This window comes from Sycon ciliatum, chromosome 6 (genome assembly GCF_964019385.1).
Source record: "Sycon ciliatum chromosome 6, ocSycCili1.1, whole genome shotgun sequence".
Lineage (NCBI taxonomy): Eukaryota > Metazoa > Porifera > Calcarea > Leucosolenida > Sycettidae > Sycon > Sycon ciliatum.
This window is the reverse complement of record NC_088648.1, coordinates 20,072,156-20,215,315: the sequence shown is the minus strand read 5'-3', so window position 1 is coordinate 20,215,315 and position 143,160 is coordinate 20,072,156. Positions and strand designations below refer to the sequence as shown.

The following is a 143,160-nucleotide window of genomic DNA, read 5'->3' as shown; positions in this document are numbered from 1 at the left end:
CTCCAGCTTGCTGATCTGCTCAACCTGAGCCAGGGTTTGCGCCGAAGTGTTGTCCTCCCAAGTGTCTTTGGTGGCTACCTTGTGTCCATGGCTGGTCTATGCCATATTCGCCCCACTTACTACAAAGCCGACGTGAAGATGGAACGCCTGTCGGCATACTTTGATCTAAAGTCTCCTGGTAACGTGGTGAAGCCTAATGGAGTTGATCTGTTTATTAACGAGGCCCAGGCACAGAAAAGATGCGTTGGCCGATGGACAGTTCTCAACTTGGTCTCAAATTACATAGCTCAAGAGGCTGTCTGCAAGACCAATCGCAGCTTGATGGAGAAGGAGACGGCAATGATTGGACGGCTTCGCCTGGCGACAAGGATTGAGGACGCAATCGATACAAATTGTGAGTGGCTGGAAGGATGCCTCAAGGATTCGTTGAAGCGGTTGGGTCCATTCCGGCGCATTATTTGCGCTGCAGTTCCAAAGCACTTGGAGGGTGTGTGGACAATAAGTGATCTGGTATCTTATCTGGCAGGTCTGGAAACCAGCGACGAGTGTCTCCTGATGCCAACGTGGGTAGGCGGGGAGCGCTATGGAATCCGTCCCATTGCACCATCAAGCGTCCCCTACTTAGCAGCAACATCATTCACACCTGCGAGAAAACTGGTGCAAATATCGCAGGGCCTGATTCGTGCGTCCGGCTTGGCGAACACCTACACGGTCATACACGTTCGTACTGAGCATTTGTTCCGACATTTTCTACCCCATCATCCGGGTCATCTGCACCACGGCGGCCCGGCATTCATCGAGTTCTGCTTGCCCTGCTTCGAACGCCTGTCCGTCATGTTGCAACAAGTCAAGCCTTCCTCTTCCACTGTTCTCGTGGCGTTCGACAACAAATCGGGGTCGGTGAAGAAGGGACTGGGGTCCAGTATCGAGGATTTGCGCGCTATTCTACTGAAAAAACTGAAAAAGTTTTTCAAAGTGATCCGTTTGCTCGATGACGTAGTGGATGGTTACTCGTCTAAGCACGACAAACAGGTAATGGCCAATCCTGGCTTGCGAGCGGTTGTCGACACAGAGCTGATAGTCTCCGGTGAATGGCTATTCGTCATGGGTGGAGGGTCGTTTCAAGGCAAGCTGTTCGCCATGCACGAAGAACGCAATGAGAACATTGCTAACGAGGCACGAACCTTCGCCGTCTGTCATCCTAGCATTGCATGGAATGTCGTCCTGCTGGCCAAACGACTGCCCTTCCTGCCTAAAGGAGTCTTAGAGTCCTCATACGATGAGCGAATAATGAAAGAGTTTCCATTCCGTGGCATCAAAGAAAAGGACACGTATCAGGTCGTGCATGAGAAAAGAAAGTTGAACTCAACGTCTGGGCACTGACAATGGAACAAACCATTCCAGAGAAGAGATGAGGCCTTTTCCGAGCCAATGATCTTGAAGGAGTTCTAATCATTCTCTGAAGTAGTGGATGCGAAGTTATTAATTGACGAGCGCTGCTTATTGCCATCTTTCTGGGAAAGAAATTTGAACATAATGAGCTGGCGAGTATCCACACTTCCACTACAGGATAGAACAGTTCCTTGGTATTACAATGTGAAGAAGAGGTTGGTATGATTTCGGCGATAATTGATTACGCTGATGTTGCTGTTGCTCCTGTACTTTAAAAATTGATATCTTCCCTGTGTTCCCAATTAATTTACTTGAATTAGTCTCTACGCACTTTGAGTGATTTACTGGTCCCGCATTTTTATGGGCAGTATGAGTTTGTACGGTCATTTAGCAAATGTTTGGCCAGTAAAAGATGTTACAGTTCTGATCGGTAAAATGCGACCTGAAGTGCAAAATCATACCTTTCATTGCTGACCCGAAAAATTGTGATACGGTTTGTAAAGAACCACTCGAAATGCAAATCTGACGCCGGGGACCAGTTCCGATTACAATACTGTGTACTTGAGCATGTGTCGGTTCAGCAACCATCGCACCTCTTCAAAGGTCAAATGCAACTACATGTACATGTATGTGTTACCGCTGTGCACTTGTGGCTGGATTTCACTCAGTGCAATAAAGAGAGCTGCTTGTTACAGCTGCCTATTGTCCATGTAAATCGTCATAGTCGAAGAACTGAGGCGTTCCGTTTTTCATGGCTCATGTTCGCTTAGCTTCCCATCCAATTGATCCTTGAATCTTTAGAGCCACGCAAAGTTTGTGGTATATTGTTATACGTTCTTGAATCGTGGTTTGATCGTGTTGCCGAATGGTCTTGCCAGTATCGTCATCCACATATTCATCCGCCAACATCCTTCATAGCTGAGACTTTCAGCTCGTGTTTGTCTTGGTTGCGCTCACCTTCCCCTCCTATGTTATCACTATAGCTTGTTGTTGTTGTTGATTTCTATTTTACTTCGCAAGGCCAAACGGGCAATGGTGCCCAATTCTATGGAAGCGAATTTCAAAAGGGAGAGAGCTACGGGGGGGGAGAGAGAGAGAGAGAGAGAGAGAGAGAGAGAGAGAGAGAGAGAGAGAGAGAGAGAGAGAGAGAGAGAGAGAGAGAGAGAGAGAGAGAGAGAGAGGGAAGGAGGGAGGGAGGGAGATGATAAGCATTTTTTGCAGCGTCAACAGAGCGATTTTGCAGTGTCACTAGAGCGATTTTGAAGCGTCAGCAGAGGGAACACAAAGAGTTCATAGGCGCACAAGCACGCAGAGAAGAGTAAATGACGTGGTGTGTGGACGAGAAAAGTCAGACAGAGCATTCATTGCAAGGTGTAGGGGATGGAGGCAAGCTTAAATTTCTGGGCAGCCTTGATCTCCCTTATACTCCTTTGGAGAGCGTTCCAGGCCAAGGCTGCCTGAAAGGCCAGGCGAGATCTGCCGGCTTCTGACTGTGCCGAGGGGACAGTGAGGCTCCTGGAAACCTGGTGCCGGGTGGTGCTGCCAGCTGATGGTGAGAATAGGTCCTGGAGGACACTGCTGGCTTTCCCATTGACACAGCGCCACACCAGGACGAGCCGCTTCTGGGCGTAGCACTCGCGAACTCTGTACAGGGACATCCGTTCGAGCAGAGGCTGGGCCGAGGTGTGAGGTGGCAAACTGTATACCGCTCTCGCCGCTCGGTTCTGCAGGAAGGCGATCAAGCTGCGAAACCTTGAGGGAGGAAGAGAAGGCGTTAGACCCATATAGGAGGTCAGGCATGATGACTGACCTCACATACTGGATGCGACTACTGAGGCTCTAGAACCTTTCAAGTTGGAAGGCTGTTGGAGTGCGCATCCACGACGTGCTAGAGCTGATAGCCAGTTACGGTAGCTGTAGAACGTCAGTGCTGTCGGTCAGCGTCGTGCAATGTTATCGCATGAGCTGATTGTCAAGTAACTGGTGGTGTTAGTGGACATTATAGCGTAACTTGTAGTTCCTGGGTCCCTTTCTTTACCATAATTAATCAATGGCTCTCCATCCGAGTCGATCAGTAATTACTGCTCAGGGTATCCTAGAGAGATCCCTACCATCACGTACATGTACAGTGAAACCTGTCTAAGGCGACCGCTCAAGGGACCTTCAAAACCTGGTCTCTGTTACCAGGCGGTCTCCTTATCCAGGGTCATTTGACTGGAAATAGCATTCCTTGGTGCTGATTTCAGTGGTCTTCTAGGACAGGTGGTCGCCTTATCCGAGTGGTCGCCTTGACAGGTTTTAGTGTAGTACACTATGCCTTGTACCTACACTTGTACCTTGTCACTGCCAAAACTGGTCACCTGCGTGTACATGTATGTCTCCCCGAACGAGGGGAGAAAGAAAAAGCAATCTTGGAAAGATGGCTCAATTGCCTGTCGAACCAGCCTACGCCCAACACCCCTGCCATCTCCATACTCTGGATGCACTTGGAAAATGATCCCCATAATTATCATGGGCTCACCACACCTCAGTGATTGCGCTAAGGCAAGGTGCGGAAAAGGGGTCGCCCGCATTAGCGTGTCTTGTCCTGGGATCCAAATACATTTTCCCCTGTCTCTAGGTGATACTTGATTGTGGGTGGCTTAATCAGAGGTCTTGTGTGGTAGCTAAGCTTAACTAGCGCCACCAGACAAGAGTTAAGGGGGCACATCACCCAAAAATTTCATATGGCATTCAATTGACCGTAACTTTGGTGTTTCTCAGTGGATTTGAGTGAAATTTTGACCACACACTCCTGCCACTATGCTGGCCCTCAGGACATGATTTACAAGTTCTTGCGTCTCACTGACAGGCTTTCCAGGCCGGAAAAACTCAAATTTCCGGCATAGTGCTACGGTGTGCGAGCCACCCAGGAGCCAAACAAATGCATTTACATTTTTTTCACATTTTCGTGCCCATTCTGTCCGTGCGCGGGACCCAAACCTAAAACAAGTCCAGAAGCAGCCATGGGTGGTGGGGTAGGGCCCCTCAACGTGGCCCTGGAATCTGTCACAACGGAACGAGTGGGCGTTCTTTCACGGACTCCCACAGACCCAAGGCAATTTTTGAATTTTTTTAGGTTTGGCACGTGCTACGAGGTCGTACCTTTGATACAACATCCAGTGCTGGGACCTCCACAGCAAGCCATTTCCACAGCGCTGCAAACCAAATCCAGGATGCCCTCAGAAACCGGCAAAGACTGCCACTCACGTTTCACTACTGCCTAGTACTGAATCCTACCTGACTTCTTGACACGACTCAAACTTGCCAAAGTCACTAAATCAACGTCAACTACAATAATCAAGCCACATATCTGCAACGTCACGAGGGTGCTGGCAAAAGTCCTGCTGCACGGCGGCGGGCTTCGCCCGCCGCCGTGCAGCCCAATACGTGGTTTTTTAACGTGATTTTTTGGACTTTTTTGGACTTGGGGCAAAATTCTGCACACTTTCGCGTGTTTCCATAATACGACAAGTTGCGCACGGTCTGCTCACATTCTAATACAGTGCTGCCAACAAATGACAGCATGCAACATAAAAATCTTTCCTTGCAAGGGCACATTTTCGGCCATAACTCTTGAACGGCTGGTCAGATAGGGACACAGTTTTCAGAGAATTTGCAGCTATTCATGCTCTTTCAACTGACGTAGCACTCAATATGAATTTACAAATTCGATTTTTCAGCGAATTTTTGGGTGATGTGCCCCCTTAAGGGGTATCAATTCAGCACAGAAAATTAATTTAAAATATTGTTATGATGATCGTGTGGATGGTCACTTGTTTAGGGGAGCTATAGCAACCCCTTTCCTTTCTGTTTTTTTTTTCTCTCTTTTTTCTTCTCCTGGCCGATAATCTGGCTTGAGCTGTCCCTTTGTGTTTGTTTTGTACTACCTACTGTATGCCCAGCATAAGCGTGTGTGTGGGCTGAGCAAGTGGCTACGACACATGCTTGGCTGGCGCGGCCAGGGGAATGCCAATAAAAATAATAATTCGCACAAAGTGTACATGGAGTAGGCATTGGCGGACTATGCTCGGCCAATCGTCAAAATAATGATGCTTTTGATTATGCCACAATTATGCCAACAAATAATTATGCTGAATTATGCTCCGTTCCACTATGTATTCACGCTGCACATAGAGGATTGAGAAACCACGCATACACACACGGCCATGCCCTAAGCATAGGGTCCAGCGGATTCTGCCGGCAGAAAAATTGGCAGAATTCGGTACTTTTTCTGGTAAGTTTCATGCATGTTTGGTATGTGGATAAAGAAATGGAGCAGAATTCGAGGAATTGCCCGCCATAAGGTTTGTATGGTTCTGCCAATTTCACTGCTTGTCGAGCAGAATCTGCCACCTTTTCGAGCAGAATCCGCCGGTCCCTACCGAAGCATAATTTTTGTCTAAACCGAAAGATTACGCCGACCTTACACGTTGGAATCTGTATAATATTATTATGCCGGAGCATAATATTTTGACGAAATCCCAAGAATATGCCAAAATAATATTATGCCGGCACAATCCGCCAGGGATTATGACAAGGAGTCGTAACTGGGGTATTTAGAAGAAAAAAACATCTGCAGGCTTTCTGACAAAGCTGTATTATGCCCCTAAGCATAATTTTTGTCTAAACCGAAAGATTAAGCCGACCTTACACGTTGGAATCCGTATAATGCCGGAGCATAATTTTTTGACGAAATCCCAAGATTATGCCAAATATTATGCCGGCATAATCCGCTAAGGGCTAACATGGAGATTGTGAGAGAATGTAGAAGTCGAAGGGGTGAATTTGTGAACAGTAGCCAGGACGTGATGATAATCTGTCCCGCAGACCTCAATAATAAAACACATACGTATCTAATATTGACTGAGTACGAGGTCAATATAGGAAATAAAAGCCGAGTAAAAGACCGAGGCGAAGCCGAGGTCTTTTACGAGGTTTTTATTTCCTATACTGACCAAGTACGAAGTCAATATTAGATTTATCACGACAAACAGTCCGTATTTCAAATTCCAGAACGATAACCTCATGAATCCCGGTTTTATGATTGCACAACCGTTGCACCACCACCTACTCATGCAGTGACAATGCTGCACTAGGCACCGTTCAACTGCGCAACCCCAGTCAAATATAAGCAGTCAATATAGCCCTAAGGAGTGAAATATGCAGGAATATTTGACTGCTTAGGTATGGCAAAAATCTATGCGAGTCAATACTAAGGGAGTGATAACGGTAATTATTATTTACACAACCTACACATTCCCGCCCGGCTGAGCATGCAGCCTGCAACCCTACCTCTAGCTCTGTCACGTGTAGTCGGTGTGCTTGCATCCACTTGCCAAAATCCGCGTCAAGTGCATCGGCTAAGAATAAATTCTGTCAAAAGGTTTCAAAGGGTTAGCAAGAACTGCAGCACCCGTCAAGGATAATCGTATCACGCCGCAGCGATGAATCTAGTGGAATGCGAGTACTTTCGGCCGTTTCGTGCAATGATCTTGACATATGCCCGTCATTTTGATTTCTTGCACGCCACCAGCATTCTGCTGCATTCTCCAAGCACATACTGGCTCACTCGGGTGAAATCAGAAGTCATGCTGCAGAACGGAGACTCGATCACTCGTTGGAGACGCGATTTGAACCTTTCAGTGAAGGGCCATTGATTTGCAAGAGATGTTGTCCAGTAGGAGCACGTCTTTCCATTCCTTGCTTGATCAGGTCGTCCTTGCTGAGCTTTGGCGAAAGCAGGTTCCACATCTAGTGCGGACTCCTGCTCTCTGAGAGTAGCCACCGGCCTTTGTCGTACGAGCAACATTCATAGGTAAGCATAGGAGAAGGATGAGCTTTGAAAATCCAAAGGAGCGAAAACGGGGTTCTGCAGAATTTGCATTGGAAACATGCTTTCATAGCTGCAGGTTGTCCACGTAGCGAGCTCAGCTGCAATGACAGTGTTGATGAGTGGTTGAAAATACTGCGTTTTCTTTGCTATCAGTGTCTGAGTATCAGCTGGGGGTGAAACAATTATACCGAATATTGGAGTACGGTACTCGCTCATTTTTTTTAAAGAATAATCGTACTCGGAATAAATCAGAGTACTCGTTCATACATAATTCATGCATTTACCACAGAAATCTACAGTTTCTGAGCAGCAGTCAGTAGATATTGATGTGCAGACTGTGTGGTGAGCCTTTGTTCATGAATACAGAGAGCCCAAATGACCCACCAACCAGTATCTGTATGCCTTAGAAAAGTGATCATCAATCGGTTCAACCAAGGTTGTATAATGTGATCTTGAGGCCCTTGGTGTGCAATGTTTAGGAGATGAAGAATACTCGAATACTCGATATTGGCTCAACATCCGAGTTTCAAACTCGAATATTCCATCGGAGAAAATCAGAGTACTCGAACTCGGGATTTCAGTGTCAACTTGCACCCCTACTTTCAGCACAGATCTCCATTCCTAGCACAGTCTCTAATGCTAGCACACTGTGTGCGCTTTTCGAAACATTATAAGCACATTCTCCATTATTAGCACGGTCTCCGTGGAATTCAGTATTGCGTGCACGGTATCTAGCATGTATTTCTACTTGCTCTGTATGGCGTTGTTGGTTGACAAAACATAAGTGCGGGTTCGAGTTGTGTATCCGTGATTTACTAGTACAGACAATCATAACGATTCCCTTGGGTGGCTGATAAGGAGTGTACCGAATATGTTGGAGCCCTTCTGAGCACATGCAGCGTATAGAAACTGTAGTGTTCGGCCAGAAAGCCACTTCGAAATTCATTACTGAACAAAGACAAGGACTGATTAACTTACCTGATTGGGCGCTTTCGATTACGCAGTCACACATTCTGGACCCAGGTTTGGAATGAACAGAATGAACGCTCTGCGGCCATGTAAAGCCTGGTTCACATTCTACGCAACACTGGTGGTACAGGGTGTAACGGCCAGTCAGGACGAATGGGGCGAGATGTAAAATCTTGTGCGATTCATAGCATGGCATGATGCAGTTGCGATGTTCAACGACGTTAGGGCCGGGCTCCAATGGAGCTCCGCGGCTCTTGGCTGCATGAAGCAGTGCAGCGCGGTTCCACTGACACTCACTATTCGCGGTTCCACTGACACCCACTTTTTTGATGACGTTTTACCTGCCTATGCACGCGCGCGCGGCGGCGAAATCAAAAACATCCTCGTGTTCTGGCCTGCGCAAACTTGCATGAAAAACAGTCATTTGAAAAATGGCATACCGTACGGGACTCTCACAGGGATTTGGTTCACAACACATTGGCCGCTACGGCGAAAGCGAAAATGCAGTGTGAGCGTCGAGCTTGAAACTTGCTGTAGTGTGACCAATAAAGTACGGTACGGTGAGCTATTTTTCCCAATACACTGTTATTCATGCAAGGGCATGCAGTGGCAACGCAGCCAATTTTCTCGGCGTTAGACGCTCAAATTTCCCACATTTCCGTCAGTTGACGTGGAAAACTAATGATTCTGACGCTGACACAGCATTTTTGCGGTAGTGTAACCAAGGGCTAAGGGCCGTGTTCCACTGCGGCTCCTCGGCTCCGCCTCACTTGGCTGCATGCAACTGAGCAGCGCTGCTCCACTGACACTGGCCATTCTCGGTACCGTGGTCGTGCTCCACATTTTTTAAGACATTTTACCTACCTGTGCGCGAGAAATCAAAAAATCTTCGTGTCCTGGCCTGTGCAACGATTTAAAATTACTGTAAAATCCATATATATAACGAAGTGCTAACTCTAACGAGTTAACGAGGAGAAATCTGTCGTTAAAATAGAAATCGTTATACAGAAATCGATACATATACTGTCCTATTGAGCGTTGAGAATGAGTGAGAATCGTTACCTTTGGTACACGTAAACTGGTCAATTTTGGGAAATCGTTATATATGCGCCTCGTTAGAATAATGGCTTTTACAGTAGAGTTTTAAAATTCTCGCATACAAAACAATGCGAAGTACGGGAAACAGGTCGAGCTGCAACCGCGACTCGCAGTTATTGGTCAAGAATCGTAGCCAAAGCTCGCGGTGAGCCGCGCCATAGCGGTACCAGCTCGAGCCACGGTCACTATGGCAATGTTGACGTTTCATGCTTAGGGTGATGTGCAGTGGAGCAGCGGAACCGCAGTACAATCCGGCCCTAAGACTCAACTTGTTTCCCATACTTTGCGTTAATTTATATGGGAGAATTTTATAAGTCAAATTTTAAATTATTGCGCAGGCTAGAGCACAAGGATTTTTTTGATTTCGAGCTCACGCGTGTAGAGGCAGGTAAAACGTCGTCAAAAAAAGTGGAGCACGACCGCAGTACCGCGGATGACGAGTGTCAGTGGAACCGCGCTGCGCCGGTGCATGCAGCCAAATGCCGCGGACCGCAGCGGATGCCGGCCCTAAGCCCGTCTACGGTTTGAAAAGTTGAACTGATGTATATCTTCCCGTCGTTTTACCGATCGGTATGGTTGTACGGTTGTGTTCCCATTCCTGGTATTCACATTGGACACCGTCTGACAGTCCCGTCGCTTCCCGTCGATCCTTACGACTTACCCCAGCGAATGTGAACTAGGCTTAAACGAATGACTACACGTAAAAATCGTAAAAAGGGGATCAAGTGGTATCCCGTACACCCTCGCCCTCACGTTGACCTAGCATGGCGTGTACATCGAAGGCGTCAATTCTTGCGGAATAATTAGCGCCCTCTCTTCAGAATTGAAGGAATTGATGGAACTGGATACCGTCGATTCTGCCGGCTGAATTTGTGTAATCGAACGGTGCATCCACCATAACCAATTCTAGAATTGACCGAAATGTGTGTAATCGAACGCGCCCATTGTGCATAGGGCATGAGCACAATTTGTTATGGTACAGAGGAGAGAGAGAGAGAGAGAGAGAGATAGAGATAGAGAGAGAGAGAGAGAGAGAGAGAGAGAGAGAGACGGTTTGTAGAGAGACAACACTACGACAAACACTTTACACTGAAGTGAAAATAAAGGAAACTTGTATCAACTCAGCGCTTGGGCTATTATCGTCGCCCCTCATTGGCCCAGGCTTGCTTAGGTATGGAGTACAGTTGGAACTTGGGAGAGTCCATAACGTATACATTTTAGTACGTTTTTGGAAAGCATGAAATGTCGGATTTTTTTCGTTTTACATTATACTTGGTGTAACTGGTGTGTTTACAGATTTGGCGGCTTATGGCAATGAGTATGAGCGAAGGAAGAAGGACTTTCCGAACACGTTGCCCAGAATTGCTTCTGTTGGTAATGCTACTGGTTGTAGTTAGTGATGCACTGAACTCGGACCAGTTTGTCGTCATCCATGACGTAAACTGCAGGTACAGGTACCGCTACGACACCAAGAATACGTGTGCTGGCCCTCGCTGCTGGATGGATCCAAGGCTTTTCCAAACACCCGGTAAAGTTTTGGATAAGACATGGCTTTCGCCAAAGTTTAATTGGTTATTGTTATTACACTGTTTGCTTTTCTACACAAGTGATTCACATTTGGCTAGCCCAGCACGGTGTAGTGGTCTGCATTTCTGTTCTTGTTTTGTTCGTCAGTACATGAACAGATCCTTTCCCCATTGCCTAAAAACGGTGCAAAATGCTCAAATAAAAGAATATTTGACGCTGATGGTGTTCACTGTTGTTTTGCATTACATCTTGCTGCAGACATTTCAGGAACGCCTCAACGTCAGAGGCTTTGCGTTGTCCGCGTGCCCGTCGGAGCGTATGACGTGGAGTTCTTTTTCCCACTGGCTGATGTAAAGTATCCGAGCTCAAACTGCACTTGGAGCGTGGTCAACAATCGTATCGGCATGTACAAGGCAAGTATGTCCCTACACATGTGCAGTTGCGTACAGGAAATTCCGAGCCAAAGTTTTTTTTTTTGTTCCCCGGACTTGCATGCCACTAGGACTCTCTGATTTGGACTCATCTTGCTGCACCTACAGGTGCAGAAGTGCAGTGACGTAATCAGACCTGTTTTGGGGGGTGGTGTAGGGGTGGAGAGGGGGGGGGGGGGGAGCGCAAGATTGGCACCTTTGAACCGGATTTCACCTGTTCAGCGAAGCTATTCTTTCTTGTTTCTTCTTTCCTTCAGACGTTGGGAAATGGTACGCGTCTAAACATCTCGGAGCAGCAAGACAAATTCCAATACCGCGAACCACCGCTGGGCAACGGTTCGGATCCCTGGTGTCTATCCCCCAGTCTGCCAGCAATCGCCGACCCCTACTCTGACAATTGTACGGTTAACATGTTCTTCTCCAGCATGAAGGACATCTACGAAGGTAACTGGCAGTTCATCGTGCAGCCAGCTGACGGAGCTGCCCCGGGCGCTGAGCCGGCCGTGCACCAGTTTCAGATAGAGAGTGTCCAGTGGACGTGCGGTGTGTGCTTTGGTGAAAATAGCCAGTGCAGAACGCTCACATACACTGACGTCTACCCACCGCAGCGGTTGGACGACTTCAAGCCCTTGTTCACGATACCAAGGGTGCCCATCAAGATTGGCCAGAGCAAGTGCATCAGGTTTGAAAGCACCGCAGGTAAGGACAAATCTGAGTGCACCATATTTCTCCTGCTGGGAAATGAAGAACCTATAGCTTTTCACTGAATGGGCACAGGCAGGCATAGTGGGATGGTCTAAGACCATGATTGAGAAACAGAGGGTACCAGGTTCAAGTCCTGCTTGGAAACGGAAGGATTTTTTTCCAGCCGTGGTGCGACCCACAGTTAATTGGGAACTCGTGGCCTGGCACGAGGAAAACATGGATGCAGTGAATGGGATTTTCGGTCTTTGACCACATGCTGGTGAGCTGATCTACTCGCCTCCCACCGCTTTAGGAGCTGCATCTGCGCCTTGATCCTTGAAGGGTGGTGGCGTTCCTACGGATGCGGAAAACTCGGCCTCCATATAGAGCAACCGAGCAACCTGATCGAAAATTAATTTGGTGATGATTAATTATTTGGAAAATTAACTTGTTCTTCACTAGTTTGAGGGAAAGACACGAAAGGGAAAAGTCTGGAAAAAATTGACTGTCACCACCAGGACTCGAACCAGGGACCCTCGCTTGTAGCTAGCGATGCTCTAACCACTGAGCTATGGTGTAGTCGTCATCCCAGCAGAGACTATTCAACATTTTCTTCAAACTTCGTAACTCAAACTTCCTGTGAATCCACACAGACGAGTGGGACGCAGCCCTCACTGTACCCACACACTTCAAGTACACTCTAGCACGCGGGAGCCCCAAGCCATAATATCTTCACTTGTTTGAGGGAAAGACACAAAATTAATTTGGAAAATTAATTTGGTGATGATTAATTATTTGGAAAATTAATTTGGTGACGATTAATTATTTGGAAAATTAATTTGGTGACGATTAAGAGAGCATGTCTGAGAATACCAAAGTATGTGTGCAAGTGGATCTCTCCGATTTCGCTCAAAATTTGCAGGTAGGTTCCCTTTGGGGTTTGGATCGATTGTGCAAAGCCCTTGAAAAAGTTTCTGAAGGGAACCTTGAAATTTGCATACCCCTCAAAAATGGCCGAAATATCACATTATTTATGGGTCTAGAAACGAGTCACGCCACAGCGTATACGAACAAGCTATGAACAAAACTCCATCAAGCCAACATTGCCTCACCTTAGAAGAGTTCCTGGAGCAGTACCGCTTAGCCACGCCAGCATCTCAGAAGACGAGGTCCATCACCCCCTGACGCCACAAATGATCGTCTTGAAAATAGCCAATTTACAAGCGCTGGCAAAACAGCCAGCTACGTCCTCAATTGGCCAGAACTCCACACTGGCAGATAGTAGAACACCTCTTCTAGCGCTGAGGACATGTCCCCCATCTTCCTTTTGGGGTTTTCTTGAAATAAACTTTTTTGAATTTTTCCACTCGACCATGCTGAAATACGGCCAAAGTCATACCTGCGCAGGAAAGCTCGCCCCTCCGCAACGTCTCCTCAGCAATTTCTACTCCAACACTACTCCCAAGGCCGCAGAACAAAGTGTAGTGTTGACTCTGACAAGGAAAAGCAGCGGTGAGCACTTGTCACTCCAAACGACAAGCTTCTCCTTGCGCCACCAATATTTTTTTGTGCGACTGTTGATGCAAAAGTGACTGAAGGCCTGAGCGCAGTTTTTGAATTATTTTGGAAAATAAATTTTGTGACGATTAATTATTCGGAAAATTAATTTGGTGATGATAAATTATTAATTTGGAAAATTAATTTGGTGACGATTAATTATTCGGAAAATTAATTTGGCGACGATTAATTATTTGGAAAAGTAATTTGGTGACGATGGCCACTGATCGAAAATTTGATTGAGACATGAGTACTTTGCAGCGAAGAGACCACTTGATTTGGGAATGGCAGGATATCCATGTGCATCAATATCTTTTTTTTTCAGGCCTCTTTTACGGGCAAATTAACACAATGGTTTAAAATGCAATAAATCATACATGTACACTGTAACGCTGGAGAATAAATCAGAAAAATGGATGTGTAAAATAAAGAGTTTCAAACCCAAACCATCAATATCGCATCAATATCTTTTTTTACCATCGATTTTCTGCGGGACGTTTTTGATTTCGGTACAAATTTTTTCAAGACAATAAGCATATCACATGAATACGATATGTTGGAAGGCAATGACAGCAAACCCATATTTCCCGTACTGCAGAACATTTCACTGCTTGAAAATGACGTAGAAAACATCTGTAGCGCCTCTACGGATTTTTATACAGAAAATGTTCTCCGAAACCTCTCTGATGGCCGCACCAGCCTCCAATACACTGCTAATGTTAACAAATTTGTTTGATTGCTTATTCAAATGTCCAGATCTACATGGCGGCTGGTTGCTGGCCAACAACGCAACGTCTGAGCATGCGCAACCAGTCCAGTATGTGGAGCAAGCAGACGGCGGGACTTCGGGTCCGACGACCCTAACCGTTTACCCCATACCGGGGGTGTCGACCTATGGTTTGTACCAACAGTGTCTGCATATTGATCACATGACCACGTCCCTGGCAGGATGGTACTTCTACCAGTTCAGTGACGCACACACAGCCGCCAGTTCGAGAAACGGCACCATCGCCATATTCGTCGAAGTCGAACAGGACGGACTGAGCACCGGCGAGTTACGGGCACCATACCGCATTGAATTTGGGATTCTGGATGCTGTACTGGTTCTTTGGTTCTGCGCTCTATCCCTTTATCTCTGCCGCAGGGACTTTAAGCCTTGCAAGAACGGCACCTGTCGGCGGAACTTCAGAGTAAGGACCATTGGTGAAGTAGGTTACCGTGTTTCCACAATTATATGTCGCACCCCATTTTCAGGTTTGGTCGACAGTGGTTAGATAATCACTTCAGTAGTAAGTCACGCTCGATTGTAAGTTTTTACCCTTGATTTTTAGTGTAAAGGGTGCGGCTTATATATGGGGAAAATGCGGTAGTTTTAGAAATAAGTGATACTGATATCGAACTCGGACAATGAGCCAGTATTCAATGTAACATAGAAGATGAAACACATGGGAACGAGTTATGAAGCAGCTGTCCACGACTGTAACAAGATAATAGGGAGGTTTCGCCCGACGGAATTACGTATGAAAATGACGTAGGAACTGCACGTAATTTTCATACGTAAAAATCTGCACTGTTGGGTTTCGCTCTACGTGATTTCTCCACGACTGCTAAACATGCCTTGTTGCTTTGGAGACACGTTGGCTGCATGCGCCCACGCGCCCACCGCATGCACCACGCGAACCGAAACCGTGTTTTCCATTTTATTTTACACGTGGTGTACGATGTGCGTACCTTGTGTTTGGCGCGGCTTGAACGTTGCCATGGATAAATCCGGAAAATATCGCAAAAGGTCCTATGGAGGACCCAACGTAGGAAAGAGCTTTCCTACGGAAATCCGTAGAGATTTACGTATGAAAGTTGCCCTCGCTCCCCGGCGCGTACGACATACGGATTTTGATACTTAATTACGTAGAGCGAAACCTCCCTAATAAGCAGTCGGAATGTGCGATAACAGCGCACAAAACTGACAGGCTATGGAGACATTCAGCGACCTAAGACCTAGCTCTAACACATCTCCAGTGTGCAAGCCAACAGCCTTCCAACTTAAAAGGTTCAAGGTTGGGTAGGACCAAAGACGGGAAGGTGAGCGCAGCGGAAATGTGCACAAGCCAAGTCCCACGGCAACAAAGAATGCCGACTGTTACAGTTTGGTCTTACCCAACCTTGAACCTTCCAAGTTGGAAGGTTGGTGGTTTGCAGTTTGCACACTGGAGATGCGTTAGAGCTAGGTCTTAGGTCGCTGAATGTCTGAGCAGCCTGTCAGTTTTTTGCGCTGTTATCGCACATTCTGACTGCTTATTATCTTGTTACAGTCATGGAAAATAGCGTGAGCTCCAGTGTGGGAGCAAACCCATTCCTAAAAAGTCGTGGATAGTTGCTTCATAACTCGTTTCCATATGTTTTCTTCCTCTATTTTACATTGGATACTGATATTGTGTAACAATTACCAACAAAGGTGATCAAGTGGCAGTACAGTGTACTAGTAATCTGACAATGCTAGTAACTAGTGAGAACATAGTTGATGCGATAATGTGCCAGTGAAAAGCAGTGTGCTGCATGACCATGCATGTTGTGAAAGCAATAGACCCACATCTTCCACCCCCATAGTGCGGCATTCATGTCGAAAGCTTGTCTTGTGACACGGTGTTGGCCTAGGGATCTCCTTCAGACTGTCAGGTACAATGGCCACTGCTGCGTGTGTGGTGGTGTGTGTGCGTGCGTGCGTGTGTGCGTGCATGAGTGGTGTGTGTGTGTGTGTGTGTGTGTGTGTGTGTGTGTGGTGGATGGCCAGTTATTCAACCCAGCACGACGAACCCGTGCCTATCAGCAGACCGCTGTTGTTGATGTTGAGTATGCGGACGATGCAAACTTTGTAGTTGGTTCGCGGGAGCATGCTGTGTTGGCCTTGACGGCGTTCCAGGATGTTTCTGCTGAATTTGGCCTCACTGTGAGTATACCCAAGACCAAGTTTATGGTGGCTGGTGTTGGTGTTACTTCAGTTGACACTGCTGGCATTCCGCTTCATGGACAGGTGGTGGAAAATGTTTCCTCCTTCGTTTATCTGGGTTCTGTCATCACTCCGGATGCGCGTTCTGCAGGAGACGTTTCGAGGCGTTTGTCACTCGCCTCGCGTGCCTTTGGATCGCTCCAGGATGTGTTTGCTAATCGTGATCTTTCACTCCATGTGAAGCGCCGATTGTATAACGCCTGTGTGATGACAGTGCTACTGTATGCTTCGGAGTGCTGGTGCCCTTTGCAGGGTGACCTCCGGCGCCTCGATAGTTTCCACCACCAATGCATCCGTAGCATCTTGTGTGTTTCGCGAACACAACAGTGGGAGGAACGCATCACCAATGAGCAGCTCCGAGAGATGTGGGGTGATCCATCGCTATTGTCCTCCCGGCTTCGGAAGCGGAGGCTTGAATGGCTTGGCCATGTGGCCCGCATGTCGGATGTTCGTGTGCCCAAGCAGCTGTTGTTTGGCTTCCTACCGTCGCCTCGGCCTGCGTGTGGTCCCCGTCGTCGCTGGAGGGATGTGATTTCGGCTGATCTTCGGCACATCGGCATTGAACATCTAGCTTGGTATGGGATTGCTCAGGATCGATCTGCCTGGCGGGTGTCTGCCGTTGGGCCGAGCCTCGGCGGTCCTTCCCATGACCAATCTCAACGGGTGGACTGTCTTATCTGCCACCGTTCGTTTCGTCGGCCAGGTGACAAAGCAAGACACAAGTGTACCGCAGAACGAAGTCTCCCCATCCAGGAACAGCGTGGTGCTGTGCAGTGTGGTACATGCAGGAGGTGGTTTCACTCTCGTGGTGGCTTGCGTGTACATCATTGTTTGCCCCTGGAACCATCGGAAGCGTCCGCGCCGGCATCACCTTTTCCGCTCAACGTCCCAGCTTCTCTCTTGTGTGTGACATGCAATCGGCAGTTCAAGTCAGTGCCTGGTTTCAGGCGTCACAAGTGCGACCGTGGCCATCGAGCAACCAAGTCTGATAGAGCGTCGTATGGTGTTCGCTGTTCTCGCTGCAGCCGTCAGTTCCGTCGACAGAGTGACCTGAGTCGTCATCTCCGTTTCTGCTCCTGACAATGACTCTGGCTCCTTTCGGAGTGGTGTGGCCCTTGTGGCAACCAAGCTACAGTAGTAGTAGTAGTAGTGGTGTGTGTGTGTGTGTGAGTGTGCGTGTGTGTGTGCGTGCGTGTGTGGTGTGTATGTGTGTGTGTGTGTGTGCGTGTGTGCGTGCGTGTGTGGTGTGTGTGTGTGTGTGGTGTGTGTGTGTCCCATTGGTGCAGTGGTATGCGCAGCGATGTCCAATCGAGTTGTTGCAGTTTGATTCCCGACGATTATGGTCACACACGTCTTTTCTTCTCTTGATCAAACTCTTCACTGTTATTTCATTCTCCTGGGTGGTTACGAACAGACAGTGCATGCCGGAGTATGTGGTGTGATATGTGTGCGGGGGAAAAATGAAAAAGAAAAGTAGTAGACCAGGCTGAAAAGTGGCTGTCAAATCTTCAACCTTGCAACCTGTTGAATGGTGCAATCCCAGCGCAACTAGCCATGGCTTATGTGATAGCATAGCTATCAACGCCTCCGCCAATGGGCGTCAAAAGGTCAAAAAGGTGTGTGTGTGTGTGTGTGTGTGTGCGTGCGCATGCATGCGTGCATGTGAGTGCAACTGCATGTATGTTTGGTGTCAATGTTGAGCTGCCCTGTGCTAAATTAATACTGTCTTCCCATATCGATCTTCACAGGAAGGAACACCCGAGGAACACCAACGTATCCTAGCTGAGTCCGAAGCCAGCGGCGATCAAGGAACATCAAAACCGCCTGTTGTTACCCCGACAAATAGGCCAGTACGCGGTGGGTCCGATGAAGACACAAACCCAACTAATGCGCACGATAGAAGTGCTGTGGAGCAGCCCAGCGAACCCAACAACATATCAAACAACCAGAGCGGGTCTGATCCAGAAATCTTAGAAGCATTTTCTGAACAGCGAAGCCCATCGACCACCGTTGAAAATTCGAACACCCTCGGAAACGGCGAACCGCCTGGTATTTTCGGCCCAAGACCTGTCAACACTCCACAGTCTGTTCAGGTATCCTCACCAAGTACTGGTGTCCACGCGCGGCAACGTATCACTCTTAGTGCAGCGTTCGAGCCTCCTAATCTTGGCCCTCCTCCCACGTCAAGGTCCTTGGCCAGTTCACTGCACTGACCTGAAATTGCCTTGGAAACATTAATATGATGCTCGTGTCACACTAAATCGCAATTTTTCGAAGAATACTTTTAGTTAGAGATTGCTCTATTTCTGATAATCCAAGTGATATTTTATACCAATTATTCGTATTTCAATGCTGTACCGGATGAAAATCTACCTTTTCTTGGTGGTGATAAAAATTTCATTATTCCGTGACTGGAATTCCGAGCTTATCTGCTTGAGAATTTTGTTGCTTGAAATGAGTCTTCGTTGTTTGTTTCATCTAGATGGAACTGTAATGCTAGTAGCTAGGGAGTTCATTTATTTTCTTCTCTAGTTCATTTATTTTCTTCTCTAGTTCATTTATTTTCTTCTCTAGTTCATTTATTTTCTTCTCTAGTTCATTTATTTTCTTCTCTAGTTCATTTATTTTCTTCTCTAGTTCATTTATTTTCTTCTCTAGTTCATTTATTTTCTTCTCTAGTTCATTTATTTTCTTCTCTAGTTCATTTATTTTCTTCTCTAGTTCATTTATTTTCTTCTCTAGTTCATTTATTTTCTTCTCTAGTTCATTTATTTTCTCCTCTAGTTCATTTATTTTCTTCTCTAGTTCATTTATTTTCTTCTCTAGTTCATTTATTTTCTTCTCTAGTTCATTTATTTTCTTCTCTAGTTCATTTCTTTCTGCTGTTACTACTAAGTGAGGCCGAAGTCGCACTAACCTCTTCTCTACATTGTTGCTAGTACGCATTGACATTTAGCTACTCCTGTCCTTTTCCAACTCTGCTTCATCTCTTCCCCTCTAAACTGCCGCTTGGTTTCTCGCCATAATAGGAGTCTCTCATGATGAGCATCAATTTGCTTTTGAGAATGCATGACACTATATATATACTGGGGTAAAACTCGGATGTTGAGCCAATAGTAAAAAGAAAAAAAGAAAAGGACCTGTAAGTTATGAGCTATAAATCGTAACTTATAGGTCCTTTTCTCTTGACATATACAGGGTACCTCGAAAATGCGCAAGTTACACGGTCTCTTTGCTGCGTCACAAACGAAATAATTCAATAATTATTCGGTCATGGCACACCGCCAGGATGAAAATCAGTCAACTTAAGTCGATAAACAATGATTTGATAAGAACGTATTAAAGAAGAAGAAGAAGAGATTCAGAATTCAAATACATCATTACCATACAATACAATACAAGAAATAGGACTGCAGTAAGAGACGAACATACAAGCATCATCATGCACATACGGACAAGAACGAACGAAGCCAAACCTGATGCATGCAAAGCATTTTGGCCCTCCCTATGATGTTAACGTGAGAGATAAGCTGAGCGTTAATTCCTAGCGTCATCCAGCAAAATGGGCCGATATAGTAAAATAGGACAGAAGGCTAGGACAAACAGACAAAAGGGTGGGACATGCAAAAGCAAGGTGCATTTGAGTCGAGTCCAGCTAGTCCGACCTGAGGTCTCGGAGTCAGCACTGGACGCGCGCACCAGGAAGGAAGGGGTTGGGGCGGATTGAGGGGGAGGGGAGGGGGGGGGGGGGAATGTACAATAATCTAGTACATGTACCAGAACAGCAGCATAAAGTAGAAAATAAAAAAGTTGCTGTGAAATGTTCACCGCCGGGTAAAGCGTGTGTGGTTCGGAGATCTGTCTGGTCACTGATGGAGGAGTTAGCGGCTCCTACGTTCGATTGGTCCTCTCTACTTGGTAGGTGGACTACACTTGCATCTGCTGCAGCTGTAGGACGTGCTGCATGACCGGTCCCATTGCTCCAGTGGCTAGGTGACAGGTCACGGTCACGTGACGCTACTTATAAGGTTGATCCAGGGATGGTGTTGGTTCACCGCTGTGTACACTGCAGACCAATAGAGGAGGCCCAAAGTGGCAGTGGGATTCGCTCAGGTCTGCGTAGAACAAGCAGAAGAGACACAGACACTAACTAACGCTACCACCTAGCGTTCAGGATGTTTCTTATCGCGGGAAACATAGCGCCTTTTTTGATAATTTGGCTGCCTGGTGTTGTTTTGGCAAGGAGAGTGCTATAAGATGTTTCCCTCAAAAACAATTTTTCTCAGTCTACACATAATCAAGGCCCATTGATGAGGGTAGAATTCTCCTAAACAATGTGTACTGAGCAGAGAGTGCCATCTTGCAGCGAAGCCGAGCCAAAGGTTTGATGGCTTCTCATGTGTTCTGGATGGCAGTCGTGAGTCAGTCCAGTAAACTCAATTTGCCAGCAAAAGCGCTCCCAAGTTTTCGGAGCAACCAACTTCATCAATTAGTATTGCCGACGTTACTACCGCTATTTCGAAGCATTTCGAAGTATACAATACGTTTGATTGTATAGACAGCCCAAGAATAGGGCTTGAAAGTCCTATGTTAACACCAAGCAGAGTTATAACAACACCGGGCTTTGACTCCAATTTTACCGGTGCTGGTACTTTTTCATCTGATCAGTATTGTGCTGATCAAGATCCAAATTGATTACTTTAGAACCAGAGACGTGCGCCGGTGCCCTTCCGGGGGGGGGGGGGTTGCGGGGGCATTCCCGTGAAAAGTTTCAAAAAATGAAGCAAAATCCTGCATTTTGAGCGAAAAAGAGGGGGGGGGGGGTTCCAGGCATCCAGGAGCCCATACGGGGCACGCGCCTGAGAACTAACCAACTTCGTCAACAGTCCTTACTTGCTTTGGCGTGCACTTCTTCCACCAAGTACAATCCTTGTGGCAAAGATACACAGTAAGCACACAGCCCCAAATAACCAGTCCAGCATCCAGAATCCCCAGTTCAATGCGGTATGGTGCCCGTAACTCAGCGGTGCTCAGTCCGTCCTGTTCCACTTCGACGAATATGGCGATGGTGCCGTTTCTCGAACTGGCGGCCGTGTGTGCGTCGCTGAACTGGTAGAAGTACCATCCTGCCAGGGACGTGGTCATGTGATCGATGTGCAAACACTGTTGGTACGAACCATAGGTCGACACCCCCGGTATGGGGTAAACGGTTAGGGTCGTCGGACCCGAAACGCCGGCATCTGCTTGCTCCACATACTGGACTGGTTGCGCATGCTCAGACGTTGCGTTGTTGGCCAGCAACCAGCCGCCATGCAGATCTGGACATTGTTAATGAGCAATAAAAGAAATTTGTTAATTAACATTTACAGTTTATTGTGAACTGGTCCGGACATTAGAGATATCCCGGGACACACTTTTCCTTACCATAATCCGTAGAAGCTCTATGGATGTTTAAATACAATGTACATCCTTTTGGAGTATTGAAATTTTCCGGAGTACGGAAAATACATATACATGTATGTGGATTATGATTGGAAACGCATCACATTTAGTGCATTATGACTTTCTATTTTGAACATTTGTACCGAAAAACAACTTTTATAGGCCATTGACACGACGTGCAAACTCACTTTCATCGTACCGTTTCCAAGGATATTTACTCGGATACGATAAACTTGGACACACGCGTACAACTTATTGTTTTATCTTGGCGTAGGCCCTTTCGCGCGTGCGCGCGCGTGTGTGTCAGTTGTTGAAAGTGCGTACTGCAAATGCAGTGCTTGAACAAAGGAAAATTCAAAATTTAAAAGTTCCCGGCATTTTGAGGAAGCCACTATGGATACATTGACGTGTGCAAAGTTTTCCCAGCGACGTGTGAACTGGATCACGGTTTTCCAGTGTTATCTTGGTCATACGCGTGCAAATGTTTCCACGTCGTGTGAATGGCCTATTAGCGGAAAATTGCTGTTTGTCTTACCAAAATATGTACCCGAAAAACCTTTCTGCACCCGGTGCCAAAATACCTTCATACGAAACATGCTTCGTATGAAATCCATACCACACGGTTTTTCCGTGCCCACAAATCCCCAGAACACCTCTGATACCGTTCAAAAAAAATACCGGTACTGATGCACATGGATACACTGTGATCTCCCCCCCCCCCCCCCCCCCCCCACACACACACACTCCCTAATCCACAAAGAGGTTATGCCCTGACATCATCATCAGTTGAGATGTCCTGCCAAAACCACGCAACGGTGATACACTAGCGAATCCCTAGCGACTTGAGCTGCATACATCTCACTCATAAGCTGTTCCGCTTACCTACCACCGAGCCATCAGTCGCATAACCTCTGTATACTTTCAGTATACAGTATTGATCTAACACTATACCATAGGAACGGGAGATGTCAAGGCCGTATGAACCTCTGAATTGCTTATTGTATTAGCTTCTGAACACTGTTCCAGGGTCCCAAAGTACATGTGTGTTGATTCATGTACTTCCAAGCATTGTCGTCTTGGCAGCCTTGTAAACACAGCTCGTCTCACATTTCATCAGTTGGCGTGAAATGATAATTTTTTTGTGAAAATGATGAAATCCCATCCGGGTGTGCGGGTCTTAGTGATGGGTCGTCGCAGCTGCTACAGCATACAGCATCGCTCAATAGAATCTGATGGCTTGAGACAAGTTTCCGGCTTGCAGCAGCAATAGCTCGAAAGCCAGTGTTCGCAGGTCTACAACTACACAGCGCCAGGTGTGATACAGTCACTCGATCGGATTTTATAGAGCGCCACTGTAGCAGGCTTACCAACATTATTCTACACTGGATTGTATCTGACACCCTCTCTTCATTTGATTATTTGGTTTCAGTGACAGAATTACAAATTCTTTGCTATTGCAGTAGGAGAAATTATGGTGTACACCGATTTGTCCTTACCGGTGGTGCTTTCAAACCTGATGCACTTGCTCTGGCCAATCTTGATGGGCACCCTTGGTATCGTGAACATGGGCTTGAAGTCGTCCAACTGCTGCGGTGGGTAGACGTCAGCGTACGTGAGCGTTCTGCACTGGCTATTTTCACCAAAGCACACACCACACGTCCACTGGACACTCTCTATCTGAAACTGGTGCACGGCCGGCTCAGCGCCCGGGGCAGCTCCGTCAGCTGGCTGCACGACGAACTGCCAGTTACCTTTGAAGATGTCCTTCATCCTGGAGAAGAACATGTTAACCATACACTTGTCAAGGTAGGGGTCCGCGATTGCTGGCAGCCTCGGCGACTTGCACCAAGGCTCCGAAGCGTTGCCCAGTTGTGGTTTGCGGTATTGAAACTCGTCTTGATGCTGCGAGATGTTCAGACGCGTACCGTTTCCCAACATCTGAACGAAAGAAGAAACAGGTAAAAAAAACAGATGCAGAGCGCTTCGTTGGACAGACGAAATCCCATTCCGAAAATGCAAAGCTGCCCCCCCCCCCCCCCCCCACACACCCAGAGCAGTTCCGATTACGTCACTGCCCTTCTGCACGTATAGGTCCAGCAAGATTCGCCCGAATCAAAGAATTCTGGTGGCGTCACTGGCGTGCAAGTCCAGGGAACAAAAATAATACGTTGGCTCGGATTTTCTTGAATATAACTGTACACGTGTAGGGACACACTGTACTTGCCTTGTACATGCCGATACGATTGCTGAGTACGTCCGTAGAGCAGTTTGAGCTAGGAAACTTGACATCAGCCAGTGAGAAAAAGAACTCCAAGTCATACGCTCCAACCGGTACGCGAACAACGCAGAGCTTTTGACTTTGAGGCTTGACTAAAATGTCTGCAGCAAGATGTAATGTAGATTATACATCATTAGCGCCAAATTCTACTATCTCATTTGACATTGAACCTTTTGCATCGTTTTCTAGGCAATGGCGAAAGAATGTATTCATGCACTAAGAAACCAAGAAGAACAGAAGTGCAGACAACTACGCCATGCTGGGCTAGGTCAGTGTGAATCACTTGTAGACAAGTAAACAGCGTAATAAATATAAACAGTTACTTGGGCGAAAGCCATGCCACGTCCAAAACTTTACCGGGTGTTTGGAAAAGCCTTGGATCCATCCAGCAGCGAGGGCCAGCACACGTATTCTTGGTGTCGTAGCGGTATCTGTACCTGCAGTTTACGTCATGGATGACGACAAACTGGTCCGAGCTCAGTGCATCACAAACTACAGCCACTAGCAATGCCAACAGAAGCAATTCTGGGCAACGTGTTCGTAAAGTCGTTCTTCCTTCGCTCATACTCATTGTCACAAGCCGTCAAATCTGTCAACACACAAGTTACACCAACTGCATGACTGTATAAAGTAAAAAATCCAACATTTTCATGCTTTCAAAAAAGCAATATTTTTTCGTTTCCTGCCCTTCCAACTGTACTGCACACCTAATCAGGCGTGGGTCAATGAAGGGCAACTATTACTATTATTCCAAGCGCTTATTCAGCCCAAGTTTCCATTGTGCTTACTCAACATTATAGTGTACAGTGTTTGTCGTAGTGTTGCCTCCCAACAAGCCGTTTCTCTCTCTCTCTCTCTCTCTCTCTCTCTCTCTCTCTCTCTCTCTCTCTCTCTCTCTCTCTCTCTCTCTTGTCGATACCATTATAATTATGCGCTTGCTCGATATAGGTAAATCAGTCCTGGTCTTTTCCCGCAATGGATTCCTGCGCGGCTTTCTGGCCGAACACAACAGTTTTTGTGCTGCATGTGCTCAGAAGGGTCCCAAAATATTCACTACACTCCTTATCGGCTACCCAATGGAATCGGTAGGTCTGTAGATCACGGATACACACCTCGAACCAGCGCTTGTACTGGAGGCTGCGCTTATATTAAATTTTGTCAACCAGCAACTCCATACAGAGCAAGTAGAAGGAGCCATACTGAATTCCGCGTAGACCGTGCTAATAATGGAGAATGTGCTTACAATGTTTCGAAAGGCGCTCACAGTGTGCTAGTATTAGAGACTGCGCTAGTAATAGAGATCTGTGCTGATAGTCGAGGAAATGCAGTATTTTCAACCACTCGTCACCACTGCCATGGCAGCTGAGCTCACCCCGGGGACAACCTGCAGGTCTGAAAGCATGTTTCCAACGCAAATTCTGCAAAACCCGTTTTCGCTCCTTTGGATTTTCAAAGCTCCCCGGAAGATGTACCCAGTGTGCCATGGTGTGCTGACAGTGCTCAACATCCCGCAGGCAGAGCGTAATACAAAACAACAAGGACAATCATAAGAGTTGCCTGATGATTGCGAGAGCATGAAACTTGAAGTACAGTAGCAGCAAACAAGCCTTGATTTCTTTGTTGTTTTTGTGATTTTCAAAGCTCATCATTCTCCTTGAGCTTACCTCTGAATGTTGCTCGTACGACAATGGCACGTGGGTACTCTCAGAGAGTGCGGTCACACACGGATTGCAGGAGATGTGAAACCTGCTTTCGCCAAAGCCCAACAAGGACGACCAGATCAACCAAGGAGTAGAAAGACGTGCTCCTGCTGGACAACATCTTTTGCAAATCAATGGCCCTTCACTAAAAGGTTCAAGTCGCGCCTCCAACGAGTGATCGAGTCTACGGTCCGCGTCATGATTTCTGATTTTCATACGCGTGAGCCAGTATGTGCTTGCAGAATGCATCAGAATGCTAGTTGAGTGCAATAAATCAATATGACCGGCGTATGTCAAGATCATTGCACGAAACGGCCGAAAGTACTCGCATTCCGCTTGATTCATGGCTGCGGCGTGATACGATTATCCTTGACGGGTGCGCAGTTCTTGCAGCCATTTGAAACATTTTGATATCTTAGCCAATGCACTTGACGCGGATTTTGACAAGTGGATGCGTAGCACGCGCACTACACGTGACAGAGGTAGGGTTGCAGGCTATATTGGCCGCCGGCTCGAGCCGGGCGGGGGATGGGTAGAGTAAAGTAAACTATGGTGTCCGGACCAGAAGGGAACTCACGACAGCCGCTAACACCAGGTAAACCCTAGCGGCACATGCAGCGCCTAGCTTTGGGGGTTGAGGGTATAAATCTCACAACAACTGGCACAAGTGCCGAGAAATCCTATTATCCACATGCATGTACCCCTTGTGCGCGGTGAGGATGGGTATACCGGTAGGTTGTGAAAATTACGTGTTTTTTCGTTGAGGTCTGCTGGAGGGATTATCTTCCCGCCCTCGCTACTACTTGTACAGTCACACATTCACCCCTTCCACTTCTGTAAAAGCTCAAAATCCGCACCTTCCCTGCGAAGGGCTACCCTCACATGGGTCAAGTCCCACTGTTTACATGTACATGTACATGTATGGCACATGTGGCCGGATGGTTGGATTGTGCATGGAACTCGGAGTTGCGACACAGTCTGTAGTACTCCGTCGTGCATTTCGTGTGTGTCATTGTTGTATTGTGCAAAACAAATCTACACTTTCGCTGTCTTGACATGCCACGAGGTGCAGAAATAAATAAATAAATAAATAAAATAATATCTCCACTCACCCAAGTCACCCACTCACCCAAGTCACCATGAGCACGACCATCATGGTCCGTTTATTTCTGCTTTGAATCGATAGCCACTAACCAACACTAAACTCTGCTATAGTATATGCAGTCATGTTCATGCACTGGTCAAATCCCACGGTGTAATTGTACATGTATCTCACATGTGGCCGGATGGTTGGATTTTGCATGGAACTCGGAGTTGCGGCACACTCTGTAGTACGCCGTCGTGCCTTTCGCGTAGTAGTAGTAGTAGTAGTAGATTTTAGTATTTTACTAGGGAATTCCCAACAGGTGTTGTCTTTTTACTGTGAACCCTACGTGTGTCACTGTTGTTTTGTGCATACATGCTTAAACCAAACTATTAAAAAAATTAATGTATTCACTGGTTTGAGGAAAGACGCAAAATTAATGGTAAAAGCTTTCTTCGAAAAATTATTATTATTTTGTAAAAAGGACTTTGCTTACACCCCCCCCCCCCCCCCCTCTCTCTTCTGATTATGACTTGCTCCAGCTATAGTAGCAGGAAGAAGTGCTCTTTTGCCGGTCTGCCGAATTGAAGGTTTTATGGGCTTATCCACCGTAAGTTCTCTTGATTTGTGGATGGCAGTCATGACTCGTGAGTGAGTCGAGTGTCAAGTTCATTAAATCAGCGCTAAATCGCGAGCTCCAATGTGGAAAGCAATGTGGAAAGCAAACAAGCTTTCCTTTAATCATACAAAAGTCATGCAGATGTATTGACCAAAAGTAAAATAATGGAACTCAGACGGTGAGCCAAGGAAATAACCGTAGCATGGCACAATGCGGGCACAAGTTACCCCCCCCCCCCCCGCCCCGCCGATCGAGTCCACCAACTGAACCAGATTTTGAGCAGTCAGACGTGCACATTCTAGCACAAAACGGAAGAGGAGTCCTGGGTAGGGACCGGCGGATTCTGCTCGAAAAGGTGGCAGATTCTGCTCGAAAAGCAGTGAAATTCGTAGAACCATACAAACCTCATGGCGGGCAATTCCCCGAATTCTGCCCCATTTCTTTATCCACATGCCAAACATGCATGAACCTTACCAGAAAAAGTACCGATTTCTGCCAATTTTTCTGCCGGCAGAATCCGCCGGACCCTAGTCCTGAGCCATTCCACGACATCAAAGTCAGCTTGAGTACTGCTAGATAGCGCTAACCAACGGCCTTCTAACGGCCTTCCAACTTGAAAGGTTCATGGGCATTAGTGCTGATTCCAAAGAGGGGAAGCTCAATTTACGCCGTCGAGCCGAGCACAAGCTATTGTACATGCCAAGGCTTCATGGCCTGCTGGTCTGCTACGAAAACCGGACAGCAAGACCAGACAGAACAGTCAAATCACAATTCGACAACGCAAAGCAACAAGCACCCGACTTTGGAAGCTCAATATTATCAGGCCTGAAAATCGCGAAAGGGAACTTGGCGAGGACGAATTCTCCCAAACCGAACGCCGATGTCCCGCAGCACTGTGCTTCGTTGTCTCAGTAGTCCTTATGAGGTTTGGGCTAGATTGTGCACGTCTGACTGTAGCTGGCGTGACGTCAGTTAGAACCGTTTTGTAACGCAGCCATGACAGGTATGTCGGTAGGACACGATACTGTGCAGTGACAAACAGATTGGATGATGGATTGAAAATCCAGTTCCAAGGCGCTGGACCCGAAGTATTTGGCATTAACGTGGAAAGCTTACCTTGAATACGGGATGACTCCGGATGAGAAAAAATGAAGTAACGTTTTACTTCAGGTTCAGTCCACGTTCTCACTTATTTCATATCATGCTGTCAACTGCGTCACGAGTTACGCGCCACGCATAGAACTGCATGATGATAGTTTCAGGTATCTTCCACATACTTGTGCAGTTATTTACATGCAATCTAAATACTGTCATGTAATATACTCAAGGCATGCAGAGTGTGGTAACACATTGACAGCCCCGTTTGTGGCAAACAATGCCTGGAGCTTGTGTTCGTTGTCATTGACAGGTCTAACTTACCAGCTTCCGTCACGGTACAATGAATGAACATGCTCACCACCCCTGCTCAAGTTACTCCCCAGTATAGCCTATCGACACACCCGCACTTGGCACCTCCCACCCACCAGAACCGGCCGTAAAGATTACCCACTGTACAAGTCCCTAGAATACTACAATGCTCTCCCTGCCATCCTTCGGGATGTTCCCTCCCGACTTTTTTTCGGCATCTTTTACGGGCAAATTAACACAATGGTTTTAAAATTTAAATGCAATAAATCATACACTGGAGAAAAAATTATAATAATGGATGTGTAAAATAAAGAATTTCAAATCCAAACCAAGAAAAACTTCAAATCAATACTTTTTCTCCTCCCGACCTGCTTTAAAACAAGAAACCTACTCACTGCTCAATCTGCTCCTGCAGCGCTCACCGCCCCCCCCCATACTTGTAAAATTCAAAGTGGTTTTCCAACTGCATAACCCGCAGCCGCACTCACATCATCTCACCTTCTCATACACTTCTCTCTTAGTAGCGATGGTGCCATCGTGAGAATAAAGCATTCAAACAAATTTAAGGATTCCAGAACGTTTTCGTGTCACAATTATCAATGGAATTCGTAACTAAGAGGAATGATGAAACTACAACAGGATTCATACACTTGGAAAGACAAATAACACAGATGGCACCAACGGATAATAAAAACTAGAAATGATAAGACAGTCAGCAAGTGCGGTGTGACAATGTACATGCATGAGCACGTGTGTGTGAATGCGAATTTACTGGAATAGTGTATGGACGGTGAAATTTTCTTTTTGTTTGCAAAGATTAGGATCACGAATACGAATGTAGACTGCTTCAAGAACTTTCAACTGCTTGAAACTACTTGCAGAACGAACAGTATTGAACCAGGAATCATCATAACCTTTACGAAACTCTTCCAGTACTCGGGGTAATTTTGGGCAATGCAATGAAGTTTACAGATCATGCAATTCATGCTCTCGCCAAAGTGAATCTTGAAATTGTAGCCCCCGTCCGTCATTCCGCCAATTATGGAGCACGAACGCCTTATGCACTAGCTGTGGTGCCGCATGGTCTTGAGTTTTGTTTGGCAGCATTTTTCACTGAACTGTCATCACAGGATTTGCAGCGGCTCCATGCAGCAAAGAGGACACTTATGAGGACTGACTGTTGAAGAATGCGTTGCAATCAAAATATGTACAACTGGCAAATACTGTTGAATGTTTCGGAGGTCATCGGTAGAGCATTTGAGCTCCCTTTGCAATTTGAGGTAGTGTCACAAATTGTTATCTTGAGAAAGTTACTAGCCCTTAGTGCCACCTGATAGTTGTCGCACCAGACTCTCCCTATATTCTTCATTCGGTCTATGACATACTCATCTTATGTCCGATCACGCGATCCTTTTGTCATCATAATTTTTGTTGGCTCAGGTGTCCAGTTGTTGCTTGTGCCTTTTGACAAGTGAATCTTGCGGTATTTTCTAATGAATAGAATCGGAGGCAGTGCCGCACAGCCACAATTTTTGCCCTTCGAAAATTGATGGATAACGTACATGTATCCCTTCATTTTTTTATAGATATTCAAACCCTGATAGGTTGTTTAAAAGAAAGGAGAATTCTGCAGGCAATATTCAGACAGGTGGCCTTCTGTTCATTCGTTTTTTGTTTAGGTTCTACTACGTGTGGTCTTGTCGAGATGAAGTGAAGATTTGTCACCGCTACGGTTGCCAACTACTTCCCAGCCTGAAGAGGATCACCACCCGGAATCAAACGAAGCACCTTAGCTAGGGTCCAGCGGATATTGCCGGCATTATATTCGGCATTATAAGCCTATCCGAGCATTAGAGCATTATGGAGCATTAGGAAGGAACAAGACGAGCATTGTGTGAGGTTTGAGCGGCATAACGAGTTTTATAGTGGATAATGTCGGGAAAGCTCATGGTTTTTGGCAACAATCGGCTAAAGCCATGACTGCATGAGGTGCAACGCCATATTATTGTACCGGCACATGACTTTGTAAGTGTAACACCTTTAGCGCTACATTTACCTGACTACATGCAGTAATGTCATTGCCACATAAAGTCTTTATGTGGCAATGTCAGGTAAGTGTACATGTGATGTAGCATGCCTAACGTTGCAACTGAGGCTGTTTATGCTTCGAAGTGCACAAAATCCGTAACTATGATTTACGAGGATTTTTTTAGAAATCATGGAGAGCCATGGATGATGGAGGAGACTACGCAGATCTACGCGAAGTGAATATCAAACAGAGGAAGAGGAGTTTCCTGTTAATAAAAATATATTATGCCATAGGCACTGGCCATAGCATGTCTAGCTATACTGAAGTAAACACTAATCCATTGATAAACATTTGGACCTACATGAAAGAGCGGCTATAAACGGAGCTTACTCCAAAATTAATAACTGCTTTTGCCGAGTCCAGCTCAGCAGGCTCGAAAAGAACTAGAATTTCTCATGGACGCAGCACAAAAGTCGATTTTAGTGCTCAGCAGCTCATGTTTTACTTTCCTGGTGAAGCACGCACAGTTCGTCGTGGACGATTGTAGTGCAAGGCCTATGGTCAAGTGCTATCAGAAAAGAAGAGTGTTGTGGCCAACCATTTGTCTCAACGCAACCTCAGGAGAAAAAGACAGCGCCGCAAGCTGAGTGTGTAGAGTGGCTAAATAACTTCTGACCACGTGTGTTCAGGATTTCCGCAAATGTGAGGGATCTCGATCTGAGATCGTCTCTCAGGAACTTGCCTCACGTTAGCTGTTTCGGATGAAGACATTTTTCACAGAGTGGAAGCAGTGACAGCTTGTCTGCAGGCAGGAATATCACTTCCCATGATAAGCTTCCAGCGTCCAATTGATCACCAGCAATAATGGTCTCACATCCCACTTCATGGATAAGCAAGGGAAAAGATTTGATACGCCCACTGTTCAGCCACAGCCCTGCATCAAAGTTGCAATGGAGAGCAGCCAATGGAGACGCGATCATGTCTTATAGTGCTAAGAAGTGGTGGAGCTCGTGAGAGGTATTGCAGCAGCTTCAGAGGCAGATTGACTATATGCATCCTTTCCTGGAAGTTTGACAATGTGCAGCCTTTCTTCCATTTTTTCCAAACCAAGAGCATTATAGCCCTTGTTGGAGCATTATAATCAGCATTATCAGGTAGTTTTTGGAGCATAATGATTAGCATTATACGAACATTTTCGGAGCATTATCCGCTGGACCCTAAGCCCTTAGCTATAGGCCAATGCTGTTTTTAGCACTGAAGAATGATGCCAATTGTATCATCTTGAAATGAAGTGTTCCGTTATCTCCTTTCATAGACAATGGTAGGCGCTTGCAGATGTACATGACAGGATGTCACGACTCCAGGTCCATACCTGAACTTGGAGTATGGTTTGACAGTTACCATGGGACATGGGCAGGCCGTTGTGGGTGAGCTGCTGCTAAAATTTGGTTTGCCTTTGACGGGAAGGAAAAGCTGCACCGCGCTCACGGGTCCTTTTTTACAATCTCCTCAACAACTCAACGATGTGCGCGTCAGTTGTTGACGGGTTCTCCTGAGCTGTCTAATAGTCCATGATGACCACGGTTCTGTCAGAATCCACACACACTAGATTCCGGTGATCGATTTCGGTCCGAAGCAGCACAGCACCTGTAGATAATGCACATAATATGCCACACTTTGTATGCAGACAGTCAGCGCTATTTCACAAACCATCCCGGCTGCGTGTCACACGAAATTGAAGATCGGAGTGCGATATTCTATAGATCTAGGCTAGGTCGAGCAGAGGAGATCTGACGCCTTTTCGGCTTCGACGCCTGATGGCACGACGTATCCATTCTCAGAGAATTCTGCGCGTTCGTGAGCCGAGTGCAGAGCATTGTCCGTTGCCCGGAGCGTTTTACTTGCTGTGTGTGACCGACTCATTCGAATCAAGTCCTCTGTCCTGTCGTGTTCTTCTCGGAATCAATCAGCCTCGCTTACGCCACAGTATAGGGTGACCCGTGAAGAATAGATCGATGCTAGCAGCCTGTTGTCCGAAGCTGGCCATCCTGATGGTGACGCGGGCGTGAGAGGCTACGGCGAGTGCGTCGAAAGAAAGTGCAGTTCTCTGAAACAAATATTTTCCATGCTAGGATTGACGGCAAACTGGAGGGCAGTGGATAGGCATCTGGTGTCTGGCCTTGACTCGCTCGCTTCATTTTGCAGGGCTCGGAAGTGATTAGGTTTCAGCTGGAGCAAGGTGCAACAACCAGTCGTTCTAAGCGAGCGGCACAGCAAGTCAGCATCGAACCGATTGAATCATGGACGAGCTCCGTGGAGCGTTATCCAGGCTGGATGAGTTCGGCACCGCCAGTAAAATGCCTTGCGTGCTACGCATAGTGCGAGTGGAGGACAGCCGGACCGCGCCAGCCGCATCGCATCAGCTGCGGGCAGGTACACGCCTGGTGCTACTACGTGGCGAGCCTGATGACTGCGTGCACATTCGTGACGAGACACGTGGGATTCAGTCGCTGGAGAGTGGCTTTGCACGTCTGCAGACGAAGTTCACCTTGCTGCCACTTGATCGTAAGCATGAGAACACTGTGTTTCAGAGTGTTGCCGATATTCTGGCGTTGGAGGCCGGTCAGCTGCCAAAGTACGTCAGAGCACCGCAGGGCTGGTGTGCCGCAGACCATGAAACGGCTGTGGACGAGGGCGAGATATTCCGTGTCCTGACCGGACTGCAGCCTGGACCCAAGGGCGAGCCGAGGGCACGGTGGAATCGCCTGGTTATACCGCAATCCGGTCCCTACTCAGTTGACCTGGACACGTGTGAGTCGTACCCGGCCCTGCTCGAGTACCACACGCCCATCTCCTTCACGCCCTGCCTCGACCCGATCGAGTACACACTTGAAGAGATCGTGCAGAAGTACTGGAAGGGAGAGATGAGAATACCGTGCCGCATCCGTGTGGTCCAGCCCAAAGACGACCCCAACGGCACTGACCGACCTCCGCAGGGGACGTACTGCATTGAGAGGATCGTACGTAGCAGTGCCCTGCTAGGAATGAAGACTGCTGTGCCAGGCGGCGCGACGAAGGGCCAGCCGTTCGTGCGCATTCCCACCGCCATGGCTCGGCACATCGTGGTGTCACAGGAGGAGGACTGGCAGAGGGACATATCCCACGTTCTGGACATCCTGCTGCGCAACTTCGACCAGACGAGGGCCGTGTACGTGCACAAGCGGGATACAATACCACTGCTGCAACCTCTTGTCACGGCAGCTGACTTGCGGTCGCAAGCATCCGTGGACGGTGAGGATCACGGTGACGATGACGACGGCAGCCAGAAAGAAGAGTACGCCGAGCCGTACGAGTTCCTGCCGTCTTCTCCCGGACGGTCCAACCGCGGTCCGCTGCCACCGACACCTGGGCGTGGTGCAACCCTGCCCTCGCGCAGCGCCGCCCACGCAGGTATACGGTCGCCGCAGGACGAAACGCGCACGTTGGATGGGCACGGGCAGCGCGGTCATTCGGATCGCGCAATGACTATGAGTGCTATGTGTGTTCCCCTAACGAGCCAGCAGAGGCCTCAAGTGCGGGCTGGGCGGACTGTTAGCATTCCACACGAATACAGCACACCAAACTCGGAATCACCGCCGACTGCGAGACGGTATCCGGACGGCACTGCCTTGGGTCATCGCTCTTCCTCACTAGATAATCACCCTTCGCATCCACAGGTCCTGCCGGCCAGAGGTCATTATCAACGACCGACGATGTCATCATCCCCGCCGACCCAGGGAACCCTGAGGCTGGGCATCCCGAAGCGCATACGAAGCACCTCGCCGCATCGCAGCAAAGACGCGGAGAAGGACCACTACGTCACCATCGTCGACGAGCGTAAAAAGAATTCCATCAAGGAGCTGCAGCAACATCTCGCCACTCCTCCGCAGGCGTCCAATGTTCGCCGACTCTCGCAACCGACTACCAACCGTGAGTATAATGAGTATACGGATGAGCTGCCTCCCGCTCCCATCAGCGCGCTTAGCCCAGTGGAGTTGGCCGATCGACTGCGGCAACAGGACCTTGCCGATTACGAGTGCATCGTTATCGACAAGCACATCGACGGCAGAGCTTTCTGCGAGATGGACGAGCGGGAGCTGGTGGAAAAGATCGGAGCGCGCACGGAGGCGGAGATCAAGAGGCTGCGAAGCCTACAGATGTAAGGATGTGCTTGTGCCGGAATTATGCCGGGATCAACATGTTCCCTGTGTCGTGCGATATCACGCCATCCCACAGGTATGGCAGTGGAAAGCGAAAAACCGTACACCGAACGTACCCTAATCATGGACATGTACTATAAGCACTTCATGCATCCCCTGTGTATAAACATGTGCGTTCACATGTACACTAATTCCATGGAGATATCATTGTGTATTCTAATGCTTAGATAATACATACAAATGCTCGAAATTTAACGCTAAGGATGAATTGTATTATGTGACGGTTTGGTTGTTTTAGCTTTTGTCGATCCTTGACCATTATAGTGTAGACTCCGTGCCGTGCATTCATCTTAGTTTTTCCCATGTCTATCGACACAATATTCTAGATAGAACTGGAGTCTCTACTGGCCCATCTCTTTAATCCGTCTGCTCAAGCTTCCCATTATTTTTCAGCCATTGGCACCAAGTGTCCTCCATCTGTACATACATGTAGATTGGGCCTTGATAACTACAATTGCCTGCCTCTTTTCTTTTTTATAATAATTTTAAAATGTGTAACTTGTATTGGCTGGTCTTGGCATACATGCAGTACAACGAGAATCCAGTACATGTATTTCGCCATCAGGTAAACACAGTTTGACCATGGTTTCTATCATCATGAGCAATTAGAGTGTGAATATCCATGCTTCCAGGCCCGGCTGTAATCGTCAATTGTTTCTTATGGCGTTTTTCCTTCATCTTTCACCTCCTTGAAAGTAATGCTAATATCAGTCTCTAGGAGTGCTACGCTTCTTGTGATAGCCTCGCACGACGCTGCTGATGGTGTTAATGTTAGAATGCATGTTAGCTTTGTAATCCACCCCACGCCCAAATGCTTCTGTAATTCCTTGCCAGGAAACCTGTGTTTGCTGTAGGATCCGAGCCCAGTATTACTTAGTATTTAATACTGTCTGGCGTGTATTTACCGCCATAATGCCAGTTGCGTGTTTACCACCATAATAGAGAGGTTCAGATGCACGTTATTTCTGACGTGACCCGAAGGTTCAGTTCGCATTATTTGCTCGCACGTCGAAAAATCAACGCGAGTGACCTGCTGCTCACGTCGAAATTTGGAGTTTTACGCCAAATTTGACGTGAAATTGCGCGTCACGTCGGAAATAACGTGCATCTTAACCTCTCTAATTATGAATAAATACTCAGGACCGTTATCTAGGACTCTCAGGCTGGGTGTACGCGCGCAGGGGTTGTTGAGAACTTCTCTTATAGCAATCACTGAATGAAACAGATCAAAATTAGCGTGACATCTCCATTCAGATTTGCGTGCTTCTCTTGCGATGGGCGTACTGACATAGTACAGTACGCAGTACGTGGTATTATTAGTAATAAAAAAGTGAAAATACGTTCCCTTACGTACTGTTCGTGAGAATTCACAGAGCTGCTGGATCATGGATCACTCACGCTGATGAAAATGCCACATTAATTTTTTAGCCAGTGTTCGCCATGTAAATCCTTTGGATTTCCGCTTGCGAAGTCAACAGCTGTAACTCATCTGTGCAGTAGTTCCATTGTAGTCTACAGAAAGTTCTCTCTGTGAACTTTGGAGCGGTATGCTGTTTTTAGCGTGCTGGAAAGCAGAGGAACCTTACTATAATTATATTCAAGGTTCGCAGTTATTGTCGAAGTCTAGAAGTCATTTTGGACATGGTGTGAAAATGGCTTGACTGAGCTAGAGGGCCTTCCGTTCGCGTACTACAGGCATGACGTCCGTATGTACAGTGTGGCAGACTGTCCCTGGAAGTTGCAGTATGGTGATTGATGGAAAAACCTGACTTCCGTGGATAGACCTTTTGCAACACGCCTGGACTACAGGCTATTTTTGACTTGCACATAAAAAATCACTTATTCACTCGAGACATGCGCAATTATTACTTTCTTGGCGAAAGAGAACATCCACTGAGCTGCGCCGTAGACCGATCATACATTATTCCCAAGTATTGACTCTGTCTGCAGAAGTCCAAGAGAGTCTGGATATCGATGGGCGGTCTCGTGCTAACTCAACGCAGCCAGTGTGGTGAGGTCTTACAAGAGTACAGCGTGATAACTATACGGAGTTCGACAGCAGATCTGAGTACATGATTTTCCCGGGTCTAAACTCAGTTTGCGAGAAAATGCGATTCAGTGCCTCCATACTTTAGTAAGCTAGTACCCGTGATTTGATGTCTGGAAGAGTGTACGTTTTAAAAGTGGTATAATAATGCTTCTAATAATTTCCTCGGAGAATGCGAAAATGAATCTATAATACGTAGTAGGCGCACACACTTCAGGTTCCTAAACAGCCTCCCGAATTTGGGTGCGAGGGACTAAAGTCACTACTTGCATCTCCTTATGGTTCAGCGTCGGGTTAAAGTCAGCCGGGGAGTCCATTTACCACAATTTCTGTAAATTCGTTTCATCTACTTCGTGGGGCTTTCGTTCACGGTGATTCGTCGGTGAAGAAGGACGTTCTACCTTCAGATCAACTGTCAAAAAATACAGTGGCAAGCAGCAGCATTCCGCCTCGTACAGATTATTTTCCATTCACCACCGCAGCACAACTGTGCTCACCCCCGGCCGACTTGGACACGTCGCCGCAGCACCCCATCCGAAAAGGGACACATCCGTTGTGTCGCTTGTGTCGCTTTGCTGATGGTGTGGTGTGTCTAAGTCATTTTCGAGTGTCCGCAGAGTGAGAGCCACTATGACATCAGGATCATTCAACATCTGGACGCACCCATTCGACAACACGCACCGCTGCATCTTATTCCACAAAATATTCCTGACGACCACAGATGGTACGCCCCCCAAAGAGGCATCCAGGTACACGATGGTCCAACAGAATGGCATCAGCACCGAACACCAGTCACTTCTCCGTATCACAATCTATTATTCATGAGCACACGACCAGTGGGTCCTCATCGGAAATGACCACCAATTCGAATCTAGAAGTAAACGTGGTAAAACGCCTGCGGGCTTGGCATTGACAGGAACGGATTCTACTCAACGCAGACGGATAAGGAGACCTGTAACTACAGCTGCAGCCAAGCATATACAAGCACTATAATTATATGACACAGGCGGAGTCACCAGCTATGGCTGAGTTGACTAAACAGTGTAGCCATGTGATATCCGCCGTGTCCACCGCACATACCGACTGTCTGGATGGTTAAATAGTGGAGATGCAAAGGATGGTGTTTTCTGCTAGCAAATGTCTCTGGGTTATGGCTTTGACGAAAGAAAGGAATATTCTATATTCTTCTGGTGTGCCTCGATCACTTCACACATTTAGGCCCAACATTCATGTCCCATACAGATCATGTTCATAATCAACGCCCACTGGTAAAAGTGCAGATTTTACCTAAGAACAAGCTTCACCATTCTGAGAACATAATCTACAATATCATCCGCAACACTGTTCACGAGGTCAACGTTGGAGCTAAATCACAAGCAAAAAGTACAATATTTTCGAATTTCGAATATCGACTGTTGCTGCCTGCATTTGAGTATTCTTTCGGGTATCGGTATTCTAATGTGCAGTGTAGTAGTCGAATAATTTGAATATTTGTCGCATCACTGTTACATGGGTCTGATAAGTATGAGTCTTCCACTTCTAGTCATTTTGTCGGAGCATCCTGAGCGTCGTGCTGTGTATTCAGATGCTTGTCTCTATCTTGCTACTTGTACGTAGGGCGAACTTGTTGAAAGGTTTTGATGGACTCGCACATAGCCTAACCTATACTGCGTACTGTCGTGGACATGGAAATCCGGTCGCACGTCTAGCGGCCCCAGGGCGCTGGCTATGCAGCCGTGGATAGGGGGGGGGGGGGGGGTACACGCATAACATGGATTTAATGCGCTGCGTGCAGCGTGCTGGTCGCATCGAATCAACATGTGCACTGCACACATGCACAGCGTTCTGTACGCGCTGAGGGCGCCGGCCCCGGTCAATCGACTGGATTTCCATGTCCATGTCCGCATGTATGCAAACGGAGCCGAAATGGAGACATTAAAAATAGAGACACGAACATTTGATTACACAGCACGACATTCAGGATGGTTCAAAAAACTGGCTACCAGTGGAGCGTTGTTCGCGGGAATTTTACATTAAATGTGTGGTAGAGGGTGACACGTTTCTTTGGGTTCTCGAAGCGTTTGTTTAATAGCGAGAATGTTTGAATGCATGGTCGCCAAAAACGGCTGTACAGCTATGCGCAAACCATTATTCCGATCGACTAGCTTCATGACCAATCACCCAGATGAAACAGTCAAATTTGGAGCCAGTACTGGGCTGCTGGCCTGGCCTAAGTTAGTTACGGACATGAGACACCTGTTGATTTCCGGTTCTCCAGTCAACAGCTGAACCTCATCTGTTCAGTTCCATGTACCAACGAAGTAGCCATTGTAGGTACATGGGCAGAAGACCTGAGTACAAGATCTCGCACCGGCAAAAACTCGAAACAGCAGTCTTCGAGAAAGGGCGATTTGGAGATTTCATTCATTTTCGACTGTCGTTTAGCTAGTGGGCGCGCTGACAAGATTGACACCGCGAGATCTACCGATACTTGTCTTGCTCGATTTGTGTAGGTAACACTTTGGACAACAGTAGGTAGTGGTTGAGAACGCCCCAGAGAGAGACAGACACAGAGAGAGAGAGAGAGAGAGAGAGAGAGAGAGCGAGAGCGCTTCAACAACAATGGACAGGCACGGTGACGACTCCAGCGGGGAGTACGAGCCTATGTCCTCCAGCACCGTAAGCGTGACGGATGTCATTCAGCGGCGCAACTTTCCCTGCTGTCTTCGCCTCGTATCCAAGGACTCAGCGACCAATGGGACGATTCCTCAGCGGCTAGTGGCGATAGGCCCAAGGTGCGAACGAGTAGCCCTGGTGAAGAAGTTCGGTTCAAACATCATTTCGCGAGTGAACGAGTCCACTGAGGGCACATTTCAGGAGCGGCACACCGTTTTGGCCGGTGGCGAACATTTGCTCGCAACCGTGATGGAAGGCGTTGCGGAGGTGATCCGCCAGCAGCCGAAACAGCTCCCCAAGTACGTCCGCGCCGAGGAGTTCTGGGTGGGTGACGACGAAGACTCGCCGGGCGTGGTGGTGAAAGACGATGTGTTTCGAGTCAGCACTAACTGCAAGCGGGATCCATCGTTGAAGAAGAGCTACGTGGAGTGGGAGAGGCTACGCTTACCGGTTCACGGACCAATGGGCCTTGATCTAGACAAGGTGGAGTCTGAAATCACGCCACTGTCATTGTCAGCAAGATGTAAGTTTAGCACCCTGCTGGATCCGATGGCGCACACATTAGGCGAAATTGCTGACTTGAACGCCGGTGGTCAAATCAAGTTTCCAATTAGCATTGTGAAAGGCAAACCAGCTAGTCTCACGAGCACAAGTAGAAATCAAGCCGACCAACTCGCAGGGTACGAAACCAGCACAGCAATGATCCTATACAGCAGTGGCTCTGTGGCCAGCAAGCCACAGCTCTACCAAGCGGACACGAAGTCGGAGATCACGTTCCAGGAGATGCCCAACGACAGCCGCGATATCAGCGAGGCCATGTCGTTCCTGCTGGGCTCGTCTCGCCTGGAAGATGCAATGGACATCGCCGACCTCGTGCCCACAACTCCAGCGTCACCCAGCAACATTGCACCGCTGATGGACATAGGCGACTCGCCACCTCCACGACTGCCCCTGCGGCTTCCAGCGGACGAAGCAGAATCGGAGAGCTCTGGTGACGAAAGCTACTCACACCCATATGAGCACAATGCTGCACGGGTGGGTTCCAAGCACAATGCTGCACGGATGGGTTCCAAGCAAACCAAATCCATCTCCTTGGATAACGACAGGGCGCAGAAACCAAAAACCAGCAGAGCAGGCAGGGAGTTCCAGGCCAAAAAGTCAATGACCCTCTCCAACCCTAAGAGCCAGGGAAATCGTGGTGACTCGCGCTACGGTACGCTGCCTCCTGGGTTTGGTCGGCCGGCTCATCCGCAACCCGCAGCCGGTCTTCGGCTTCCCGTGGCACAACAACGCACACGCTCAGTGAGTCCTGGTCCAGAGGGTACTGGCCGGTCATACGTCAGCTTTGAGCAGCCCATGCGTCTGCAACCGCCGAGCCGTAATCACGATCTAGACTATGACTCGTGCGAGGAAACAGTGGACGCCGACGGCGTGGAGGAAACTGCCAGTCTTCTTCTTCGGAATGGCCTGCAGTGTTACGTGAATATGTTCCGCAAGCATCGCGTGGATGGAAGAAGATTTGGCGCTCTGACAAACACTGTCCTCATGGATGACCTTGGAGTTAGTGATGCGAGCGACCGCATTCGTATCTTGCAGCTCATCAGGTCCTGAACTGAGGTCACTGTGCAACGCTGTTAATCGCAGTGCCGCCCGTAAAATGTACATTTTCTCTATCCACCTCCCCCTCTTTCTCCCATTTCCTACCGATCTCTCTGATCATTTACTTCTTTCTCTCTCTCTCTTTCTCTCTCTTCCACTCTCTAACACTCAATTTTATTCAACTACACCTCAATCCATCGCTCCTTTTACTTAAATATCTTGCATCACTCTCCTCCCTTTCCGACACACTCTCTCTATCTATCCACCATATTTCTCTTGCCTCCCTATCTTGCATCTTGCATCACTCTCCTCCCTTTCCGACACACTCTCTCTATCTATCCACCATCTATCTCTTGCCTCCCTATCTATCTCTCTCTTAGAACTGTAATAGTATGTTATTGCTGATAGTTTTTGTTGTTTTGGCTCCAGGACTAGTGAACATTGAATAGCAGTCTACTTCCTGTTCTCCTTTGTCTTCCTTTTACTATTAATTTTGGTTGGTGAGTGTGTCGCGCAGTGTCTGCCCTACAATGCACTGCATCATTGCCCTTATTCCACGCTTTGCACACTGCTCTTGTACAGCCGCTGTAAGTATTGATGGCGACATACCCCGTTTCACGCAGTAAATACAAGTACTACAAATCCTGTTGTCGCATATGACCCCTAAGCTTATTGAAACATGGAAAGACGTTATTTTAGTTCTATTTGCCTCTGGCGCGTGAGCGGTTTGCATTTTATTTGCTCTCGTGATCATTAATCAAAGTTAGTTGAAAGTCAGTAAGTAAAGATAGACCTTGTCGTCTGCGCTTTGTTCATGAGCAAACTGGGCTTCGTCATTATCAGTATGTGGCCTGATGATTGTGTTGCTGTTCACAGTTAACTTATGATGGTTTTCTTGTTTTCTCTCTGCCCGCGTTGCATCCATCTGATATGTTTCTTGGCTGGGTAGGAGGCCCGTTCTGGTTCTCGTCGACCTCTCTACACCAACCATCGGAATCACGAAACATCAGCCATGATACATGAAACGTGCGTGCACTATGGCGTTTGGTGACTGTGAATTATGATGCAGCAAGCAAGTCATATGTGTACCCTGTAAAACGACTTACGGTCTGTGGGGATTTCCCTAGTAAAATAATAGATAGTACCAAGAGTCCATAAGGCCATGGTAAAAATTATCTTTGATTCTCAAGTACGCGCACACCGATTTTTGGCGGCGCACCGACGATTTATTTTATTTCTATGCATGCATATGCGCTCATGAAAACGGTCGATGCGAAAGGCATGAATCAGGGAGTAGTAAAATACCGGTATTTTTCTACTCCCTGGCCTGAATAAAAAATAATTATATGAACCTGTGACGTACATATGTGTGACCCTATCTTTGGAAATAATAAAATTGAGGGAATTAAAAAAAATCGCTCGCTCGCACCGATTTTCACAGGCTCATGACCTGAGAATCAGCTTTATTTTTTACCATGGCCTAAACCAGAGTATGCAACTGTGATCTCTTTTCTATGGGTCAGATGCGCGGCGCGCTGCCTTCATTACATCATTGAGCTGCAGTCGGCGCACTGCGGAAAATCAAACACCTCACTTTCCCTGTGGTTTGAAATGCACTTTCGTACGGAACTGGAGTTCATGCGCAACATATTAGAGATCGCGTAGGTACTGGAACGAATCAAGCAAAAACGGCTGGGCATGCACGAGAAAATGTAGGTTTGAGTGCATGCTTTCAGAGCGTGATGGAGGCAAATTACGTAATGAAGGCAGCGCGCCGCGCACCGACCCATAACCACAGTTGCACACTCTTGTTTATGCACTCTTGATAGAACTACAGTACTACCACTACATGAATTTTCTTTCTTACCTTTTTTAGCTCTAAAATTGACTGGTATTGTGACTTGTGAAAGGATTGGGAGAATTTCAAGTTCAAAGGATCAGTCCGGGAAATATTTAATTTGAACAGACGGCGAGGTGACAAAAGTATTAACTTAAGGGTGGCAATAAAACAGAATCAGCTGAAGCGTCATGTCACGAAGGTTTTATGTAGATGTCACGAACAAATTCTAGAGAAAGTGGTGATGGACAAAAAAATGACTATGATGGCAATTTAATGTGAATAACAATAGTAGGGAACGATGAAAAATACAAAAATGCATCGAACTAGCTTTCGCACATCGCTCATCAGGAAGCATCGTTGTACTAACTAACAAAATTAATAATGCAACACAGGCTATTCTAAAGGATCAATAGCGACAAATAAAATAACACCTAAGCAATGCCAAATGTAGTATCACAAGATGTTCTTGCAAGATGCAAGATACCATGTGCATGAAAGATAACAATCTTAAAACACTCCAAGATAGTTATTTCTTTGTCCATCACCACTTTCTTTAGAATTTGTTCGTGACATCCCAATAAAACCTTCGTGACATGACGCTTCAGCTGATTCTGTTTATCACCGTCCTTAAGGGGGCAGATTACCAATAAATTTCATATGGCATTCAATTGACCGTAACTTTGAGTGAAATTTTGACTACACACTCCAGCTACTATGCTAGCCCTCAGGACATGATTTACAAGTTCTTGCGCCTCACTGACAGGCTTTCCAGGCCGGAAAAACTCAAATTTCCGGCATATTGCCACGGTGTGCGAGCCACCCAGGAGCCAAACAAATGCATTTACAATTTTTCACATTTTCGTGCTCATTCTGTTCGTGCGCGGGACTCAAACCTAGAACAAGTCCAGAAGCAGCCATGGGTGATGGGGTAGGGCCCCTCAACGAGGCCCTGGAATCTGTCACAACGGAACGAGTGGGCGTTCTCTCACGCACTCCCACAGACCTAATTCAATTTTTGAATTTTTTTGGTTTAGCACGTGCTACGAGGTCGTACCTTTGATACAACATCCAGTGCTGGGACCTCCACAGCAAGCCATTTCCACAGCGCTGCACACTCAATCCAGGATACCCTCAGAAACCGGCAAAGACTACCACTCACGTTTCACTACTGCCTAGTACTGAATCCTACCTGACTTCTTGACACGACTCAAACTTGCCAAAGTCACTAAATCAACGTCAACTACAATAATCAAGCCACATATCTGCAACGTCACGAGGGTGCTGGCAAAAGTCCTGCTCCACCTTGCAGCCCAATACGTGGCTCAAAAACCTGATTTTTGGACTTGGAGCAAAATTCTGCACACTTTCACGTGTTTCCATGATACGACAAGTTGCGCACGGTCTGCTCACATTCAAATACAGTGCTGCCAACAAATGACAGCGTGCAACAAAAAAATCTTTCCTTGCAAGGGCACATTTTCGGCCATAACTCTTGAACGGCTGGTCAGATCGGGACACAATTTTAGAGAATTTGCAGCTATTAATGCTCTTTCAACTGACGTAGCACTCAATATGAATTTACAAATTCGATTTTTCAGCGAATGTTTGGGTAGTCTGCCACCTTAATTAAATATTTAATTTCGTCAGCTATTCAGATTCAATTAACCTCACTTGAAATGTAAATTTTGTAGGCAGTTTAGAAAAAAAAGTTTTTTTCTAACTCTACGCACTATCGAAAGATGTTTTTCCTTCTTTTACTACTTTTACTACAAGACAAAAATAACAAAAGCCTGCGAATCAAACAGCTTCCATGACAGGCTGGCCAGCCTCCTTGACAGGCTGGCTGTCAAAAAGCAAGGCATGTCGGACCAGTAAAGGAAATAATCCGAAAGCCCTTTGTTTGCATTGAGGGGTCTCCCGTGCTTCGACCTGGGCTCCTAAAAACTACATTATTATAAGTCAAAGACTTGAACAAGAGAGTGCAAATCCGATAGCACCTCAGAAGTCAGGATTCTTTACCATGACGAGAATCTTGTTCAATCTTCCAGCGCGGGGTAAGTCCCTGTTTAACAGGCGCTGTCGATAACGCGCACTTTGTGTTCTGTCTGCGGTCCGATAGCATGTAACGCTCACAGGAACCAAATATTGACTACTAGTAACAGAAAGCGTCTAGCATGCCAACGGCTGCTCGATATCGCAGGACACGCATCGAGCAGCACTTTCCACTACAGATCCGTTCATGTGATCCTATGGGGAGCATAATATTATTATTGTTGACTTGCTCAAAGTTAGGAAGCATTAATAATCGGTTGGTTTGGTGTGCTAGTTCTGTCGTCCACTGTACGTTGTCAGTAGAGAGCTGGTTACCTGCTGTACGCTATTTGAGGACAATACCTGAGCTCCCATAGCAGAAGGGGTAGTATTGGTATGGATAATGTCTGGCCTCATATCGCAGGATAGTCAGTGAAAGCACGTTAACAACCTGAATGTCTACGCTAAAGCGCATCGCTACAGAGCTGCAGCAGCTGCGGCAGGACCCACCGGAACAGTTTCTTGCGGCACCAGTCGGCAATGGCTCGCTTCAATGGCAGGCAATTCTGCTGGGACCGCCGGATAGTCCGTATCACGGTGGAGCGTTTATACTGGAAATACATTTCCCCGCCCTTTACCCATTGCTTTCGCCAGAAATAGTGTTCCTAACGCCGATCTACCACCCCAACATACTAGCTATCTACGAGTGCTTAAAACCAGTGGTTTGGAAGCCAAACATGAATATTCGATATCTCCTCAGCTCAATTTACGGCCTTCTGTGTAACCCGAATCTAGACAAACCGCTCATATCAGCCATCGCATGCATATACAAGACAGATCGCGAGATGTTCGACAGGACAGCCAGGAAATGGACAGAAAGATACGCAATGGGTAAGATATTGTGCTGCGCCCACATCCACTGCACACACTCCTGGTGTTTTTGTGTGTCATGTAAAATACACACAAACACACACACACACACACACACACACACACAAACACACACACACACACACCCGCACACAAACAAGCACACACACACACACACACACACACACACCATGTAACCACAAATTAACACATAGAGCGCCCCCCCCCCCCCCCCCACACACACACACACACTCCTCGCCATTCGCCTTGTGAATTGACACACGTTTGTAGGAGACCAAATGAAGCTCTTTCCACCACTTGCACTGGTTATTATGATACAACGACACACGACAACGGACATGTCTAATGTGACGTGTGATGTGTACCTGCTACACTGGGCATTACATCATAGATGATGTCAACTTTAGTTAGTAGTAGTAGTAGTAGATTTTATTATTTTACTAGGGGAGTCCCAACAGGCGTTGCCTTTTTACTGGGAACCCTAGGTGAATTTTTACCATGTTTACATACAGAGTAAGAGACGGGGCCTGACGGCAGTCAGTGGGAAGAGCATTCCATCTGTCTGCCGCCAGGAAAGAAATAGAACGCATGCCATATTGCGTAGAAACAGGCGGAAGAACTAATGCGCGCTGTGCCTGGCCGCGCGTGCGAGCCTGGTGTCCAGGCACAGCAGCCCTAAGCTGGAACAAGGATTGGAGAAGGGGACTAGCAAGATGTGGGGTCAAGCAGCGGTACACGAAAACATAGAGTTTAAGATTTGTGCGCTGTTCAAAAGAATAGAGATGATATTTGCGGAGAACAATTTCAGTAGACATCATACGGTCAAACCCAAAAACTTTCTTCATTGCTATGTGACTGACCGTCACGATTTTATTGAACAGGGTGGCGCTGAGACAGTGCAGATAAGCGTTACTGGCATAGTCGAGAGTCGATTGCACAATGGATAAATAGAACGTCCTCTTCGCTTCAGGTGTTAGGTTTTTTCGGCCATGTCTGAAGGCGGCAATCTTGCCGAACACCGCACCGCAGACCTTCTCGACTTGCGGCTGGAAGGTGAGATGCTCGTCGATGAGTACTCCGAGATACTTCACGGTGGCTGCAGGGGTGAGGGGCTTGCCTTTACAAACTAGGGGGATTGGTAGATGCGGCACAGGTTGGCGTGGGCGCCGAAGGACCAGGAACTGCGTCTTGTCAGGGTTCATGAGAAGTCCTTTGTCATCAAGGTAGAGCTCCAGAGCGCTAAGGTCATCCTGAAGCTTTCGCAGCATGACAGAGAGGTCCGTTCCAATGACGAAAAAGGCGATGTCATCGGCATAGAGCTGAGAAATACTGTTCCGAACAATCTGTGGAACCTTGCGGATGTAGACGCAAAAGAGGAGGGGGCCAAGGACGGACCCTTGCGGAACTCCCCTGGTGCAGGGCACAGTCCCACCACGCTCCCCATTGACCACGACTTGTTGACTTCTGGAGGACAGATAGTCCGCGAACCACTTCAGCACCGAGCCGCCTAGCCCTACGTCAGCCAGCTCGTTGACCAGTTGTTGATGCTGTACACGGTCGAAAGCCTTGCTCATATCTGCGAACAGTATCGCGCATCGCTGGCCATTGTCCAGTGCTCTTGTCCACCTGTCTATGGAAACAGCGAGGGCATCTTCGCAACTGTGCTTTGGACGGTACGCAAACTGCTCCAGCGGCAAGGCGGACAGCTCTGGGTGGTCACGGAAGAATTCAGTAATCTGCCGGTGGACAACCTTCTCCAATATCTTGGAGGCAACGGGCAGCAGAGATATTGGCCGGTAGTTGGTGGCTGCAAGTTTGTCCCCGGACTTGAAGAGTGGGCACACGTGTGCATGCTTGTAAGAGGCTGGAAAAACGCCAGAAAGTAGGGACTGATTGATTATGGATGTTAGTGAGGCCGTGATATTTGCTTTGCATGACTAGTTCAAAGTATTCATGCAAAACCGGTTTGGCAATCTATGTATGACTTCGCATTCAACGATCCAACTCCACACAAGCACGGAAGCACTTCCTTATCTACTAGTATCAAAAGTGTTCTGGCCCTTCTCTTCAGAATTGCACAGGGAATGGTGGTAATACTGGTAGTTTCCTTTTTTTTTACAGGAATCTGAAACTAAATCCGACCGGCGAACATTTTCCTGTTTGGCAATTTCTTTTCTTGTTTCGTTTAACGCTGCTGTGTTGCGTGCTCCATTCGTTTCCCCTTCGCACAGCATCTCCAAAACTTGACAAGAGGTTCGCGGATGGTGTGTGGAAACAGAGTACTAGTAGTCGTAAGGGATCGACTGGTTTTCCTCCGGACCTCCTCACGTGGCAGAATATTATGAATTGAACGGCAGACTTAATCAGCAGATGTCACACGCAGCATTTAGCACATACATGTACATTGTACATACATGTATGTACACGTTCAATACATGCACATACATGTACATGTACACATGCCCGGACAAACGCAAGCATGCGCACACACACACACACACACACACACACACAAAATATTACCTTGTAAGTTGTATACGAAAGTGTGCTAATGTCATTGCAGTTGCACTGACGGTGAACTGCAGAGTCAGTGAGCTCCTGGTGAAGATATTTTGGAGTGACGCAAACATGAGCTGCTACTTACTTTTAAATTAGTTTTGTTTAGTTTGGATTATTGCTGACCTGCATGCTGTGCAAAGTGTAACACCACTTTACGGCACCTTACTGAGTAAACATTTCTCCCCTCTACTTCTGCACCCTCCCTCTTCCCCCTCCCCCCCCCGTCAACCCTTCAGGGTGCTTCCCTATGTGTCACATCCACGTCATAATTGCATTACCCACTATCAATTGGTTTTTATTTTGTTCCCAACTTCTACATCATAGTACATGGAACCTATCTATGGGAATTAACTTTATTTTATGATCGATCCCTTCAATGTCCTTATCTTTTCTTTTCTATCTGGACTCCTCTTTGAGTAGTAGTAGTAGTAGTAGTAGATTTTATTATTTTACTAGGGGAGTCCCAACAGGCGTTGCCTTTTTACTGGGAACCCTAGGTGAATTTTTACCATGTTGACATACAGAGTAAGAGACGGGGCCTGACGGCAGTCAGTGAGAAGAGCATTCCATCTGTCTGCCGCCAGGTAAGAAATAGAACGCATGCCATATTGCGTAGAAACAGGCGGAAGAACTAATGCGCGCTGTGCCTGGCCGCGCGTGCGAGCCTGGTGTCCAGGCACAGCAGCCCTAAGCTGAAACAAGGATTGGAGAAGGGGACTAGCAAGATGTGGGGTCAAGCAGCGGTACACGAAAACATAGAGTTTAAGATTTGTGCGCTGTTCAAAAGAATAGAGATGATATTTGCGGAGAACAATTTCAGTAGACATCATACGGTCAAACCCAAAAACTTTCTTCATTGCTATGTGACTGACCGTCACGATTTTATTGAACAGGGTGGCGCTGAGACAGTGCAGATAAGCGTTACTGGCATAGTCGAGAGTCGATTGCACAATGGATAAATAGAACGTCCTCTTCGCTTCAGGTGTTAGGTTTTTTCGGCCATGTCTGAAGGCGGCAATCTTGCCGAACACCGCACCGCAGACCTTCTCGACTTGCGGCTGGAAGGTGAGATGCTCGTCGATGAGTAGTCCGAGATACTTCACGGTGGCTGCAGGGGTGAGGGGCTTGCCTTTACAAACTAGGGGGATTGGTAGATGCGGCACAGGTTGGCGTGGGCGCCGAAGGACCAGGAACTGCGTCTTGTCAGGGTTCATGAGAAGTCCTTTGTCATCAAGGTAGAGCTCCAGAGCGCTAAGGTCATCCTGAAGCTTTCGCAGCATGACAGAGAGGTCCGTTCCAATGACGAAAAAGGCGATCTTCTCTGTTATCTCTACCTATTGACCCATTGTACCTTCTTGCCATTAATCACTGATATGGGGCTTTGATTAAATCATGGAGTACAATAATATGGAACCCATGTGGATTCAGCGAGCAGCCGACGGTGATTGTTTAACGTGTGTGTGCATCTATAAAATTGTGAACGGTAGTACCATTCGGCTGTTCGATAATGCAACAATCTCTCCTCCATGGGCTGTCAGCCCACACGCTATTACCCTGGGTAGCCATTACACACACATACGCCAGAGAAGTCCAGATGACAATGGGGTTACGCGCTGATAATATTCCTTCTTATACCGGTTTCGCTTGCCAAAGGCTCGTCTGAGAAGATAATATTAAAGGGGAAGTTAAGGGAAAAATTAAAATTTCACCAGTTGTAGTCTTCGGGGTGCTGAGTCGAATGGTCTTGGTCCGAGAAAGCTGAGACGCTCCCTTCCTACTTGAATCCCAATCGAACTCGCGCACTTCCACCCAAACTGGGTGACTGCGCCCTACTAGATGGGGATTTGTATGCAAAATGTCACTAAAAGCGCCATTTCGTTCTTATAAAAGGACGGATGACCGCGATTGGCCCATATGTTGTAGTCTTTTGGACGCTGAGTCGAATGGTTTTGGTCCGAAAAGGCTGCGATGCAGCGTTCCTCCTTTATTCCCAATCGAACATGGTTGAACAAGCGGACACGTGCTCCTGCGTACACCAGTCACCTGGTCACCGTGCCTGCAGGGTACAACTTACTAGCCTGTTTGACCTTTTTTGGGTGCACCCCTGTCACTCGAGTTGAACTCGAGTTGAACCATGGTGTGAAAGTTGTCGCCTGCTGGCGTGGTGACCAGGTGATTTGGGCACCCAGGAGCACGTGACCGCTTCTTCAACCATGTTCGACTGGGAATAAAGGAGGAACGCTCCATCGCAGCCTTTTCGGACCAAAACCAGTCGACTCAGCGTCCAAAAGACTTCAACATGTGGGCCAATCACGGTCATCCGTGCTTTTATAAGAACGAAATGGCGCTTTTAGTGACATTTTGCATACAAATCCCCATCTAGTATGGCGCAGTCACCCAGTTTCGGTGGAAGTGCGCGAGTTCGATTGGGATTCAAGTAGGAAGGGAGCGTCTCAGCTTTCTCGGACCAAGACCATTCGACTCAGCACCCCGAAGACTACAACTGGTGAGATTTTAATTTTTGCCTTAACTTCCCCTTTAAGATAGCGCCGTGGACATGGCAAATATTTACGTGGTATATTTTATCTGGACGAGCACAACTACTTGAACTAGGCAAGATGTGAAGCTGAGAGACTGAAAAGTGGCAAGGAAGTTCTCCAGCAGGACGCAGCTCACTGGGGTCCGAGAAAATACACTACCATACACGAAACCATGTTGGTTAGCCTCATTTTGAACTCTGATGGCTGGCTCCAGGGCCGAGTCCAGGCCTGCCGTGCATGGTTTGGAACAAAGGGGTGTCCGACTTGAAAAATGCAGCGGGACTCTACATGTACATGTAGCTAAAATACCTGCTTGCAGCCGTGCACACTCTGTGCGAGCGAGAACGCAGTCTTTGGAAATTTGGCAACTTACCACATGTAAGTTTGTATACCTCTCACTCAACTGTCGAGGTGTTCCCGTGCCTCAGGAAGATGCTTTAAGGGGAAGTTAAGGCAAAAATTAAAATTTCACCAGTTGTAGTCTTCGGGGTGCTGAGTCGAATGGTCTTGGTCCGAGAAAGCTGAGACGCTCCCTTCCTACTTGAATCCCAATCGAACTCGCGCACTTCCACCGAAACTGGGTGACTGCGCCCTACTAGATGGGGATTTGTATGCAAAATGTCACTAAAAGCGCCATTTCGTTCTTATAAAAGCACGGATGACCGCGATTGGCCCATATGTTGTAATCTTTTGGACGCTGAGTCGACTGGTTTTGGTCCGAAAAGGAAAGGCTGCGATGCAGCGTTCCTCCTTTATTCCCAATCGAACATGGTTGAAGAAGCGGTCACGTGCTCCTGGGTGCCCAAATCACCTGGTCACCACGCCAGCAGGCGACAACTTTCACACCAAGGTTCAAATCGAGTGACAGGACTGCACCCAAAAAAGGTCAAAGAGGCTAGTAAGTTGTACCCTGCAGGCACGGTGACTAGCTGACTGGTGTACGCAGGAGCACGTGACCGCTTGCGCTAAGCTTTGCGCCGATTTTGGAGCGTTCCTTTGAGAATCGGCGAGAATCTACCAAAAATGCGTTTACGAACGAATGGTGTTGTTGCAAGCATGAGCTGCATGACCACTCGAGCTCTCTTCTTCAGTACTAGTAGTACTAGTACTAGCGCGTTTAGGTCGTGTGACTCGTATCCTTTGACCTCCTCTCAAACAAACAATATCCATTACAAGTTACTAAAATAAAAGATGGTTACTGTTTTCTGATGATCGCTTAGTGCGTGAAACTCGGAGTAAAAACGCTTTCTCGGTCCTCCTATTGTTTGAAGATTGTTACTAGTAAAATCCCCAAATCGGCCGGCCGAAAATTCGCCGAAAACGAGACTTACATTGTATCTAAAAACGCTTTGTTTTTCGCCGATTATGGAGGGTTCCTTTGAGAATCTCCGAGAATCTACCAAATCTTCCAATATCTCCCCAATTTTGAAGCCAATATGCCAACAATTCTCTCAGCCGATTTTTCAATATTATTCCAATTTTGCAGCCGATTCTCGAACAATCAGCTGATTTTTCAGCCGAATCTGATATATTTTTGAGCCGGGCGAAAAGCCGAATAGGCGAAAAAACGGGCCGATTGGGTGAAACCCTAATCTCGACCACTACACTCCTTCCGGAGCGCGCACCACCATAACCCTGCCTTCCGTAAGCCAGCCAACATGTGTCTTGAATTTCCCGCCCTCTCTCTCTCTCTCTCTCTCTCTCTCTCTTTCTCTCTCTCTCTTTCTTTCTCTCTCTTTCTCTCTCTCTATCTCTCTCTTCTCTCTCTCTCTCTTTCTCTCTCTCTCTCTCGATACATGTATATGTATATATTTCTGGTCTCTGATCCCTCCTTGACTCTCTCCTGTATAAAACCACTCACTGTACCCCCAGCTGCTTATCTCTTACCCAGCTTCTGCTCCTTGTTCTCTATTCTCCTCTCTTCATAAATTCAAGTAATAGTTTCCTTTACTCCCCTCTTCTCAGCCATACTCGCACTGCTTCCTATCTCCTTCACTGTCGTCGGATGATTGGTGGTGTTGCACTTTGAAAGTCTGGAAAATTGGCTTGTGAGCAAACTGGCTCACACCAAATCACAGCTTTTCACAAATTCATTCCGGGAAAAAACTTATGAAACTTATGAAGCTGCGTGATGCGTCCTGCAAGACTTTAAATTGACACTCTGAGGTACAACAAAATAAGACATTACTTTCCTTTGTGCAAATCCTGTGTACTTAAAACACTACACACATGCACTACATCAGTACTACATAATGCTTCTGAAGTACCAGGCAGGCACAGTGGGTTGGTCAAAGACCATGATTGAGATACAAGAGGTACCTGTTTCAAGTCCTGCCTGGGAGCGGTTTTTCCATCCGCGCTGCAACCCACAGTCAACTGGGAACTTGTGGCCAGGCACAAGGGGTACATGGATGCAACTAATGGGGTTTCTCGGCACTTGGGCGCGTGGTTATGAGACTTATCCACTCACCCCCACCGTTAGGCGCTGCATCTGCCGCTAGGGTTTACCGGGTGTTAGCGGCCGTCGTGAGTTCCCTTCGGGAACGGAAGCGATAATTTACTTTTTTTAATGTGCTTGTCCAGTGGGTGGCACTAGGTATGGGCGGGTAATGCTAGCATTATGGCTGGCATTATAGTCCCTTTTTCCAGGTGGCATAATGCTGGCATTATAACACCATTTCGCATGCACAATTGGCATTACAAGCATGCATGTAATTGCCGGTCGACAACGGTGTCATGCATGAAGCTGGCTAGGTCCAGTTCCGAAAATCGTTCATCTGAACCCGTCCGGCTTCGTCCGGAGACTTGACGTTGCAAATCAACTTTCTCAGTGGATTGTTTCGGACAACATGCTCACTGCTGTTTAAGTTTTTTTCTTCTACGCTTTGGCCTTGATCCAAGACGGCCTTCTTAAATCGACTTTTCCAACTTTCAAACTGGCATTATCAAGTAGTGTGAGCATTATAAGTGGCATTATATCCTCAAAATTATTATGAGCATTGTCTTTAGCATTATCGCAGCAAATAACTAGCATTACCCGCCCATGCCTAGGTGGCACTGATCGAGTGGAATCAGGTATTACGTACATGGTGTACATGTACATAGTACATAGAACACACTAGTCAGAGATACCTGATGAGTGCCTGAGATGGCATGAAACTTTAAGTTGTGACTGATCAAGCCATCTGTTGTTCTGCCTAGTGTGTCACGGCTCTACCTTCCCGGTATCGAGCTCTCTTGGATTTCTGCTGGAATTCACAACAGCGTAGTACATAGAACATGTATAATAATAATTATTATCTATGACATGAACATGTGTGTCGGTTCAAGGGGTTTGAAGCATCACTACAATTGTAACACTTGGCTAGTATGTTTTCTGGCCAACATTGAATTGGCTGCAGGTGCCACCCCTTCTCCGAAACCTCCAACTACATGTATTTTGGCATGATCTTCAAACCTGGCTAATGACTACAAGTGACAGTGTCAATCCACACCTGCCACACGGCAGACCTATGGTTGATTTTCAAAACTTTAGAAGTCACGCTGCACAGCAGCACAAACTGGAGTGCTTGCAAGTGCTGCAATTAGTTTAGGAGAGGCAAAGATGGCACCTGAACACAATGTCGGCCGCAAGGCACGCATTCAAGTGTAAAAGATACAGTGATTGTTTTGCCAACCCCTTCGCCTTGAACCAAAATAGTTGATGTCCACTTGTACATAGGACCTCCAATGCTACTGACCAGCGCAGTGCCACCCGGTGGACAAATGTGAAGTGCGTGATTTATGTAACCATTCTTTGAAGCAGTAAAATAAATAATTCCTCTCTTGACCTACTCAAGTACACACAGACAACAGGCACGGACAAAGGACAGCGCATGCACTCAATCGTCTCCCGAGAGGATTCTGGCGATGCTGGCCTGTTTAGTTGTAGCGCTTTTACAACACTTGGGAAACCTCATGTTTGTTTTTTGGCAACTAATTACTTACCCTGGTCAGGCTGGTGGGTAAATAGTATTGAGTCTGCGGCAAAATTGTAAGTCACCACCTGTGTTTTCATTTTTGACAGGAATCTGTGTGTGATACTGCTAGTTGACGTACTCAGCAAACAACATTACTATACTGACAGTGGAACCTTTCAATGCGACCAGCTACATGTATCCCAGCTGACTACTACATGTACATGTATTTGTGTGTGCACAAGTAAAAGTCTCGGGTAGTAAAACACATCTCATAACATTTGATTATACGCAAATTGGAAGGAAACAAAGCGTTTCTGATGTCACTCTGAGTTTAACAGTTCAACTGATCATCATACAACAGCATGAATGTACATGACATGTACCTGGTGCTATTGGTCATATGAGCGAGGTGGATCATACACATTACATTTTACATTTGCACAAAGAGACGTGATATCTTGTCAAATATTTATGGAGTGGATGGTGAGAAAATGATACTACTATTACTAGTTTTGTCCGTAATCCACCCGTTCTGGTCATTCGAGAATTTGCAAACCTGTGTTCAGAATTATTTTATATTTCGTCCACAGCCTTTTCGAGCACCATACCGGTGATTCCTGGTGACACGTTTAGTGGTCTGACAGAGGGTCGAGGACTCGCTAAAGCTCAACTCGGCAACAGAAGACCTGGCAGGATCCACTTGCACGATGCGTGCAAACTGGACCCTCAATTGCCTTATAACTTCGCATGACTGAAAATAAAGTCTCCGGGAGCTATGCAGTCTTGCCTCTGAACGTCAACCTGTGTGACTTGTACAATCATGTACATGTACAGTCGTCCCTCTCTAATCCGGCACTTTATAATCCAGCACCCTCGATAAACCAGCACAATTTTCAGTAGCCAAAATGTCCTCTTCATGTACATTGCAGCAGTAAATCAGATTTGTTAATCCAGCACCCTCCCTAATCCAGCAGATTTTCGTGGCACAAATGGTGCCGGATTATAGAGGGACCACTGTACATGTATGTACACATCTGTTTTGGGACCTCTAGCTTCTGCACTGCAACGTCCACAGGCCGCAGGCATCTCCACACGGGGCACTTGATCCAGCATTTGAAGCGGGTGCTGACAATGGCCTCGCGCTGGCTGCATCACGAGGAGTGGTACAACACTTCACGGCACTGTATGCAGTCACGACAAATGGTGTTCTGACAACAGCTCGGCCTGCCTTGGCTTGGATCTTGATCACGTGGTCAGTTTCTACTTGTACTTAAGCCTGGTTCACACTAGGCCGATTTTCCGGCCGACATGGACTCGTACGAAAAATCCTCAAGATCGGGGCGAAAATTGCGTAGTGTGAACGGTGTTGTCGTACAGGGTTCCGACAAATCTGCGACGATTTTCTTGTCGCACTAGTTTTCGGCCAAGTATCGACTGGTCGATATTTAGCCGAAAAGCCGGCCGAATTTTAGCGCTTGCGCGTGATGGAGCATGCACCGGACCAATCACTGTAGGCTTTTCACCATGACAGCGGAGAGCGTTGGTGCAGACCGTGAACCATGTGAACTGGCTGCACTGGATCGCTACTACAGTACTAGTAGTAGTAGCACTGTACTAGACGCTAGCCCTTTCACACCTTTGCCGCTTTGGCTTTGTGGCTCGTGTAAAAACTATCTCATTTCCGCTGTCTAGCTAGCTAGCTAGCGTCTACTAGTACTACGGTCTAGTGGCAGTGCGGCTGTGTACCGCGTGTCCGTGTGTAACAGACAAGCCTACATGTACAACTAAAGTACAAACGAAATTGCCCACCTGTGTGTGTGAACAGCTAGTCCGACTCATCCGACACAGTCGGCAGACTCCGTGTAGGAGTCGGTGTCGGAGTATCGGCCGGAAAATCGGCCTAGTGTGAACCAGGCTTTAGCATTGAAACAGCCCGGCCTCGGTCAGATAGATTATAAGCGACGTAAAACACTGGATGATCTCACTAGCACTGTTGCGTAGAGGCGCTCCTGCGTTTTCGTTTCCCATCTCTCTGGTTTGAAGCATAGTCTATTGGTTTCAGTTTTGTGCCCTGATAGAACTGTTGGAAAATGGCTGGCGCATTGGATTCGCCGGACAAGATGTCCCAAGGCATATCCACCGGGTTGAATACGAGAAAAACGTGCAATATCTGTGTTCTCGGTGCCGGATGTATCGGCTTATCATCGGCTATAGCGCTGGCGGAGAGTGTCGGATCCTGTAGGAACGCGAGCAGCCGCGTGACCATCACCGTCCTGGCTGAGAACTTTCACCCGCACACGACTAGCAATGTGGCAGCCGGCATCTGGGAGCCTTACGACATCAAGACGACGCCAGCCGAGCGTGGTGAGCGATGGTGCAGGGAAACTCTACACTGGATGCAGCGAGTCTATCACTCGGACATGAACGAGGCGGAGAAGATTGGCATCCTCTCATGCCCTCTCACCAGTGTGCAGTGCTCCGCAGACAGTGTGAAAGGACTCGTGCAGCCTGTGGATGCTCTGGAGAAATTTGGCTGTGACGTGAGGAGATTGAGCGACAATCAGGTTGCGTCATACGGAATGGAAGATCTGCAGTCCGGCTTTCACCTGCAGACAACCATCGCAGACACTAGTTATCTCCTGCCATGGATGATGAGAAGATGCAAACAGCTCGGCGTTGCTTTTGAAAAGCGCAGTGTACAGCGACTGACAGACTTGAGCGGGGAATTCGACGCAGTGATCAACTGCTGCGGGCTGCCTCGCTCTTTGTTGACTGACGATCAGGACGCGTATCCTATTGGAGGACAGGTGGTGCGTGTACATGCACCTTGGGTCACAGAAGCCACGCTCATGATCAACAGTGATGGCAAACTGACCTATGTAATACCACAAGTAGACTGCGTCGTCCTGGGAGGAACTTACAAGCGACACGACTGGAATCTGGAAGAGGACAAAGGTGAGACAGCTGGCATTCTGCAGCGCTGCTCCAAAGTCATACCAAGTCTGCGGGACGCAGTCATACTTCGAGTGGACGTTGGTCTGCGTCCGGCACGCAGCTCTGGTATTCGCCTGGAATCTCAACGACTTTTTCAGCCCACCAGTGGACGAGATCTTTTCGTTGTGCATAATTACGGACATGCTGGCTGCGGCATCACTGTGCACTATGGATGCGCCAAAGAAGCCGCCAGTATTATGATGCAGTGGCTGGGTACCCAGATTGTTACCATGGAAAACAACCATGTGTCATGAAGCGGCCAAACGACCCCCCCCCACCCCACCCCCTTAAACCAGTACTTTCCCCGTCCATTGCTACTTGAAAACGTTTCAGCCACGATCCAAGACATACATGCACACGTACATGATTGTAGATATCAATAATGGTCGAGCGCATGAAATGGGTTGAGGTCTGAGGTTATGATTATGTAAAAACGTAATTTTTATCAGTAATTCACCAAAAAGTACGTTTTGTTTTGTCATCAGAGCAAATTCTCCCTATGTACAGGTATATCGACCGAGAAAGATGCCTCCATCAAAGTGTGTGGCTACCAACCAGAGCTAGACAAGAACATCAAGCGCATTAGTCTAAACAGGTTGGTAGATGTCTCGACTTGTGACGCAGCACCACCTGGTGTTCAGCGTTTTTATAAAAAAATGTAATAGCTTAATTATTGGTACGAAGTCTGAAGAAAATGTTGAACGGCCTCTGCTGGGATGACGACTACACCATAGCTCAGTGGTTAGAGCATCGCTGGCTACAAGCGAGGGTCCCTGGTTCGAGTCCTGGTGGTGACAGTCAATTTTTTCTTCAGACTTTTCCCGTTTGTCTCTTTCCCTCAAACCAGTCAATATTTAATTATTGGACTTTGGCATAAAGCCTACAGCATGGATCTTCCTACTCCTTCCAAAAAACCCTAATTTAACTCCATTCTCACATTCGCTTCCATTAATTCAATTTGGGCTTGTAGCCCCCCCCCCCCGTGTGTACTTGTGAATTCAAGCACAAAATACATTGCACATAAAATAAACATACCTGTAGTACACGCTATAGTACTGCCACGTGACCCGCAGTCATTGAGCAACAGTTACTACTTCCTTGTAACTGTGATGTCCGGCAAGTCGAGGCGCGAGTCATCAATCCTTGGTGTGACTTTATACATTCTTCACGCGTCGAAGTAGTACAGTAAAAACCTGGTGTGAGCAACCCCTCGTTTTAGCGACCGCCTGATCTTAACGACCGTTTTTCCATGCACCGACTGTTCTATACAGACACTGTGGGACCTGGTTCTAAAGGCCACTTGGCTTTAACGACCGCTTTTCCTTGAACAGTGGGGCGGTTGCTTAAAATAATTAATTAAAGGTTTTACTGTGCACTGTACACAGGATGTTGCCATTCAGCTCATGAACAGTAACTATTACTATTACTCAGAACCGGTTATTTCTTTTATTATTATTTTCTTGGCCTTCGCCTTCTTGTTATTGGGCAACTTGCCCGTTAGAATCTGCGAAGTAAAATAAACAACAACAACTCGTATCCATGCGTACGTTTACGTTTTGCAAGTGCAGTACTCTTTAATTTAATTCTAAATGAACCTTACTGGTGTCAATGCAATCACCATCTACAATCACTCCGTGGAATGTCAATTGAAGAGTTTGAGACGACAACAAAGTGTCCATGCTTTGAGATGATATCGCACAGCGTTAGGCATGGGCGGTTAATGCTAGTTGTTTGCTGCGATAATGCTAAAGGCTATGCTCATAGTATGAGGGTATAAGGCCACTTATATCTGGCCACCCATTGACCATGATGCTACATGAGGAGACAATAGTGATGACATTTTTCCAATGAGACCAATTTTATGACGCTCCATGTTACTGAAGGACTAACTTCGATCATTGGTTTTGTAGAGCCCCATTCTCTAGGAGCTGTCTACATCTGCTTTGTTTCAATGTCCAGCATAAGCGAACGTGTGGATCAAGCATAACTGCTTGGTTGACGCTGCCGCGGGAATGCGTATAATAATAATAATAATATAATGCTCACACTACTCCACAATGCCAATTTGAAAGTTAGAAAAGTCGATTTAAGAAGGCCGTCTTGGATCAAGGCCAAAGCGTAGAAGAAAAAACTTAAACAGCAGTGAGCATGTTGTCTGAAACAATCCACTGAGAAGGTTGATTTGCAACGTCAAATCCTCGGACGAAGCCGGACGGGTTCAGATGCACAATTTTCGGAACTGGACCTAGCCAGCTTCATGCATGACACCGTTGTCGACCGGCAATTATGCTTGTAATGCCAATTTTGCATGCGAAATGGTGTTATAATGCCAGCATTATGCCACCTGGAAAAAAGGGACTATAATGCCAGCCATAGTGCTAGCATTACCCGCCCATGCCTACACAGCGTCCATAACTGGCAACCGAACTTATCTGTCTGGAGATTGTGTGTACAATGCCATGTAGTTACATGTGAATTTATTTATTTATTTATTTATTTCTGCACCTCGTGGCAAGTCAAGACAGCCAATTGAATTGAGGTGAGGGTGAGACCAACCACGGAAGAAGAGAAAAAGAAAATGAAGAGCACGTACTCAAAGTGGGAAGGGATTAGCAACTTACAAAGCAAATGTACATGTACATGTACTTGTACATTAGTGGCATTCCTCCATCCTTGCGGTGTTGAGCACTCTAGTCTAGGCAATATGTGTCAAAACGGGTGTATTCAAACAACACGACATGGAAAGAAGGACGAACACCAAAGATACAAGGGATGAAACTCGACGATGAAATCAAAATTAAAATTTGAAAAAGTCCAAAAGCAAAGAAACTCAAGGCAGATGTAACTAGCTTGTGTATAAGATTCAACTCAATCCCTAGACGAATGCTTTGAAAGATGTAAAGTGTGCATGAAGGATTCACAATTTCTGAATTCCCGCTATTGTGTAGTTTATATTGACAGGTTAGGACACTTCAGCCTCCCTGTAGTGAAAATGAGACAAAAGGAAAATAATTTTTAAATGAGATGTGAAAGACAGGACTAGATCAAACACGTCCATGGATATTGTTCAAGGATTGTGTACATTCAAATTGGTGGCTCACTCTGGATGGAATACCGGAGCAAGAGTTGGATCTGCGCCACGGACAGAGCCACCTTGTGCTGCGTCTACCATTCGTCATCTCTGCTCTTCATAACCCGTCGTCAGGTTTATGATGGAGGGTAAAATAAGATAAAAGGAGTTGGAAAGACAAGAATCTCTTCTAATCTGTCCTTACTGACAAAATAGTTTCGATTCCTCAATGTTTACAATTGGTGTCGAAGGTAGCAGGTGAGCTGAAGAAATGTACATTGCTCACTGTATTTGTTAATCACAAAGTAATTGTTAGGTTTCAACTGGCATTTCGGCTGCGCGGCCGCTGTTCGTATCAGGACCTGCAAATGCAAAAGTTGTTCGATTCGCCGCCGCCTCCGCCGTTACCGTCTCCATCGTCGCTCCCGCCACCATAGCCACCAGCATAAATGCCGAACGATGTGAGTCCCAGGCTGTTATATCCGCTACGGAAGTACTTGTAGGTGGTGAAGCGTATGCTGCTCAGGAGCCCAGTCGGCGAGCAAGAGCAGGCCGCCACACCATCGGTGTTGCATATGCTGCAGTGACTCTTCGAGTTGATAAGCGTCTGGGCCAGTGTTCGGATTGGTGCAATTTTTGAGTCAAGAGCATCTCGCACTGCTGTAATGTCCGTCTGTACGTGCAACACAAAGCAATCAAGACGTGATCGAACGAAACAACAGCAGTTATTAGCGGAGAGTTAGAATTATGTACATGTAACTCCAATCTAAAGAGTCGGCGTGGAGAAAGATAATTCTCACTTTTCTGTTTTCTGCCGTGCAAGTTATGTTTTAGCATAACTTGCACCTTCTACTGCTTAAAATCAGTAGAAGGTTCTGGAAGCTGTACATGTATGTATTCGTGTGCATAATCCTGTTCTTTGTAAACAAAAGAAGCATTTAGTCGCGTTAAAGTTGTTCTCGTAGCTGGTTACCAGATGTAAACTTCGTGTTATGTTGCACTGTATTACCTCATGCTTTGTGTTTGCACTCAGTTAGTATTTTTTGTATATTTTAGCACTACATGTATGTTTAACACCTAATGCTGTAGCACTTCCTTTTTCTTCACACTTTTAATAATGCAGTTTTTTAATGTTCTTTTTTCTATACATTACCCTCAGTTCCGATAATATTCTCTAGCTCCAATCATTATAGACTTTGCTCCGAACAGATTCAAAGGGCACTGAAAATGATACTGCTTTGCACATGTACTAAGTCTACATTTTTCTACCGTGTAACGCAACATGATGCATCGATGGGCATTCGAGGCGCCAAGCACTTACATGAACGTGATTTTTTAAATTTTAACTTGTACAATATAGGTGATTCCCACTTTGTAACAGTTTGCTGAGTTGAAAATACCAAACTATTTGCCTTGATTCTGGTTGACATGAAAGACAGTACATGTACATACGCACACGGTATTGGACAGCACCACTCCTGGTAGGGTCCGTCTGAATAGCAAAGTAAATCCCTACTCCCAATGGAATCAAAAGTCTTACCTCGATGGACCTACGATGCCGTGAAATTCCACGTCCTCGCACTTGTCGCCTTCGCCGGCCTGAACAAAGAAATAGAAGAGCATATTATCATAACACTGCACAAGTAAGTGGTATACGTATACATAAACGCAACGTTTTTAGTTTGACAGCATAACATGACGTGTAGGGTAAATGGATAGGCGTGTGAGGAGGTGTACATGTACAAGTATGTTCCGTGAGAAATCAATCACCTCCCAATGTAATGGGGGAGTCTATGTCCACAATATTCCTACAAGCAATGTGGGCAGATAGCAGGGTAGGCAGAGGGTTTCGGTCTGGGCTGATCATTGATTAACATGTAGCTGAACCTCCAAATTCCAATGCATCTCGCGCCCTGGCCGATCTCCTTCTTTCACTTATGAGATCTTTATGATCGGAAGATTCAGAAAAGCTGTACGAGGGAGAGAACAATACTATACTACATTATAGTTATCTACACCAACTTCCATTCGAGTTGCTAGTGTAAGTGAGATGACCCAGAGGGCTCATTTTAGTGAATTTTAGAAGCCCACAACACACTGTATAGAAATGCTCTCCTAGCATGACGAATAGACTATACTGACGTAGGGACAAGGTATGACAACCTGATTATTGGTGTTGTTGCGTGCTCGCTGCTCGCGTAAAACGCATTGTCCATGCCCATAGCTCAAAGCACTGCCCACCACCTCGGAACTCGAATAAAGGGGACTTGTGGGCGCGTTCATGGTGAACGAGGAGGAGGGTGGAGGGTTAAAGTACGTGCATGATTGGCAATGTATGGGTATGTATGCATTTTTGTATTTTATTATAATTTAAAAGTATTTCCTAAAGGCTTTGGGCCTGTCGAGGGATCTCCTGCAAGAAAACTGAAATGACAACTTTATGTAGAGGGAGCAGTTAATCGAGGATAGGCTAAGGAAATAGATCGAGGCATACAAAATCTGGTAATTTAGGAGTTGGGATACCGTCAGTGTAATGAACATGTGTAGGGCTTAGGGGGCTATTTCTGTGCACTGTAAGCCTAAGTTCGTAACACAATACTGAAAAGAAAACTCACGTCCGAACCAAGGCACATAGGGGAAGAAGTACGCCTTGAAGCCTTCACAACGGAACTCCGAATTCGTCGTGAAGGTGACTTTAGCGTAGTTGGTTTGAAAGATGTCGGCAATGTAGGTGAATGCGCTCTGCCTGGCCGATCCAGTACCGCATATCCGTCGTACATCATTCCCGTGCAGATGCAGCTCCACGTAGTCCGACGCACAATTGCTATCCAGTGCTAAGGTGGGAAACTCCACGTAGATGTGGTGGCCGGCTGGTGCGTGAAACTCGTACGTGCACTGGATACTGTGTTCGTAGGATTCGATGTGCTGCGAGCATTCAGTGACGCTGTCGGCCGGTGATACGAATGGAGCGTATTGCTGAGTCGTGAACGATCCCTGGCTTACGATCACATTCAGAATCGTGTTGGTGCAGACCCAACCGCCATAACTGCAGTAATCAAAGGCATAATTATAAAGTTTTTTTCATCCACGTATATGCATGTATAGTACAGCATGCCCAAAAAAAGGCATTGCTGCTGGTTGTTGAATATGAATTACAATGTAAAGACAGTACTCTAGAAACGGTCGCGAATGTGTTCACCATCATTTCTCCACTTTTATTTTTTAACCTACATTATTGAAGTACGTGTACTCCTGCAAAGCGCACTGTAGATACTTGCATGAAAACCTCGCGCAGCGTAGCTTCTCATCTATGTCGAGAAGCACTGAGTGAGTCAATCTCGGCATCACACGGAGTACTCTTCTCGCGATGTGATAATACACTACTGCGATGTAGGAACGCTTCCGAAGTTCGATGCTCTCATTACAAGACTTTGCACAAGCACACGTACATGACGTATTTGTACTATCGTTTTTACGGTACATCACTACATGTGTTTGGAACTCGCTCCTCAATGATGTCCGCGAGGTCCACTGTCGAGACCCCCTGGCTCCCAGCTTGCCCTTGCAGGATCCATGGCATCGTATACATGTACATGCATTTCGACTGTAAAACAGGTTTGGCAAACAGCCGGACAACTGCTCAATACTCAGAGCGCAGAGCTTTTTCATATACGTGTACGAAAGAGAGAAAGGGGTCTCGGGGTGAAACTCTGTGACATTATCCAATCGGATTCCTCTCTCTCTCTCTCTTTCTTTCTCTCTACCTCTCTCAGCCTATCTCCCCCCCCCCCCCTCTAACTCCCCTCTCTCTCTCTCTCTCTCTCTCTCTCTCTCTCTCTCCCTCTAACTCCCCCCCTCTCTCTCCCCCTCTGTCTCTGTCTCTCTCTCTCTCTCTCTCTCTCTCTCTCTCTCTCTCTCTCTCTCTCTCTCTCTCTCTCTTTCTCTCTCTCTCTCTCTCTCTCTCTCTCTCTCTCTCTCTCTCTCTCTTTGTCTCTTTGTCTCTCTCTCTCTCTCTCTCTCTCTCTCTCTTTCTCATGGTTATGTGGGTTAGATACACTGTAATAGCAGCCATACTAGAGCGAATAACGACCAGCCTCCATATAATTTGATTGATTCCTTGTTCGTAAACGTTTTGTCCCACCCATCTGTACGTGCAGTAGTATTTCGGATGCTGTCGGATTCACGAATTCCACTTTGTTTCAAATGGTTACAAGCGTGTGGCCCGACCCATCCGTGTATGACGCGACTTTACTCAAAGTCAATTTTAAGTGCAACAAACAACAACTTTATGAACAGGAAAGTTTCAAGCACCAGTGACATTCACGCTAAGTATGAGCGCACCATGAGCCACACAGCACTGACTGTACGCAGATTGAACATTTCAGATAGACCTCCCTGCCACCGTGGATAGTGTTGGCAGGGTTTGCAAGTGAGTGTCAATTTCCACGATCTACTGTACATCATCGCAAGTAGATCACCCCTAAGGACTAGCATAAGTACACTCCTATGCAATTTTTTATGACAAACCGAGTTTCACACCATCCAGTTATAATTATGCCCAATGAAAGGCCATCGCACTTCAACTCGACACCATTTCGAACTCGACCCCACTTTCCTTAGTTTTGCCGAGCCCACTGGAATCGTAACGCCCATAACACCGCCAAAAATACGGTGTTCCAGATGTCAACTCATTTCCGCAATTGCAATGTCCTGCTACACCCAGCGCCCAAAGCCTCACCCACACGTCACCATTGTTTCCTTCAGACACCTTACTGTTCCTCACCTTGCTCCTGCTGCATAGCGAACGCACGCAAACCAGGACACAACATGGCATAGGACCTGCGCTTGCCTCGACCATATCTGGGTTATACTCCTGTTCTGCCTCATAGTGAATGTATGAGCAGAGAATCGCAGCCAAGGAGGAGATTTCCAGATTCTTACACAGCCTGTGTGACTGAAGGCTAGAAACTCAGCCGCAAAGTCGTATTGTGAAGTAAACTGGCTTCCACAGGTCCTGCTCTCATCTATGTTAGATTTTATGTTCTGGCTCTGGCTATTCCCCAAAGCAAACACGGTGCTCCGAGTGAGAATGATGCAATGATCAGATCATACCGTTCGCTAAAATGTACTGTGGCGTAATGTGTTTGAGCGCTCACCCAGAGCGGCTCGGACGATCCAGAACAAGCCACCTCGCACTGGCACGCCGCCTCTAGGAAGACGGGTCAAATATCGTTGTCCATTTGACAGTTGTGCTATTGTACCAGAAGTGGTCGCGGCAGGGGATCTCTTCCTAGCACCGATGCTCAACAGCCCGTCCAGTTGTGACTTGGACTGTTAATTTTGTCGCTGCATCTCTCACGTTGCTGTACCTGTATGCCGGACATGTACCTACTGACTGGCTAACGAGTATGCAGGCGGATTTTTTGAGCATGACATGAATCGGTGAATATGCCCAGTCCGTAGCCTATGGCAGTCGACACATCGTAGGATGCACTCATCATGCAGGTTGGCACAAAGAAGAAGATTCCAAGGCTCGCTCAGTGGTCGGCGCAGCCAAACAAAAATGACAACTGCAGTTCGACTCTCATCTTCCTAACCTTCAACCTGCACTGGCACGGCTGTGCGAGGTGCCTGGATCATTCTTGCTGTCATTGTAGACCACTTGAGTAAAGAGAAAGAGAGTGCGGCGGCCGGTATGCTCGGCTATCACATAATCCGCCAATGCAGCACAGCTGCACAGTTCCAAGCACTCAATCCAGCCAGTGCGACAGGAGATAGACAGGTATCAAGCATTAGATCAATGCACCCCGGTGCGCGGACTTCGCGGAAGCTTGTCCACGTACTTGCCAACTTTCCGAAAAAGGAGTTCCGTGGTCCAGTCTCCTGCCCAACATGATTGTCAATGATTTCATGTGGCTCTCAGACTGGAACAAAATTGTTTACATTCTGGATGGAAACACTGGCCAACACTATGTCCTTCCCTGTTCTTAGGCACCGGCGGATTATGCCCGAAAAGGTGGCAGATTCTTCTCGAAAAGCAGTGAAATCGGCAGAATCATACAAACCTTATGGCGGGCAATTCCTCGAATTCTGCTCCATTTTTTTATCCACATACCAAACATGCATGAAACGTACCAGAAAAAGTACCGAATTCTGCCAATTTTTCTGCCGGCATTATCCACCGGAGCCTACCGGGACTGTTCTTCTTTACTCCCTTCACCAGTGGGACCATTGTTATTAGGCAACAACAACTCAGTCACACTGCATGTCCACAGTTTATATCTGTGAATTTAACCAGCAGTTTTGTGGGAAATTTTGCGTGCAGTTCACAGTTTGCGCGTGAAATGGCAGAGTCGCGGAGTGCTGCCCAGTGTTACTTTAGATCTACTGTACCGGCATGAAGCTTGGTTCCGAGTTTAATAGCAGACACCAGTCAGAACTATTTCAACTAATAAACAACAGGATTTTACTGTATTGGTTCGGCATAATTATGACTTGCCACACGACACTATCACGTGATGAACTGTGCAGGAAACAGTCCTACTCTGAGTCAGACGGCAAGTCACTGGAGAGTATCAGTACCACTGCAGTGCAGACTACTGACCTGTAGTGTTGTGGCCGTGGGCACACAGTGACACAGCGGCACGAATGCGACACTGAGTGGATTGAGATTCAGAAAACTACACTAACTTCGTTCAGGAGATGTAGCCCGGGCAGACGTACAGTGGTTCAACAATGCACTACTTGTGTTCTCTAGTGCAAATACTTGAATTCATGTACATGTAGAGAGCAAGAACACGACAAATACCGGTATGTGAAATCACATCACGTGATGATAAGGATTATCGCATGCCCTTCAACCTCCACATATTGGCAAGCTGGACAAATAATTCGCCTGTGCGACAAAACCGAGAAAGTAATTGAGTGTTTACAACACATCCTGCCAGCCCAGCCAGCCTGTGGAATGACAGCAAGGTCCGGTCTGATGTAAAGATAATACGAGTGCTGACTCTGGGATACATGTGCAGTTGTGGCCAACGAGTCAAAAGTAGCGCCGCGTTTCCATTTTTCAATGGCATCCTGCACTTTCGGAACACGTCTCGGCAGGTGGATCAGATTTATTTGGCCAAGACTGTACATTGTTACTTTGCGTAGGACGATAAAGCGACAGATCGAAACCGTTTCAAAAATAGTCCAACGATACAGACAGATCAAGCTAGGATGTCCTGAGCAACGCAAGGCTCAAGAACTCCAGTGACGAATTGGAGTCAGTTCCAACATCTCTCCATTATGTGATTAACGACAATTGTTCCATTTGCCAGAGAACTATTAATTAAAGTAGATCTGTTTTAATAGTAGAGCACAGTAAAACCTGTCTTAACCGGACACCCTTGGTGCAGCGGAAGCTGACCTGATATGACAGGATTCCGCTTGATCCAGGGATCCGCAGCATTTTGGCGCATCTCTTATTTGGCTCTGGCATAGTGACCTGAATGCCTGGCAGTCGCACTGTGCATCTACTGGTTACACAGCTGCATAATGCCGTTTATTATTATTTTTTAAATTTTACTTTTATTATTGTTTCGGCAACGCAGATGATGATGATGATGATGATGATGATGATGATTTTGGGTTAAAAGGTTAACTTCATCCTCGTTTTCTTATTGCCTTGTATTGGAATTTGCCCATAAAAGTGGCTACGGTGTGATAATGCATTTTTATATTTCGTGTTTTAACATTATTTTCAGAAAATTGCTCTTACAATACCTTGCGTTTTATATTCATAATATTGTTGCCCGTAAAAGCGGCTTGGTCACATGATGATGATGATGATGATGATGATTTTTTTTTTTGATGATATGAAGCCACTTCTTTGGGCAAACAAAACACAATTTCCCAAGATGAAGGAGTGGAACCCTACACAAATAATAGTTTAAATGAATCCAACGCAAAGATCGTTTTTCCATGAAATACAACAATTGAACACAATTACATGCTTAAAGGCATGAAAGCAACAAAACAGCAACAAAAGGGTAAGCGCCATACCAATCCCGCATGCACAGTCAGGACACAGCACGATACTTAACAAACTAGACCTGACTCGGCCACGGCAATCGAGACATCATGAAAACATCTCGCCGGATGGTGGTACCGTGACCGAGCCCCACGTATGCACAACACAGCAGCACGCAGCAAAGCAAAAGACAGCCGACAGCGGAGTAAACCAATGACCTGGGAATAGTGAGATCCCGATGACTCGGCCTGCATCTGGCACAGTCTCTTGAGGAACACATTGCACAGCCTCCCACAACCACCATGCACAGAGAACACGAGAGGTGTGAAAGCGGCTCTTTCTACATTTGTGACTCTTGGCCCATATTCGTTCCACTTACGCCGCTCGTGCTGCTGGTACAATGCAGGAAGGGTTCTGGACCCGTAGGAAGGAGCATCTGGGCAAAATACCCTTACATCCGATGATGATGATGATGATGATGATTTTTTTTTTTTTTTCTCATGATGAAGCCACTTCTTTGGGCAAACAAAACACAATTTCCCAAGATGAAGGAGTGGAACCCTACACAAATAATAGTTTAAATGAATCCAACGCAAAGATCGTTTTTCCATGAAATACAACAATTGAACACAATTACATGCTTAAAGGCATGAAAGCAACAAAACAGCAACAAAAGGGTAAGCGCCATACCAATCCCGCATGCACAGTCAGGACACAGCACGATACTTAACAAACTAGACCTGACTCGGCCACGGCATGATGATGATGATGATGATGATGATGATGATTTTTTTTTTTTTGATGATTGAAGCCACTTCCTTGGGCAAACAAAACACAATTTCCCAAGATGAAGGAGTGGAACCCTACACAAATAATAGTTTAAATGAATCCAACGCAAAGATCGTTTTTCCATGAACTACAACAATTGAACACAATTACATGCTTAAAGGCATGAAAGCAACAAAACAGCAACAAAAGGGTAAGCGCCATACCAATCCCGCATGCACAGTCAGGACACAGCACGATACTTAACAAACTAGACCTGACTCGGCCACGGCAATCGAGACATCATGAAAACATCTCGCCGGATGGTGGTACCGTGACCGAGCCCCACGTATGCACAACACAGCAGCACGCAGCAAAGCAAAAGACAGCCGACAGCGGAGTAAACCAATGACCTGGGAATAGTGAGATCCCGATGACTCGGCCTGCATCTGGCACAGTCTCTTGAGGAACACATTGCACAGCCTCCCACAACCACCATGCACAGAGAACACGAGAGGTGTGAAAGCGGCTCTTTCTACATTTGTGACTCTTGGCCCATATTCGTTCCACTTACGCCGCTCGTGCTGCTGGTACAATGCAGGAAGGGTTCTGGACCCGTAGGAAGGAGCATCTGGGCAAATGATGATGATGATGATGATGATGATGATGATGATAGAAACTACTCAATTCCTGAAATCATTGGCCTCCCTGTTTGTTGAGCGCCATACTGAACTGAAGTACCCACTAGTAATGGGCATACTACGCACCCGTTTGTCTTTCTGCTTGCTGCGATGGGCAGTCACCTGCTTCCGCGGTTGCCGCGGTTCGTACGGCAAGAGGCGACAGCCGAACTCATTTCTGGCCCAGTGCCGCCAGGCGGAGTAGGGTGCTGCCTTTGGCCTCAACTTAATATAATGCTATTTTGGTTTTTTCCCCTTTTATTACTCTGTGTTCATTGCTTGTTTTTGTATTGATTTACTTCCTTGACTGCTTTTGTGTTTCATCATTTTCCGGTTGGTTTTGTGTTGATTTCCCCTGTTCACTTTACATATTGTAATGATATACATTTGCTTTGCCCGTAAAAGAGGCTTTTCTCATGATGATGATGATGATGATGATGATGATGATGAAAATCCCGATTCATGTGTTTGTGGTGTGCCTCTCAGCCCCGCTCATGCACTTACCTGTGCCACTGGCGGCTATACCATTGCCCGTCACAATGAGGTGCGGGACTTGGTTGCTGGACTACTGAGGGAGGCTGGAGTGGTGGACGTAGAGACGGAGCCCCGGCTATTGCCCTGCAGCAGTGAGCATTTGCCTGGTGGTCGTTCCCTCAACCGATGCGCAGAAGCTCGTCTGGATGTGCGGGCTCGCGGCTTTTGGTCGTGGCAACAGGACGCTTACTTTGATGTGCGGATCACTCATCCCGCAGCGTCTGTGTTGTCTCGATCACAAGCCCTGAGTCAGCTGAAGTCTCACGAGCGAAACAAGAAAAATCAATACGCCAGCCGTGTGGTTAACGTGGAGCGCGGCTCCTTCACGCCACTTGTGTTCTCGACGTACGGCTTTAGTGGCCCAGAAACTACTCAATTCCTGAAATCATTGGCCTCCCTGTTTGTTGAGCGCCATACTGAACTGAAGTACCCACTAGTAATGGGCATACTACGCACCCGTTTGTCTTTCTGCTTGCTGCGATGGGCAGTCACCTGCTTCCGCGGTTGCCGCGGTTCGTACGGCAAGAGGCGACAGCCGAACTCATTTCTGGCCCAGTGCCGCCAGGCGGAGTAGGGTGCTGCCTTTGGCCTCAACTTAATATAATGCTATTTGGTTTTTCCCCTTTTATTACTCTGTGTTCATTGCTTGTTTTTGTATTGATTTACTTCCTTGACTGCTTTTGTGTTTCATCATTTTCCGGTTGGTTTTGTGTTGATTTCCCCTGTTCACTTTACATATTGTAATGATATACATTTGCTTTGCCCGTAAAAGAGGCTTTTCTCATGATGAAAATCATTGGCCTCCCTGTTTGTTGAGCGCCATACTGAACTGAAGTACCCACTAGTAATGGGCATACTACGCACCCGTTTGTCTTTCTGCTTGCTGCGATGGGCAGTCACCTGCTTCCGCGGTTGCCGCGGTTCGTACGGCAAGAGGCGACAGCCGAACTCATTTCTGGCCCAGTGCCGCCAGGCGGAGTAGGGTGCTGCCTTTGGCCTCAACTTAATATAATGCTATTTGGTTTTTCCCCTTTTATTACTCTGTGTTCATTGCTTGTTTTTGTATTGATTTACTTCCTTGACTGCTTTTGTGTTTCATCATTTTCCGGTTGGTTTTGTGTTGATTTCCCCTGTTCACTTTACATATTGTAATGATATACATTTGCTTTGCCCGTAAAAGAGGCTTTTCTCATGATGATGATGATGATGATAGTGACCTGAGCAACACAGGTTTTACTGTCAGAAAGCTGGGCAGCTCTACTGTGGCATTGAATAATTATGGTACATGTACTGTAAAACCGGAACGTTTTTAAAACGACCAAAAAGTTTAACGTTTTTTGTAATTTTGGCATGATTACGTGCAGAAAGTTTAACGATGGCTACCTGGCCACCCATCTGTATGCGCATCTTTACACAGACCTCGACCAAAAACGAAATTTAGTATTGTAACGAACCTGCCATGCTGGTGGAGTGACCTAACGAAAGATTTCGTGAACGAAAATTTGTACTTCAATATACAGACTACTCTAATTTCAGAAATTTTCGGTGCTCAATATTTTCGGTATGAGGGCAACAGGCTAGGTTAGGTGAACAGAAATTTTCGGTACAGAGAAGCAGTTCCCTATTGGATTATGTGTGTTAGTGTTTGTTCGTTGTATTGAAATTTTAGGTGTCAAACAGACGCACCGAAAGTACCGAAAATAAAAGTACACCGAAAATTTGTGAGATTACAGTATTCTCTCAGCGTGTGGCAGTGACCATACTCACCATAGCGCTTGACGGATGATCTTTCGAGTTTCGATTCGAAATTTGACGGAGCGGGTACCCGATTCTTTTCAGCTGGCGGTTCCAAAAGCGGTTCCTTACCCGAACCGTTTCACCTCTAGCGGATAATGCTCGTAAATTTGGCAGATTCTGCACGAAAAGTATTGAAATCAGCAGAACCATAACAACTTTATTGCTAGCTATTCCTCGAATTCTACTACCGTAAAGTCGCGGATAAAAGCCGGGTTTGCATACAAGCACATCGCGGATAGAAGCCTGAAAATCAAACGGGTCAAATGCATAGCTTGTCGCGCGTAGAAGCCTGGCTTCTATGCAAGCGCGTATCGGGTAGGTCAAGAGTGCATGCGCTATGTACAGTGCATCGTAAAACTGCCGCCATACGGGTAGTCAGTGGTAGATCTATGCGTGTCCCGCGTAAAAGCCTGGCTTCTATGCCAGCCCAGATCGGCAGATGTGCATACAAACCTGGCAAAAATATCAGTGGTGCATATGAGCATGGTTTGTAAGCATGGTTTGCATACAAGCCTGGTTTGCAGTTAAAGCCTAATGCAGAAAGCGGCTTATGTGCTTATAAGCCTGGCTTTTATCCGCGACTTTACGGTATGTATCTAATATTGACTGAGTACGAGGTCAATATAGGAAATAAAAGCCGAGTAAAAGACCGAGGCGAAGCCGAGGTCTTTTACGAGGTTTTTATTTCCTATACTGACCAAGTACGAAGTCAATATTAGATTTATCACGACAAACAGTCCGTATTTCAAATTCCAAAACGATAACCTCGTGAATCCCGGTTTTATGATTGCACAACCGTTGCACCACCACCTACTCATGCAGTGACAATGCTGCACTAGGCACCGCGTACCGGTCCGTTCAACTGCGCGACCCCTAAGCAGTCAAATATAAGCAGTCAATACAGCCCTAAGGAGTGAAATATGCAGGAATATTTGACTGCTTAGGTATGGCAAAAATCTATGTGAGTCAATACTAAGGGAGTGATAATCTTCTGTATCGACATTATAATACCAGAAAAAGTACGATATTCTCCCATTTTTTTGCCAGCATTATACGCCAAAGGCTTGCTGGATACAATAAGCATCTGGAATGGCATGCGCGAGCATGCCGTGACTGAAATTGTGATGTCATGGCTGATCTAATCCCTGTTCCCAAGAGTCCATAAACAGTTTGTTTTAGTTTAGTAGTATAGTAGAGAGGTTGCGCACAACGGGAATTTGTAAGATTTTGACCATCCTGGTTCGAGTAACGAAAGTTTCTGCAAAGATCCGTCCAAACACGACCGAAACTCTGTCTATGAAAAATGAAAAAAATTGCAAATCTTGCAAAAAGATCTATGAAAATCTATTGCAACTCAGTATATGAAAAGAAGTCTTCGCCAGTATAGGGTCAAGTTGGCGGCTCAATGGGTTATGTAATACAGTACATGTATGTCAAAACTCTGTGTGTTGTAGACATGTACGCATGAACACATACATATTCAAGACAAATGGCGGTTCAAAGATACACCGATAAATGGAGATTCTCTACATTGGGCGACAAGTTGAAAACGTGGAACAAGACGGAACAGGGGAGGGACAGAAGAGGGTATGTGATATAACAGTATGCTACATTTATACAGTGTAGACAAGGTCATGACCAGCGCTGAAGATGGGGATCCCCCACGCAACAAGTGCGCAACAAGCCACTTCACCAAGCTCTAATCAGAGAGGAAGTGGACTCGGCTGCAAATAGCAACAACAACACACACAAACACACACATACACACACACACAAACACACACACACACACACACACACACACATACATACACACAAGCGGTAGGTATTGAGTGAGACAAGCATGGAACACAGGCTCTCCACCAGAATATTGGCGTTTGCTTGTGGGTTCAGCGAAGAAGATGACGAGTAAAGTGAACACACTACAAATCCAAACAAGCGTCGTTTTTTATTTTATTTTTTTTATATTTTTTTATTATTATTCCAAGCAATACATGGCTGGGGTAGCCAATGACCACTTTGCGTGGCGATTGCAGGGTTTTTATAGCCAACCACGGCTATTTTTTAAATTATTGTTTTAGCACCTGGCTATCAGTATCACCAGTTACGAAAAAGATAATTACATAATATATACCCCCCCCCCCCACACACACACACCCACACCCAACCACCACCATCACATCATGTGACACATGCTACCAAAGGTTATGCTGGTGAACAATGCAAAGTGAGGAGGAGTAGTACAAATAGGTGGTGTAAACCCTGTCCTGACCGGACGCGCGGCTGGTGCAGCGGAAACAGGCCTGCGATGACAGGATTCCGCTGGATCCAGGGACGCATGTTCGATCCACAGCACTTTGGTGCGCGACAATTTGTCAGGTCAATACAGGATTGCGCTTGGTACGGGGTCTAGGGTCAAGCGGATTCTGCCGACAGAAAAATTCGCAGAATTCGGTACTTTTTCTTGTAAGTTTCATGCATGTTTGGTTTGTGGATAAAGAAATGGAGCAGAATTCGAGGAATTGCCCGCCATAAGGTTTGTATGGTTCTGCCAATTTTACTGCTTTTCGAGCAGAATCTGCCACCTTTTCGAGCAGAATCTGCCACCTTTTCGAGCAGAACCTGCCACCTTTTCGAGCAGAATCCGCCACCTTTTCGAGCAGAATCCGCCACCTTTTCGAGCAGAATCTGCCACCTTTTCGAGCAGAATCCGCCACCTTTTCGAGCAGAATCCGCCACCTTTTCGAGCAGAATCTGCCACCTTTTCGAGCAGAATCCGCCACCTTTTCGAGCAGAATCCGCCACCTTTTCGAGCAGAATCCGCCACCTTTTCGAGCAGAATCCGCCACCTTTTCAAGCAGAATCCGCCACCTTTTCGAGCAGAATCCGCCACCTTTTCGAGCAGAATCTGCCACCTTTTCGAGCAGAATCCGCCACCTTTTCGAGCAGAATCCGCCACCTTTTCGAGCAGAATCCGCCACCTTTTCGAGCAGAATCTGCCACCTTTTCGAGCAGAATCCGCCACCTTTTCGAGCAGAATCCGCCACCTTTTCGAGCAGAATCCGCCACCTTTTCGAGCAGAATCCGCCACCTTTTCGAGCAGAATCTGCCACCTTTTCGAGCAGAATCCGCCACCTTTTCGAGCAGAATCCGCCACCTTTTCGAGCAGAATCCGCCACCTTTTCGAGCAGAATCCGTCACCTTTTCGAGCAGAATCCGCCAGTCCCTAACAGCCTAACAGGGTCCGGCAAACACAGGTTTTACTGTATAGTCAAACCTCGCTTATCCGGTTGTCTTTTATCCGGATTCTTCGACATCCGGAAGAAAACCGTTGACTATCGACTTACAGCATTGTGTCATGCATACATACAGTATGTGCGTTCAATTATCGAGTTCCCTAGCCTATCCGGATATATTTGTGGAAAACGCACGTGTGCGGTTAAGTGAGGTCTGACTGTAGAAAAATGATAGGTATTTTACTACTCTCTTGTGCAAAGGCCACCCGAAGCTTGTAGCCAAAGCAGGCTTGTGTACAAATTTGTGTATTTCCTACACAGGCGTTGGATATAGTGTGTGATTTGATGTGAAGAACAGCTGTTGCAGGCCCCATACTGCCGTAGAATGGACTTGCATACTCTACGTAACCAGAGCCGCGTTATCATGATATCGCAAACAGGTGCTTTCGACAGGTGTTACCTGAAGATCTTCTTGAGTCGGTTTCGCTGCCTGTGCCCGACGTCCCACAGCATGTCCAGTAGCTCACCGCAGGTCCATTCACGATCAGCTCGCGCCAGGTACTCGAGTACGCCACGCACATTGGTGAGTGACGGCTCTCCGAAGTCATGCTCCCTGATGAGGTTGACGAGGATGACTTCAAACTGGCCAACGTACTCGATGTCATTGAGCTTGACCGCCCGATGAGCGAATAACACTGTGAAATGACATTCCAGAAAACAAAGCCAGAAACAGCATATCAGAAACTGCACCAGTAAGTGCACAAACTCAATTCAAACACTAGCAGACACTAAATAAATATAAAGTCTTTATATTTATTTACATACTGGTAACAAATGTTTCCGGGGCGTATGACACACTTTTTGTGACGCTATACCGGAAATCCCTCGACCAGCTTCGGGGTGGGGTGGGGGGTCGTTCCACTTGTGTCAGTCGGGATTGGGATTGCAGTAGTCGGATTGCACAGACACGCATGAAAACATGGAACAACATGTTGTGCCCGTAATAATGCACTTGGGGGGGGGGGGGTTCGGGGGGGGGGGGGGGGTTCGGAGGAGGCTTACATGTACAGTAAAACCTGACAAGGTGACCACTCGGACAAGGCGACCACCTGTCCTAGAAGACCACAGGAACCAGGACCACGGCTGTGCTATTTCCAGTCAAATGACCCTGGATAAGGAGACCACCTGGTAACAGAGACCACGTTTTGAAGGTCCCTTCAGCGGTCACCTTAGACAGTTTTCACTATATTACTAATGCTGGGGGTAAATCACTCATGTTGGAAACTTGCCACTCACTCACAGTAAGATGCCGGGCTCACAAAGCGGTCTGTGGCAACTATAAAACAATCATGCCTGTGTTGTGTTTTCACAGTAGCACTGTGTACATTTTAAGTGCCGTAGAGCCCTCAGAAACACTGCCACCAAAAAGTTACCAAACTCTCATCAAAGAACCCTCGGTTTTCTCCGCTTTCCTTTGGGCAACAGTGGCGCAAGTCATGCAACCTACCGCGCTGGTCGTCATCCAGCTCTTTCTTGAGACCTTGGGCCAAGTCGAAGCGATCAACTTGCCGCATGGTTTTATCTCTGTATCATACAAGCGAGAAAGACAAAATTGATATAGATGCAATATAAAGTGGAAGTGGCCAACACCCAATCAATGCAGTTCACGTTATTCATTTCAGGAAATAATTATTACCGTGCTCGGGCGATTCGTGGCACTGGGGCACTATTTTTCAATGCTGTTACATTTGCGTCATCCAGCATAAAACAGGGCAAAACAGAGCCTAAAGTTTGCTGTAAACTATCACGACTCGACAGAAACGGCAGCAAGAACTGCGATTTTCATTCTCGAACCACCAGTGCAATGACATGGACAAGAATATTAGCAAAAGAACACCAAACTGAGTTGCACATGTGCTTGGTTACAAGCAGGGAGGGGGGGGGGCACTATTCAAGAGAGGGCTTTATCTTTTCATTGGCTCTTAGAGACTGGGGTACTGTTCGAGATAGGGCACTATTCAAGAGAGCGCTCTTATCGCGCGAGTATGTTATTTCAACTTTGCGGTCAAGAAATAACCATCATAATAACCGAAACGTTTGACTATAGAACGGCTAATTTTATTGGGTAAAATATAGAGTTTTCAGAATCAGGACCAATTTGCTATGAAATATTTTAGCGATCCGAGTTTCAAAAAAAAAGATGACTAGTACTGTACATGCAAAATTTCAATTTGCGAGACAAAAAAATTCGCGAAAACACTCCTTTTGCTAAAACCGCTAAAAGATCACCGGCACTAAAATTAGCCGTTTAACAGTGTCGTATTTTCCTGAAAGGAATTTGCGAACTGCAGTGATTCAGTGGACGCTCGTGTTGATCAAGATCCATCTCTTCATTTTGGTTTAAAAAAAACATTAGATCTTGTTGAGAACAAGCATTTCAAGTGCTGGTCAACCCCAACTCACGCACCTGTATTTCCAATCGAGCAGATCATCAGGTGCTTCCACTGGTGCGGCACATTCTGCAAGTTCCGGGAATGCAGCAGCAGCAGATGCTGCGGGCGCTGGCAATCCAGCTCGAGCAGAGGCATATGGATCAGCGGCAGCAGGAGGTCCCCTGGCGGCTGCTGATGGCGCTGCTGCGACGCTGCCCAAGTCCATGATGACGTAAGTGTCAGGGTCCTGCAGACGAGAGTGCACACAGACGTACGTATACACGGGTGTGTTTATGTGCAACGAGAGAAAACAGGCACAAAGGTAAACCTTTACTCACGACTACATACACACACAACCACATACTGGGTGGGAATGTGTTATCCAAAGACTTGAAAGGAGTGACCGCAGGCTCAAACCCTTTCTTATAAGTGCCTTCACGGCCTCAGCCTATGTAAAACGGTTGAAGAGTTGGTGGACAAGCCGTTGATTATTCACTCTCATTGTAATATCAAAAAGTATTCTTTCTAGACCAAAGAGTGGTATATTTGATAACATTTAATAACGATAGAAATTTTTACGATACTTCTCCAGACGTTTCGTTGTTCTGAACAACATCGTCAGTGGATAAAGTCTTTATCCACTGACGATGTTGTTCAGAACAACGAAACGTCTGGAGAAGTATCGTAAAAATTTCTATCGTTATTAAATGTTATCAAATATACCACTCTTTGGTCTAGAAAGAATACTTTTTGATAAAACGGTTGGACGCAAGCAATTCGACTCTATGCACTGGCGAACATACACATTCGCACAATGCAGCCCATGAAAACACAAGCACACCGGTCACAAATTCACACAAACACACACACACACACACACACACACACACACACACAAAAGAACACAAGCACACACCTCAACACATGCATACACCACACACACACACACACAAACACACACACACACACACGCGTGTGCGCGCGTGCGAGTGAACACATACATACACACACATACAGACACAAAGCGCAATCATTGAGAGTCGCCGCAGCTCGAGGGAGCAGAGCCTTAAACACATGAAAAGAAGACAACAATACATTTTTACTGTAACTGTGAGTTTCAAGGGTTAGCTATCATCAGAGATGATCCTTTCTTCAAGTGCACACACAACTCAAAATGTCTCCAGAAAGCATATACACTACATGTACATGTACATGCTGACTTTCATACAGTAGGCACATGTACACACATTTTATGAAAACTAAAAATATTATAAAATCACATCATCAAAAGCACATCCTACCTGCACCCATGATTTCCAGTAGCGAAGAGCTTCTTGTGACACGCGTTGAGGCGCTGTTCGATGCTCGCTGAACGCTATTGGACACATCGGAACGTCGCCAAGGTGCAGCAAACTGACGGTGTGAAAACATCCTCCACGCGTACCACTAGTGGCAGCAGATGTTGCAATAGCCGGTGCTACTGAAGATGAAGTGCAAGCTTCGCGGCCGTGAAGTGTACATAGCGCGTGTGCGTTCATGACGCCACACTCACATCTGATATATTCCTAAAGGGTGAACACATACGTGCACGCACACACACACACACACACACACACACACACACACACACACACACACACACACACACACACACACACATGAACACACACACACACACATACACACACACACACACACGAGCACACACACACGCACGCATGCACACACACACACACACGAGCACACAAACACACACACATTTTATATACAGTAAACCTGCCCTAACGGGACGCATTTGGTGCAGCGGAAATTGTCCTGATCTGCTCATTCAATCCAGAGCACTTTGGCGTATGAAAATTAATCCGGTCAATACTATACAGGATTCCGCTTGGTATAGGGCGCACCAGATACAGATTTTACTGTGCATCCGTTTTAAAGACGAATCAAAGTCAAATGAGAAACACAGCTACATGTGTTGCTTGAACTCAACAGATATCGGACTACAACAGGAGAGAGAAAATCGGCGATTATGAAAGGGCAAAGGATATGTCAACTGTAAAGAGGATAGGGAATGAAGAGAGAGAGAGAGAGAGAGAGAGAGAGAGAGAGAGAGAGAGAGAGAGAGAGAGAGAGAGAGAGAGAGAGAGAGAGAGAGAGAGAGAGAGAGAGAGAGAGAGAGAGAGAGAGAGAGAGAATAAATGACGCGCAAGGTGAAAAAGAGCAAGGAGAGACAAAAATAATCCCAGAGATGCAATGAGAAAGAGAGCATGAACAGTAACGGGCGCCTATTCAACCAACTCTTCTTTCTAGATACCCGCAGACTGCATTGCAGCCATTTACACACCAGGGGCCCTGAATTCAAGACTGTCTCTTCGCTGCGTACGTCACTAAATGTGTAAACAAAATGCCCAGGCATGGTCCAACAACATGGAGAAAACGGTAAACTCTTCTTTCAGTTGATTACAAATAATTACAAGTTCGGAATGACGCATCACACTGTTTCAGTATAATCAACTTGTACTGTGGCAGCACTCGCCAACACTCGGAGGTACTTTGTTAGGTAGATGTGCATCTGAGTGTTGGCCATGGTTGCCACAATATGAGTTGATTACAAATCCTTACCTTCAATCTTATCTTCTTGTGAGCCAATGCGAGGACGTCTTTCACCCAGCCGTGGATCTGGGAGAGGATAGGCACGCCATCACCGTCACGGAACTTGTAGCGGTTGCTGTTGGCCTCGACGCGAATGCTGATGCCGCACTTCATGTAGCGCAGGATCAGCCACTCGTGCCCGTTGACCGGCAGGCGCATGCTGCACTTGGCGAGCGATGTATTCATCCACAGCGTGTCGTCTGTCTTGCCGTCGTCGCGGCGGTGCCGAGCGTTGTAGCGGGACAGGCACTCGTTGCCGATCCTCAGGAAGGTGGAGTGCGGCAGATGGGCGCCGTTATCGGACGACAGGATGATCTCCGGGGAGACTGCGCCGTGGGTGATGGGTAACTCGGCGCGCTCTGCCGCTGCCGGCATCCAGAACATCTCCTTGACGACGGCATCCCCGACAACACTATCGTCGTTGTTTTCTGTGCGCATTTCGCCTACATGGCACAGTATGTGGAAGCTGTTCATCAGGTCGTAGAAGAACACACGATTCTCGCGCTCCGCCATTGCTGGGTAGAGGTGTGGGCAAAACTTCTTCCACAAACACGTGGCCACATGATCGGAAACGAAGCCCTGCTTGAGTTGATGGATGTCGGCCAAAGACATGGCGCCTACCAGATCTGCTCTGGTCAAGCAAGGTTGAATGAGTGCAGCCGCTAGCTTCATGACGTTTGGCACGTTGACAATGAGTTTGTCGCGCAGCGCGCTAGACTCAGGGTAGTGCAGAGCCGTTCCGATGGAGTGCTGGAAGGACAGTGCCGCGGACGTGTCCACTTGATGCGCGTGTGCTGAGTTGATACGGCGCACCAGCTCTTCTGCCTCGTCACGCGTAATCCACGGTGTACGCAGCTCTGGGTGACTCGACACTTCCATGAAGGACAGTGTTTCCAGGAGACGAGCAGTTGGTATTGCTTGGTTTTGCTCACTCTCCATGCAAAGTTGTCGCCGCAACGCAACCAGCTGCTCGTCTTCGGCACCACCAAGACCGGATCTGGTGTTGTCAATAAAGAAGATATCTTCTTTCCTGAGCAGATAACTGAAGGGCTCGCACGCGACACTTCGAATTATCTCGTCGCGCTCCGAATCCAGCTCCGCAAGCAACAGATCTACATCGGATCGCTGTCGCTCGTCGATGTGACAGCCAGCGATGAATACACGGACATCAGAGTCGTCCGGCACATTCTGGTGGATCGTCTCCAACGCATCATGGATGTACGTCAACCCCGGCTGGCCGGGCAGTGCTGAACTACAGGGACGACATTCGCCCTGCATACGAACCTGCACACGACAGGAAGCGTACAGTATCACCACAATGATTAAAAACAAAAACCAACGGCGCACTCACTGAAGGTCAAACGAGCGAGTATTTCAGCTCCTAGGCGCGTTGTGAAGCCCAGAGTCACTCGTGCTACAGCTGTGCGATTCCCAGCACACCAAGTAACTCCTGAAGCAAGACAGTATCTTTCACAAGTCTATGGAATAGATCATCGATCATCACGGTCAGGAGGCAAGTGCAACCTTCCTCCCTCTTCCCCCATCCCTCTTCGCCCGTCTCTCCTTTTCTCTCTCTCTCTCTCTCTCTCTCTCTCTCTCTCTCTCTCCCCCCCCCCCTCTCTCTCTCTCTCTCTCTCTCTCTCTCTCCCTCTATCTTTCTTTCTTGGGCATAACAGGGACGATTACAATCCTCGAGTGCTTGAGACGACATTTGTGGGCTGTCTGATTTGCAACAGAGATTCCATTGTCTCGTTAAGAGCCAACAAAACACTCACATTGCTCGGCTCAGCCACTTCTGTCACTGGGCACTGGGCATTGTAGACGATGACGTATGAGGTACGATAAGCGCCGAACGTGATGTGATGCAGAACACGATAGCAATCTTGGCCCGCGTTATCCCAAACCCGCATCACTGTCAACTGCTCCCTGGCGATGAGTTCGCTCATTTCGGTCACGTATTTCGTTGATGTGACTTTCTCCGTGATGCTCTTCAGTACGTCCGGTGGGAGCGTACTTGGCTCACTGGGACTTTTTGCTGATGGAGAGTTCTTCGATGCAGATAGGCTCAATCTTTGCATGACCTTGTCCATGAAGGTCCGTTTAGGCCCTCGGCTTGCTAGTGCTCGCGAATGCCTGGCAGATGGAGTCTCTGAAGACGTGGACTCGCTATTCGAGAATGTGGAACGCTCATCATGTACGCTGCCCTGTTCGATCAAGGAAGCTAGTTGACGCATGAGAGCTTGCTCGCTCTCAGCATCAGCGGAGGTGACTTGTCTGGCATCGCCGTCATCTCCGTGAATCACGATCGTGCTCATATCTACTCCCAGAGTACTGGTGCTCGTCTGGCGTTGCGGCATCCGTTTCTGGGCCAGCGAGCACGCCAGCGACGTCTTTCCAACGTCCGCTTCTCCAAGCAGCAGGACACGTATAATGGGAACACCGAGCTTATGAGCTGGGTCAATGTCCGCGCCTGCACAGTGAAACAGAGCACACATATCCCACCGAAGGAACATTTCACTCACCCATCTATCATGGATATGAAAGAATCAGCACACCAAGCACATAAGCCATAATTAGCCATGTTAATCACCATTGTACTCGACCTGAAACTTAATAGTACGAAAGGCCTAGTCGAAAAAGTTCTAGCTTCTGTGCTTCGTGTGCAGATTCGCTTTCCTCCAACCAAGAATCTACATGAAAGAATACACAGACGTTCGGAGAATCTCTTAGTCCTGATTCCAAGCAGTGCCGTGTTTCTGGTTGAAACGTACTGAAAGGCTAGGGAAGTCCTTTTTAGTCTTGCATACCCATTAGTCTGAAAACTCTTCGAACGAAGTCAATGAAATCCAATTTCTGATGAATTCCCCTGCTTATATAGGAAGAAGACATTTTCTTGTCCCTATTTCCACAAGGGGGGAATTTGAGCAATCCCCCCCAGCTTGTGGACCAGCTGAGCAACTGGTTCCTATTGAAGGGGACATTGGGCGTTTTCTATTACACGTCTACACAATTCTGGATCTGGGTTATGTAATTCTCGATTGACCAGCATGCACAGATTGCGGCCATGTAAACGAACGACTGGAATTCACAACCCATTTTATTCATGTCATGTCACGAACAAAATTGTTCGTAAAAAGAGATCACGTACACCCTCGTGCGCCCGTCTACCCAGCTTCGCGAACCGGTCCGTCCCGATGAAGGCTCCACGTCGGCAACAATGTCGGGCTTCGATAAAGCTGAACAAGTGTGGGAAAGGACCACCCAAAATGATCTAGTAATATTACTTGTAATAATCAGCTCCCAGCGGAAACTAAATAACTTTTTCGGGAAGACAAAAGTAACAACTACGCGTAGTTGTAGCCGTGCTTTCGCGCCTCGTCGGCCAGGGAGGCTCTTCCTTGACTTGAGTCCTGCATGACCAGACCGGAAACACACCGAGTGTGCAATTCTGGCGCCAGAATCGAAGAAATTCCGCCCTCTCTTCAGAATTGACGGAATTGGATAAGATCAATTCTAACGACGGAATCTGTGTAATCGAACTGTGCATCACCCATATCTAATTCTAGAATTGACCGAAATGTGTGTAATCGAACGCGCCCATTGAAAACCACCCGGAAGTCAAGCAGTCATGGTGGCGCTGGCCTTGCAACCGCAAGCACTGCTGGTCAGTTGTTTACAGTGTGTACGTGAACTACTCTCGTGGACATGGGAATCTGGTCGGAAGTCAAGCACTGCATGCAGCGTTCTGCACGTACTGAGGGCGCCGACCAAGGTCATTCGACTGCATTTCCATGTCCACGACTGTTCAGTGTGTACAGTGCATGCACGCGCTAAAAGCTGTAAGGCCGCCAGCCCTGGTCATCCCAGCAGAGGTCCATGTCCATGCATGGGCGTAGGAACCGGTCCGGCATGCCCGGCGGTCGCCGGACCAATAATTTTCGAATTTATTTTATTTATTTATTTTTTATACATTTCAAACTTGTTGATGGCTTGTCGACTCTTGTACAGGTACCATGTTTTACATCGACAATGCGGTGTATCATCAGCATGCATATTCTTATTTCTCATATTATTCTGTAGCATTAAAATATGGCCTTTTAGGCCCAATTTTCAAAAAAAATCCCCAGGGAGGACCCCCGGACCCCCCCCCCCCTCACAACTTCGCTGCACCAATATTAAAGGGGAAGTTAAGGCAAAAATTAAAATTTCACCAGTTGTAGGTTTCGGGGTGCTGAGTCGAATGGTCGTGGTCCGAGGAAGCTGAGACGCTCCCTTCCTACTTGAATCCCAATCGAACTCGCGCACTTCCACCGAAACTGGGTGACTGCGCCCTACGAGATGGGGATTTGTATGCAAAATGTCACTAAAAGCGCCATTTCGTTCTTATAAAAGCACGGATGACCGCGATTGGACCATATGTTGTAGTCTTTTGGACGCTGAGTCGACTGGTTTTGGTCCGAAAAGGCTGCGATGCAGCGTTCCTCCTTTATTCCCAATCGAACATGGTTGAACAAGCGGTCACGTGCTCCTGCGTACGCCAGTCACCTGGTCACCGTGCCTGCAGGGTACAACTTACTAGCCTGTTTGACCTTTTTTGGGTGCAGTCCTGTCACTCGAGTTGAACCTTGGTGTGAAAGTTGTCGCCTGCTGGCATGGTGACCAGGTGATTTGGGCACCCAGGAGCACGTGACCGCTTGTTCAACCATGTTCGATTGGGAATAAAGGAGGAACGCTGCATCGCAGCCTTTTCGGACCAAAGCCAGTCGACTCAGCGTCCAAAAGACTACAACATATGGGCCAATCGCGGTCATCCGTGCTTTTATAAGAGCGAAATGGCGCTTTTAGTGACATTTTGCATACAAATCCCCATCTAGTAGGGCGCAGTCACCCAGTTTCGGTGGAAGTGCGCGAGTTCGATTGGGATTCAAGTAGGAAGGGAGCGTCTCAGCTTTCTCGGACCAAGACCATTCGACTCAGCACCCCGAAGACTACAGCTGGTGAAATTTTAATTTTTGCCTTAACTTCCCCTTTAAACAGCTTCCTACGCCCCTGCCACGACAGAACATCATTACATGTACTGGTTTCAGAAGTAAGTTCAGTGTCAGTTGTATCGTGCTCGTAAAGGTAAGCATCCTTACCCATGGCGTACATACGCGTCCATTCCTGGGCTGTCTTCACGAACAGAGGGCGGTCAGTCTGGTGCAGGCTAGATACAAGTGGGTGCGAATCGCAATCATATGGATTACTCATGACAGATCGAATTGATTCTAGAATTTCTTTGATCTTGCACGCTGGTCGCCACCTTTCAGTAGAAAGCTGGGTGTTCGGACAGTAATCGCATATCGTCCCTCCTTCAGTGAGAATCGGAAGGAAGATTCTAGTTATGAACCTGCCCGTGGGTGGTTTGAATGGGTATTCGTCTGGAAATGTGAGCCTGAGAAGGAACATTCCACCTTCATACGGGCTACCATCAGGTCCCATTATCCTGGCATTCCAGCAATACAAGTCCCGAGCGATTGGCCCTGCAGTGCATCCCAGCGGTGGGTCCTTCCGCAATTGATCCGCCTCATTTCGGAGGCGACGCTCTCCGCGCCGAACTATTTGCGACATTGACGACGGCTACCGGCGGCAAACCAATCCTGGCGCTTCGTAGTTCTACACTACATGTCTCGTAGTCTGAAACACTGCTCCATGCTGCCCATGTTCGGCGGCAAAGAGACCTATGTAACCACTGGCAGGGAGTAGTACTACTCCCTGCATGTACGTAACTCGTTGTAACCACTGCGGAACTCTTCACCGATCGCTGGACGTCCGGACGCAAATACGATCGAAGATATTACAACTGTGGCGGCAAAATAATGACAAACGCCTTGAAATGAAAAAGGGGTTTGCCGCCGAGCGCGAGCCGCGATGCCGTCATCGTCCAGTAGATCTACACAGTCATGCTGCGTGAGTTCAAGCAACATAATATAATCATTAGTTCAACACTGAGTTGGCGTCTTGGCGATGTAGGGCTTGAAAGTGATGACGTCAAAAACGGCCAGGGAGTAGTAAGTTGACATCAGATTTCTATTTTGGATCCACTAAGGACTTAGGTGTGACTTTGCTATTGCCTTAGTATGTGGGTGCATAGCAACCCACTCATGTCGTATGCAGGTGTGACTTTTACTTCACCACCAGTTGTCACCCCGCCCCCAGTAGCCAAGTCAGTCAGTTTCATATCACGTCCTACTCCTAGTAAGTAAGACCGTACCGCTTGAAATAATTGTGTTTAAAAAAAAAAGAGTAAATAATTATCGTGTCCGTTCACGAAGCCGCGAAGGGAACTCACGACGGCCGCTAACACCCGTTAGACTGTAGCGGCAGATGCAGCGCCTAACGGTTAGCCGCATCCATGATCATGCGCTTGAATCCATACAAAAACTGGATCCAAGTACATTTAAGTAAGTGGATCCAGTTTTATTTTGATGCTATGCTGTGACGTTGCACATTCAAGCCCTCATAGATTTGAGTGTTGCCTGGAATAAACTTCTTGAAGATATTCGTTCACTCTCTACAACAGCGAAATTTAGTATTGCTGTTCGTCGGTATCATTCGCAATCTATGTTTTCTTTGAAAGGTATTCCTGACTTTTGTGTCTAGGCTAACCACATCTATGATAGTTTCAATAGTTTGTGTATATGTCAGTTATAGTAGTCCACAATGCTGCTTTTCTAATTCTCACTATGATTAGCATGCAATGTACTACCCGAAGTACTGAATTTACTTCTTTTGTACTAATGTATCTTCTACCTCTTCTCCCTTACGAACATACTTTCTCATTTTCCATACTTACTTAGGAGACTCCCTTCGATAGGCATCTATTTGCCTCTGGAGGATCCGTGAAATAAAAATCAATCAATAGGGCCGGGTTTCCTTGCTGTGATTTGTTTCCTTGTAACTAATAATAATAAAGTGCTCGGTTAAATCTGGAAAAAAATTAAAATAAAGAGAAGAGCAGTCGGCACTGTACCGTCCATGAATGCAGTTGGTGCCCATGGCCGGACAGCACTGTTGCAGAATCTTGCTAGAAGTAGTACATGATAAACAGGCTTGCATTCTTCAAAGAGAAAGTATAATTATGAACCCTGAAACCAACAAAGGCGGCAAGGACAACAATACACCTTCAAGCAGGCGAGCCCGTTGGCAACAGACCCGACACGGCATAAATGTATCCACCAACCGAACTATCTGGCACACGCGCGCTAGTGCACACACACACACACACACACACACACACACACACACACACACACACACACACACACACACACACACACACACACACACACACATATATTGAACACCTTCGCACACAAAAAAACCTTCGCACACAAACACACATGAACACATGAACACACACGCACATATACACACGTACACGCGCGCGCGCACACACACACACACACGCACACATAACATTATTGAAACACAAGCATAAGCGATAAGTCTGTTCCGAAAGTTGCACTTCAATGTATCATAGAAAGTTAGGATCTGGGCTTGTAAAATATACTGGCAGAAACCTCTCAAGGCAGTGGCGAGCATGTCAAAAGGCAAAGATGAATTGCATATTTTCAACTAGGGTAATGTATACTTTGGCAGTTCTCTTGGCATCTCAAGAGTTTGAAAACAACTGTTTGAAGTCACTGAAAATTGGCTCTCAACCGCTTTCTAGTCTATAGGCAAGTTCAGCTTACAGCATCAAAGTTGAGAAGTCAAGAAATCCGAGTCGCATTCCTTCGAAGTACAAACCAGCATCATTATGTCGAACTGATGCAGGAATATTAATCATCACTTGTGAGGACTGCGCGTAGTCTAGTGCGAAGGCATTCCACTGCCTGTTATTCTGGTGAGGACAAATAACAAGCACACTTCTAGAAGCATGAAATCACGGGGAAATATAGTCAAGAGAATCGGTGTCTGAATCGGATGCAGAGCCACTGTCCGGAGCTGCGGCTACAAAACCCGCCGTTTTGACATATCCAGCGGTGTCCGTTGACGTGTTCATCTCACAGAGAAGGTCCGACAAGGAGCGGTTGGCCTTCGTTTGGACGTCGATGGACAACGTCGACATCTCCGAGAGGTAGCTTTTGTGCGAGATCTGCGAGGAAAGCCCGCGCATGACGTGCAGCTTGTTGAGCTGTATGTCCGAGAGCAGAAACTGCGGGTCGTGGTGGTGAGGAGCGAGCAGTTTCGTCTGTGCACGAGGCTGTGTTCTTGCATTCTTATCGCGTGCATTGCCCCCGGAATCACAGTACTGCGGGTCTTCTAGCACGGATGGCATCACCGGGTTCTGCTGTGCTGAAGTCAACGTGCGGCTGTTGCCCGGCTTGATGGGCGCTGTCGCAGTCTCGGTTGCTGCTGCCGCCGCTGACCTCACTAGCGTGCACGAGTACGGCATTTCGTTGGCAACGGCAGGGCGAGGCAGGAGCAGCGGTGTGCCGTCCGACTGAACGGTGGGGATGTCGGGCAGGTCGACGGTGGCCACGGCGTCGTAGCTCTCCGTCACCCCGGCGATCTTCATCCGTGCAAAGTATTCCCGTGTTCTCGTATTCCGGCTGATCTCTCTTGCTCCTCCGCCTGCGCCTTCCATGTAGATCGGGTTCGACAAATTTTTATCCGCCGACGTTTCATTAGGGCCATTCTGCACGGCAATAGGTGCTCGGTTGGGATGATCCGTCTCGTCCACAGCCATCCTGAACCAGCCATTGTTCTGCGACTGAGACAGACCGGGACGGGAGTAAAGCCGACCGTCGGTGCGATTTGACAGCGGCAAGGAGGAGTGACGTGAGTGCTCCTGCACTGTAACCACGTTCGATACGCCGTCATTTGGCAGGCTTCTCGTGGCAGACTCGCTGGCAGCCGCCTGGCGATTTCGTCTTGGCGGTTTTGGCGGCGGAGCTTTCCTTGCGCTTTCCTGTGGTAGTTGGTCTGACTGTGTGGCATCTGCGGATGATGTTCGCTTGGGTATTTCAGGTGCACGTAGAACCGCGTGTGGCGGGCTTGTAGGCTCGATATCTTCATAGAATACATCTGTTCCGGCAACATCTGCCTCTGGAATGCCGGCTGTGTCCTTGAGAGTTGCTTGTGGGTTTGAAGGCGGGTTGGTCACTGACAACCGAGGCTTGGCCTTGATTGGACGACCGCGCTGCGCAGGAATCGGAACAGGAGACGGCTTCTGTGTTGAGCGTGTAACTGGTAGGATGGGAGCAGATGCAGTCGTTAGACAGGTCTCTCCGTCGGCCTCTGGGCTGCTGATTTGTGGTGGAGACCCAGGTGTCATCGCCAACTGATTGTTGGGCTTGGTTTTCGGCCCATCTGCGCTGTTCAAGCGTGAACGGGGTGGTCTGCGATTGGGACTGCGATGAAATCGGCGCTGGGCCAGTGGCTCGGAAGCGCTGTCAGCAGCTTCGCGGGCTTCGGTGCACGAGAACGGGAAACAGTTCTGTGGCACCAGTGTCCAATCCTTGTCATTAGCCATGGTGATTGCAGGAATGGTCTGCACCGACCTGTAAAGGGAACACGGAGAGAGAGAGAGAGAGGGAGAGAGAGAGAGAGAGAGAGAGAGAGAGAGAGAGAGAGAGAGAGAGAGAGAGAGAGAGAGGCAGAGAGACAGAGAGACAGAGAGAGAGAGAGAGAGAGAGAGAGAGAGAGAGAGAGAGAGAGAGAGAGAGAGAGAGAGAGAGAGAGAGAGAGAGAGAGAGAGAGAGAGAGAGAGAGAGAGAGAGAGAGAGAGATAGAGAGAGAGAGAGGAGAGAGAGAGAGAGAGAAATAGAGAAATAGAGAGAGAGAAAGAGAAAGAGAGAAATAGAGAGAGAGAGAGAGAGAGAGAGAGAGAGAGAGAGAGAGAGAGAGAGAGAGAAATAGAGAAATAGAGAGAGAGAAAGAGAAAGAGAGAAGAGAGAGAGAGAGAGAGAGAGAGAGAGAGAGAGAGAGAGAGAGAAAGAGAGAGAGCGCAGTAATAGAGCCATTGTAAATCCTGCAGGCTGCTCAATTTGGTAATGCCTACTCTGCCGCAAATAAGATTTTGTGCTAGATTTCAGACAGCAAGGTAAGAGTCAGCTATGATAAACTCCATCTAGATTGAAGCCGCTCCGAACAGCATTGAAATCTAGACTGTTATTGTCGAGAATGATCTTTAAAAATGTCAATGTGCCATATCTATATCCTGTGCAGAATTATCCAGCCTATCACAAAACTGACATTGAATGCACAAGGGTGTTATCAGGGGCGTCGGACACGCTACGGTCACTACGCTATTGACCGTACCACTCTTAGTGCCGGGTACCCGGTGAATCAATTAACACCACTGATCCGGGCTCTAAATTTCGAAAATTTCCGAGGAGCCAGCCCAACTCCACGAGTAAACTGTGCTTCAGGTGGCTGGCTGTACCACCCTGATATATCTTCCGATGCTCCTGGGCCACTTATGGCTAGTACACTTTAGACATACCTAGTCGCATTCAAACTCAGAGTAAGAACTTCTTCTTGCGACGGTCCAACTCAATTGCGACACAGTGGTTTTAATTATGCTCATTCGATCCACATGCATCTAATAGCTGTGGATCTATCGGAAAAAATCGAAAAACAATGAAGATCGCCCTCTGAGATCCCCGCTTGAAGTTTCGATCATGATTATATGATCGAAAGTCATGCAATTGTCCATAAAGGGTTAATGCTACTGCAGAAGACACTGTTCTCAAGATGTCTGTAAGGTAGAAACAGAGCTAGCCCATACATGTGGGATCCCGGCACACCACATCCAAAGACCTACCAGCTGCTCAGACCGGAAAGGGCGGGGAGGGGAGGAGAGAGACTTCTTCCAGCCACAAAAATGTCTGATCACACTCATGTGGGGTTTTGAGTGAGTCGCTGTAACAGTTTTCCCCTGTTCTCTATAACTTTACACTCCCTCGCACCTCATGCGTCTTACGCCTGTCTATTAGCACCTTCATTGGCGCCATTGCCACATGTATACTATCACATTTTGCATATAACTGGTCGAGGCACGCTCAACCAGGCCTCTTACTTTTCAAGTTTGATTAAACCTGTTACACTGGTAGCAGAGGATGGTTACTACTCTGCTTTTGGCAGGTGTTCTGGTCGCTCTGCTTACGCTCCTCGTACTCGTCGTTCGGCTGATAAACGATATCAAGACCGCTCAGCGCGTTAGCCAAGGAAACCGAACGATACATCCGAACTCGGAACCGTGGGAGCCAATACCCCGCCTTACGAAAGAGCCGCCTGTGTTTGGAGGAGATTCCGCTACATTCAAAGAATGGACGTTTGCAATGGACATGGCCCTACGGTCGTTGGCACTCCCAAATGCGGCACAGAGGGTCGACTACGCGGCAGGATTTTTGACTGGAAACGCTCGTCTTTGGTTGATAGCGGCATTGGAAGCTAACCAAGTGTTTTCCGACTGGCCTGCTCTGAAAGCGGCACTTGGCGATGTGTACGGACCACGGCACAACGAGGAAACATCGCGTATGGGACTAATTTCCGCAGCGCAGCGCGGGTCGCTGGACGCATACATTGCTGCTTTCACTCGCCTCAGCCTGCAAGTGCCGGAAATCGACCACCACACCAGAGCGCTGCTGTTCGTCAGGGGTCTAGTGCCGCACATCCAGCGACAGGTCATGCGTGAGCATCCACGTACCCTGGAGCAAGCTGTCATGGCAGCAAACACCGTGGAGCAGTCGTCAGGGCCACCGGCGTCGGGGCCACCAGCCAGTAGAGAGTCGCGTTCCGTGCCCAGCTTCCGTGGTCAGGGCCTCCGCAAGCTGACGGACCAAGAGCGTGTCCAACTGCGAGCAATGGGACACTGCTTTGCTTGCAGGAAGCCAGGCCACCTCGCTAAAGACTGTACTGAGGGTGGACAGCGCTACCCAAACGCTGGTCGCCAGTAAGAAAGGGGGTGCGCTTACTGGCGACGACCCAAGCGCCCACGCCGGTACCAGTCGCTAACCGGTTCGGAGCTCTGGAGGTTGAAGACGTTGCTCTCCAGGAACCTACGGAGCCGGAGACACCCATAGCTGTAGGAAATTGTCCCGTTGCAGAAAGGTGTCATGTCAGCAACGTCAGCGTCGGCAATGAACCTGAACACGACCTACTGCGCATACAGGGAAAGATCGGCGGTCGCCGTGCAGTGATGCTGATAGATTCCGGTTCGACGCATGACTTCATTGCAGACAGTTTTGTTCGAAAGCATCATCTTGACACGGATGCAAGCTCAGCAGTGCTGAGCGTAACATTGGCGGACGGCTCGACCAGCGAGGTCCCGCAGATTTCCACACGCACGCTAAGGGTGACAGTCGGGGGCTTCAGTGAGGAACAGCACTTTACTGTGTATCCCCTGACTCGCTACGACGCTATTCTTGGCAAGCCGTGGCTTACAAGGAACAACCCCAGCATCAACTTCCGTACGAACGAAGTTCAGTTGGACGGTGAGCCCTTTGTTGCCAAATTGCCTTCAGCTAACCCGCCGACAGCCGACCGGCCATCTGTGGAAAGCATGTTTATCAGTGGCCGACAAGCTCGTCATGCCCTGAGGAGTGGAGCCGAGGGGTTTCTTGCATGGGTCACTGCTGCAAACGAGGAGAATCGTTCCGGGCCACAACTCCAGGAATCAGAGCAACAAGACATCCAGAACCTGCTCAAGAGGTACCAGGATTTATTTCCAGACGAGCTGCCGAATGAGCTTCCACCGAAGAGACCAGTCGACCATGAAATCCAGATAGAAGATGGAGCCAGACCACCGTCTCGACCCGCCTACCGCCTGCCGAAACCAGAGATGGACGAGCTCCAGTCACAGCTATCAGAATTACTTGAGAAGGGATTCATTGAGCCAAGTAAGTCGCCATACGGTGCACCTGTGTTTTTTGTGAAAAAGTCGGATGGTACTCTGAGAATGGTGTGCGATTGGCGAGAATTGAATAGAATTACGATCAAAAACAAAGCTTGTCTTCCTAATATTGATGACTTATTCGACACGATCCAGGGCAGTGCATATTTCTCCAAGTTGGACTTGCGGTCAGGCTACAATCAAATCAGAATTCAAGACTCGGATGTTTCTAAGACGGCCATTAATACGCCGTTCGGCCACTTCCAATTTAGAGTCATGGGATTCGGGCTGACTAATGCCCCGGCCACCTTTCAGTCACTCATGAACTCTATTCTGCAACCGCATCTCCGAAAATTCGTTGTAGTATTCTTGGATGACATTCTAGTTTTCAGCAAGACCTGGGAAGATCATCAGCATCATCTTCAAACAGTTCTAGAAACACTTAGAAATAGTGAGCTGTATTGCAAACAGTCTAAATGCGAATTCGGCGTGAGAGAAGTTCTCTTCTTGGGGCATAAAATCAACGGCACATCAATTTCCCCTGATCCCAAGAAGATAAGTGCTGTGGAAACATGGCCAACTCCGTCGTCAGTAACTGATGTGAGGAAGTTTCTTGGCTTTGCAAACTATTTCCGAAGGTTCATAGATCGACACTCGACCATCTCTCGTCCATTAGAAGAAATCACCGGAAAAAATTCACGCTTTGAATGGAGCGCTGCTAGACAGAAGGCATTCGAGTCTCTAAAATCAGCATTACTCGAGGCGCCAGTGTTGCAACTGGCCGATGTTGAAAAAAGCTTCATGGTAGAAACTGACGCAAGTGACTTTGCCGTGGCGGGTGTGCTCCTGCAGCAGGGAGAAGATATGGATTTGCATCCCGTAGCCTATTGTAGTCGGAAACTGTCAGCTGCAGAACGCAACTATACTGCGGCCGAGAGGGAAACGTTGGCTGTGGTATTTGCATTAAAGTGCTGGAGAATCTATCTATTCCGCCACTTTGACCTGATGACTGATAATATGGGTGTTGTCTATTTACGAACCAAACCGACTCTCACCAAGCGTGAGGCAAGATGGGTAGAGTTTTTAGCTGACTATGACTTTACGGTCTTTCACAAACCAGGAAAGAAAAACATTGCCGACCCGCTTTCACGCCGTCCAGATCTGTTCAGTGATTCTGAAATAGGCGGGTCATCCTATCCTCCTAACATTCAGTTGAATGCCATAGAGCATACCCTAGAGATTAATCCAGACTTAGCGCAGTTAATTGTCAGCGGTTACAAGTGCGACAAGGATCTTGCTCCCATTATCAGGAGACTGAAAAATTCAAGCCATGACAATCTGCACGACCGTTACCTTCTAAATGAAACACCCGGTTATCTTTATCTCAGATCTTCACCACAGAACAGGTTATGCATTCCAAAGAGTAGCAAACTCCGACTCGCCCTGCTTCAAGAATACCATGACTGTGTGACTGCGGGGCATCCCGGTCGAGATCGCACCTATTTCAGACTCTCTAGATATTTCTATTGGCCCAGAATGGGACTGGATGTGAAGGCGTTTGTCAAGTCATGTGACGTCTGCCAACGAGTTAAAGGCGGCCAGCTAAAAACTGGTCTCTTGCAGAATTTACCAGTGCCCCGTCAGCCGTGGGCGGATATCTCGATGGATTTTATCATGGGTTTGCCTAGGACCGATACAGGTCATGATGCTATATATGTATTTGTAGACCGCTTGACAAAGTGTGTACATTTAGCACCTACTTCCTCTACTATTGACGCTAAAGGAAGTGCTGATCTGTATATTCAACATGTATTTCGACTTCATGGTTTGAGTTCTAGTATTGTATGTGATCGTGATCCAAGATTTACGGCAGCATTTTTTCAGGAATTGTTTGATCGCTTAGGAACGAAACTAGCATTTAGTACTGCCAATCACCCTCAGACAGATGGCCTAACTGAACGAGTAAACAGAATAGTAGAGGATGTGCTGAGGGCTTTTGTAAATCATAAACAAGATAACTGGGATATGCTCCTACCTCTCTGTGAGTTTTCTATCAACAGCGCTACTCAATCATCTACAGGAAACACACCGTTCTTCTTAAATTACGGTCTAAATCCCAGAGCGCCACCCGACTTCCTCAACCCTATTCAGGGAGGCAGAGATTCAGCTGATTGGTTGCAAGCAAGACAAGACGCGGTCAAGATCTCACAAGATGCGCTAGTGGCAGCTCAAGCTCGTCAGGCCTTCTATGCAGATCGGACAAGGGTCGAGGGAAAGCTGAAGGTGGGAGATTTGGTAATGGTCTACCGGGATTTCCTCCTGACTCCTGAAGCTCGGGACCGACCATCCCATAAATTACGCCCCAAGTGGTTTGGCCCCTTTCCTATAACCCATGTGGTCGGCCCGAATGCCTACAAGCTCAAGTTGCCTCATACCAGCCGCTGTCACCCGGTATTTAATGTGTCGGCACTCCGTGCCTACGAGAAGAACGCTATTCCTAATAGGAGACAGCCTACGCCTCCGCCTATCACGGACCTTGATGGTCATGCCCGCTATGTGGTGGAGAACATTCTCAGTCACCGCCGCCGGCAGAATCAGCTTCAGTACCTAGTCAAGTGGCAAGGCTACTCTGATGCCACTTGGGAGCCTGAACATTATTTGTTGGATGAATCTGGTAATGACATTGTTCCACTTCAGAAGTACAAAACCTTGGCTTCTGCCCGCTGAGTTTTGCAGTTGAACTTCTAGTTTCACCTTACACATTTGTTGAGCTTATTACACTTTATTTGCATGGAGTTTCAGTCGTCTTATTGTGTTACTTCAGTGCGAAGCCTTTTTTCGTCTCGCACGTGTTTGCGCTTATTGTACTCTATTCCACTTGAGCATTTGGGTTATAAGCTCCTTCCTCTCCATAGGAGGGGGATGATGTAACAGTTTTCCCCTGTTCTCTATAACTTTACACTCCCTCGCACCTCATGCGTCTTACGCCTGTCTATTAGCACCTTCATTGGCGCCATTGCCACATGTATACTATCACATTTTGCATATAACTGGTCGAGGCACGCTCAACCAGGCCTCTTACTTTTCAAGTTTGATTAAACCTGTTACACGCACTTTCTACATATAGCCCAGTATACATAACTTACAGTAGCGGCCAAAATGATGCGGTATCACCGCCGGCAAACTTTAATCTAACGTGCGTGCGGTGGGGGAGGCACGTCTGTGTGTACGCGTGTGTGTGTGTGTGTGTGTGTGTTTGTGTGTGTGTGTGTGTGTGTGCGCGACGCGCGTGTGAGTGGACGTGGAGGCTTGCATGTGTCCGCGCGTGCCGGTGCATGTTTCTGTGTGTGATAATGTTTATGTGTGTGTGGGAGGGGGGGGGGGTATGTGTGTGTGTCTGCACACATGCCTGTGCCCTTGCATGTGGTTGCGTGTGCTTGTGTGTGTGTGGTTATGTGTGCGTGTGTGTGTGTGCGGGGGGGGGGGGTTCATGCATGCGTGCGGGCGTTCGTGAGAGTGTGCATGCGAGTGAGTGTGCGTGCGCATCCATGCCGCTGTGTACATATGTGCATGCTCATGTGGGTACATTTGATACACACGACACAATTGATACACACGACATCATGGCACTATACCCGACCACAACTCTGTGATTCACTGGCCGATACAGTAACACTATATTCAACATGGGGTAGATAACGTCTGGACGTACCCTGCTGCATTACTGCGCCATGGCCGAATCTTCTCCTCAAATGATGCCCGAACGCCTTCTACGCCACGGTAAGACACAAGGTGTTTCAGCCATGGCGTTTTGCAATACTTGTGATGAAAGCTCGCCCAGCTTGGCAGCTGGTCCCCGTCGTAATCCTCCAAGAGCGCTGCTTCCAGCTTTTTCAGGTCGCTTCCCAAACTGCCTTCCTGAACGCGCACTGCCTCATCATATGGCCGAATCCTGGTCATTTCGATTTTGCCCCAGGCGCGAAGCACGATCGTTTGCTGTAGAAAGTCCATGTTGACGTTTTCCCTGGCGCTAACCGGTATGGCTGGTATGGGCTTGCTCAGTCGCACTCGCTCGCATGTGCTCTGTATGTCCTGAGTTGCTGACTGGATGACGCTGAGCGGGAGTTCGTCGCACTTGGTGATGACGGCGATGCAGCGATCTGTGCGTCCCTTGTTCTCCACCTCCAGCAGCAGCTCGGCCAGCCGCGCCTTCTGGGCAGTACCGATCGCAGCGCGCTGGCTGAGCGAGCCGTCGTACACGAGCAAATACACGTCAACCTTGAAGGGTTGGGGGAAAATTCTCTCCAGGTGCGGTCGGCCGGCGAAGTCGAACTTCATATTCCTGGCACAGCGGTAAACCTGCTGCCGGTTGATGTAGACATGTTTCGGAGCACAACAAGGTATCAGATTTCGCTTGACTGCCCGCTGGTTGTACGGCTTGGCCAGAGGTCCGCTTGGTTGGAAGGGAACTTGACCGTGATCCCCGTCCAGTAGCTCCGTTTGCTCGACAACGTGAACTTCGACCTCCACATCCTTCACGCCATCTGTCGGCACTGCCACCGTCCGTCGACCGTAGTACAAGAAGTGATCGTTGGCGACCTCACGTGTGAAAAAGTCCTCGTGGCTCAGTGTGGACGAGTGAAGATCTTCACCAGAGTCGCCCAGCACGGCTTCGACAAATACATCCTGCGCAGTGTGCACGAGACGCGAGCACAGCCACGATTTCCCCACGCCGCCCACTACAGAGCGGTCGATGTTGCCGGATAAGCCACAAACTGCTACGCGAACTTGTTTTGACCGATTCGAGAAGGAGATCAGTTTGGCCATTTTTCTTCCTTATGCTCCTTCTTTGTCCGTTCCTTCTTTTTACTGAAAGTCGGGTGGTTGCCGCCGGAGATCTGCTATTCAATGTTTCTCGTGATGCGGGTGCGCCGCCGCACCTGCTCCCACTGTGTGCACTCTTTCCGGCATTATCAGTCTGTTCGACACACATAGTAGTACAATGTACGCTGTGCATGTGATGCGCTGCGCGTTCCCCACGAGGGACGCGACGTTTGAAAACGGATGAGTGCGCTGTCAGCTAGCTAGCTAGCGCTATAGGCTAGCCTCGTGTCCGGACCGGTTGTTTCACCACACGGTATAAATAGGACAATAGAGTGTTTTCATTTCAATGATTGTGGTGGTAGATCTACATGACATTGTACATGATTCAGGTCGCTAGGAGCAGGGGTAGACTTCGAAGGCCGCGCAAGGTGGCGTGCAAACACGGATTCGGCACACTGCATGCAGAGCGCTCGAGCACGCTTCGAAGCTGCCGTGCGTGCGTCGTCAATGAATCCGACTCAATGAAACACTTCTAAAAGTAAAAGTATTTAAAGTACTACTATTAGCATTAGTTCATAGTTGGGCGAGCGTTCGGACAAGTCCCTCATTCTCCCGTTGAAGTGGCTCTTCAAGTTTGTAATGTACATGTATCCCAGCCCGAAACTGACACACTCAACCGCACGCATGCCTTGCAAAATGGCAGTATAAGTAGCCATCTGCTGACACAGTGACAGTGACACGGTGCCCTGCAGGCTGCACATCCTCCAAAGACTTTAAAAGTCCAAGTCCAAGTCCACATCCCAGACTCACAGGTCGGGACTACATGTACTAGTACTGTACTAGTGTGCGGTCCCCCATCTTCTGTAGTCTAGAATAGAGAAAGCGATGACAAATCGATTTAAAAAATGTGTTTCAGTACGTTTCATCATCCAGTCGGATATCTGTCTTTTTTTGTTCTTTATATCAATGCGTATGGTGGGCTGTGATACCAAGACACCTGTCGCCTGAGCACTCCTTACCCCGTCACCATTCCTATACTTAAAAGCCCTTCAATGTCCTCTGTATCGCCTTCCCTATGATTTGTTGGGTTGTGGAAATAGTAGTACCTGTAAAAGAGAGAGAGAGAGAGAGAGAGAGAGAGAGAGAGAGAGAGAGAGAGAGAGAGAGAGAGAGAGAGACAGAGAGAGAGAGAGAGAGAGAGAGAGAGAGAGAGAGAGAGAGAGAGAGAGAGAGAGAGAGAGAGAGAGAGAGAGAGAGAGAGAGAGAGAGAGAGAGAGAGAGAGAGAGAGAGAGAGAGAGAGAGAGAGAGAGAGAGAGAGAGAGAGAGAGAGAGAGAGAGAGAGAGAGAGAGAGAGAGAGAGAGAGAGAGAGAGAGAGAGAGAGAGAGAGAGAGAGAGAGAGAGAGAGAGAGAGAGAGAGAGAGAGTGCACAATGTACATGTACATGTACGTGTACGTGTACACTATGCTGTATGTGCCTAGTGTACCCATGTTCTCTGTATTCTCTGTCTCACTAATGACTGTAGGATATGAGTTTGTACTTGTAGACACAGTCCAGATGCTGTTCTGGATCAGCAAATGCAAATGTTCAACTTCGCGGCGAATACATTATTGCATTACCCTCATTTGATTTTTCCATATGACCTATACATGTACATGTACGTGTCATTTATTATTATTATTATGTATTGGTATTAAACCAGAGGGCACTGTTCTCTTATCAGCACAAAATGACTGATGTTTGCAAGGAAGGCTTAGCATGGCGGCTGCATCGCCTAGGACGTTGCATGGGATTCGGCAGACTCAAAGACAATCACAGAGCGTCAGAGGATCATATTGTTTGATACATGTACGTGCGTTCAGATGCGAGAGGCAAACAAGACAATTATTGAGTTGAAGGTGAAATGGCGGATGCAGTAGATGGAAAATGCTTCCACTCACACACACACACACACACACGCGCGCGCGCGCACACACACACATCCACACACACATCCACATACACACTCACACACATACACACACACACTCTCACACACACATACACACTCACACACACACACACACACACATACACACACACACATACGCACACGCACTAGCATGGCGATACTGGCGACATACTGAGCATGGTGATCATTGAGAAAGGCGGGGAGTGCCAGTACATGTACTTGCCTGACAAGCACAGTTATAACCAGGGAGTAGTAACATATAGTACTCCCTGGTTAGAACTGTCTGTTGTTGCCATCAAGTTTCATGTTTATTATTTCCTCTTTGATTCTCTTCTTCACATTTGATTCCAGCTGTCCTCGCATCTCCTTTTCCTACCCTCTCCTTTCTTCTGTTTCTATCTCATCTATTCTGGTTATTCTCTACTCTTTTAATACACATACATGTACACTACACACATCGATTTCACCCCTTTGCGAATTTATAATTATAGCGAATTGTTATTCCTCCGGTACAGGACAGGAGGACTAGTGACGAGTCAGGTTACCATTTCAATAGAACATGTCGCCGCAGGAGTAACTGAAGTTAGTTGGCAGCAGAAGGCACCATGGGCAGGCAGTGGGTAGTGGTACGCCACCCAGTATCTGTTCCCACCCCGCACGGCATTCAGACGTTCGCTGGCGTGGGTTGCTCATCAGACTATTCTGACTCTTCCATCCGAGTCCAGTGGCAATGGTCCATACTCCACTGCTTGTGCAGGTCATGCGTTCCGCGAGAGGCAAGAGGTTCAGGAAAGAGATCACGTTTCGCCAAATGATGCTTACTACAGTATCCATTCGTGCCAACGTGGCCGAGACACTGCGGCCGCCACTAACTCACCATGAGAACATACTAGTACATGTACATGTACAAGTAGGTCAGCGGAGCCTGTATCATCCCGTGCATGGTCACCGCTGCTTTGTGCAGCCCTACTTAATAGCAGTGCTGTTGTTCTGTTTTGGGTCCTTTCCTTCCTTCCGTCCTCACCCTCCTGTTCGTTCTCGTCTTTTCTTTTCCTTTGTCTTTTACAATGCAGTTATGGATTATGACCTTGAGATGCCATAGCCTATACGCCTGGTGCATTTCGTTTTCCAAATCTCAGCACCGGATGGTTGAGAGCACGAGGGCGACACACATGTTACCATTGTTGTGGACATGTACAGTGTACATGCAAATACGATGCCTACACCGAAGTGCACAATAATATCAATTTCCAAATTTAAACAATCGACGAGGAGGCCTGTGCTACTACAGAGGATTAGCAAGACGGGAATTCGCGTTCGCGTTTGCAAACATTTTTCAGTTCGCGAACTGGATTGCGAACTTTCGCATTCTTCGTTCCGAAAAGTAGTCGGAACACGAATCGCGGATTCCTAATTTACTGGGCCACGCTGTGCTGTCTGTGCACAATGTACGTCGTGTCAACGTCATGCATGTGCGAATTCTGTTTGCTAATCCTTATCATAACGCGAATTCCGTCACTGAGTTCGACTTTCCTTGGAGAGCGAACGCGAACGCGAATTTCGTCTTGCTAATCCTCCGTATTGTTAATTAACTGCTGGTTTTACTCGGTCGATAGAGCAAGAGGATTTAACTTTTTAGGTAGTAAGTAGAATCTGGCATGAAACTAAGATGCAGGAAACTTATCGGCAGGAAACTTATCCGAAACTTATCTGAAACTTATCCGTAGGAAACTAATCTGTCTGAAACTAAGAATGCAGCAGCTTTTATAGGGTGAGAGCGTAGAGCAGAGAGAAGTATGAAGAGAGGTAGGCCTTGACGGATTATGCTAGCATAATTTTTCGCGTAATTCCTACCAAAATCGAATAATCGCATATTTCGAGGCAAATTGCATACGAATCACATGAATTGGAATAATCCGCCTGTTCGCATCAAATTCCATACAGTTGTACAATCATGTTCTACAAGTACAAGTAGATGCACCAGGAAGTCATAGATTTACGACTCCCTTGACAACATGTCCAGTCCACTACAATCAGTGACGGTCGTAGCTAGGTCGGACGGTGCGTTGACCCCGTTAGACGCCCTCTACAAGAACATTCCCCTGTTATTTTGCACAGAACCATCATATACATTAGCAGCATACATGTATGTGAGCATAATGTGGCATGATAACTTTTAGCATAAAAATAGCATAATTCTGCAATTTATTCAGCAATGCGAAAAGCATAATTTCACGAAAATATTAGCATAATCTGTCAAGGCCTACAGAGAGGGCAATTAGAAAGCAGGACAAGAAACCGCGTAGGAGGAAGAGTGGACCTAAGTGGCGAGCATCGCCGAGCAACTGGTGGGGCAACAGGAATGACCTCTAAAACTGTGTAGCGCAAGGTATCTTATACTTGTAGGGCTAGTTATTGGAGCGGGAAGTATGCCGGGAAACACCGCTATTCAGAGACGAGAAGCTTAAATTAAGAGGGCCGGGGGATGCGGAATGGCGTTAGATAGAATGTGCCTGTGAGCTAACTACTGGTAGAGATGTGGCTGTTGTAACAAGTCAAGTACATGTGCATGTCATAGTAATGTACATGTATGCATATCTATCCACTATGTAAACAGAAAGAAAACGTTGTATCACTCACACTCTTCGAGTAATACACACGCACCATTACATTCATTCACACAGTATCACATTCATCTACCTGCCACTACCTTTCTCACATACACCATATTCACACATTGCAAAGGTGCAAACTTCGCTTTTTGTACTTGCTGGCTGCTGTATTTCTACCTGAAACCATATTAGCTACATGTACATGTATATAAGTGTGTGTTTTAGTTATTACATTTTTATGTGACGCCGTTCCACTGATGAAAGTCACAAAATAACGTTATGGAACTTAACTTTCTTCATTTTTTGCTGTTGTTATGAGTGCACAATTTATCTTATTTATTGCCATTCCAAATTTAAGTTTGAGAATTTGCACTAAATGTATGCAGGTTCCTGGAACTTCAAGTACATGTACATGTACAATTCACTGTATCCAAAGTAGAAAAAGGCAGATAAAGAAATATACAGGGGAAACCACATAATCATTATAGTTTCATATACAATGTACGTTATTGTATAACATGTACATGTAAGTTCAGCTGAGAGCTAACTGACCACATACAATGTAGATCTACTTGGGGAGGGTGAGAAGGGTGAGAATGGGGGGGGGGGGAGAGTGGGAGTGCATGATTGTGGTTAAAGGTTATTGCTGAATGCACGATGTTTGGTTGTTGGTCGCGAACGAATGCATTCACTGCTTCTAGAGCATGATTGTACTGTAATCTGTTTAAAACACTGATACATAATTTTATTATGTACATGTACATGTAGATTATGAGATAGGAAAATAACACTATAATGTCTAGAGCACGAATCCTGATACAGTACTGAACTGTCAAGTGACAACTTCAGCATTGTGCTTCGTCACGGCGGAGATCTTCCTCTCACCTCCTTCCGCTTCGTCACTGTCCTCCAGAGTCCACATGACCACAGCTCTCCTGAGTCTCCTCTACTCCATCTCATCATCGGATGATCCTCCATCTCACCTTCAACACAATCATTCGCTGCTCTGTAGGCCTTTGCGGATAATGCCGGCAGAAAAATTGGCAGAATTCCGTACTTTTTCGGGTAAGTGTCATGCATGTTTGGTATGTGGATAAAGAAATGGAGCAGAATTCGAGGAATTGCCCGCCATAAGGTTTGTATGGTTCTGCCAATTTCACTGCTTTTCGAGCAGAATCTGCCACCTTTTCGAGCATTATCCACCAATGCCTACTGGTCTGTCTTTCGCAACTGAACGCATGTATCAAACAAAATACCCTGCTTTGTAGTTGCTTTCTGAGTCTGCCAAAGCCTACAATAGCGCCCTAGGTGTTGCAGACCCCAGAAGCACCCACAGCCTGCTTATGCAGCATAATGCTCTCTCGGGCTCAGTGAAAATGAAGCTCCGCCGTATGCTTTAATGGTTGAAGTTGAAGTGATTGTATTATGCAATTTATGGTTCTGCCGATTTTAATTACTTTTTAAAAGTCATAATCTGCTTACATTTCGCGCATTACGGGTAACTTTCCAACGCCTTCCGGAATGCTGTCTGAACTACCCTTGCCTTCGTAACCCGACGAGACACCGAACGCGCTAGGAAAGACCAGCCAAGATCCAAACCATGCAAACTGCCAAAGCAAAAATACCAATCCATGGTCCATACAATGGAGCCATTACTACAATGATTTTACATGATTGTTTACTCTCGAGTCTCGTCTTGCGTGACGTAACTACAAACTGCGCTCTGATACTCATCTGACATCTGTCATCTCTCTCATCATTCCATGCCCATTCGGCATTCCGCCATTCGGGAATGACCGAACAAATGCAACCAGTTACTGAGTGTCAGCAACAAAGCTCACGTTTAGTACTACGTAGATCTACGGACGAGGGTCGGACTCGGTACTCGGTAGCGCTAGGCTATCGCCCTGGATCGCATGCGCATGGATGGACTAGCTCGACTGGGTCTGGTGACTGGTGTCACCATGCATAGCATGTGCTGTGAAACATGGCCCCATGACTGGCTCATGATCCGCCCTCTCGCGCTCGGTCTTCGATTTGTATGTCTTCCTTTGCTTTACAATCATGTACGTTGATCCTCTCCTACAGTACAATGTCAAAAATTAGTACTCAGTAGTTCGAGTTCCACGGGATCCCGGGATGATATGCATGCAGCGTCGCTGATTGATAGTGTCGTGGAGCGAAAGAAAATCATTTCAAAAATGTTCTTTCTGATCCGCTATCGATATCGTCCCGATCCCCACTTGCACTCGTAGTCGCTAGTCCGCCTGGTTACCACTCCACACTCAGCAATGCAAGCTTGCAGGCGACTCCCGTTGCGAATCACTTTCCGACTGTAGTTGGTAGAGATCATGCTGTCATGGTGGACAATCTGGGGCTGATATTCGCCACACAATCGCCTGTTAGTTGGTGGTGAGACTGGTCCTTGAACAACCTCGAGGTAAAATATTTTTTTGGCATTCTGAACTGACCCGCTGTGCATGAAGAGTACAATAAATATAATATTATTCATTGTTCATGAGCAGTGGTAGTCTGGCTAGGGTCGGTCAGAAGTCGCTGCTGCTTGGCGCTCAAGTTTGTAGCGTGCGAGCACGAGTCAAGCCACTAACGTGCTGCGAATCAACCCAGGTCGGGCCTCAATGTGTTTTCCCCAAGTGAATCTGAAATGAAGAAACTGTTTTTTTTTCTGGTAAAACGTATAGACCTTATTCGATCACGTGATTTTTCGGGGCGCCTTCGAGGATGCGCACGCGGCACTCGGACGCGTGATCCGGACGAGTGGCAAAAAGGCCTCAGCTGAGCATCACGGAAATTTGTTTTGAATGTATTTTCAATATCGGAGTTCGTCTCCTTCCTTTTCTCGAAGTACTTTCATGCAGGTTTGTCAGGTGTTAGGAGCAGTAAGCAGTCTTCTTGTAGTTTTGAGTGTTCTAGCAGTGATGGCGGTTCAAGACTTGTCCGAAATCTATCGCGATTTGGATAAAGCGGGCAAGACGCGGTATGCCGAGAAGCTGGCGTTTGTCAGGTGTTAGGAGCAGTAAGCAGTCTTCTTGTAGTTTTGAGTGTTCTAGCAGTGATGGCGGTTCAAGAGTTGTCCGAAATCTATCGCGATTTGGATAGAGCGGGCAAGACGCGGTATGCCGAGAAGCTGGCGTTCATCGGCTCGGACCAGGACCCCTACGTGACGAGCAGATCTCTCACGCCTGGTGCCACACCTGATTTCCCCAGCGTGGAGTATCCTGATTTGTACCACTATCTCGTGAACGCGCCGAGTCCCTGCACGAAAGAGGAGATGAAGGCGTACAAAAGCTTGGAGGGGTACCAGTTTTTCGTTGCTGGTTGGGTTGGCAATGTCGTCACCTTTCCTGCAACTGCGGATGGCAAGAGAGCATTTGTGATGGCGAAGGTCCGTCACTCCCAGTCCGTGTCCTCTGCTGAGCTGCAGCCTTGGGTGGCAGCTGACATGGATGGGAGTGTGCTTTGTGCCCACTGTACGTGTATGGCTGGCCTGGGTGAGGCATGCTCCCACATTGCCGCCTTGCTATTTACTCTGGTGGCCAGGACGGATTTCGTGAAAGAAAATTCCGCCTGCACCTCCACGCAATGTCAGTGGATTGCCCCATCCCTGCAGCCTGTGCAGTATGCCAGGATATGCGAGATGGATTTCGCCGCGCCGAGCAGCAAGCGCACTAAGCCAGCAGCAGCCAGTGTGGAGGTCACCACACAACTGCCGACATACACTGTGCCAACCACCAGTGAAGTCAACGAGTTCTTTTCTGGTCTTGCCTCCACGCAGAGCAAGCCAGGGATACTATCAATTGTTCCTGGTTTCTGCGAGAGGTATGTCCCAACCCGCCCAGCTGGGTTCCCAGCTTATATCACCGACCTCTATGATGAGGCAATGCTAGACGCATCACTCGATGTGTTGCTGAACCGGTGTGATGATGTTTTGAAGGGCATGGGAGTGACAGCAGCAGAATCGGCTGCTGTTGAAAAGGCAACCCGCGATCAGAGCAAGAGCAAGCTGTGGTTCAGGTTCCGCGCAGGGCGTGTGACAGCTTCAAAGTTCCGTGATGCTGCTCACACACCCCCTGCGAACCCATCATCATCTCTAATTCGTGCAATTTGCTACCCCGATGCATATCAGTTTTCCTCTGCAGCGACCACTTGGGGTTTGGAGCATTAGCAGACTGCCCGAGACTGCTACGTCAAACTGTTTGAGCCTAACCACTGCGACTTCAAAGTTACTGATTCAGGATTCGTCATCTCCACCACTCATCCGTATCTCGGTGCCAGTCCTGATGGAAACATCAATTGTACTTGCTGCGGATATGGCGTCCTTGAGGTGAAATGCCCTTTCAAAGCCGTGAACAAGTCCTTCCATGATCTGGCAAAGGACACCAACTTCTGTTTGAAGGAGGTCGATGGAAAATTCCATTTGCGCCTTGGTCACAAGTATGCATACCAAGTGCAAGCACAGATGTTTGTATGCAAGGCAGCATATTCGGATTTTGTGGTGTGGAGCGTGCGGGAATGTGTAGTCATCCGCGTTCATCCAGATCCAGATTTCCACAAGACAGTCCAAGCCATCACGTCTTTCTACAAGGCTGGCGTGCTGCCAGAGATTGTCGGCAAGTATTTTACAAAATCCTTCAAATCTACTGCCGCCAATTCTGATGGAGCTGTATGCACTTGCAACGAGGATAAGGACGGCGACGTGGTGGAATGCTCACATCCAGACTGCAGAGTTAAGACGTTTCACTTGGTATGTCTTCGCATGAAGCAGAAACCAAAACGCAAGTGGATATGTGCAGCATGCAAGAAGAAGGAATAACTGTGTGTACGGGTGTGTGTGTGTGTGTGTGTGTGTGTGTGTGTGTGTGTGTGTGTGTGTGTGTGTGTGTGCAACGCCATGCTAGATTCTGTTGACTCTCGCTCTTTCTTTCCTCTCTTCTCTCTTTTAGTTGTTGTCTCCCGCTTATGATAGCGGCATGGCCCGATAGGGCAGCTGTACATAGCAGTAGTAGTAGTGTATGTGTGTGTGTGTGTGTGTGTGTGTGTGTGTGTGTGTGTGCATACATGCATGTATCCTGATGCAATTATGTAACTAGGAGCTATGCCCAACCCACCAAAACTCTCACTTCTCACACAAATGATTGCACCATACATGTACATAGAAATCAACAGCCATGCTCATGCATGGCTGCAGGATCATACATTCCACCATGTCAGAAATTTGAACTTGAGTCAATATGACCACTGGGGCTTGTTATTATTATGTGCAGGCAAGCGAAAAAGATGAAATCATATGATGATTTCAAGTTGTGCTTTTTGAAACATGACGTGTGTGTGTGTATGTGTCTGTGTGTGTGTGTGTGTGTGTGTGTGTGTGTGTGTGTGTGTGTGTGTGTGTGTGTAATGGAGTGTGATTGATTGAGATTTACACATTGGTGCTAACTAGACACAGGGACAAAAGCCGTTCTTCGAGGGAGTGGTAAAATACAAGTAACATAATTTGCATTGCACTCCTGTCCAGGTAATCTATGCAGCAACAACATGCCACACGTTCCACAATACGGGACAAAAAAAGTAAAAAACAAGTCAATACTTCAGTACTTCTACTGGAAAGGCACCACTGAGTCGCAGCAGTTGCACAGCGCAGAGCACACCAGGACAATCTTGTCGATGGTGCACACTCCTGTTGAGGCATCACTCATCAGCATGTTCACTGGCAGGGTTGACTGCAGAATAGTGTACTTCTGCCGCAAGTTGCCGATAACACGTTCCACATGGATTCGTAGCCGAGACAGCTTCCTGGCCTTCTCAATGCTGATTCTCGACAGTTGCTTCTTGCCTCTTGTGAACGGAGGTATGACCAGCTCAGCGCAGTGCAGGCCAACGGCATCACTGACCGTGAATCCCCGGTCTGCCATTAGCTGATCACCCGGCAATAGCTTGTCCAACAGCCCGCAATGCTCCGTGATGTACTTATCCGATGTCCGGCCACCCCATCCTTTGGAGATGAAGGAAATAGTGCCTTGCGGGGTGATACCAATAAGAAATTTAACCGTGTTGTGGTGTTTGTAATTAGAGAAGGTTTGAGCCCTGGCCATCAGATCATGTGGCCTTTCGCAAAACACTTCAAAACAATCAATAATGCAAATGCACTTCCCAAAATGTCCGCGAAACTCCAATGGCATCGTGCGGTACAGTTCGGAGCGCTCTGGCCAGATGATCAACGGCTGCAGCCTGCCATAAAGGACGTGGATCCATTTGTGGAAGTACTTTGAGACGGTAGACTGGCTGATGCCGAAGCGATGTGCTAGATCTTGATCGTGCAAGTTGAGGCGCAGCTTCATCAGGACAATAATAAACTGCGCAAAGGACGGAAGTGCCGCTCGGTGGTGGTCGGGGATGTCCTTGCCAGCAAATGCGAACACTTTCTCCAGCACAGCAAAAGATGGGAGGCCAGTTTCATATCTCACCATGTCATCATTGGACTTGAATCCTGATATGATGGAAGACATTGCCGCCTCTGATTTTTGATGTTTCACAGTGGCTTCCAGGTGCTGTACTTTGACGGTGAGAGCAGAAATAGCAGATTTCTGTTCCTGCAACTGACCATTCAGCTGGCATTTGTCCTCTTCCAGCTGTGCCACTCTCGCCTGAAGCAAGGCTAGATCGTCATTTTCTTGTTCAGCACTATTGTCGACATGGCTGCTGGCTTCAGTGAGCTCTGGCTGAGCTGGGGACGCTGGCTCAACAGAGTCTGACGAACATGAATCTCTCGGCGCACTCTCCTCTTCGATTTCCTTGTCAGCATTACAGTCACTTTCTCCAGTCAGCACGGGCTCATGATTGCCATGGCAGGTATCTTCAGGCTGAGCTGTTGGCTTTGAAGCTGCATGCCGTCGACGTCGGGCCTTGTGGCGATCAAATTTTACGTAAGCTTTCTCACCATTTACTCGACCCTCGTCTGAAAAAACAGACGGGACGAAATCAGGGGATAGTGGATCGTCGCTCTTCTTGAACCTTACAAAGTGATCGCAGCACACCCAACTGGAAGCGTTGGGCTGCCAGTTCTTGCGCTTCAGCGCAGCAATCCACTTTGCTCTCCTGAGCTGATTAGTTGGGAACTTATAAAAGCTCTTTCCACCGCCTTTCGCGAAACGGTTAGCGCAACCAACTGCACAGCAACTCTTCACCATACTACTACACTCCCTACCCACGTCTCCCTGACCAACGACAGTGACAGCTACCCAGAACAATTCCAAAGCTCTCCTCCAAACACACTTGCCCACAACTATCAACACGCACTTTCAAAACAAAACACTTCTTGCCACTCGTCCAGTTTTTCGTAGGTTCGTGACTGGGGTCCACGTGACCCGTGACGTGTATCGAATAAGGTCTATAGTGCAGGAACTAAAGACCATTTCGCGACTCATAGAGTACATATTTGACCGAGCAAGAGTGGAAAAATATCTATGTCATGGGGTTGAACACCCTACCAGACCTTTTACAAAATAGACGGCCATAAACTGGGACGTGGGGACAGTTTGTCTCGAAAAAAGAAAGAGAGAGAGAGATGGGGGGGGGGGGGGGGGGCACATATTTAGCGAGGAATACGGCACAGGATTTGAGCATTGAGTGCTGCAAGCATCCTAAGTCTCAGTTACATTGCAGCGCATGTCACGGCAGTGATTGGTCGTCAGGCAACGCGGTGGTGAGGCGAAGTTGACACAGAACGAAGATTGCCACTAAGAGAAGACAGCACCGCACTCACGCATCAGAAATGCATGCTGGTTCACCCGATGTGTGTAAAAAACAAACAGAATAATCAGCAGCATTCTCTCACAGTACACTCGTACCTCTGTTATGCGGACACCAAAGTTTCGGGCACTTCGGTCTGCCGGGCGCCCTTTGGGAGAGTTTCAATGGAAATGTTACTACATTTTGGTCACTTTCTGTGGAAATAGTGACGTCATATACCGTATCTTTGGACTTTCCCCATCACAGTGTGTGTGTGATTCGGAGTAACGGACATTTAAGAGTTACGGGACCGCCCGGATAAGCGAGGTATGCGTGTATTGGCTTTTGTGTCTACAGTACTGCTTGATGAAATCCAGTCGCGTCACTCAGGTACGCGACTCCAGTCGCGTCACTCAGGCACGCGACTCCAGTCGCGTCACTCAGGTACGCGACTCCAGTCGCGTCACTCAGGTACGCGACTCCAGTCGCGTTACTCAAGTAGGCGATGGGCCTTGCACAGCCTTAGACCTGCGAGCACTGGATAGCGGAATGATGCAAGGTGCAAACTTGAGCGGCGCGGCTGGATTTTATTGAGCAGGACTGTGCCTTCCTGTGCCTGTACAGATCTGCTATTGATGTACGTATGATATGGAAGTACCGCGGCCAGCCACTGCTCTAGAACAATGGAGACTGTCCTGCGTAGAGGGCAGACAGGTGTGGCGCTATGTCAGCCAGGGGGAAGTGGCAGACACTCCCAAGCAGTCGTTTGCCGAGCGCTACTTTCTCGGCCTGACCGAAGCCAGCCAGGTACGTGTGCGTGTGTGCGTATGTGCGTACTTGTCCCGTAGTGACGTGACGGGGGAACAAATGATGAATTGAACTGGCCAACGCGGCAGACCCAGAGGCCCCTGAGGCAATCACTGTCCTGCCAGCCCGTCGCCCACAGCCACACCACGCTGCCATACCCATTGAACACGTACACTGATGTTGCCTGTGCCTTCAGTCAGCATCTTCCGCCGCAAAACAGCCACTTGACACACCGAGAGGCCCATGGGGAATTCACTCCAGTCAGGGCTTTGCTGCGTCCGATGCTGCTAAATGTTGAGCTCAGCTGAAAACAGCTGTCTAGAGGGTCATTGTCAATATCAGTCTATATACCGGAATTGTCCTCGCTGTGGTGATGGTGATGTGAGTGTAGAGTTTGGATCGGCCAAGAGCGCAATGTGGTGGTGTGGTGTATTGGATTCCATAATAATGTATAAATAATACTGTTTGGTATTACTTCTTCCGTGTGTGTGTGTGTGTGTGTGTGTGTGTGTGTCTGTCTTTCTGTCTGTCTGTCTGTCTGTGTCACTTTCAGAAACCCGCACAGTCCCCTGAGTTAGGAGAGGCCATCGACAAGGCCATGCAGTTCTACTCACAGTTACAAAGTGAAGATGGTCACTGGGCAGGCGACTACGGTGGACCCCTCTTCCTTATGTGCGGTATGGCGGGACGGATGATATGCCCCCCCCCCCCTCTCCCCCGGCACACATGCACCCCTTGGGGCCAGAGAAAGCGGTCTTTAGTGGCAGGTGATCCTTAGTTAGAGGTTTGCACCGCACAACCATTATCAGAATGTGAGACCGTCTGTGCCTGGCGAAGTGCTCTGTAGTACCAGGCTGGTCGCTAGTCACTGTGGTCTTTAGTTACACGTGTTACTGTACCAATTTTTAAAACTCTATGACTAATAATTATTGTCTCGCCATTCCAGTGCAAGCCATGAAGTGACCAGGTTGTATTTGTCTGGGTGACGTGTGTTTCATTTCAGGTCTGATCATAGTCTGCTACATCACGCGGGTGGATTTAGGCGAGCCAACGAAAGTCGAAATGATCCGATATCTCCGTTCAGTTCAATTGGACGATGGCGGCTGGGGCTTGTAAGGTTCACTCTGTGTGTGTGTGTGTGTGTGTGTGTGTGTGTGTGTGTGTGTGTGTGTGTGTGTGTATGTGCGTGTGTGTATGTGTGTGTGTGTGTGTGTGTGTGCGTGTGCGTGCGTGTGTGTATGTGTGTGTGTGTATGTGTACGTGTGAACTTGTGTATCCTTGTATAGGCAGAACCACAGGTAGATACAAGCACGTTTCCCATCCGTCCGACCTGTCCGCCCCGTACCGCATTTCCCCGATTAAAAGTCGCACCTTTCTGCACTAAATCGCTTGAGGAAAGAAGAAGATGAGACTTAAAACCGAGTGTGACGACCTACTTGTGTAATATTACTGCAGCAATATTGCTCTAGCCTGAAAGTGGGGATGCGACTTATAATCGAGTGCTACTTATATTCGGGAAAGTACCGAGTAGTGACTTTCCGGAGTGTTTTCTATTCTTTTGGAACTGAACAGGAATCCATTTTGGTCGAGTCCACTTTTTTATCGTTTGCTTTCTCAAAATGTACACGTTGACAGTGTAGTGGTCTCTCCATGCCTTCTTGCTTGCTGTGTGTGTGCATGTGTGTGTGTGTTCGTGTGTGTGTGTGTGTGCGTGCGTGCCTGTGTGGGTGCGTGTGTGTGTGCGTGTGCATGTGTGTGTGTGTGTTCGTGCACGTGCGTGTGTGAGTGAGTGTGTGTGCGAGCGTGCGTGTGTGTGTGCATGTGGTTGTGTGTATATGTGAATGTGTGCGTGTACGCACGTACGTTCACGTGTATGCGTGTTTTGTCTGGCCATGTACCTGTAGACACACGGCAGGCAAGTCAACCGTGTTTGGCACTGCAATGAATTACGTCAGTCTTCGACTGCTCGGCGTACCACGGGATGACCCTTCAGCCGTCGCAGCCAGGACACGTCTTCATCAACTTGGTAAGTTGTTTCGCTCTATCCTTGCCTGGTCCTTCGAGCCATGATCTGACTCCGTGGCAGGATTCAAGTCTCAATATGGGCTCGCGTGTGTGTGTGTGTGTGTGTGTGTGTGTGTGTGTGTGTGGGGGTGTGGGTGTGTGTATGTGTGTATGCATACGTGCGTGTGTGTGTGCGTCTGTGTGGTTGTGCATGTATGTGGGGCGTAAAAATAAAGCTACCTAATTTGTAGTAGGGCAGGCTGGACATGCCAATAATGAACTCACTCCAACTGAACATGTCGGTGTTGAATTTTAAACAACAAGAAATGTAGACATCTCCCAATACCATTGATTGGCTATCTACATGGCAACTGTCACGTGACACGCAACAGGACTGTTCTTTCCGTGTGCTGTGCTGGACAGGCGGTGCCGTAGGAATCCCGTCCTGGGGCAAGTTCTGGTTGGCCGTGCTCAACCTGTACAGTTGGAAAGGTCTTCACTCGCTGATGCCGGAAATCTGGTAAGCCGCCACGTGCCACCACCATCCCCGTGCGAAGGGCACGCATAATCACATGTAGGGCGAGCAGGGTACAACAGGAATGCATTAAATACAGTCCTGCTCAATGAAATCCAGTCGCGTCGCTCAAGTTTACGCCTTGCACAATCTCGCCGCCCAGTGTTCGCAGATCTAGGGCTGCGCAACGCCCCTCGTGTACTTCAGTGACGCGACTGGATTTCAATGAGCAACACTTTATAAGACATTTGCGGTACGTAAGCAGAGCGCAGTAGATGCAGCGCAGACCACTAGAGCATCATACATGGACAATCCAGCCCATAACAGTACCTACGTAGATACGGTAATGCATACGCAACAGAATGTGGAAGGCGAGATGTCTGTAGCTGCGTACAATTAGACAGTACCATTCACTATGAGTTATCTAAGGATTTTGCTCAGGCTGAGTAACTTCTACCGTGAGCCGACTAATTTTCGGCCCATTCAAATTTCGGCCTCCCAGGGCTATAACCCATTTCGGCCGCATCAAGTTTTCGCCCTGCACTGCTGCCGCCTGTAGTCACACTGAACCTTGCAAAACAAATTTTGGGCCAAACATGACCAGAGCGAAAATAACTGAAAATAAATATGCGCCGAATATTTGTAGATTTACAGTATAATTATTGTTGTTTTCATTATTCTCTTATGCAACCCTCTCTGAGAAAGGAATACCAGTATCCAATTTTGTCATCAAAGTCTGTTTTCCGACAAGCGGGCCACTGCAGGGTCCTTTTCTTGTCCAAGGAGAATAACTTTGATCAGTATACAAACGTGCTGAGTATTGGATAAAGTGTGATCAAATGTTTGGATAAGAATCCGCACAACAGTAGATCAGGTTAGAGAATCCCAGACCTCCATCCGGAGATAACTGTTCGGTTACTTCAGATGGTACTCCTGCTGGCTTTCGAAACCCCAATTTTGGCCGAATTACATAATTAAATGTTCGAATACCACTTTATATTCGAAAAGTCTGGTTTTTGGACCTGGTTCTCCATAACCTTTTGCACGGTGTATCTATTCTACTTTTGAATAACTGGTCAAACTTCCAACTCCCTTTTCTTGGACATTCCCGGCCTTGAATACACGAGTCACACAGTCCAAGATCACAGTGCACATGTTTACACTACATCAACCACTGCACGTGCTGGACATCAAAGACTTTGGGTGCCAGTTTTCCATGAATGAATTGCAGTGAAATATGCATCCTTTTGAATTCCATCTTCATGTACGCTTGAAACTGTTCTTTGTGTTTGTGTAGGCTGCTGCCGTCTTGGTTTCCTGCTCACCCCAGCACACTCTGGTGTCACTGTAGACAGGTTAGTTCCCGGTCCCAGGGTATGAGATCCCAGGGTATGAGATCCCAGGCTATGAGATCCCAGGGTATGAGATCCCAGGGTATGAGATCCCAGGCTATGAGATCCCAGGGTATGAGATCCCAGGGTATGAGATCCCAGGGTATGAGATCCCAGGGTATGAGATCCCAGGGTATGAGATCCCAGGGTATGAGATCCCAGGGTATGAGATCCCAGGGTATGAGATCCCAGGGTATGAAATCCCAGGGTATGAGATCCCAGGGTATGAGATCCCAGGGTATGAGATCCCAGGGTATGAGATCCCAGGGTATGAGATTGCTGGTCGTGTGTGTTTCTTGTGTGTGTGCTTGTTATGTCTTGTTTCGACGCAACCAGTGTATGCGGACACCACACGGTGATGCATGCATGTGTGCGTGTGTGTGTGTGTTTGTATGTGCGTGTGCGTGTGCGCACACCCCCCCCCCCCCCCACACACGCACACACGCACTGTTCCACGTTCAAGATATGTGGTTTAACTTACCAACTCTCATACCCATGACTGGCTGTATTCTTTATCTTCTCTGTGCCTGCCTATGTGCACCATAGGTCTATCTCCCCATGGCATTCTGTTACGGTGCGCCCGTGACAGCCACAGCTACTCCTCTTATCATGGAGCTAAGGCAGGTGAGACTGGCGCATCCATGCCGCATGGTGTTTTTTTTATGACGGCGTTACAGCGAGTCTTTCACTCGCCGTACTACTACAGTGCTGGTTGTCGGCGAAGAAATTGGCAGTCCACCTCGTAGCGTAAACCGTTCTTATCGTCATGTACTGCATGTACAATGTGTGCACTGTTGAGCCACCGTGTATACATGGGTGTGCTGTGCTTGTTGAAATCCTGGGCTGTTCGTTCTTCGGTGCTCCGTTCTTCGGCGCCCGACAGTACTGGAGGCCGCTTGCAATGTCCGGTTTGCATTGCTTACGAATGGCTAGCTTCACTGTTCGCACTGTAGAGCACGGTACTCGGCACAGACAAACCCTCCAAGCGTGTCATTTGTCTCAACCTGCAAGCACTCACCATGTACCATGTATACGCCCGTCACAAGAGAAGCACTCTCTCTCTCTCTTCTCTCGCTCTCTCTTCTCTCGCTCTCTCTTCTCTCGCTCTCTCTTCTCTCTCTCTCTCTTCTCTCTCTCTCTCTCTCTCTCTCTCTCTCTCTCTGTCTCTCTCTCTCTCTCTCTCTCTCTCTCTCTCTCTCTCTCTCTCTCTCTCTCTCTCTCTCTCTCTCTCTCTCCCTCTCTCTCTCTCTCTTTGTCTCTTTCTTTTTCTCTCTCTCATGGCATTTGTGACTTTTACCAGTTTTCGCGGTGCTTGTTTTACTGATTTTTGCCATGCTAGGAACTTTACGTGACTAAGTATGATGATATTGACTGGCCGTCGCAGCGCTCCAATGTTGCCGCTGGTGATCTGTACACTCCGCACTCCTGGCTGTTGAAGGGTGTTCATGGTATGATGTCTTTATATATGTGTATGTGTGTGTGTATTTTCTTGTATATGTGTGTGTACACTCGTGTTTGTGTTTATGGGTGTGCATGTGTTGGGGGGGGGGGGGGTGCATTTGTGTATGTGCACTCTCTGGCTTGCCAGTGTTCTGGTTCTGGTATTGGGTGTGGGTTTTGGAGGTGTGTGTGCAAAGTTTGAGGAGTGGCGAAGAAGCCGTAATCCCATGCAAGTGTTCTGTCATTTCTCTAAAGCCTTTGATATAGAGTTTATTATTCTATTGTATTCTCTTTGCAGGACTTCTGAACATGTACGAGTGGTGTCATGTTTCCTATCTACGCAAGATGGCGCTGGACCTATGCTATGACCATATCCTGTTTGATGATTCGGCCACGGACGGTATCAGTATAGGACCGGTGGGTGCTCTGGTCCGGGACGTTGTGCTTGTTCCGTAGGTGTGCTTGTTCGGAGGACGTGTGTGTTTGCAGGGTGGACGTGCTCGGAGGACGTGCTTGTTCGCAGGGTGTTCTTGTTTGCAGGGTGCGGTTGTTCGGAGGGTGTACTTCTTTTCACACGTCAAGAGCAAAGACGGGGGTGCGCCTTACCATCCAGTGTGACTTCCGACAATGTATTCCAACAGTTTGGCTCAGACCTGAAAATGAGTTTGCGACTTATAATCAAGTGCGACGTTAAATCGGGGGGAAATACGTCACTGACCAAGGTGAAATCCAACCTTTGACTCCCTCAGGTCCTTCTCCGTTCTCACTTTTGCCCTCACTGTTCAGATCTCCAAGGTGATTCAAATGCTTGTCGTCTACTACAGAGAAGGTCCGGAGTCGGACAGGTTTCAACGCCATGTCAAGCGCATTCCAGACTATCTATGGTAAAGTCACGTTTGTCCTGGAGAGTAATTCATGTTGGTCTACCGCTCCATTCGAACTTTGAAGTGTGAAGAGTCGAATGAGTATTGACCAATGATGGTGTTGATGATTGGAAGTGTAAAATATCTACTTCAATGTCTTAGTGAACTGTCTCTGCCTCTCTTTGTTGCCCCGTGCTGCCATTTGGCACGTAGCTGACTTTTCTTAGTTTGCCGTGTGCAAGCCAGAGCGTTTGTGTGTGTGTGTGTGGGGGGGGGGGGGTGCATTCATGTGCTTGGGTCAATGTTCTTTCTCGAAGAGCTATGACAAAGAACATTGACACAAGCACATGCCTGCACCCCCCCCCCCCCCCCCCACATCACACACACACGCACACAAACGCTCTGGCTTGCACACGACAAACTAAGAAAGTCTGCTTGTTGTCCTGACTGTTCGTAGGATGGGAGTTGACGGAATGCGGATGCAGGTAAGCCCTTTTCACAGTATTTATTTGATAAGTTAGAAACCAATCACAAAGCGTCACTGTTTACAGTGTGCTTCTGTGTGACTATTCTGCTGATATACTTGTGAGCCCCCTCAAATGTCCTTTATCACAGCTGTGTGGAACGTTCCTCTTAGACTGGATTTTTGTTTCACTTCGCCGCTCTCGCTCTATAATTGATTTACATGACTGTGAGTGAATTAGACTTAGTGAGTTGTGTGCTCAGCTGCTGTGTGCATCTCTCTCTCGTGTGTGTGTGTGTGTGTGTGTGTGCGTGTGTGTGTGCTTGTGTGGGTGTGCGTGCGTGGGTGTGCGTGCGTGGGTATGCGTGCGTGGGTGTGCGTGCGTGCATGCGTGTGTACATGAAGGGAACCAATGGTTCGCAGTTGTGGGATGCTTGCTTTGCGGTGCAGGCATTTCTTGAGGTGAGTCAGTGCTTGAAATTCAAGCAACCGTGAATAGCAGCAGGCTCTGTTGTCGGGTAGGACTACTTGACAACAGAATGTCTCAGAGGTCCGACAGTTTTGTGCTGAGTTATCTTGCTTTCTTACTGCTTGTTATCTTGTAACCGTAGTGGGCAGTCACTCATAACTCGTAACCCCTGTGTCCTTTCTTGTTTTTACATTTTGGATTTCATTGAGCTCGGTTTTAGGACTGAGTGCCCGCTGTGTGTTCTGTAATAGGCTGGTGCTGGGCAAAAGCGAGATCTGCAAGACTGTCTCCTAAGGGCGCACAACTTCCTGGAAACTACGCAGGTAGGTGTATGGCATATACAGTCAACGACCTGAATAAGAACAACTCTGCATTAATGGCAATGCATGTACAGTAGAACCTGGGACTAACGACCACCCCTTGGGGTCAAAGAAAGCGCGAAAGCGGTCGTTAGTGGCAGGTGGTCCTTAGTTAGAGGTCCGCTCCGCACAACCATATAATTAAGAATGTGAGACCGTCCGTGCCTGGCGAAGTGGTCTGTAGCACCAGGCTGGTCGCTAGTCACGATGGTCTTTACTTACAAGTTGTACTGTAGTCTGGAATGCCGAACCAGGAGATGCAGCATATCGGTATCATAAACAGTGGCTATAATGCATTCATTTCAGAGAGCAAGAAAAAACTTCAGAATTCAACCTAAGCCCGTTTTTTGTTCTTTGTTGTCAGATGCGAGAAAACCCAGACAAGTATGAGACGTATTATCGTCACCCGAACAAGGTAACTATGACTTGCCAATCGTGGCGGAGTAATTCTTTACAGATACATTTAACGTTATGGGGATATGGTTTGGTAGGGGGGGGGGGCATGTAAGTGTAAGGGCGGGGGGGGGGGGCATGTTAGGGCGGGGAGGGGGGGGGGGGGAGGGGATGAATAGCGGGAGTGTCACAAAGAATCCAAGCCGGCGTTGTTCAGGATCTGTAGTGGTTGTTCTGAAACCTTATGCTTGATCCCAGGACCTTGTATTGAAGTGTATGCATGACAATTTCCAGCCCCAGGGATCCCAAAATGTCCTCGTACTTTTACACAAAATAGCCCTCTTATCCATGAGTGATTGTTAGGAAATGGCATGCTTCGAGCTTGACTGTGGAAATCGTCTGGAAATGCTGATCGTCTTGTTTGGGTGATCGCAGTGATATACTTTGCTTGTAGGTAGAGAACTTTGCGCATGATATCAGCGTACATGCTTTGCAAGCTAGTTCGTGCGGTACGTGTGGTAATGCCTTTCAGCAGAAGCCACTTGCATTGTGGATTCTCGCCAGCCACTTGGATGGTTTTCATACCGTACTTTAGAATCGGTACCAGCCATGTACACTTGGTGCCTTCGATTACTGCCGTGAATCAATTCATGAATGGAATATCGTCGCTCGATGTCATGTCATGAGCACTGGAATCGGTTTGGAATCCATTCAACCTAATTACATAGGGTGATGTGCACAGCCAGGGGCGATACATGAATTGATTCAACATCGATTCGCGGGCTTAATCAAGCGCACTCAATGTGTGTTGTTCTGTGTCTGCACTGTGTTCCTGTATGCCAGGGTGGGTTTCCGTTCAGCACCGCCGAGTGCGGCTGGATCGTGGCGGACTGCACGGCCGAGGGTCTGAAGTCGCTGCTGCTTCTCTCAGACAAATGCGGGTACAGTGCGTGTTTGTTTTTGTATTTAAATAGAGACTTAGTGTTAGGGAAACATACCGTACTCGCGCCGTTAGAACCCTTGTAGTGGTATTTGTTTAAAATTATTTTACTAGGGGAGACCCAACAGGCTACTGGCTTTTTACTGGGAACCCTACCTGAAGTTTAACCATGTTAATCAACAGAGCAAGAGAGTGGCCCTGGCGACAGTCAGCTGGAAGAGAGTTCCATCTGCCTGCCGCCAGAAAAGAAATAGAGCGCATGCCACACTGCGTAAAAACAAGTGGGAGAACTAAGGCTCTTTGCGCCTTGCCCCGGGTGCATGCATGGTGACCGGGTGCAGTTGCTCGAAGCTGGTACAAAGACTGAAGAAGAGGGCAAGCAAAAGCAAAAATGCAGTGTGATCCACGCCAGCGTCAAGTACTTGGGTTTGCGGCTGCCTCCAGCTTCCTAGTCGGACCATGGCCTATCGGATATCTGTGCGTCTCTCGTCCATCTGCAGCTGGCTTGAACATCACTGCACCATCGAACGACTGAGAGATGCGGTGGACTCGGTAAGGCTGAACCCGGGCCCCATGGTCGAGGGAGGTATGCCCATTTCATCTGCACTCTGCTCCGGCTCCCTGCTGTATTGTCATCTCTCTCCCCCCCCCCCCCCCCCCACCCCACCCCCCTGGTTCTGTCTTTCCTTACGTTCTCTGCTGGACTGTGCACTTCAGTAAAAAATAAATTAAAAAAGGCTTTGACCACATGAATCTTACCTTAGTGCTTGAGTGGGGTTTGAAAGACTTGGACGAAGTCGACCAAGCATGTTGGAGAGGTGTGGTACAATTTCCCATTCAACAACTTGACTAGTGTCTTTCAGCTGTGGTCGTGAAGTTTGAGAACCGGGGTTCACGGCCCTACACTCATTCCACTGTTGAATGAACGTATGTATTGTTTTGACAATGCCAGCTTGTACTGCGGAGAATACGGTTCGTGTTCTAGAATAGTTCCAACGTCCTCGTAACGTCCTGGTACTGTGTGTGTGTGTGTTGTGTGTGACATGTCGTTGCAGCTGCTTAGCTTCCGCAACTCTGACGGCGGAGTGGCGACGTACGAGACGAAACGCGGCGGACTGCTGCTGGAGCTGCTGAATCCATCGGAGGTGTTTGGCGACATCATGATCGATTACACCTATGTGGAGTGTACGTCGGCCGTTGTCCAGGCCCTGCACCACTTTCAGGAGAGAGACCATCAGTACCGCTCCGAAGAAGTGCTGTGAGTGGCAGGTTTCTTTTCGTAGAGCTTCCAAGATTGTCATCATCAGCATGAAGACAGCGGTAAATGGATGGAGAGAGGGGGAAGGAGGGAGGGCAGGGGGGAGGGGGGAGTGTGCGTGTGTGTGTGTGTGTGTGTGTGTGTGTGTGTGAGAGAGAGAGAGAGAGAGAGAGAGAGAGAGAGAGAGAGAGAGAGAGGGAGAGAGAGAGAGAAATAGATAGATAGAGAGAGAGAGAGATCAGCAAGCCGGAGAAGAGAACTATACATTTCTGACGTTGCCGTCATCCATGGAAGTCGGTGTTCATTGGGATCAGATGAGTGATATGCCCCACCACAATACATAGAACCTATCCAGAATGAAAAAAATAGATAAATACATCCTGTTCGCATGTGACTCTCTCAAACTGATTGTATTTTCGGTGATGGTTCTGCTTCATTGTGGGCATGATCACTTTGGTTCTCATTCCTGAATCCGATCATCAATCTATTCCTGATTCCTGAATCCGATCATCAATCTGTTCCTGATTCCGGAATCCAATGAAGCACTACCGGCGTGGTAACAGCCGCAGTCACTCCAATGTGCAGAGAGCATCGAATCTTGAGATCGTATTTTTGTTGGTGTTTAAATAATTCTGCTCTGTCCTAGCAGGTGTGTACGCATGCATCTGTGTGTGTGTGTGTGTGTGTTTCTGTGTGTGTGGTGTGTGTGTGTGTGTTTGCATGCACATCTAATCACTTTGTTCTCCATATCTTACCCGCTTCTACCCTTTGTCTGTTGCTACTCGTGCACATTCTTCATAATCACGAGGGCGTTCGTCTTTGTGCGTGCACGTCTCTGCAGATCTACCATTCTCCGTGGCTTTGACTATATCCGACGTGAGCAGCGCTTCGACGGTTCCTGGGAAGGGTGAGTCACAGTTGTAGGTCGCTTACATGTACGCATGATTCTACATACAGTAAGTCTACAAACTTTTCGGCACATTCAAATTTCGGCCTCCCAGGGCTGAAATCCATTTCGGCCGCATCAAATTTTCCGGCGTGTACTGCTGCCGCTTGTATACACTGTCGCACTGAACCTTGCAAAACTAAATTTTCGGCCAAACAGGACCATGCGGAAAATAGCCGAAAATAAATATATGCGCCGAGTATTTGTTGACGCACGGCAGTGTGCAACCTCCATGTACTGCTGTAGCGGACAATGAAATCCATTGGGAAGTCGAGTGGCCGCGGGGCGCTGGACTTGCAGCCGCAAGCACCGCTGCATGGCTGGTCTATTTCACACTGTGTATGTGTACTGCAGGTCATGTACAGTCAACTTCGCTACTAACGATTGCGGTCGTAACGGCAATTCGCGAATGACGACAGCATTTCCATGCCCAGAGCAAAGTCCCATCTAATACATTATAATGAGACTTCGGGTATAAGGACACTTTTCTGATGCCGCGCCGAGTGTCGTTACACGCAAAGTTGACTGTATGTGCTAACAGCAGTAAGGGTGTCGTCTCCGGTCATCCAGTCAGATTTCAATGTCCACCACAGTAGCAGAAACCGCCTCGTGCTCAGTAGGCACAGTGGTGCCTACTGAGCACACTTGCCACCTGCCCAGAGTGGCTCTGATTGCGTCCTATTCTGGACAGGTTTGCTCCAACCCGAAGTTCTGATACACAGAAAATTATAGCCTGCTCCCAAAACATTCGTGTTATTATACTAGCTCCCATGGAGTCGTCTGCATGTAAGGTCCTGCTCTTTGACCTCTAAGTCCTGATTGGATGCTCGAAAATATTCCAGGGTAGACAATGCGACAGGTGTTCTTCCTGTCCCCTCCAAACTAGAAACCCACTCCTTCCCATACTGCAGGAAGATAAGTGACGAGTGAACTGTTGGCATGTGTATCAGGTGTATTTATAAGAAGACTATACTCACTATTCGTATTTCCCGATCCTTCACCATAGCAATGCGATGCCATCAAGTACAGAAGAGTGCATGGCCCAGTGGTTCTCTATTCTAGTCTTCGTCTCCGTTCGTCTCCCTCTTGTCTACTCTCTGGTCTCGATACGTCTTCCATATTCAATACTATAAAACCCCTGTTTTCTGCAAGTGCGAGGGGACTGCGTTTAGCCGGGATCTAACATATGTATTCCTCTACGGCCTGTGTGATATGTGATGTTTGTCTTGTGGCCCACCGTGTGCAGGTCCTGGGGTGTGTGCTTCACATACGGTGCCTGGTTCGCCATGGAAGCTCTAGCGCTGGACGACGAAACATGTAGTCGCAGGTACGTGCCATAATGTCTGAAGCATACGTCGAAATTATATCATTCGTGATATACTCCACACAAGCATTGAAATCCCAAAGAATTGTAGAAATTAAAACGAGTCACAAACCATAACGGTGCATACACTAGCAAGCTATAGCGGGAGGCAATTTGCGATGGCAGCCAAAGCAATAGAGGCGGAGCTGGAGTAGCTTAACCAACCCAGAGTCTCTGTATCAACCAAACAGTGAAAATGATAAATGACAAGAAAAAGAATGAAAATCAAAGGTTGACTCAAATGGCGGTAAATACACGCCTGCCCACACACGTGTGGTGGCGGTGATAAGGAGAGCTCTGTGCCAAAATAACTTTGCAGCCTGCAGAGCGTGTGTGGGCAGGCGTGTATTTACTGCCATATTGCCGGGTGTGTATTTACCACCATAAGTTCAGCTGCATTGGCGTCTTCAACTTCAATCTCCCAAAATCAAAGGTGACAGCAAAAATGGTAAATGAAGAGAAAAGAAAATGAACAGCAAACGCACAAATGTACCCGAAGTGATCATCCCTCGTGGAGAGCTGTTGCGGGATATCAGTACTGCGGGGAGTTTCATCTTACAGGTCATACCTTTTAACGAGATGACGCTACTTTGTGAGACGTCGCAATGGAATGATGTTCTGTCCCACTAAGGCTGTGACTCCGCCACCACGGGTGAACTTACCAGTTGATAGGGGTCTGCCGCGACGAGCAGTCAATGCATCACCAACGCAGAACGACGCAGCGACGAGCGTCTCTTGAAGCCCGCTAGCCTCCGGTCCCAAGCGCTCGGCCTTGTAGACTACTTAACTCACTTTCCTATTCTCGATGATTTGCCCCCCCCCCCCCCCCATCAAGCGGCAGTATCGACAGAGCCCTTAGTACTGACTTGTGTTCGTGCGTTCCATGCCAAGCGAATATCCGTTGATTTGGTTCTATTTCTACCCCTGACAGAAGACTCTGGCCGTGTCGTAGCACGCGAAATACTCGTGCAAATAGTCGCGAGTTCATTGCGAATGACGGAGAGTGGACGGCACAGCTAAGACGATATCAAATAACTTATCCTGGCGACTGTACCGCAACCGCACTTGCCGGCAGTCGTGCCTCAGTCAGGATTGAGGGCAACACTGGGCGGACTAGATCTGCCCAACTGGTCAAAGGCCCAGGTATAATGGTGGACACACATACGCACAAGCACGGCATGTGGGCATTGCTATGTGCTGGTAGGGATATCCGGCCTTTCCCTTCGCATAAGACCGAAGTCTTCATCATGATGCACAAACATTCTCCGATTGTGATTCACGAACGCACAAAGGCACTTGGTACAACTGGATTAATCCAATGGAGCCTTTTGACTCAGGAATGCAGGAAAGCGCTTTTTTATGCCGAACCTTGCCTTTTGTGATGGGATTGTCCATCAGACGATCATGCACTTTATCTTGAGTTAGCAAGGCTGCTGGATGTGGTTATGCACTTTATCTTGAGCTAGCAAGACTGCTGGATGTGGTTATGCACTTTATCTTCAGTTAGCAAGACTTCTGGATGTGCTGATACGCTTCACCTCATGGAGGCGGGATTGTGCGCACGTGTGCGTAGCAATCCGTATCAAAAACTCGAACTTGCTGCAAGACTTGCTGCACGACCTCCTTTACGCAGGGCCCTGTCCCCCTCTCTTGGTCTTTGGCTCTTCTGCTGAAGCTAGAGGCGGTGGTGGTGGCGGTGATGCTGGTGTTGCCGCTGCTATTGGTACCGGTCGTTGGTGGTACTGCTATCGACAGAACTGCATCTGGAGGTGGTACTTCTGCTTGGGCTGCTCCCATTGCCGCTATTCTTGGTGCTGATGCTGCTGCTTGGGGTGCCGTTCGTGCTTCTCTTGCTTGGGTCATCCCTGGGGATGCTGCTGATGCTGGTGGTTTAGGTGGCTAGTACGTGCATTAGCTGTACGAACAATGCAGGAATCCTCGTCTTGCTTCCAAGACTTCCAAAATCGAAATGCACCTTCAAGAACTGACTGTGGTGCCTGTACCTACGAACAGTGTGGGAATCCTCGTCTTGCTTCCACGACTTCCGATATTGAAATGCACCTTCAAGAACTGTCTTTGTGGTGCACGCCTCGCCGTGCTGTCAGGATATCCGAAATCGAAGAGCCTCTTCAGGAACCGTCTGACATGCATGGTACCCTACCCCGCAAGATCTGCTGAATGCTTGGTGACATTGCTAAGTTCCTGTGAAACATCCTTCATGAGAACACGTTCTAGTGTTTGTGACAGTAGCAGTGTAAGCACCGGTCACTCGTGTTGTAGCGGGACGAGCAGTCAGCGCATCACCAATACAGTGTGATGCAGCGCCGAGCCATTTGGTCTCTTGAAGCCCACTAGCCTCCGGTCCCAAGCGCTCGGCCTTGTAGACTACTTAACTCACTTTCCTATCCTCGATGACTTGCCCCCCCCCCCCCCCCCCAGCGGCAGTATCGACAGAGTCCTTAGTACTGACTTGCGTTCGTGCGTTCCATGCCAAGCGAATATCCGTTGACTTTGCTCCATGTCTACCCCTGACAGAAGACTCTGGCCGTGTCGTAGCACAAGAAATACTCGTGCAGATAGTCGCGAGTCCTTTGCGAATGACGGAGAGTGGACGGCGCAGCTAAGACAATATCAAATACTTATCCGGGCGACTGTACCGCAACCGCACTTGCCGGCGGTCGTGCCTCAGTCAGGATTGAGGGCAACACTGGGCGGACTAGATCTGCCCCACTGGTCAAAGGCCCAGGTATAATGGTGGACACACATACGCACAAGCACGGCATGTGGGCATTGCTATGTGCTGGTAGGGATATCCGGCCTTTCCCTTCGCATAAGACCGTAGTCTTCATCATGATGCACTAACATTCTCCGATTGTGATTCACGAACGCACAAAGGCACTTGGTACAACTGGATTAATCCAATGAAGCCTTTTGACTCAGGAATGCAGGAAAGCGCTTTTTTATGCCGAACCTTGCCTTTTGTGATGGGATTGTCCATCAGACGATCATGCACTTTATCTTGAGTTAGCAAGGCTGCTGGATGTGGTTATGCACTTTATCTTGAGTTAGCAAGACTGCTGGATGTGGTTATGCACTTTATCTTCAGTTAGCAAGACTTCTGGATGTGCTGATACGCTTCACCTCATGGAGGCGGGATTGTGCGCACGTGTGCGTAGCAATCCGTATCAAAAACTCGAACTTGCTGCAAGACTTGCTGCACGACCTCCTTTACGCAGGGCCCTGTCCCCCTCTCTTGGTCTTTGGCTCTTCTGCTGAAGCTAGAGGCGGTGGTGATGGCGGTGATGCTGGTGTTGCCGCTGCTATTGGTACCGGCCGTTGGTGGTACTGCTATCGACAGAACTGCATTTGGAGGTGGTACTTCTGCTTGGGCTGCTCCCATTGCCGCTATTCTTGGTGCTGATGCTGCTGCTTGGGGTGCCGTTCGTGCTTCTCTTGCTTGGGTCATCCCTGGGGATGCTGCTGATGCTGGTGGTTTAGGTGGCTAGTACGTGCATTAGCTGTACGAACAATGCAGGAATCCTCGTCTTGCTTCCAAGACTTCCAAAATCGAAATGCACCTTCAAGAACTGACTGTGGTGCATGTACCTACGAACAGTGTGGGAATCCTCCTCTTGCTTCCACGACTTCCGAAATTGAAATGCACCTTCAAGAACTGTCTTTGTGGTGCACGCCTCGCCGTGCTGTCAGGATATCCGAAATCGAAGAGCCTCTTCAGGAACCATCTGACATGTATGGTACCCTACCCCGCAAGACCTGCTGAATGCTTGGTGACATTGCTAAGTTTCTGTGAAACAACCTTCATGAGAACACATTCTAGTGTTTGTGACAGTAGCAGTGTAAGCAACGGTCACCCGTGTTGTAGCACTTCTCTTGGTTCTACAAGTTTCTTACAATTGAAAGAGTGGACTTTGAAGGAACGAAACGCGAAGCATTTCCGGCCAGGTTCTGATAATGGAACGTGACAAGCAGGATAATCCGCAAACTAAGCAAAACTCCCAATCACATTTGTTGAGAAATGTTGGGGTGCTCATTACCTCACTATAATGATGGTGACCAGCTACTTGTTTTTGTTGACCTTCATATCTCTGCTTGGCACACTTAGGGCACTGATTACTTCAGATTCAAGATAGCAGGTTCATTTGAAAACCTGATCTAGTGTCCAGCTACGTAACTGACGTCACCCTTCCTGGCCATGCCATTGCTTTTTTCACGCTCAAAAAGTATGCCCAGAGCAAGATCACGGGCTTGCTCTTCAATAGCAGCGTTTCGAGGACAACTCCAGTGTCAGAATCGCTATAAACAGGAAAAACTGAATCAACACATGCTTTAGAGAACATCCGTAAATACCGATATTTACTTAGAAACGAAGACTAGTACTCTCATTCACCCCCCCCCCCCCCCCCCCCCCGCTAAACGAACTCATACAAACGGTACATAGTGTCGATATTTTTTTCGGTTTTTTTGGAAATTCCGACACATACAAAATGTGCCCGCGATATTTTTCGAGAAACGAACAGGCGCTCAACCTCCTCCCCCTAAACGACTAGTTTTCATTTCTAAATAAATATCTCTATCAATGGACGGCCCCTCACTGTATTCGTGTGGTGTCAACTGATGGTGGTGAGTGTGAAATAAGAAATAGAATCTACACAAGAGAGAGTTTGGAAGCTTTGTCACAACTCCGAGTTTCACGTATCTCTACGATCATCAGGCAACTCATGGATCCAAAACGGGCAGCCAGAACATAAGGGGGAGCAAGGTGGGAAATTCCGAGGGGTGTCATAGGCGACGCGTATCATAGCGCAAGAGTCAGGTGCAGGCGTGAAGTTGCCAAGTCTTCAGACTTGGGGCTATGCAGCTGTAGTTCCGGCATGAATGATATAGAATAGAGCTGGGGGCAAATGCCAAATCCACACATGCCCACACCACAACACAAACATACACCCACACTCTCTCCCTTTTCTCACATACCGTATTTCACTGGTTGTAAGTCGACCCCGGTTATAAGTCGACCCTTCTATCTGGAGGTCTCAATTCTGCGTTTTTAAAAAGTTGTCACCCAAAGAAGCACTACTAACCACCTCCTGCTACTAACACATTAACAAATCATGTAAACATTCCTTATTGGAGGATATAACGTCCCAATCCTTGGAAAAGGCCAATAAACTGGCAAAATGTGTAAACATTGTGCACTCGTGCATGCAGACGCAGGTCATTTTTTGTAAGATTCTGATAGTTCCCGGTTATAAGTCGAATCCCGGTTGTAAGTCGACCCCCACCCTTTCTCCTTCTATTTTAAGTCGTAAAAGGTCGACTTACAACCGGAAAAATACGGTACACATACACTCACACGCGCGTCCGCACACACATTCTCTAAATCTCTCTCTCTCTCTCTCTCTCTCTCTCTCTCTCTCTCTCTCTCACACACACACACATTCATTCTCTATATCTCACACATGCACACGCACACACACATTCATTCTCTATATCACACACACACACACACACACACACACACACACACACGCATTCTCCAAATCTCACACACACATTCTCTAAATCTTACATACACACACACACATTCTCCAAATCTCACACAAACATTCTGTCTCTCTCTCTCTCTCTCACACACACACACACACACACACACACACACGGCCACAATACTCATCCTTTCATTCTCACACCTACCGCACACATACTCATCACCAGCAATCAGCGACATCGCGCCTGACAAAAGTTTTTCAAATAAAATATTTCCACCCAAACGTCACTGCTGGTGCTGAGCTCGCGATCGCGCGATCGAGTGTGAAGTTTTTTTTTGTGATCTCAATGAAAAAGGATTTTTTTGAACTCACGCTGTACACAACAAGCTCTCTGATCTGCATGTCTTTTTCGGTGGAGGTGATTTTTGTTGTTGTTATTGTTGTGGCTGGCGACGAGAAGGCTCTCATTTACGCTAGGTATCTCATAGACAGAATGAGCCTGGTTTTTACGCCAAGCTGATGTTTTCAGCAGCAGTCCGCTGTGGAGAAAATTCAAGCAGTCTTAGGGGCCTGAAGTTTTCGCTGCTTCTTACTGGATCGACAGTGGGAAAGAAGGTACGTTTATTTTATTGTAATAAATCAGGTCGCGAGGTCGACACAATTGAGCTGTTCGTTGCACTGTGAATTTTGTTGCTTTAGGGTGGCAGCGTGCAGTACCTTGTGAAATGGAGAGACTTTATCCTCTATGAACTTGGGAGTATGAAGATATCAGATATCAGTGGCGATCTATCAGGTGATTTCATTTCATTTTGGGTGAATTTATTGAATGTATTCTTGCATGAATTTGAAAATCTCCCTTTGTTTGCTGTAGATCTTTTGATGGTTCGGGGAATGTTGGGCCCTTTCTCAGATGACGAATGTTTGAGGCTGCTGATGGAGCTTGCACTGCTGTGCAGTGAAAAATAGAAGTGAAATAGTCACAAAAGGCACAAAGGAGTTTTACGTGTAATAGTGCTCCACATTATTGTGTCGAGCCCTCTCCGCTGGCAGAAGGAAGTTTTCCTCCTTGAAATGAAATAGTCTATTTCTGACTTTCGAATCAGAAACTGGACAAAGGGGGTTGGGACCGAAGAATTTCCCTGTGAAGTTCTTTCCTCCAGGTTGGGATGCTTGCATGAACGTACATGGACAAGGCCCACGGGCTCACTACCTGATTACCTTCAAGCCTATGATTCGCCGTAGTCCATGTACGTTCCTCCCAAACATTCTTGTAAACGAGAATGCAGCTTCAGCACACATTTTCTATTTCTTCATGTTGCGCTGCTGTTGCCGTTTCCCAACGATATGATGAGGCTCTCCGTTATGCTTCTGCTGGTTTTCCTGTGCAGGTATGTGCTGCCGTAGCTCAGAGAAATCTTTGGCCAGGGTAGCCAAGATGGCATCACCCACATCCTCCTCTCCTTCAGGTTCACTTGTAGGTTTGGCATTCATGCTTGACATCTCCTTCAGTACTGTGTAGGTCTTCTCCTATTGGTTTTTGTCTGCCCATACCATTTGCACTGCTCAGTGATGTCTGCGACAGTTGCCTCCAGCTCACCATTTTCCATTTTTTCTTTACTTTTTGGATACGCTGCGTGTCCTTGAGGTAGCATTTGAGGCTGACCAGTTCTTCTACCTTTGTTTTGCAAACAAACGTTCTTGTCTAGTGTTCAGTGATCGAACCCAGTCAACGTTGAAGCACCCTTGTTATTTTTATTCTTGTACACCGCTGCCTGCAACCGTGCATTTTAATAGGTTTGCGAGAATCTCTTTTCACCTGCAGCAACCAGAGTTTGAAAGTACCGACACAAACTGGAAGCATGCCCAGTTTCCAGACAACTAGCTGCTTCAAAAATTCTTACGTCAGATGAGTGACTGGTTGCGCAGCCGACATTATGGTGACATAATGTGTCCTTGTAGTTCTGTTTATTATTACTTGTATATTTCACTGTTCGCGTCAAACTCGGCTAAAGGCCGAGTTTTCCGCATCCGTAGGAACGCCACCACCCTTCAAGGATCGTGTGTTTTAATATTATAGCAGTGTATTTTGGTATTTGCTTTGACCATCAGTCCTTGGCTGATGCTGGTCATGCCTTCAACATGTTGACACGTTTTTCAAGGCATTCAATATACGTAGGCCGCAAGATTCTATCTTTTCATACCGAATACCGATGGCTAGTGCTTCCCCACTAGCTGCGCAAGTGTCACATCTGGCTGCGGCCAACTACCCTTTAATTTGTGTGTTGCCGCTATTGCTGTCTATGTCTCTGTGTGTGCCAGTATATGCGGAACGAGAATTGGTGTTATTGTTGTTGTTGTTGTTGTTGTTGTTGTTGTTGTAGTCGTTGTTGTTCTTGTTCTGGTTGTCATGGGCTGTGGCTGTTGAATGTAGGCTGTTGCTTTTGTTGTTGTACTTTTAGTTGAAGCTGCATCACAAATAGGTAACCACCTTGATGATGGTGCACAATATCCGTTGAAGAAGCTGCAAAAAACACTGTATTCTCAAACCAGTGAGCTGCAGAATGAAACCAAGTATCAAGCTGGCAAAGCTGGCAGCCACTCTAAACGAAATTTACACCAAACAAGTTGCTATTTGTCAACAGGAAGTCATAAAATTCGACTCCCTGACTGTAGTCACTGAGTAGTCTACGTCCTTGTACAGCATGCATCATGTCATGTCAGTACATCGACGCGACATGGCATGCATCCAGCACATGGCCATGGGAAAGCCCCTACAAAATGGCCTTCAGAGAAAGCCACGCGGTTGGAGAGGTAGTTTACTCGAAAAAACTGAGAAAGAAGTGCTTTTCATCTTCTTGCTGTTCAATGTCAAGCCAGAAACAATTGAGAAGCTGCTTGAAATGTGCAGAATGAGGCGATTTCCCAGATCTTTGAAGCTAGAAAGCGCACTGGACCTGCAATCTTTTGGAACTGGTCCTTCTTGAGGACAGAGATCAGACTAGCCAGGTGACAATGCTGTGGTTTGTTGGCTGACAATATTTGGAGGAAGCTTCAGAAATGACCATGAAGAAGGTCAATTCTTGCTATTTCCTCAAGATCACCAAGGTAACAGATACTTTTCAGTGGAGAAGAAAATCATGATTCTTAGGAGTTGAGATCGCATCGGTTGTTCAATGTTTTTCACTTTCGTTTTTTTCGTTGTGTAACTGTTTGTCTTGTTGGCGTGGTTCACTGGTTTGATGCCTTACATTTCGATCATGGCCATAGTTCAGAGCAATTTTCTTCCTTCCAAGATCACTCTCTGCAGTAAATGCGCAAATATTTCACGGAATTTCGGACTCTGTGGGATGTCATATAATTGCTGGTAATGTTATAGCCGCAGATTGTTCACCATGTTGCGGTTTAGCATAGGCTATGTTCAAATTGCTAGCTAGAATTATTATGTGCTGACTTTAGCTGCAGTCTCAATCTGTATTGTTGTCTTCTTAGTGTCTTATGGTTATGTAACTGTCGTTGGAAATGTCATCTCTGATTGTATTCAGGATTATTCTTGAGCAAACCAAACTGATGTGTGTTGCTCTACAGCTCAGCTAGATACTTTCTATGGTGTATGTGTCTGTGCATGGGTCACGATGATGCATGCGTATGTGCGGGTATGCGTGCATGTATGTGCATGGAATGGCTAAGAGTGTGTGCTACAGAGAGAAAGCAAATTTGAGGACCAGCAAATTAAGTGTGGATGGTATGAATGCAGCACTGCAAAATCAGTCTTGGGTTCGTTTTTAACGGCATGCTGGGAATTTCAGAACAACTCCCTAATCTACTAAAAATAGTGGTAGAAACTTTGGTGATAATTTCGTAGGAAAGTTCACTCAATCAACTTTCCTGTAAATTTGTCACTGAAGTCTCTACCACTATTTCCCATTGTTGTGCCCAGCGCGCGGGCTTGCGACTAGCTGTTTGGGAGAGGTGAAAGTGTTGCGAATGACCAAGGGTCCTCAACGTCTCTTCTACCTATCCATGAGCGACACTAATTCATGCTGCTATCTGGTGTTCACGAGGTGATTGTTGTGCTGCAAACGGAGCGCTCTGTAATTTTTGTATCTCTGGTGGCAGTTTGGCCTAGCGAGCAGTTTGGCCTAACGAGCACTACCGTATATAAGTGGTTCTTGCTAGGCACAATCTTCCTCAGCTTAATCAACTCTTCAGGCACAATCTTCCTCAGCTTACTCAAGCTCAGCTGATGAGCAGTGAATTCCCCGAAGCACTGTGTATTGAGCAGGGAATGGTGCTTTCTTCCAGTTTTGCCGAGTAGAAGATACGATGGACTTCTCATGTGCTCTGGATGGTGGTGGTGAGTCAATCAATTGAAGTCAGCTGATGCAAGCCCCAGTGCGGGGAGAGACCAACTTTCCTATAACTTCACAATCAATTTGTTCAACTCTTCCTAATCAAAACCAAGATGGCCCAATTGTGCCGACGCAATGGGCATGTGAGCTGTGGGTGTAATAAGGACAGTCCGGAGTTCGGACCCTGTCCGATAGGAGAATGTTAGGTTACAGTGCTCACAGACCTGTACGACGGTGCAGCAGCAGCACGGACAAGGGAGTGACACAAACGCAGCAGCAGCAGCAGCAGCAGCATTGTACAACAATTCGACAGAGCAGCCCCGTAAGTACATGTTCTGAAAATCCAATAAAGAGGGGACACCACCGCAATAGTCTGGTAACTAGTCCTGTGGCTCGTGATCACCCGCCGTGCCCGCCTAACGTTACACACACACACACACACACACACACACACACACACACACACACACACACAGATACGAAATAAAGCGGTGTGGACCATGGCTAGTGCCAGGCCAGACGCTACTAAAATAACATATTTTGCATAGTTTCGGGAACACCTACGCACTTGTTTCATTACCCAAAGCCCATTACCCAAAGCCCAAAGCCCAAATTTCCAGACGGCTTCGAAAATAAGTACTAACTAATTTACAGACGTTAAGGGTATGCTGGATAGGTGAATATGCGGGTGCCCTTTGCGCTGCTTGTGGGATTGTTCATTTTGAGTTGGTGATGTTGCACCCACACAGTGTAAATTTGCACGTTTCGGAAGGGAATTGCACGGAGGTTCATGCAAATAGGATCAGAAAACCGGTGTTATCATTGTCGCTGTCGGGGAAGCTTTGCTTGAAATTACATGCGGCACGGAAACATAAGTCCATTCAATTTGTTCAACGATTGGGGGAGGAAAGCAGCAAAACTGTATGTAGAGCTATCAGCTTGGGCATACGCTATTCCAACTCCGAAACATGGCTCAAATGGAATGGATGCAGCCTCATCTAACCTCATCTAACCTCATCTAACCTCATATAACCTCATCTAACCTCATCTAACCTCATCTAACAGAACCTAACCTCATCTAACAGAACCTAACCTCATCTAACCTCATCTAACCTCATCTAACAGAACCTAACCTCATCTAACCTCATCTAACCTCATCTAACAGAACCTAACCGAGGCTATTTGACCATAGGTACTTTTAATGCTGTGCCCCAAAAATCCATGTCCTGCCGCTTTCAAAATGCTGTTGGTTTGTTCAGGTCATGCCTGAAAGGACCGCATATATCAGTCACTGATAACGGCTCTGCGTGTACATGTATATGTACATTCTGCCAATAGACAACTTGAAAATCCATCCGCACTGAGTAGGTTGTTTTAAGAAATCAGCTCATGCAATCTCATGCAATCCAACCGCATGGATTCAGCATTTCAAACATTTCCCCTGCGTTGAACTCAGCAGTCACACTTTCACAGTGTCTTTCCTGCTCAGTACTAACCCACAGTCATTGGAAATCACGTGACATTCAGGCTTGGAATAATATTATCTGTTCACAAGCATGATAATTATATCATCAAGTATCAAGTCCATGATGCGAAGCAGCGATAACAGACCCAAGTTACAGCCATAATCACTGCACATGGGCGACCAACATCAGCGCTTCTTTTTGATAATTTGTTTGTAGGCTTTGCACCGTTCTCGGTTTTAATTATAGTGCTGATATCACCAAGGTAACTTAGAACATATCCTGACCAGAGGTCGTCTTGGTGGGTTCATTTTGATGCTGTCATGGATCATCCCACAACTCAACACAAGCATGGCAAACAAAAATGAACAAAGCCTCTTGAAATCCTCAAAAATCTCTCAACAGCTTAGTAACTATGTAAAAATCCGTATAAAGACAATATAGCGGATCAGTCCCAGGCTTGTACTGATCTGTAGTTCATACTTTCCACTGCTGTTGACACGCACTCGCTTCAACTGCAAGCTTATGTGAATATGATTTGCAGGATCAGACAAATTCTCTGCCGAAAATATGCAATTGTCAGCAGGCTGTTGGCAGGCCAGCTGACTGCCGTTCACAAATACACCGATGATACTAACCGATGGCCCGGCTGTGAAAGTGAGGTTGAACAAGGGTTCATTCTCTGCACTCAGCTGAACATCTCTCGTCTGCTCAAATTGAATTGATGGCACAGCTAAAGGGACAAAAAATAAGGGTAAATCATAGTCGCATGAAGAAACCTTTTTGTGAGGTGGCTCTATCGGCATACAAAGTTGGATTGTGCAGCAAGGCTTTTACAGTCGACCTACCCGTATTGCGATATTTGCTTAAGACCACGAAATATCGTTAACAGGATGATAGCGTTATAAGGGCAACTGGTTCATTTCATGCATGTACATCATTAAGCACGATTGTTATCCATTTGTTACACTCTTCATAGCGTCAACACATTATGTACACAGCAAGGCCTTGCTGGTGCCGCCAGTGCTTTTTCAAGTTGTTGCCATGTCTCAGCGACTTATCAAGTTAAACTTGCCCTACCTGGATAGTGGACTCTACATATTCCCAGCTAGATATTGCTGTAAATAAGAAAATGTTGAGTGGTCAGCCCATTTATATCGTTATAGGGGTATTATCATTATAACAATACTGTTAAAGGTTAGGCATTGTATTCAAAAGTCAATGGAGTGATTCGGTTGGACAGAAATACCGTTAAAATTCCAAATCCACCAAACCTCCACGTTTGATGTCACTTGCCTCTTTATTTCGATGGTTCCCTTTAGTGGCTTTACCCATCCCTGTTATCAGTTTTAACACTTCCTTGAAGCTCTCGCACTTCATCTTATTATACACACATCACCTCAGTCATGATTCCCAATCACGGCCCGTACATGTAAATAACCAGTAGTTCATTATTATCCATAGCTAGGTATCTTTGCTTAGACGGATTTTCCTGATGATGGTCTCTTGAAAAATTGATAAGTAAATTTTTAGACTCAAAATGTGTACGAGTAGCGTAACAAGAAGCACGAGTTTCGAAGTCTGAAGGAAATGCTAAACGGTTTTTGCTGGGATGACGGCTAACCATAGCTGAGTGGTTGAGCATCGCTGGCATTTAGCGAAGGTCCCTGGTTCGAGTCCTGGTGGTGACAGCCATTTTGTCTTCAGACCTTTCCCCTTTTTACCACCCTCAAAATTCATAATCATTACAATACATAGAGGCAGTGCACCTTAACCTGCTAGAGTGCTCAATGCTTGTGCTGGGCCGAGCACAGTACACAAGAGGTACACAAAGGAAGTAAGGGCTTATTCATTGTAACTAGGAGTTTCATGGTTTGACAACCAACATCATCAGACAACAATGTTGTAGAACAATGTATTTTTCTCCTGCATGATAACATTCCCCCACACTGTCTCTTGTCTCACGCGCATGTGTGATATGAGCATGTGTGATTTGTGAGTCTTCAGTCTTGTCTTTTCGCTCTTCTTGTTCATGCCTTGGAGTCACAGTTGCTGCCCCCTGTTTTCCCGTCATGTCGTAACTAGGATAATAATAATTGTAAACAAGCGAGTACCTGTCCTTTGTCTCCTGCGTCCCGAGGAACGGAATGGCCATGATTCCGTAACAACAGGGAAGGATATTTGGTGCAGAACAGGTATATAGCTTAGCAGAGGAGATAGGGCAATCAATCCCGTGCCAATTCAAAAATGTTGGCTTTCGTGTAGTAGCTACTTCTGAACTGTATCTGCCCTATGCATCCAGCATACAGAGATGCACAGAGGTGTTAATTAATGACCTGTAGCACTAGCCACACTATTTCCCATCTCATCTCCAATAAACCTTAATGGCTAAATAAACACCAATGCAATATTAGTGGAAACTAAGATACAAATAGATGTGACAACTGTAGCTTACTTTTGGCTCGGATCTTGACCGTCTCTTGCATGGAACCCTGAGCTGACGAAACCATGCACGTGTATGAACCAGCATCAGTGCCGGAGAACTGTTCAATTGATAGTTCGCTTCTCAGCTCCGTGTACGAATATTGTCCCGTTCCATCGAAGGCGTGATGACGCTGTCGCGACAACAACACATGCATGTTGGATGGAAGATACTTGCCATCACGTAGCCAAGAGATATTGACACGTGGTTGCCAGCTGTAGTTGTAAAGAGAGAGAGAGAGAGAGAGCAAGTCAATTGAGTTGTCAGCGGGATAATGGTCTCTAATGGAAGGAGCTACCAACATAACAGAAGGGCATCAATTAAAAAAAGTAGTATGTTAACACTAAAGTAGTATATTAACACTAAAGTAGTATATTAACACTAAAGTAGTATATTAACACTAAAGTAGTATATTAACACTAAAGTAGTATATTAACACTAAAGTAGTATATTAACACTAAAGTAGTATATTAACACTAAAGTAGTATGTTAACACTAAAGTAGTATATTAACACTAAAGTAGTATATTAACACTAAAGTAGTATATTAACACTAAAGTAGTATATTAACACTAACGCCTAGTTCACTTTGGTGTGTCTGCTGTACTCACCTCCCACCTCTTTAGGAGCTGCATACGCGCCTTGATCCTTGAAGGGTGGTGGTGTTCCTACGGATGCGGAAACTCGGTTTCTAGCCGAGTCTCGTGCAAACCGTGGATTTTTTCTAGTTCACTTTCGCTGGGGCATGGCGGGACGGGGCGGGACATGCATGACGCCGATTGACGTCGATAAATTGTGAATGCCACGAACAGGAACACAACAGTACATGTACATGTCAGGCCAGCCGGAACCGGTCCGGTTGGTCAGTATACACTCATACCTCGTTTATCCGGGCAGTCCGGGACCTTGCACTGCCCGTAACTTTGAAATGTTCGTAACTCCGAATCATATACATCTTGATGGGGAAAAGGCCATCGATATGGCATATGACGTCAATATTTCTACGAAAAGTGACAAAAGAGTAGTAATATTTCCCCTGAAACTCGCCCAAATAGTGCCCGGTAGACCGAAGTGCCCGTAACTTCGGAGTCCGGATAACCGAGGTATGAGTGTACTGTGTAGCTATAAACGAATGTTTACTGCTGACGAGGGCATGTACCCGCCATATTGCACACAGAGTATGAAAGACTACGGTAGGAGACCGTACGACCGGACCAATTGAAAACTGCTTCCGGCGGTCCTGCATATACTACCTTACAAATCGGGAAGTTGCGGAAGACGTGAATTGGTTCAACATTCCATAATTATCGTACGCGAGAACACAAGCATGCAAAGCGGGTGCACTTCACATGAAAATTGGCGATGGTGTCGTGCGCCGATACATTCAAATGCAACTTGCAAATTATAGCATTTTGGACACTGTGCTTCCAAACTGTGCTTCCTATGAACAATTGCCGAATGCCGGACTCATACGACTGATTTTAATTTTAGCAAGGTAGCATTCCATGTAAATTGTTGCATTTAGGGTTAGTCCAGGAGTGAAACAGATGAACAGGTTTATCTTTTCCTATGGCTTTTATTAGAATACATAATAATACACACACAAACACATACACACACATACACAAACACACACAAACACATACACACAAATACATACGTCCACACACGCACACATTTGCACACACGCTCGCACCCTCCCCCCCCCCCTCCACACACACACACACACATACACACACACACACACACACACACACACACACACACACACATACACATCTACGCATACACACACACACACACACACACACACACACACACACACACATCACTGCACGGTGACTTACCGTGTGTAATATGACTTGCACAGTAGGCTTGTGTTAGTTCCCAGAAGCACCGACCTCTCTTCCATAGCGGCATTGTGAGCCAAAACTAGGTTTGGTATGATCCTCTCTGCAATACATGACCAATAACAAACCCATGGCCTGGATGGAGATTTTGTGATGTAGACACCAGTCTAATTTAAACTGATACTGTGCATACAAAAGTATTAAATAAAATACAATTTCTCACAGAACAAAGCACGGGGAAGGGGATGGCGAGTGGTAGTTGCAAGGGGAAGGGGAGAGGTAGGGGAGGGGCAGGGGGTGGGAAGGGGTAGGGGAGGGGTAGGGGAAGGTATTACTAAGCTGAACTATAGCCCGCCACCCCCCCCCCCCCCCCCCACCCCCACTTCGCAACTCACTATCAACATATTTAAGTCTTTAAAAAAAACGGCCTATCACTTGATGTGCAACCAGTTGATGGTGTAGCCTCTGTTTGCATCCTTTTAAAGACTTCCAGATGTACGCAAAGAGTTGTGTGCACTTTCCCTATTCAGCATGGCGTCCCTGCATTCACTACGATAAAAACAATACTGTTTAGATGGCTGAACATAACTTGGAGCCCATGGCCATTTAAATTGGAGGTGGATTATTGAGTAAGCATGCAAACTTCTCTCTTCACCTTCAACTGTGAGCAACGCACTACTAAAGACTCTGCCAGGAGCTGCTGGGTGCTTGTTACTCGCTTGACATGTGTACACTCCGGCATCACGGCTCTGCGATACCTCTTGGATACTGTAGGTCAGACGATGTATGGCCCGGAATACTCCACCGTGAATACCTACAAAAACTGCCTGAAACACCCACATGCACACATGTGCGTGCACACACACACACACAGGCAAGCACAGATGCATCGACACATGCGGGAGACCTCACACTCACACACGTACATAAACACACGGACCGTGCATGCATGCACATACTCACATAGACACGCCGCAGCGTACACACGCACACACACATACACACACACACATATACACCCCCCCCCCCCCCCCACACACACACACACAGAGTGAACAGTAGACACCGTCTATCAGTCAGTCGAAACCTGTTTGCACAATGCACAACAACTTGAATGGAACCAATCGAGATTGAACACACATACGTTCTGGTTGGTAAGGTGTCCTTAGTCGAGAGGTATCTGTTACCCAGGGAGGTTCAGTACACTGTACTGGGCATTAGAGGTTATGGAAATAAGTTATTAGTTTAGCGGAGCTTTGGCAGAGCCGAGGCACAGCGATGAACTAGATGAAGCAAAACCGCCGATTCTCATTGTATACTTGGCTCCTACAAGCGGTATACTTAGCGCCCATAAGCGGTTCCGCTACTTTGCCACAATGACAACATTTTCATAACCTCTATAACTCTTCACTATTAGGCCACCCAGAATTAATTCGTTGTTTCGGGTCACCCAACCGACTGTCTTTTTCACCCGACCGACTGTCTTTTTTCACCCGACCGACTGTCTTTTTTCACCCGACCGACTGTCTTTTTTCACCCGACCGACTGTCTTTTTTCACCCGACCGACTGTCTTTTTTCACCCGACCGACTGTCTTTTTTCACCCGACCGACTGTCTTTTTTCACCCGACCGACTGTCTTTTTTCACCCGACCGCAAATTTTTGTGTGCATGTACTATACATGGCTGTGTACACAAGCGATCCTTATGTCGTCATGATTCAGCGATCCTTATGTCGTCATGATTCAGCGATCCTTATGTCGTCATGATTCAGCGATCCTTATGTCGTCATGATTCAGCGATCCTTATGTCGTCATGATTCAGCGATCCTTATGTCGTCATGATTCAGCGATCCTTATGTCGTCATGATTCAGCGATCCTTATGTCGTCATGATTCAGCGATCCTTATGTCGTCATGATTCAGCGATCCTTATGTCGTCATGATTCAGCGATCCTTATGTCGTCATGATTCAGCGATCCTTATGTCGTCATGATTCAGCGATCCTTATGTCTTAATGATTCAGCGATCCTTATGTCATAATGATTCAGCGATCCTTATGTCATAATGATTCAGCGATCCTTATGTCATAATGATTCAGCGATCCTTATGTCATAATGATTCAGCGATCCTTATGTCGTCATGACTCAGCGATCCTTATGTCGTCATGACTCAGCGATCCTTATGTCATCATGATTCAGCGATCCTTATGTCATCATGATTCCCACCGGTGCCCCGCGCATGGAAACAGCAAGGAACACAGATCTCAGGCATAGGCTGCAAACATTCTCACATCTCAATTTTGCTTCGACTGAGCCTTGCTCAGACCAACCATGGACGAAATAGAACATGTTCTAACAATGCCAGCGGTGTGTGCGTCCGTGCTGGGCGGGACAAAACTTTCTGTCAATACGACGGCAGGGCATTTTGTGTCGAAACTCCCAGACCGTGACTATGGTACATGTAACTCTTGAAGAAGTATTAGAGCAGATCATTCCTGATCCGCGGATTGGGATCAATTTTCAACACAGGTCCAGACATCGACCTGGCTATCAGCCAAATGACAGGATGGTGACGACTTTGGAGTTTGGCCGTCATTTCATCTTCAATC

At 47.3% G+C, this 143,160-nt stretch overlaps 9 protein-coding genes across 11 annotated transcripts in view; 3 read left to right on the top strand and 6 right to left on the bottom strand.

Annotated features, from left to right (window-relative positions):
* The first annotated feature begins 6,872 nt into the window (after positions 1–6,872).
* On the top strand, positions 6,873–19,585 carry LOC135819593 (uncharacterized). The gene is made up of 6 exons (XM_065332829.1): positions 6,873–7,249; positions 10,631–10,862; positions 11,120–11,274; positions 11,550–11,991; positions 14,290–14,723; positions 18,289–19,585. Exons 2-6 carry the CDS (start codon positions 10,643–10,645, stop codon positions 18,751–18,753), a joined length of 1,716 nt encoding a protein of 571 aa, XP_065188901.1. The 5' UTR covers positions 6,873–7,249; positions 10,631–10,642; the 3' UTR covers positions 18,754–19,585.
* A 166-nt stretch (positions 19,586–19,751) lies between these two features.
* Positions 19,752–26,069, bottom strand: LOC135819594 (uncharacterized). Of its 2 annotated transcripts, none has more exons than XM_065332830.1 (6): positions 25,925–26,069; positions 24,618–24,849; positions 24,207–24,361; positions 23,479–23,920; positions 21,412–21,858; positions 19,752–20,655 (listed from the first exon to the last, which is right to left on the bottom strand). In XM_065332830.1, the coding sequence occupies exons 2-6, from the start codon at positions 24,829–24,831 to the stop codon at positions 20,558–20,560; spliced, it is 1,356 nt and encodes a 451-aa protein (XP_065188902.1). In that variant the 5' UTR covers positions 24,832–24,849; positions 25,925–26,069; the 3' UTR covers positions 19,752–20,557. The 2 variants fall into 2 exon arrangements, with proteins under 2 accessions (XP_065188902.1, XP_065188903.1); XM_065332831.1 differs by having other exon boundaries at positions 21,434–21,858; positions 25,925–26,067.
* Positions 26,070–57,423: 31,354 nt separating this feature from the next.
* LOC135819592 (D-aspartate oxidase-like) lies at positions 57,424–59,165 on the top strand. Its single transcript, XM_065332828.1, has one exon. It carries the CDS (start codon positions 57,591–57,593, stop codon positions 58,746–58,748), a length of 1,158 nt encoding a protein of 385 aa, XP_065188900.1. The 5' UTR covers positions 57,424–57,590; the 3' UTR covers positions 58,749–59,165.
* A 2,032-nt stretch (positions 59,166–61,197) lies between these two features.
* Positions 61,198–67,076, bottom strand: LOC135819591 (uncharacterized). Its single transcript, XM_065332826.1, has 4 exons — positions 66,348–67,076; positions 64,180–64,610; positions 63,105–63,163; positions 61,198–62,237 (listed from the first exon to the last, which is right to left on the bottom strand). The coding sequence occupies exons 1-4, from the start codon at positions 66,449–66,451 to the stop codon at positions 61,920–61,922; spliced, it is 912 nt and encodes a 303-aa protein (XP_065188898.1). The 5' UTR covers positions 66,452–67,076; the 3' UTR covers positions 61,198–61,919.
* A 7,396-nt stretch (positions 67,077–74,472) lies between these two features.
* Positions 74,473–87,450, bottom strand: LOC135819590 (uncharacterized). Its single transcript, XM_065332825.1, has 8 exons — positions 86,813–87,450; positions 83,450–84,144; positions 81,645–82,958; positions 80,324–80,587; positions 79,058–79,269; positions 78,098–78,174; positions 77,051–77,285; positions 74,473–75,078 (listed from the first exon to the last, which is right to left on the bottom strand). The coding sequence occupies exons 1-8, from the start codon at positions 87,282–87,284 to the stop codon at positions 75,054–75,056; spliced, it is 3,294 nt and encodes a 1,097-aa protein (XP_065188897.1). The 5' UTR covers positions 87,285–87,450; the 3' UTR covers positions 74,473–75,053.
* A 1,701-nt stretch (positions 87,451–89,151) lies between these two features.
* Positions 89,152–99,483, bottom strand: LOC135819589 (uncharacterized). The gene is made up of 2 exons (XM_065332824.1): positions 98,270–99,483; positions 89,152–91,222 (listed from the first exon to the last, which is right to left on the bottom strand). The coding sequence occupies exons 1-2, from the start codon at positions 99,382–99,384 to the stop codon at positions 89,602–89,604; spliced, it is 2,736 nt and encodes a 911-aa protein (XP_065188896.1). The 5' UTR covers positions 99,385–99,483; the 3' UTR covers positions 89,152–89,601.
* A 6,561-nt stretch (positions 99,484–106,044) lies between these two features.
* LOC135819588 (lanosterol synthase-like) lies at positions 106,045–132,684 on the top strand. Of its 2 annotated transcripts, none has more exons than XM_065332822.1 (21): positions 106,045–106,345; positions 112,318–112,500; positions 113,054–113,177; positions 113,504–113,612; positions 114,405–114,526; positions 114,928–115,024; positions 116,316–116,373; positions 116,956–117,033; positions 117,749–117,857; positions 118,148–118,266; positions 118,636–118,733; positions 119,170–119,197; positions 119,581–119,637; positions 119,896–119,967; positions 120,368–120,418; positions 121,240–121,337; positions 121,837–121,888; positions 122,392–122,594; positions 123,436–123,501; positions 124,787–124,867; positions 131,110–132,684. In XM_065332822.1, exons 2-21 carry the CDS (start codon positions 112,342–112,344, stop codon positions 131,132–131,134), a joined length of 1,806 nt encoding a protein of 601 aa, XP_065188894.1. In that variant the 5' UTR covers positions 106,045–106,345; positions 112,318–112,341; the 3' UTR covers positions 131,135–132,684. The 2 variants fall into 2 exon arrangements, with proteins under 2 accessions (XP_065188894.1, XP_065188893.1); XM_065332821.1 differs by having other exon boundaries at positions 106,045–106,384.
* On the bottom strand, positions 109,180–111,325 carry LOC135819587 (uncharacterized). The gene has a single exon (XM_065332820.1). The coding sequence runs from the start codon at positions 111,150–111,152 to the stop codon at positions 109,563–109,565; it is 1,590 nt and encodes a 529-aa protein (XP_065188892.1). The 5' UTR covers positions 111,153–111,325; the 3' UTR covers positions 109,180–109,562.
* Positions 132,685–136,281: 3,597 nt separating the features above from the next.
* The window catches only part of LOC135818891 (uncharacterized), a 16,010-nt gene continuing 9,131 nt past the window's right edge, over positions 136,282–143,160 (bottom strand). Inside the window, exons 6-9 of the mRNA XM_065332087.1 lie at positions 141,209–141,380; positions 140,551–140,656; positions 138,678–138,919; positions 136,282–136,955 (exon numbers count right to left, since the gene is read on the bottom strand). Of these exons, the coding sequence (XP_065188159.1) occupies positions 136,636–136,955; positions 138,678–138,919; positions 140,551–140,656; positions 141,209–141,380 (840 nt within the window). The 3' untranslated portion in view covers positions 136,282–136,635. The remainder of the gene's footprint in view (positions 136,956–138,677; positions 138,920–140,550; positions 140,657–141,208; positions 141,381–143,160) is intronic.

Coding starts and splice junctions, on each gene's coding strand:
- LOC135819593 (XM_065332829.1), top strand. CDS start 10,643: ATGGCAATGAGTATGAGCGAAGGAAGAAGGACTTTCCGAACACGTTGC. Junction 11,275..11,549: donor ATCGTATCGGCATGTACAAG/GCAAGTATGTCC, acceptor TCTTTCCTTCAG/ACGTTGGGAAATGGTACGCG. Junction 14,724..18,288: donor CCTGTCGGCGGAACTTCAGA/GTAAGGACCATT, acceptor CGATCTTCACAG/GAAGGAACACCCGAGGAACA.
- LOC135819594 (XM_065332830.1), bottom strand. CDS start 24,831: ATGAGTATGAGCGAAGGAAGAACGACTTTACGAACACGTTGCCCAGAA. Junction 21,859..23,478: donor CAGGTTTGAAAGCACCACCG/GTAAGGACAAAT, acceptor AACAATGTCCAG/ATCTGCATGGCGGCTGGTTG. Junction 20,656..21,411: donor AAGGACTGTTGACGAAGTTG/GTTAGTTCTCAG, acceptor TGTTCTACGCAG/ACCTGAGCGAATCCCACTGC.
- LOC135819592 (XM_065332828.1), top strand. CDS start 57,591: ATGGCTGGCGCATTGGATTCGCCGGACAAGATGTCCCAAGGCATATCC.
- LOC135819591 (XM_065332826.1), bottom strand. CDS start 66,451: ATGAGGCAGAACAGGAGTATAACCCAGATATGGTCGAGGCAAGCGCAG. Junction 64,611..66,347: donor CGCTATGCAGCAGGAGCAAG/GTGAGGAACAGT, acceptor TGATTACTGCAG/TTATGGCGGTTGGGTCTGCA. Junction 63,164..64,179: donor CTATGTGCCTTGGTTCGGAC/GTGAGTTTTCTT, acceptor TTCTTTGTTCAG/GCCGGCGAAGGCGACAAGTG.
- LOC135819590 (XM_065332825.1), bottom strand. CDS start 87,284: ATGTCGCAAATAGTTCGGCGCGGAGAGCGTCGCCTCCGAAATGAGGCG. Junction 79,270..80,323: donor ACTGGAAATCATGGGTGCAG/GTAGGATGTGCT, acceptor TCTCGTCTGCAG/GACCCTGACACTTACGTCAT. Junction 78,175..79,057: donor CTGCTCGATTGGAAATACAG/GTGCGTGAGTTG, acceptor TGTATGATACAG/AGATAAAACCATGCGGCAAG.
- LOC135819589 (XM_065332824.1), bottom strand. CDS start 99,384: ATGGCCAAACTGATCTCCTTCTCGAATCGGTCAAAACAAGTTCGCGTA. Junction 91,223..98,269: donor TGGCGCAGTAATGCAGCAGG/GTACGTCCAGAC, acceptor TTCCCTTTACAG/GTCGGTGCAGACCATTCCTG.
- LOC135819587 (XM_065332820.1), bottom strand. CDS start 111,152: ATGGTGAAGAGTTGCTGTGCAGTTGGTTGCGCTAACCGTTTCGCGAAA.
- LOC135819588 (XM_065332822.1), top strand. CDS start 112,342: ATGGAAGTACCGCGGCCAGCCACTGCTCTAGAACAATGGAGACTGTCC. Junction 119,198..119,580: donor TTGACGGAATGCGGATGCAG/GTAAGCCCTTTT, acceptor GTGTACATGAAG/GGAACCAATGGTTCGCAGTT. Junction 124,868..131,109: donor GACGAAACATGTAGTCGCAG/GTACGTGCCATA, acceptor TTGTTGCTTTAG/GGTGGCAGCGTGCAGTACCT.